Source organism: Canis lupus, chromosome 1, assembly GCF_011100685.1.
Source record: "Canis lupus familiaris isolate Mischka breed German Shepherd chromosome 1, alternate assembly UU_Cfam_GSD_1.0, whole genome shotgun sequence".
Classification (NCBI taxonomy): Eukaryota; Metazoa; Chordata; class Mammalia; order Carnivora; family Canidae; genus Canis; species Canis lupus.
The window spans coordinates 75,591,740-75,731,328 of record NC_049222.1 but is presented as its reverse complement, the minus strand read 5'-3'; the positions used below and the strand labels follow the sequence as shown (position 1 = coordinate 75,731,328).

At 41.4% G+C, this 139,589-nt stretch overlaps 1 protein-coding gene and 1 pseudogene across 4 annotated transcripts; both read right to left on the bottom strand.

Annotated features, from left to right (window-relative positions):
- Positions 1-31,090: 31,090 nt before the first annotated feature.
- SLC28A3 (solute carrier family 28 member 3) lies at positions 31,091-108,505 on the bottom strand. 4 transcript variants are annotated; one of them, XR_005354058.1, is made up of 23 exons: positions 108,178-108,504; positions 86,930-87,028; positions 81,524-81,606; positions 78,816-78,907; positions 77,059-77,248; positions 75,833-75,977; positions 74,487-74,600; positions 73,881-73,958; positions 71,518-71,598; positions 70,000-70,080; positions 68,617-68,742; positions 66,607-66,737; positions 65,282-65,450; positions 64,684-64,881; positions 57,231-57,312; positions 56,261-56,359; positions 55,904-56,024; positions 54,842-54,993; positions 39,473-39,586; positions 38,871-38,948; positions 36,533-36,613; positions 35,028-35,108; positions 31,091-31,523 (listed from the first exon to the last, which is right to left on the bottom strand). XR_005354058.1 is itself a non-coding variant. In XM_038526957.1 (19 exons), exons 1-18 carry the CDS (start codon positions 108,253-108,255, stop codon positions 54,867-54,869), a joined length of 2,094 nt encoding a protein of 697 aa, XP_038382885.1. In that variant the 5' UTR covers positions 108,256-108,504; the 3' UTR covers positions 51,279-54,164; positions 54,838-54,866. The 4 variants fall into 4 exon arrangements, 3 of the variants coding, with proteins under 3 accessions (XP_038382885.1, XP_038382884.1, XP_038382886.1); XM_038526957.1 differs by lacking the exons at positions 31,091-31,523; positions 35,028-35,108; positions 36,533-36,613; positions 38,871-38,948; positions 39,473-39,586 and adding an exon at positions 51,279-54,164 and having other exon boundaries at positions 54,838-54,993; XM_038526956.1 differs by lacking the exons at positions 31,091-31,523; positions 35,028-35,108; positions 36,533-36,613; positions 38,871-38,948; positions 39,473-39,586 and adding an exon at positions 51,279-54,164.
- On the bottom strand, positions 83,792-83,890 carry LOC119871040 (annotated as a pseudogene).
- Positions 108,506-139,589: the final 31,084 nt, after the last annotated feature.

Genomic DNA, 139,589 nt, shown 5'->3' with positions numbered 1-139,589 from the left:
TCATATTTGTGGTATTTTAACCAGGATTAATTCCTTACTGTGAAAGTTAGTTCAGGGGAAAAGTAAAACATTTATATTGTCTGGTAGGAATTACATTCAAGGTAACCAAATAGCCCAGTTGACGAGGTGGTATACTTTATATAACAATGCTAGCAGCAAATATAAGAAAAGTGATAAGAATCAAATGGTGTGATTTGGAGACCCCTTGAGTAAGGATGATTGGTTGGCATTAAATTATTTGGTGGATAGTTGGTGTGGTGCTGGACAGGGTATGGATCTGAAGTCTACACACAGGTGACATTCTGGCATAGGGAAGCACGAAAGGGTGGAAAAAGGAGATCAGGCCAATATTGAGAATGGGTCTACCTCTATTTAAAAATTAATTTTTATTAGAGAGAGAGAGTGTGTAAGTGGAGAGGGGCAGTGGGAGAGGAAGAGAGAGAATCTGAAGCAGGCTCCATGCTCAGCATGGAACCCGATTCGGGGCTCGATCCTATGACCCTGAGATCATGAGATCATGACCTGAACCAAAATCGAGAGTCTGAAGCTTGGTTGACTGCGCCATTCTAGTGTTCCAACATTTCTTTTAAGTGGGCCCACCAGCTATTATGAGCCTCTGATGTGGGATAGTATGATGTATGTGTTATCACTTCTCTTTTTGCGTGTGTTATGTTTTGGTTTCTTTTTTTCTTTTTCTCAAGAGCTCTGAAATGAGATTGCCTACTTCTACTCCTGATTCCCCCACTTCTGGGTTGGGATCTTGCGCAGTTTATGCAGCATCTCCTAGCCTCGGTTTCCTAGACCTCTTAGAGTTTTGTGAGGATCTAATAATATCTGTGAGATGTTGGACCAGAGCTAGACCATACAACACTCAATAAAGAGCTAAAGATCATATTGAGAATTTTGCCTGAGCTCCTGAATGGAGTCCCTGTTGCCTGAGGTGGGGTAGTCTGTGATGGGCAGTGTTGGGGACAGAGACTCTTTAAACATCTTGTAGAAGGACTCCTTGCTTCACCCCTGAATATTCTTGCACACAGTCCTCCTGGGCATTAAAACCTCTCCTCCACATGGAGCCCTATTAATCATTGTACTTCAGTTTCATCTCAGTCTTTCGTTGGATAATGGCATTTTAAGTGCAGTAATAAGTGCAGGATTTTTGGAGTGAGGGGGTGACAGTGTAGTGTTTGAAACAGGAGACATACAGCAGTCAGGAGACAGTAAAGGGGACCATGGAAATGCCCACAGCACCACTACAAATCAGATAAGAAGAATATAAGTTAGTTTGTGACAATCATTGCAAGCATGAGGAAGAAGGGTGGGTCAGTGGCCAAGGGTCCTAGACAAGAGTTGATTTGTGTGTACTGTTTTGATTCTTCAAAAGAAAAATGTCTTGGCATGAGTTGGAATAAATGTTAGTAGTCAGTTCTGATTGATGATAACATGGTTGTTTATTATTTTACCCTTGCATTTTCTGTGTGGTAAGCACACAAGGTGGTACTGGTTAAGAACAGATTACCTGGGCCCTGTCCTAGTTCTATTACTTATTACTTGTGTGAACTGGGGCAGTGGCTCATCCAGTCTCTCTTTTGTTACGTTATAAAGACTGTGTGAGTTTATATGGAAAGCACATAGAGTAATGCTCAGCACAGAGCTAAGGGGTATTGAAGCGTTGGCTGTTATTCTTAGAATTAAGAATATAGTTATAAGTAATTATAAATTAATCAACAAAGGATTCACAGGGTTTTACAAGTACAAAGAAACCTTGCAGTCTTGATCAAAGAAGTTCTGGGAAGGCCCTAAGACTCCCTCCGTGTGGGCCTCTGTGTGGACTGCCCCACGAGACCAGGAGCAAGGAGTAGAGGGAAGGCCAGCAGTGTAGATGCCCAGAACATTTACTTGATTCCCTCAGTGCTATCCCAAAAAATAAAGGGCCTTTCCTTATTAGTAATGTATATACAGGAAGCTTGAATTCCAAGAAGCAAGACACAAGGCTGTTTTCACACTCTTCTACACTACAAAGCTCCCCCACCCCAAAAAGTTTATCTTTCAATGATAACCTTTGCCATCTATGCATGCAGTGGATTGGCCTCACTGCAGATATGGATTATTTAAATGTATATCTTGAAGCCCAGTAGGTTTTCTTCTCCTTCGATTAGTTTGTAAACCACATGCATTTCTACCATCTTTGCTAAGAAGAAATTATACCTTCCTTATATATTGCCTCTTAAGTGCCATGACCCTCTCAGCATGTTTATTAATTTCTGATTTTGCATGTAGAAGAGGAAAGCAAATAACTCAAGTTTAGTCTTTAAAGGAGAAATACTCATGAATGCACACATATTAAGTCAATAATTCTCTCTGTAACTCACATCTCTCTGTATCTTTTGTTTTTCTCCTCGATTCACTGCTTTGTTTCCTTAATGTTTCTTCAAAGTATTTTCCACCTTAAACTTGACTTTAATTTTCCCCCACCTTTTTTTTTAAAGATTTTATTTATTTATTTGTTAGAGCAAGAGAGAGCTTGAGCAGGTGAAGTGGCAGACAGAGGGAGAAGCAGGCTCCCCTCTGAGCGGGGAACTTGATTCCAATGTGATACTGGATCACATCACCCAGAGATCACGACCTGAGTGGAAGGCAAAATTGAGTGAGCCACCGAGATGCCCCCTCAATTTCATTTCCTAAGAGACTCTACAGCTGAGGTAAATATTGATTACTGGTTATTTTTTGCTGAGAGAAGCAGCTATGGTGTGTAGGGTGCTCAATGCCAGTCTGTAAATAATTACCTCACATCTCAACAGACCTTATTTATCCACTTCATCTGCAGGTTACTTCTTAGTTCCTTGTGCCTCATCACACTGTAGAATTTGCTCCAGTGTCCCCAGTAATCCCTCCTTGCAAGCTCATAAATGCTTGGCAGTCCTTGCTCTAGTGATGCTGGATCTTGGCCCACTCTGGCCACATTGTCCTGCGCTTTGGCCACCCTGTCTATCGAGACTCCTCTCTCAGTCATTCTCTCTTGGTTGCCTTTGGGGCTCCCCTTCGTCTACCCTTGGAGTGTCCCTAGGGCTTCCTTTTGTTCTGCCTGGGATGAGTGACTCAGTTTTCACAGATAAGATCCATCATAGTATGTCCTGAGATCATTCAAATGTTTTGCATGCATGCTGTGATACTGTGACTTAAATAAGAACTATGGAGTTGGGCTTTGTTCTCCTTCTTGGCCCAGAACTCTCAAAGACCTGTATAAATCCCCAAGTGACAAGAGCACTAGGAGCATCTTTTCTTCTTTTGAGGTGACTCTGGGTGGGCTCCTGGATAGCTCCTGGATGGGAGCTGGCCCCCAGAGAGACCTGACCATGATTAGAAGCTTGGAATTTTCAACTCCAACTCCCATTCTCCAGACAGGGTCCTGGAAATTGAGTTATTGATTAATCATGCGTACGATCATGCCTCCATAAAATCCCAATGGTACGGGGTTCAGAAGGCTTCCAGGTTGATGAACACAGAGACACACAGAGAGAGTAGTGTGCATGGGGTGGGCATGGTAGCTCTGCACTCCTTCCCACATACCTTGTATGCTTCTCTTCTATCTGCATGTTCATCTGTATCTCTTATCATCTCTTTTCCTAGTAAACTGGTAAATAGTAAGTACTACTTCCTTGAGTTCTGTGAGCTTTCTAGCAACTTAATGGAACCTGTGGAGGGGGTTGTGGAAACCTCTGATTTGGAGCCTATAGATTGGTTGGAAGCACAGATGACAGCCTGGACTTGTGACTGGCATCTGAAGTCTGTGTGTGTTTGGGGGAGGGATGGCAGGAGGTGGAGTCTTGTGGGACTAAGCCCTTAACCTGTGGGAACTGATGCTATATCCAGATGGTGTCAGAATTGAGTTAAATTATAGGACACCCAGATGGTGTCACAGAATTGCTTGGTGTGTGGGTAAAAGCCCCCACATCTGGTGTCAGAAGTGTCATAGGTTGGTGGTCGAGTAAAAGGGAAGTGAAGAGAGAGAACAGGTGTCTCTTCTACATGTATCCATACATGTCTTCCTGGGGATATGGTCTGGAGCTCTCATCATTCTTAAGAATCCGTGGCCCCATGAGAACCAGTGGGGAGCAGGTGGGAGGAGATGAGGGAAGGACACAGATGAAATCCAAGTTTGCAGGTGGCAGATGATCCACACCCATATTAGGAAAGTGCCCATTGGACATCTCCACCTGACGAACCCATAGGCGTTTCCAGCTCACTGTGACTAAAACTTAAATCACCCCTCACCCCCTCCAAACAGGTTCCCATTCCTGTTTTCTTTCACCTGTGCATGGCATTGCCCTTCACCCTGCTTCCCAAGTCAGGACGTTGAAGGAGAGTTTAACTTGTTACTTTGCTGGCACATCTCCCACTGGACCAATCTGTTTTCCCTCTCTGTCCTTGCTTCCTTTCCACCCTTCAGCATCTGCCCTGTCCACATACATACTCACCAAAATCAAAGCCACAGTTTCCTTGCCAACTTCTTACCTCTCATTCTTATTTGTCTAGGTAATATTTACATGACTGCCCAAGAAGTATTTCATACATGGACATTTCATCAGGTCATCCTGATGAAATATTCTTCAGTGGCTTCCCATTGCTCAAGGAAAAAAAACACCCAAACCAGGTTAAGGAAGGCCTTGGTCTTTGCCTACACTTTTCATTATCTTTCATTCACCTGCATGATTTGGTCAGCAATGCCAAATTCCTTGTGATTTGTAGAACTTACCAAGCTTTCTCACTGCATTGTACATGCAACTTCACCTCTGTAGGGAACTTCACCCTCCTTACCTCCCTCTTCATTCTCCAAGTCCACCAGGAAAAGCTCCCCATACCTTTTAAGCCTCCCATTCAAGGGATACCTCCTCTGTGACGCCTCCTGGCTTTCCCAGGTGACATAAGCAGAGAACACACTGGCAGTTGCCAGAGGGGAGTAGGTGGGGAATGGGCATGAAGGGGAGTGGGAGATACCGTCCTCTATTTGTTTTAAAAAAAAAAAAGTCCTGGGATGCTTGGGTGGCTCAGTGGTTGAGTGTTTGCCTTTGGCTCAGGATGTGATTTGGGTCTGGGGATTGGGTCCCACATTGGGCTCCCTGTGAGGAGCCTGCTTCTCCCTCTACCTATGTCTCTGCCTCTCTCTGTGTGTTAAATAAATAAATAAATAAATAAATAAATAAATAAATAAATAAAATCTTTTAAAAAATGTCCTGATTTCTTAATAATAAAAAAGTACTACCTTTGTTAAGCATTTTTTCTTTCCTCACAGATGGAGAACTTATGGAGCTCTCCACCTAGTTAGTTCTGGGGTTTGAAGAAAAAAAATTGCATTTGCATTTGAGGCTGTCATAGGCCAGGAGAGGAGTTAGGGAAAGTAGATAATTACCCCAAAGTGTGCTTAGCCCTGGGCACAGTACCACCTTGCATTTTGTTTAATCCCCACAGTTGCAAATAAATCTCAGCATGTCATAGAAGGTTGGATGATACCAATGAAATTAAATAAGTGACCACCACATGTAAACTGTAACATTCTCCATATATCCCTTTCATTCCCTTTTAGCTTGGGAAGGTTTGGATGCCCAGACCTCCTGCGTGTAGGTTTTCTTTTTGTTGCTTCCATTAATCTTGCTCTGATTCTCTCAATATAGAGCAATAGTGTGGGCTTGTGTAAATCACTTAAGGTTGGAGAGCCTCACTCCAGTAGAAAATGCAAATGCAGTATTAGGGGGGTGTGAAACCTGGAGGTATGTAGGTAGGTGGGCTTCCCAGGTAGGTACCTGGGAAGTGGGCAGATCCCAAGAGTCTGGCTTATGTCACCTGGGGACTGGACGAAATCATATGGTGTTTTGTCTTTCTCTCTCTGATGTATTTCTTTTTGCATAAACAGAATTTGATACATTTTCTGAAGGAATGTGTAAAAGAGGGACCAAAAAAAGACATTTTCTAATGATTCTTATAAAGATAATTTATTGTGCCTTTGGGTAAGCAGTGTGCTCATCAGGCACTGGCTTTTTTCCTAACAGCTGGAGAGAGAATGCTGAATGGCAGCAAATGCTTCCATGGTGCAGTGTGCCAGGCTGGCTCTAAGTGCAACTGCTTACTGGATCCTCACACAGTCTGTGGTGCTGCTCATGATCCCACTTCATCAATGAGGCAGCTCAATGAGGTGGACCAGAGAGCGTGCTAGCTCCCCGTTAGAGCCAGATTCAAACCCAGACAGACAAAACCCAGAGTCTGTGCTCCGAGCCTCTGGACCACACTGCCTTTTCATCCAGTCCCTGCTCCTGCTACTCCCCTTCAGCTTTCATCCATCTATGAAGAGCATTTTCCTAAGCTCAGCACCTATATTACCTCCTCACGCCTTCACAATCACCCTGAGGCAGGTTCTACTATTTTCCTCTCTTTTCAGACTAGGAAACAGGCTCAGAGACAGCAAGTAACTGGGTCCTCATTACTTGATCAATAAGTGGGGAAGCCAAATGTTCACTCTCAAGTCCCAACTCTAACCCACCCCGATGTATTGCCTTTCTCTTAACTCAAACAATGGTAGCCTAATCAGAGACCAATACCCTGAAGTGACACCATGAGGGAACCAGTTAGGCTTCCAGGTGAGCCTGGCTCACCTGCCTGCTGGAATGGACCTGTCAGCGGGGTGGGCTGTGGGTGTGGCCCGGAGTGGGTGTGTCTGGTGGGCGTGGTCTGCATGGGTGGCCAGGGTGGGCGGGACCTGAGCCCTGCCTGGAAATAGTCTTTTGAAGTGTTGGATACAGGCTTCTGCCCTTATAGGGGTGGGGAAGACGAGCTAACTCAACACGTTGGGAGCTGGGATCTTCTGAGCTAGTTCTAGGGACACAGACCATCCCTGTGTGGAGGGAGCACTGTGGTTCACATGAGGCTTTAACCCCTCACTAGCTGTGTGATGGGGGTCCTTGACCTCTCCTCTGTCTCAGAGGTGGCTTAGAGGGCTTAGGGGTAAACAGCCAATACATGTTAGTGGGTTCTGCATTCATGAACTCAGATACATCCTTGATAAGAATCCAGACCATCACTGTATTGTACACCTGAAACTAATATTACATGGTATTTTAACTTACAAGAATTGAAATAAAAACTTTTTAGAAAAGGATAAATTGAAACAGAGAGAAAAGAAAGAATTCAGAGACCACTCTATGGAAAACGTCGTTTTCCAAATGCAAGCATCTTCCCTCGGGTCCAGTCTGAACTTCTCTGGCCTGTGGTTCTACAGATGGTGCTGCTTTTTGCTGGACACTCTCCTGGGTTCTCTTCCTTCTCTCCAGGTCTTCTCTTCTCCTCCCAATCTTGGAGGGTGCTGCTTCTCTAGAGGTAGTCTCTCAGGGATTTCCTGGCTCTGAAAATGTAAGAAAAGTGGTGCTTCATGCATTACCCTCTGTGTGAGTATTGCAGGTTGTGTGTTCTGTTCACCTTACTCTAATCTCCCTTACTGAGGACTCATGAACATGGCAGGCAAGTGGTTAAGTTTTTTAAACTTTCTGTATCATTTAAGTGTTGTAACAACCCAGTGAGTTAGGTACTCTTATCATTTCCATTCTCAAGCTAAGGAAATTGAGACTTAGTGAGATTGAGTTGCCAAAGTTTACGTCTTGTAAATGGTGTGTTTTGGATCAAATTCAGACATCAGGCTCCAGAGTCCACTCTTAACCACAAAGCTCTGTGGCCTACCAAGGGAAGATGAAAATTTTATTTTCTTTCTTTCTTCTTTTCTTCCTTCCTTTCTTCTTCCCTCCCTCCTTCCCTCTCTCTCTCTTTCTTTGTTCTTTCTTTCATCTTTTCTTTTTTTTTTAATTTATTATTATTTTTTTTTAGCGGGGCAGGGGCAGAGAGAGAGGAAGAGAATTCCTCACTGACTGTGGAACCTAACACAGGGCTCCTATAACGACCCAGAGATCATTATCTGAGTCAAAATCAAAAGTCAGAGCCTAAACTACTGAGCCACCCAGGCTCTCCTGGCAGAGGAACTCTCTAACAGATAAAACTGGCTGCTGTTGGGGCAGAAAAATGTACTCTTTTTTCTTTTAAATTCTTTGAGTGGTCCAATAATTCAATTGACATAAAACAGATAAACAAGAGAAACATAATTTTGTACAGTGGGAACCACATCAAAACATGAGACTCAAAGAAGTGACAAATCAGGAAGCTTTTATGACAATATATATTTTTTTGTATTTACTGTGATCAATCGACAAGACAAAGAGGTTTGGGCTTGGGGTAGTAAATTGGTGAAGAAGTAACAAGATTTGTTTATACAGCCTTCTTAACTCTGCATTTGCTATGTCTGGTGATAAGGATGTCTTCTACTCTCCTGGGACAGGTACCTTTCATCCGGCAAATTTAGCTCTTGCTTTCAGTGAGACAAAGGATGGTCAGGGCATCCGTCTTGTACTGGCTGTATGTCAAGCACCTTTCATTCAAAATAATCACTGTGTCAAAGTGGCATATTTTGGGGTGACCTATTCAGTCCTCTTCACTGCAAAGAAGAGGACTGGACTCTCGTAAGTAGGAAGTCTGGATGGAATTGAAAGGGTTCTTTTACTGGGTATAAAATATGTATAAATTTGAGGGACTCCCTCAACTCAGCTTCTGTAATCTGTGCCATGGGAGCTAAACACAGAAATACAATTGATCCCATTATCTACAGATGTGCAAATTCACCTACGTTCTAAAATTTATTTGTAACCCCCATGTCACTGCATATGGCGCCTTAGCAGTCATTTGCGGACATGTGCACGTTGGAACAAAATTTGAGTCACATGTTCCCAGCTGCACTCAGACAAGGCGACACACTACCTTCTTGTTTCAGTCCTTGTACTGTAAATAAGTGTCCTCTTCCCTAGCTTGTGCCACATTTTTTGCATTTTCGTGGTTTTTGGTGGTGATTTCACTATTTAAAATAATCAGTCCTCAAGTATGATGCTGAAATGCTGTCTAGTGTTCCCTACGGCAGGATGGCTGGCTTGTATCTTATGGGAGATACATGCGTTAGATAAGCTGTGTTCTGGCCTGAGTTCCAGTGTCCTTGGCTGTGAGTGCAGTGCTAATGGATCAGCCATATACATCCAATAGGGGTCTTTAAACAGAAACACAGACAAAATGAAGCTGTGCATTGATCTGTTGAAAAAAATGTGACCAGAGGTTGACAGGAACTGAACCATGCATTTTCCTTAGAAACAATGATTTGGTGCTTGCTAATTCAGTGTTTACAATGAATTTGTAACAGAACTGCAGGAATAGCAAGAATTGACTGTATTCAGCCTAAAGCTGAAAAACATACATTTTTTCAGTGACAGTAGGAGGAGGCTTACAAAAGGTATTGCACCATAGGGGAAGTGTGCTGATAAATGAGGTACATCTTTGTGAGTATAATAAATATCCAGGATTAACTTCACTTTGTTAACACTAAATGACTTAGAAGATACTTCTTTCTAGGACCTCAGGAAGATTTTATGTCATTTGACCCCCAAGAGTAAAATTTCCCTCATTATGAATTTTCTTTTGCTCACGCTTAGGAGGGAAATTGTACTGATGATGGAAATGCAATCTCAATTTCCTCTTTGTCCTGGAAGTGCATATAGATTCCTGGTGGGCTTCTTTCCCAGTATTAAAAAAATGATCTTATTTTAAGCTCAGTCATATAGAGGACATAAATGGGTTGCAAAAGCCTTTGGGAGTTACTTGGATATGAGGGACCAAAGTGGGAAGAAAACCAGGTAGGCTGGTATGAGGAGCCTAGGGTTGATTTTTTTTGTCATTTATTCCTTGAGTTAGCCTGAAACTGCAAGAAAAAACTCTTCTCCCCACATTTCCCTCTTCCAGTGTCGTTTACACCACTCCGCCTGCTGTATTAGTCATGTTCTCCTTCCTTTCTGGTTGCATAAGTATTGATTCATGGCCTGTTTGAAAAATCTTCCTTGCTTTATTTAAATGATTAATTAATTGATTGATTGATTATTATTTTTTTACTGAATTTCTGAGGTTCAGACTCTAGTCTGACAAGGGGACAAGGGGAAAGAAGGCAGTTCTCTTCTGCATCTCCTCCTTCCTTTGCCAATGCCACTCTGGGCTCATTGCTGATTCCCAGCAAAAGGCCTTCCCTGGGATGGTGTCACTTTTAGATCTTGGCCCTGACTGGGTCTCCACACAGAGCAGCAGATCCATATTTCTCAGGGCTTCTTGTTTTTCCCCAGCCAGGGGAAGTCAGGGTTCTCAGAATCTGGAGTGGGAGAGCCTGTTAAATTTCAAGGACAAAATCATGTGACTGGGGAATGACTGTGAAGATTGCCTCTCAGGCTGTGACTTTATCACCACGACTATTACATTAGTAGAAGTATTGAGTAGAGGTATTGCTTTCATTGGTCTTCCAGTCTTTGCAGCATGTTCTCTTGAAACAGAAATGCTCTTTCCCTTCAAAATGATCACTTGAAGCTGGTGTTAAAGGGATGCACACAAGATCTGCACAACTGGAGAGGCTGGCTATCTGTGCTTCACATTTGTAACTGGCATGGCATTAAATTAAATAATGAATAATACATAGTTAGCAATATTTTTTAAATTTTTTTTAAATTTATGATAGTCACACAGAGAGAGAGAGAGAGAGGCAGAGACATAGGCAGAGGGAGAAGCAGGCTCCATGCACCGGGAGCCCGACGTGGGATTCGATCCTGGGTCTCCAGGATCACGCCCTGGGCCAAAGGCAGGCGCTAAACTGCTGCGCCACCCAGGGATCCCTTTTTTTTTCTTAATTTAGCAATATTTTTAATAGAGAAAAAGAGGTGAAGCTTCAAGGCCTCATGACTTCAAACCAAGCAACCAATTTACCAAATGATCAAAAAACTCCAAACCCAAAACACTCAAGTGAGATGGTTGTGTGTATATATAGGAGAGTGGACTGGTGATTGGGAGGGAGGCTAGAGTCTAATTACTCTGCCCAGACACATACATATGGGAAGAGTGATGCTCCTCTCTCTTCCCACCTCTGTGTCCCACAACTGTCTTATGAGAAGGGAAGTTACAGCTTCAAGATCAAATGGATGGTAGGGTAGAGCTTAAAATCCATCCCCCCCGGAAGCCCCACTGAGAACACATGAGTCCTCCCGGGGAATGAAGAGACATGAGCTGTCACAATGGTTTGGGGCTCTCCAAAGGGTCACAGTACACAGACAGATACAATATATGGATTGTACAAAAGCTTCACAGGAAGGGGATGGTCAGGGGAAAAAAATGTCAAAAAATGTTGACGGGGCACAATAAGACATAAAAAAAAAAAAGATTGAGAAGGACTATGGCAATCATATTTCTCGCCAGCACTTTTTCATCCATGGAAACATTATTTCAAACGTCTTGTGTGAAATCATGAACCCCCTGGTGCAGATTTGGCTCCCTCTGGAGTGTTATAAACATAGTTTTCCTACAAATAGATAGAAACCAGGCATCAAGATTTGATTTAGTTCTTTAATGAGGGAACTAGCAGGGAGGCCAAAGTGCTGGCTCAGAGCATTTGAGGGGGAGGGATTTGTGGTCCTTGGGGAAATGGGTGCTCAATAAGGTGGCCAGGTTAGATACAGGACTTTAACTTTCTGTGGCCTGGGGGAATAGCAACAGCTTTGGGGCTCACTTTTCTACTAGGTCATAAAGTCAGAACAACTTATCAATTTCTGCAGGTTAACTTTTAACCTGACAGAGCTAACAACTGCCTGCAGTCTTACTGCCGATTGTTAGCCAAGTATGTGGTGACAGTCCCTGGGGGTGTCAGGTGAGGGTCAGGCAGGCTCACTGGGAAATGCTCCAGCATGACATAAAATATGAAGCAAATATCCCTCTACCTTTCACAAGCTTGGTGCATGGATTTATGATTGCTACTCCTCTGATTATCACTAACTGAACACCTCTGCTTTGTGGAGTCCTGATTTGGGGTCTTCAAATGATGACCAGCCTTCCTAGATGAAGAATAATCTTGATTTACACATATCTATACCCCTCAGACTAATGCTTAGCATGTGCTAAGCATCGTTCTAAGAGATTTGCAAGTATAATTTACTTGTACAATGTTACTTAACTTGTGCTATGAGGTATGCATATTAGAGATTCCAGAGGAATAGAACCAAAAGAATATGTATATATAGAAAAAAGAGGTTTATTATAAGGAATTGGTTTGTGATTATGGAAGCTGACACGTTCAGATCTGCGGTGTGGGCTAGAGGACTTGAGACCCAGGAGAGCAGATGGTGCAGATGAAGTCCAAAGTCATTCTCCTGGAGAATTTTTTTTCTTACCTGAGTAGGGGAGGGGAGTTGGTCTTTTTGTTCTAGTCAGGCCTTCAACTGATTGGACAAGGCCCACCCGGATCACTACAGAGTATGACCTGCTTTACTTTTCTATTAAAATGTTAATCCCAGGGGCACCTGGGTGGCTTAGTCAGCAGTCAAGCATCTGACTCTTAGTTTTGGCTCAGGTCATGATCTCAGGGCTCTGAGATTGAGCCCCATGTCAGGCTCCACACTGAGCATGGAGCCTGAAAAAATTATCTCTCTCCCTCTCTCTCTGCCCCTCTGTTCTTCACTTTCTCTCTTAAAAAAGAAAAAAATGTTGACGTCATCCAAAAACACCTTAGCAGAAACATCCAGAATAATATTTGACCACATGTTTGGGCACTCTGTGGCCCAGTTAAGCTGATACATAAAATAACACAGTATGGATTATTGTCATTTCCATTTTCCTGAGGAGAAAACGGAGGCTCGGAGTATGGCAGCAATAAGCCAGAGGTCCCATAACCCTGAGGCTGGTGCTCTTTTTTAATTTTTTTTAAGATTTATTTATTTATTTATTCATGATAGACACAGAGATTGAGAGAGAGATAGAGACACAGGAGGAGGGAGAAGCAGGCTCCATGCCGGGAGCCCGATGTGGGACTCGATCCCGGGACTCCAGGATCGCGCCCTGGGCCAAAGGCAGGCGCTAAACCGCTGAGCCACCCAGGGATCCCGAGGCTGGTGCTCTTAACCACTCTTGTGTCAGCCCTCTCCTGTGACATCACGATTATCCGTGGGCCCAAATCCTCCCAGTTTTCTTCGAGGCCTTGAGCCCCGTGGCCTTCTCAGACCGAATCAACCTCCACACCCAACCTTTCTTTCAGAGGTTTTTCCTCGCCCCACCCCCTGTTCTTTCCACCTGCCATCACCACCTGCATGCCTCCTGCTGCCTGGCGCTGCTTCCCTTCCCTGGGACTGTGGGCCTTGCGCATTCTGGCCACCTTCTCTCTCCATCCATCTCCCCCAGCTCCTCTTCTCACCCCTGTGCCTACTGAGCCAAAGCCATTCCCTTGGCTCCCCCTCCCCTCCTACTTCTGACTCCTCTTTTTCCATTGGGGTCTATACAAAAATCCCACCCAACCTTCAAGGTCTTCCTACGTGAAGGCTTCCTGCTTTCCCCCCTTTGGGAGGAACATAACCCTCTGGATAGCATGTTGGGATGCTCTGGGTGTAGTTTGGAAGCAGGATTCTGCCCCCCAGGGTGAATCTTGTCAAGGACAGACGGAGGGAAGAGGGGTGGTGATACCAGGCGGGAAAGAAGGGACAGGGAGGAGCCAGCGGGTAACACACTCCCAAGGGAGGGGGTAAAGGCACGAAGGGCTGAGAGGGCTAGCAGGAGGGCTTCTGCACCCTATTCTCACGCTGGGTTAATTGGAAGTAAGAAGCCTTCCCCTCAAAGCCCAGGGCACAGTTAATTCCTCACTCCCTGTGCCCGCCCACCCCTCCTCGCCCTGGCCCCCCTGCCCGGCCCCCTGTCCATCACCACTTCTTTGAACTTAGCACTAGTCCCACTAAACTGCCATGCCAGCCTTCCTGTTGGGGCCAGGTCATGTTGGGGGGTGCCGCCCAAACCCAGCAGTGCTTAGACGTTAGGTGCTCAGTGGTGCTGCGGAACGACCTGATGAGGGATCTGCTGGAAGCACGTGTGGGTTTATGATCGCCGCCTTTCAGTGGCTCTCAGAAACGGGCCTGAGATGAGGATTTGTGTGCAAGTGACATATTAGCAAAGTGCTCCCGGGAGACCAGTAAGGATCCCAGGAAGCAAGACAGGGGAGGGAGGAAGACAAGTGAGGTAGTGAGGTCACATCAAGGCCTGCTGGCCTGGCGTCAGCCTGGTCCCGGGCCAGCTGTGCAGGGGAAGTGACATCCACGTGCAATACTAGACCTGAAATGAGGGGACTGGGCTTTTAAACCCCTTGCCACAGTCACTGGCCTGTGGTCTGCCATGCGGAGGGTGAGAAGCACAGAAATGTCAACAGGGTCAGAAGGGTCTGGGTAGAGCCCCAGTGCTGCCCAGGACCGACACTGAGCACTGCGCTCCAACCAGAATTGTGGAGGAGCCAGTGAAGGGCATGCTTGGGACCATCCCCGCGGAGCCGTCGGGCGCGGTCTGTTCTGTTCACTGCTGGATCCAGCCTCAGTTCTTGGACGTGTGCCCTGGCACAGTGTAGCGACTCTGTGTGTATGTTGATGAATGAAGCAGAGAGACAGGCAGACAGAGGGCAGCATGATTTGCCCATTCTATTCTCTCTGGGAGTTTTTAAGCATTCGAGAAGTAGAGGTAACTGATATTTAGAGTAGAGGACTGATATTTCCTGGAGTCCTGGAAACTTCAGACCTTGGGTGCTTCTTACCCGATAGAATTGCTCTCCAGGACTGCAGGCTTGTGGGCAGCAGGATTGTCCCAGGGCCCCTCCACTTTCTGGCCCCCACATCTTTCTTCTCCTGTTGAAGACCATGACCTTTGTGTGGTCATTTAAGGGATTATGTTCTATGTTGGCTTGTCACGATAGCCACCGGTACTTAAAGGTAGATAACATTGCATGGACCAGATCAGAGGCTGCCCCGTGTCGGTGTGTATTAAACACACATTTATTGGCAAGTGGGCACAGATCAGTTCATTCTCTGTCTGTGAGCTCAACAAAGCCCCAGCTCTCCGAGCCTGTTCAGAGGCACTGATGCCATAATAGCATAGATATCAGATCGAACTAATCTTATATGCATCATGCGGCTAGAATTGTCTACCCAACGACGAGGATCTAGGACCATGTATGGAACAGGGTCAGGTACCATTCCTACAGGGAAGGGCCACCGGACCCGCAGCAATCACTTCTCCAGGTCAAGGCTGTCATGTCAGAGTCCCTTGCCTCTAGGCCCCAGGTCTGAAGGAAAGGCAGGAGCTGCCTATAAGGGAAGACAGGTGCTCAGGAGTGAACGCACTCCCGCAGGTCCTGCAGGGAGCACCCAGAGAAGTGCGTCCAGGGTTTTGGGGAAGGAGGGCTCCAGAGACCTAAGGCCCCTGCTAGCCTCTGCGTGTGACTTTGGGAGAGGGTGTCCTTTCTGGGTGGATGAGTTTAAAAAGAGCAACTGCAGTCCTGAGATATGCAACTCTGGAGCCAAAGTCACCTTTGTGCAGAGGGAAGTTGCTGTCCCCTGCCCTCTCCTCCCCACTAGCTCCTGAAGGGTGCACCCTCCTAGCTAGGGCTAGGGGCTTGGAGCAGAGTGGGGCACCCTGCACACCCATGCTGGATGGTGCACTTCTCTTTCTGTCCTCTGCCTCCCAGCTGGCCCTCGCACCTTTGACAACAACCTGTGGGTGCCCGGGACCTGTTCCCTTGTCTTGAGCGGGATCACAGGTGTCATTCTGGGCCTGTTCACACCTCAGGGAGGACTCAGTATCTCTGAGTACCTGTCCCCTGAGGAAACCAAAGGCTCTGGATTACACTGGAGACATAAAGTGGGCTCCTCCCAAAGCATCCTGGGTTTTGCCTCTGCCACTTGCTTCCCTAAACCCATGTCATGTAGGCTCTGATTAGAAGGAGCCTGCGTTGGGGGCTCTCAGCTACTCATGAGCAGGGCAACCATAAAAATCCCAGGAGACGGGGCTGGTGGTCAAATCTGGGAGGGAGGCATGGTGAGGAGTAGGATCTGGGAGCTAGTGAGGGGGCTGGTGGTGGAAGCGGGAGTGGGTTGTCACTACAGATGCTCCAGCGGTAGAGGAAACAGGCTCTGAGTTTCTCTGGGGTATTTGCTTCCTTGCAGCAGGCCAGCAAGGTGGTGACTCACCCTCCTGTTCCCCACCCTGGGAGCTTCCCAGCTTCCCAGATCACAGCCAGCCTGGCCTAGGCAGGTGTTCACCTTCCCCAAATCTCTCAGGACGCCACCAACTGAGAGGGAGCGAACACCTGCCCAGTGACTGGCCTGCACCTTTGAGCTCATGTGTCTGAGCCTGGGGAAGGCAGTATGGCCTCTGCCTGGCCTCCCTGCCCGTCTGAGGGCAGCAGGTGTAACTCACAGGATGGCAGAGGCTTCTGAATCATTTTCCAAATATCTCCAGAAGCAAATTACTGGGTAAGGTTGAGGCAACCTGCCACAGAGAACCTTGCCCCTGCCACCAGCCCAGACCGGCTGGGGAGGGGCGGGAGGGTGGTGTGGGGACAGGCACAGCTGTGCAGGAAGTGGCCTTCCAGCTGCAGCCCGACCTGGGAACCAATGCTGCGAGGCTCTGGCTGCGTTCTGATTTACAGATGATGCAAATGTGCTTGTGCTGATTCCTGTGTATTTAATGCTTCGTTTCATGAGGATGGAGAGTTTGCGGGGACATTGCATCAGAGACGCCCTGTCATCCAGCCGCCTCGTTATATGGATGGGGACCTGAGGCTTAGAGAGAGTAGACGGTGACTTGGGATTTCAGAGCCAGGTAGCTGCTGAGTGAAATGAGAACCCAGAGGCCTCCCATCTCGGGTAGGGGTGCTCCCAGCCACTACCCCAAGGGAGGGTGTGTGGTGGAGTGGTGACAGGTGAGGGGCGGTGGGCAAGCCATTGCACTCTCTGCATTGCAGTTTCCTCATGTTAAAAAAGTGTTGTGCTAGGGTTCCGTCCCTCAGATACCAGATTCCACCATTCCAGAGTCCTTTCTATAGGTTTTCTGGCCTTTTCACTTTCCGTTTTTGTAAAGAACACTTTACAAAGTGTTGATCAATTCCTTAAAACAACTGCCAGCTAACCTTACGTGTAATTGTTCATCATTAAAAAAATGATAAAATTGTTGGGCGATTTCAAAATGATTATTATTATTTAATAAGCCAAAAAGTTAAACTTGCCATGTTAAATATGAAGCTATCAATCAAGGAAAAAACAAGTAATATTTGGGTTCCTTTCTCATGAAATGTAAATGCAAAGATATTGTCTGATAATCTTCATGTTAGTGTGTTAAGAGCTGCTTGAAGCGTGGCTCATAGAGTCTGTGCATGTCGGAGACTTTCAAACCGTTTCAAATTCCAGGCAGTCCTCGGGGTCTCTTATTTTGCTTTACCTCGTGTTTTACGGCATTACAGATTCATGATTATACGCTGCATTCTTTTGTAACTGTCTAACTGTAGGATCTCTAGAAGAGATTCTGTTAGTTCCCGTGGCCATCCATTTCAGGATTATAACCTGGCCCGTAGAAGGTCCTTTTTGGGGTCTGTTAAGCCTAAATTTCTCACAGTGCAGGACCGTGTGGGCTGTCAGAGCAGCTGAAGCTAAATAATTCAGTCTGGTACCCCGTGGGCTGGTGTTCAGGGCTGCTCGGGACCACAGAGGGTCCTCTGAATTGCAGCATTTAGCAGCAGGCCCTGGGTGCTGTGGAATCAGCCCAGATTTCTGAGAAGTGCTGGGAGGAACAGAGCTGGGCCCGTGAACACAGGTCCCTTAGGCAGGGCCAGGGAGCAGTCAGGATGAGAGAGCAGGCTCAGGCTCATGACAAGGTACAGATCCCCAACTAAGCCTCCAGGTGGATGTACCCGAGCCTGGGAAGCCAGCGCTGTGTGATCTCATGAAGGCCCATTCCTCCTCTGTTTTCTCACCTGTAAAATGAGGTTGGACTAGGGAGTTTCTAAGGCTTCCACGAAAGGTGGCCTGAGTTGATTTTTTTTTTGTGTGTGTGTGTGTGTGGGAAGGAATGGCCAGTTGGTTGAAATCATGTCTCTGATTTATTATCTACTGTTTTTCTTGCTGTATTTGTGAGAGGTGGGATTTTATCAATCGCAAGAGACGGGACTGTGCATGAGCTACAGCAGGTGAGAAAATCCAAGCTGCAGATGGGGAGTATGTTTATCCGCGGTGTCTGCCCGCACCCCAGGGAGGCAGCAGGAACAGGACGGGAACGCGCCCCCCTAGGTGTAGACCACGGGAGCACCTGTGTGCTTAGAGCGCCGCCCGCTGGCTACACAGGGAACGCTCGCTACATTCACGCCTTCGGGGCCAAGGGTGGGGAGACCGACGTTCCCTTGGGGAGCCTGGGGGCCCTCCGAGTTCTGTCCGTCGAGTGCATTTCCAGTGGTATAAATAGAATAGTTTTAAGGAGAGGAGAAGGGCAAGGCGCCCCACCCGGCCGCCTGGGTCCCCGTGGGTGCGCAAGGTGCGGGGCCGGGCCGAGCGCCTGTGATGACCCGGAGCGGCCACGTGGTGGCAGTGTTTCGCTGCGGTCGGCCCGGCCACCCGCCCCCTCCTTAAGGAGCTCCCCACTGCGGATTTCTGGGCTCCTCCCTCTAGGCTTTTCTGGGCCTCAAGTGAAGATGCAAAATAGTGTCCTGAGTGGAAAATGATGGCTGTGACAGATATCCCGTGGCTCCTCCCTGTCTTCTATCAGAACATCTCCCAGCTAAAAGCCCTGTAGCCGCTGGCAGAGTCAGGGTTGCAGAGAGGAGTTCAAGGGGAAGTTGGGCTGATTTGATTGACTCCTTAATTTCTCTTTCTTCAGTCTCATTGTTAGTGCTAGAAATGCCACTGATTTCTGGGCATTGATTTTGTATCGTGCCATGTTCCTGAATTGGTGTATGAGTTCTAGCAATCTTGGGGTGGAGTCTTTTGGGTTTTCTATGTACAGTATCATGTCATCTGTGAAGAGGGAGAGTTTGACTTCTTCTTTTTAATAATAAATTTATTTTTTATTGGTGTTCAATTTACCAACATACAGAATAACACCCAGTGCTCATCCCATCAAGTGCCCCCCTCAGTGCCCGTCACCCACTCACCCCCACCCCCCGCCCTCCTCCCCTTCCACCACCCCTAGTTCGTTTCTCAGGGTTAGGAGTCTTTATGTTCTGTCTCCCTTTCTGATATTTCCCACACATTTCTTCTCCCTTCCCTTATATTCCCTTTCACTATTATTTATATTCCCCAAATGAATGAGAACATATAATGTTTGTCCTTCTCCGATTGACTTACTTCACTCAGCATAATACCCTCCAGTTCCATCCACGTTGAAGCAAATGGTGGGTATTTGTTGTCTCTAATGGCTGAGTAATATTCCATTGTATACATAAACCACATCTTCTCTATCCATTCATCTTTCGATGGACACCGAGGCTCCTTCCACAGTTTGGCTATCGTGGCCATTGCTGCTAGAAACATCGGGGTGCAGGTGTCCCGGCGTTTCATTGCATCTGAATCTTTGGGGTAAATCCCCAACAATGCAATTGCTGGGTCGTAGGGCAGGTCTATTTTTAACTCTTTGAGGAACCTCCACACAGTTTTCCAGAGTGGCTGCACCAGTTCACATTCCCACCAACAGTGCAAGAGGGTTCCCCTTCCTCCGCATCCTCTCCAACATTTGTGGTTTCCTGCCTTGTTAATTTTCCCCATTCTCACTGGTGTGAGGTGGTATCTCATTGTGGTTTTGATTTGTATTTCCCTGATGGCAAGTGATGCAGAGCATTTTCTCATGTGCGTGTTGGCCATGTCTATGTCTTCCTCTGTGAGATTTCTGTTCATGTCTTTTGCCCATTTCATGATTGGATTGTTTGTTTCTTTGCTGTTGAGTTTAATAAGTTCTTTATAGATCTTGGAAACTAGCCCTTTATCTGATACGTCATTTGCAAATACCTTCTCCCATTCTGCAGGTTGTCTTTGAGTTTTGTTGACTGTATCCTTTGCTGTGCAAAAGCTTCTTATCTTGATGAAGTCCCAATAGTTCATTTTTGCTTTTGTTTCTTTTGCCTTCGTGGATGTATCTTGCAAGAAGTTACTGTGGCCGAGTTCAAAAAGGGTGTTGCCTGTGTTCTCCTCTAGGATTTTGATGGAATCTTGTCTCACATTTAGATCTTTCATCCATTTTGAGTATATCTTTGTGTATGGTGAAAGAGAGTGATCTAGTTTCATTCTTCTGCATGTGGATGTCCAATTTTCCCAGCACCATTTATTGAAGAGACTGTCTTTCTTCCAATGGATGGTCTTTCCTCCTTTATCGAATATTAGTTGACCATAAAGTTCAGGGTCCACTTCTGGGTTCTCTATTCTGTTCCATTGATCTATGTGCCGGTTTTTGTGCCAGTACCACACTGTCTTGATGACCACAGCTTTGTAGTACAACCTGAAATCTGGCATTGTGATGCCCCCAGATATGGTTTTCTTTTTTAAAATTCCCCTGGCTATTCGGGGTCTTTTCTGATTCCACACAAATCTTAAAATAATTTGTTCTAACTCTCTGAAGAAAGTCCATGGTATTTTGATAGGGATTGCATTAAACGTGTAAATTGCCCTGAGTAACATTGACATTTTCACAATATTAATTCTGCCAATCCATGAGCATGGAATATTTTTCCATCTCTTTGTGTCTTCCTCAATTTCTTTCAGAAGTGTTCTATAGTTTTTAGGGTATAGATCCTTTACCTCTTTGGTTAGGTTTATTCCTAGGTATCTTATGCTTTAGGGTGCAATTGTAAATGGGATTGACTCCTTAATTTCTCTTTATTCAGTCTCATTGTTAGTGTATAGAAATGCCATTGATTTCTGGGCATTAGTTTTGTATCCTGCCATGCTACCAAATTGCTGTATGAGTTTTAGCAATCTTGGGGTGGAGGCTTTTGGGTTTTCTATGTAGAGTATCATGTCATCGGCGAAGAGGGAGAGTTTGACTTCTTCTTTGCCAATTTGAATGCCTTTAATGTCTTTTTGTTGTCTGATTGCTGAGGCTAGGACTTCCAGTACTATGTTGAACAGCAGTGGTGAGAGTGGACATCCCTGTCTTGTTCCTGATCTTAGGGGAAAGGCTCCCAGTGCTTCCCCATTGAGAATATTTGCTGTGGGCTTTTCACAGATGGCTTTTAAGATGCTGAGGAATGTTCCCTCTATCCCTACACTCTGAAGAGTTTTGATCAGGAATGGATGCTGTATTTTGTCAAATGCTTTCTCTGCATCTATTGAGAGGATCATGTGGTTCTTGTTTTTTCTCTTGTTGATATGATCTATCACATTGATTGCTTTACGAGTGTTGAACCAGCCTTGCATCCCGGGGATAAATCCCACTTGGTAATGGTGAATAGTCTTCTTAATGTACTGTTGGATTCTATTGGCTAGTATCTTGTTGAGAATTTTTACATCTGTGTTCATCAGTAATATTGGTCTAAATTCTCCTTTTTGGTGGGGTCTTTGTCTGATTTTGGAATTAAGGTGATGCTGGCCTCATAGAATGAGTTTGGAAGTATTCTATCGCTTTCTGTCTTTTGGAACAGCTTTAGTAGAATAGGTATGGTTTCTTCTTTTAACATTTGATAGAATTCCCCTGGGAAGCCATCTGGCCCTGGACTTTTGTGTCTTGGGAGGTTTTTGATGACTGCTTTGATTTCCTCCCTGGTTATCGGCCTGTTCAGGGTTTCTATTTCTTCCTGTTCTAGTTTTGGTAGTTTGTGGTTTTCCAGAAATACATCCATTTCTTCTAGATTGCCTAATTTATTGGCATATAGCTGCTCATAATATGCTTTTAAAATAGCTTGTATTTCCTTTGTATTGGTGGTGATCTCTCCTTTTTCATTCATGATTTTATTAATTTAAGTCTTTTTTTTTTTTTTTAAATAAGGCTGGCTAATGGTTTATCTATCCTATTAATTCTTTCAAAGAACCAACTCCTGGTCTTGTTGATCTGTTCTACACTTCTTCTGGTCTCTATTTCATTGAGTTCTGTTCGAATCTTTATTAACTCTTCTGCTGCTGGGTGTAGGTTTTATTTGCTGTTCTTTTTCCAGTTCCTTTAGGTGCAAGGTTAGCTTGTGTATTTGAGTTTTTTTCCAATTTTTTTGTGGGATGCTTGTATTGCAATGTATTTCCCTCTCAGGACTGCTTTTGCTGTATCCCAATGATTTTGAACGGTTGTATCTTCATTTTCATTAGTTTCCATGAATCTTTTTAATTCTTCTCTAATTTCCTGTTTGACCCTTTTATCTTTTAGCAGGATGCTCTTTAACCTCCGTGTGTTTGAGTTTCTCCCAAATTTCTTCTTGCGATTGAATTCTAGTTTCAAAGAATTATGATCTGTAAATATGCGAGGGGCCAATCCCAATCTTTTGGTATTGGTTAAGACCTGATTTGTGACCCAGGATGTGGTCTATTCTGGAGAAAGTTCCATGTGTACTTGAGAAGAATGTGTATTCAGTTGCATTTGGATGTAAAGTTCTGTATATATCTGTGAAACCCATCTGATCTATTGTATCATTTAAAGCTCTTATTTCTTTGGAGATGTTGTGCTTAGAAGATCTGTCATTTGCAGAAAGTGCCGTGTTGTGAAGTCTCCTACAATTAGTATATTATTATCTAAGTATGTCTCTACTTTGGTTATTAATTGATTGATATACTTGGCAGCTCCCACATTAGAGGCATAAATATTCATGATTGTTAGGTCCTCTTGTTGGATAGATCCTTTAAGTATGACATAGTGTCCCTCTTTATCTCTTACTACAGTCTTTGGGATAAACTTCAATTTATCTGATATGAGGATTGCTACCTCTGCTCTCTTTTGAGGACCATTTGAATGGTAAATGGTTCTCCAACCTTTTATTTTCATCCTGTAGGTGTCCTTAGGTCTACAACGAGTCTCTTGTAGATAGCAAGTAGATGGGTCTTGCTTTTTTATCCAGTCTGAAACCCTGCGTCTTTTGATGGGATCATTAAGCCCACTCACATTCAGAGTTACTATTGAAAAATATGATTATAGTGTCATCATGATACCTATTCAGTCCCTGTTTTTGTGTATTATTTCTTTGGGCATCTTCTATCTTTTACAGGGTCCCCCATAATATTTCTTGCAGACTGGTTTGCTGGTCACATATTCTTTCAGTTTCTGCTTATCCTGGAAGCTCTTTATCTCTCCTTCCATTTTGAATGAGAGCCTTGCTGGATAAAGTATTCTTGGCTGCATGTTTTTCTCAATTAGTACTGTGAATATATCCTGGCAGCCCTTTCTGGCCTGCCAGGTCTCTGTGGAGAGGTGTGATGTTAATCTAATATTTCTCCGCATATAATTTAGGGATCTCTTGTCCTTTGCTGCTTTAAGGATTTTCTCTTTATCTTTGGAGTTTGCAAGTTTCACTATTAAATGTCAAGGTGTTCACGGTTTTGATTGATCTTTTTTGGGGGGCGGGGGAACCTCTCTATCTCCTGGATCTGAATTCCTGTTTCCCTCCCCATGTTAGGGAAGTTCTCAGCTATGATTTGTTCAAATATGCTTTCTGGTCCTCTATCCCTTTCAGTGCCCTCTGGAACCCTAATTAAACATAGATTTTTCCTTCTGAGGCTGTCATTTATTTCCCTTAACCTTTCCTCATGGTCTTTTAATTGTTTTTCTCTTTTTTCCTCAGCTTCCTCCTTGCCGTCAACTTGTCTTCTATGTCACTCACTCGTTCTACCATTAACCCTCATCGTTAGGACCTCCAGTTCGGATTGCATCTCATTTAATTGATTTTTAATTTTGGCCTGATTAGATCTAAATTCTGTAGTCATGAAGTCTCTTGAGTCCTTTATGCGTTTTTCCAGAGCCACCAGTAGCTTTATAATTGTGCTTCTGAATCGGTTTTCTGACATCAAATTGTAATCCAAATTCTGTAACTCTGTGGGAGAGAGTACTGTTTCTGATTCTTTCTTTTGTGGTGAGTTCTTCTTTCTAGTCATTTTGCTCAGGGCAGAGTGGCTAAAAACGAGTTGTACTGGAAAAAGGAAGAAAAAGAAAAAAAGAAAAAACAAACAAATAATTAAAAACAAAACAAAACAAAAAACAAGGAGGGCTGCCCTCTGGTTCTATATACTGTAAATCCCTCGACTTCCCCTGGAGCTTTCCAGCGCTGCTTGGTCAAGCACTTGCTCTTCCCCGGTCCTTCCAGCTGGACTTCTGGGGGAGGGACCGGCTGTGCGGATTCTCAGGTGTGTGCACCGCCCCCTGCCAGGTGCAAGGCTGAGTGGGAGCTGTTTATCTGCGAGACCTCTGTTCCCTGGAGGCCCCGCCCGTCCCAGGCACAGGGTGACATCAGGAGGTACAATCCCACTGTCAGCGGGCAGCTCCCCAGCCCTGGAGTCAGCCCCCACAGTAACTACCGGACCTCTGGGTCTGTACTGGCCTGGCTGCTCCGGGGGCGGGGGTCGCTGACCTGCACAGCTGGGGGAGGGGGCCCGGTGGCAGGGCTTCCTTGCTGTCCTGTGCCTTCTGGGCCTCCGCCCTCCCAAGGGGGGCGCCAGATCCTGGGCTGTGTCCCCCGGCGCCCTGGGCTCCGGGGCCTGCGCCGCTGGAATCGCTCCCGGGCAGCGCAGCCCCCTCCACGCCCCGCCCGGCGCTCCAGCCCTGTAGGGTGCTCGCCCAGGTGTGGGGCTCTCCCCCGGGGGGCACCTCCTCTATAGTGACCCCAGGAGCCGGGGGCTCCACTGCCCCTCCTGGGAACCTGCCCGAGTTCCCTGCGAGCGCTCTTCCCTCCAGGAAGATTCCGGTGTGGATTTTTAAAAGTTCCTGCTTCTCTGAGGCTGGGCTGTACTGTCCCAGAGGCTTTCGCCGCAGTCCTTAGCTCAGCTCCTGGGGGGGGGGGGGACCCTCGGGGGGACCCTCCCCGACTTGATTCTATTAATTAATTAATTAATTAATTAATTAATTAATTTTTTATTTATTTATTTTTCTGTCTTCCTACCTTGTTAGAAGCGCAAACTCTTCTCTCTGTAGCGTTCCAGCTGTTCTCTCTTTATTTATTTATATTTTTTTACAAGATTTTACTTATTCATGAGAGACAGAGAGAGAGAGACAGAGAGAGAGAGGGAGAGAGGCAGAGACACAGGCAGAGGGAGAAGCAGGCTCCATGCAGGGAGCCTGACGCGGGACTCGATCCCGGGTCTTCAGGATCACACCCTGGGCTGAAGGTGGCGCCAAACCGCAGGGCCATCGGGGCTGCCCTGTTCTCTCTTTAAATCTAAGTCAGAATTCCTAGGTTTTCAGGATGATTTGAAAGTTATCTAGATAAGTTGGTGGGGACAGATGACTTGGGGACCCTACTCTTCCTCTATCTTGCCCTGCCCCACGACCAGGGCCCATTCTTTCTGAGGGTCCAGAGGGCAGCATCTTCCACAGAGAGACTTGCAGAATGCAAGGCAGAAAAATGTGAGGGAAGTCCTCGGAGATGAGGACCTTGTCCCCCAAGTTCCTCTTTGGTGTATGGGGGTGCTGATTTGCTTTGGAGATTCTGGGTCCCCCAGTTCAGGGCTACCTGCCCCAGGATCACTGGGGAAATCAATACACACCCAGATTCTGGGGCCCTGCTCCTTCTCAGTCTGTTCTGTGGGTCTGGGTTGGAGCCCAGGGGTGTGGGGGTTGAATAAGCTCCCAGGAGAAAGCAGGGGAGCCTGCAGTGCAGCGTCTAGGGATGCCTTTCATTTCCTTCCGGTGTGTGTGGGGCGGGCGATGTGTGGTTGTGAAGTGATAGCTCCAGTGGAGGACATGGCCCTGGATTCCACTTCTTACAGCTGCTGAGGTTTGTGTGCATTCATATCCTCAAGATGCTGGAGGACCTTCCTGGGGCGGGAAGCAGGTTCTGTGCCTGGTTTTCCCACTGACAGAGGGTGATGGTCCTCAGGAGGGCCTTTTGGCTCTTACCTCATAATGGGGGGTGGGAGGGGGGTGGGGGGTATCTCAGCTTTAGACTTGAGATTCTTTTTATCATGAAAAAAACGTAAACATATACAAAAGTAAAGCAAATAGTATGAGTCCTTATTTATCCATTACCTAGATTCAACAATTTTTAAGATTTTGCTATGCTGTTTTGCCTAATTATACTTTTTTTGGTCTTTGTCTTTGATAAAATATCTTCAGGCAAAATCCAAGCATCTAGTCCTTTCTTCCCTGTGTGGGGCATTTTCTTCATAATTCCTATACCATTATCACAAGTTAGTAATAGTTTCTAGATGTTACATAATTCCCAGTCTATATGCAAATTTCTCCAACGTTGTCTCAAAAATATCTTTTTACATTTAGTTTGAGGCTAGACTTTTGCCGTTATGTCCTGACATCCCCTTAAGTTGCAGAGGTACACCAATGGGGGTGTTTGAAATGTAGCACAATGTTTTCTCCCTAACACAAAGCCCTGGTGCAGTAGAGATCCTCACAGATTCAGAGCTGGAGGAGTTTTGGAAAGCATTCAGCTCCCCCTCTCCCCAGTATTGGAGTCCTTCGACAGGTCAAGGACTGCTGTGCATTCGGTGTTTCCACAAACTCTTCTGGGGTCCCCCCCACCCCGTGCCAGAGTGTAGACTCAGAATAAGACGCCCTTAGCTGTCTGACCCGGGGTGAGCTACTGACCTTCTCTGAAGCCAGAACACTCCCGCACTGAAAGGCAGAGCAGAAGCTTGCCGAGCAGATCTCCACTTAAGCATCTCTCAGCTCGGCTCCCCTCAGTCCACTCTGTGGGCTGACAGATGCCCACGGCACGCTCAGCTGGAGATGCTCCTGGAGCTCCCCGAGGGCACATCTACCTTCCCATAGGCAGACCTGTTGTTCCCCAAACCTGTCCAGGCCAGCTCTCTTTGATATTATCCTCACATAATTTAATCAAATGTCATGAAAATTGATGAAATAGGGATGTTAAAAAGAAACAGAGGTGTTTTCATCTCCTTTGAAATGGTTGATTGAATGCAATGTCAAGACTTAGAGCAGGCAAGCTGATAAAAAACTGGCTTCCCCGACCCCTAACTTCGTTGAGCTATAATTGCCATATCACACTGTATAAGAATAAGATGCACAATGTGAAGATCCGATATGTGCATGTGAAATGATTACCACAATAAGTTTAATTACACATCACCTCACATCGTTATGATCTTTTGTGTGTATTGAGAACTTTTAAGATCTATTCTCTTAGCAACTTTCAAATATGCTATAGGATGTTAACTATAGTTACCATGCTGTACATTAGATCTCCAGAATTTATTCCTCTTATAACTGGAAGTTTGTATCCTTTGATCAACATCTCACCATTTCTCCCACCCACCCTCCTGGCTTCCTGGCTTCTGTGAGTTTGACTTTTTTAGACTCGGCATATGTGTGATATCATAGGGTGTTTGTCCTTTTTTGTCTGATTTATTTCACTCAACATAACGCTTTTACAGTCCATCCATGTTGTCACAAGTGGGAAAATTTCCCCTTTTTGTGGCTAATTAATATTCCATTCTATCTATCTATCTATCTATCTATCTATCTATCTATCTATTCATCTCGTTCTCTTTATCCATTCATCCATCGATGGACACAGATTGTTTCCGTGTCTTGGCCATTGTGAGTAATGCTGCAATAAACATGGGGATACACTTAGACACCGATTTCATTTACTTTGGCTAGATAGCCAGAAATGGAATTACTGGATCATATGGCAAAATGTGGCTTCTGAATCAGGTGTAGAGGAGGTGGTTGTAAGACCTAGGGAAAGTTATGAAAATGTGGAAAACCTGTCCACCTCAGATTGCTTCTTAAGAGAGTTTAAGTTCTTGCTCTGCTTTAAAGAAATGGAAACTGGAAATCACTATCGACACATAGAGGTAGATTTTATGAAAGACAGACCACGTAGATCTAATCAGGAGATTCCTTCAAAGAAAGGCCTTGGGTCAACACCCATTGGGGAATGAAAGCAACCTATATATTAAGTTGAAATTAAATATTTAAGGTATGTATGTGCCATCTTTTGTGATTATTTGCTTTAACTTATTTTTTTCAATTAACCACCTATCTACAGGGGATAATATTGGATATAAGGATTCTGTATTAATAATAAATGCTTATCTCAGAGGACGAATGTAAGGAAGAAATGAGATCACACAAATTTTCTACTCCAGTGTCTGGTACACAGCAGGCCCTCTAAATACAAATTCTCATTTTCTTCTCTCTCCTTCAGTGGTAAGGAACCACAACTTCCCAAGACAGCAGATTCTATTTTCAAACAGCTCTGGATCGTGAGAAGCTCTTCTAAAGCCTCCTTATAATTTGTATCTAGTAGCCCTACTTTTATCTTTTGGGTATACACAGAACTAAGGCCATCTACCTGTATTTGAAGACAATCATCTTGTCCCTCCAGCAGTGTTTTCTTCTCTACAGCTAACCCAATAACCCAAGTTGGTTTTTTTTTTTTAAGATTTTATTTACTTTTTATTATTTATTTATTTATTTATTTATTTATTTATTTATTTATTTAAATTTTTTTATTTTTTTATGAGAGAGTAAGCCAAATGTGGGGCCAGATCCCAGGGCACTAAGATCATGACCTGGGATGAAGTGAGATACCTATTCACTGAGCCACCCAAGCATCCCAAGTTTTTTTTGTTTTGTTTTTAACTGTCCCTCGGATGATATGTTTTCAAGATTCCCCACTCATTCTTTTGCCCATTCCTTTCTGGGCTCACAACACATGACTCACATTATACTCCACATGTATGTGATATTCTATACATGGAGCCCTAGAACTACTCCACCACTTTGTACTTATTCTGGACACTCTCCTAAAATGGCCATCTGCTTCTGCATGAGTGTTTTGAAAGGTGTCTAATGTTGCAAATATAGGCCTTCCTTTCTGTCAACTAATATTTGCAAGTCCTTTCCTTAGAGACTCCATGAGAGCAGGTCTTCTTTATCTTGAAATTGTACATTTGATTTTTTCAGCTTATATGCAGTAATTTCTATGAATTATAGTTCCTTCTACTGGTTTCATTTCTTTTTTTGCATTTTGATGCAGGTCATCCATGAATCAACTATTTTCCCTACCTTGATGTTGTTGGCTAATTTGAGAAGGGGATCTTCTAAGTCTTTCCTCAAGCTGCTGGTAACTATGTTAGATAGTAAGGGGATGCAGAGACAGCCATGTGACACATTATTAAAGGTTCTTCTCTCCATCCAGTTCATTTAACTAATTCAATTCAACAAATAATTGTTAAGCTGTATATGTATCATTCTAAATGCTGGGGATACAGCAGTGGACAACACACCAAAGTTTCATCTTTATAAAGCTTGTATTTTAGTAGGTGTCATTTTGGCTAGTAAGTCCTGCCAGCATAATATATATGCTTTTGTCTTCATTTAGTTCAGCTCACACTTATTCATGATACTTTGTTGAGTTCATATGTGTCGAGACTTGTTTTTTGGTCTTTGGGCACATTATAGGTGGCAGCTTGTATAGAACAAATAAGCTTAAGTGTCCATCCTCTAGATTGGCAAAAAGCTTATCATCATACTCTTCGGGGTCCCCTGTCCTTTCTGGATCATTCATGAAGCCTTTGAAAGTTTTGCAGTCTAAAAGGCAATTTCTCCAAACTTCCATTTTCCAGTGGGGAAAAATCAAGTTGGTCAGCCCTTCGTAGTGGCTGTTTCTTGTGACTTGGGGCACTGCTGAACTGATTGTCCTTGTGTCTCATCCCATTACCCTCCCTGCCCTAACCCCTTTCAATTGACCATGTGGTACCTGCTCCACCCAGTACTAGCTGGTGCCTTTCAAAGGATGGTGATGTTACTTCCTCTGGGCCTCCCTCAGTTCAGAGTGCTCTTCAGTGGATTCTCTGGAGAAGTCCTCAGTTCTTGGTCATTGTCCTCTGGGGATGGTGTTCCATGGGTAGTTCAGGGGACCTCCTCCCAGGATCTGAAACCTTGCCTTTCTTTAGTTTTGAGAATATTTTGAGTACAAAGGTAGAGAGACTGAGACCAAGATTGAAATATTTTTCTTTTGCAATCCTCAAAATCTAAAAAATGTATTCCATTCTCTTCTTGAGATAATCTTAGTTGATTCAAGCCTTCTCAATTCTTTTTCATTTAAGGTGAAAAAATTTGGATTATTTCCTCAGGAAGGGGAGAGGTTGATGAGGTGCCACTTTAGAGGGTGCTGCTGACCCCTGATTGCTCTCCATGCATACAGCATCAGGATAGTGGTGTTTGCAGCAGTAGCACGAGGGGGATGGGCAAGATACAGTGGTGGGGAAGAAATTTCAAAACTTAATGTATGAATTGCCATTTCTTAGAGGCCACTGTGCATTTTAAAATATCAGGGGTAAAAAGTCTTCTGTGTGTTACCCCAAAACACATGCATTATCTAAGTTGATCCCTAGAACAGCCCTACAAGGGGTTATCATTTTTGCCATTTCACAGATGGTGAGGTAGGTCAGAGAAGCAAAGTAAGGAGTTTGGACATTGGGTCAGTTGGGGCCTGTATTCTGACGTGGTCCACCACGCTGTGTTCCTCTGTGTGGCTCACGGCTCCTGCCCTCTGTACTGACCTGGAGCTTGCTGCACCATCATTCAAGCACAGAGGAACTGCTGGGGGCTTGGATCCCCAATGAATCTCCTATGGATGGAGAGTTTCAGACATGGCTTTTCCCTTTACAAAGAACCGCTGATTTGTTTCCTGAAGTAATACTTCTCATTAACCCAATTACATAATGGGAGTAGAAGGACCTTCACGTGCTAGAGCTAAAGGAGACATCAGTGATCAGGTAACTTGGCTTGTTTCACAGAGTTGAAATATGAGAGTTAGGGAGCTTAAATGACAGCGAGGCAGAGAAGGAACTGGGGGAGTAACTGGATTTTCTCATTACAAGCCCAGGGCTTATTTTATTTTATTTTTTGAAAGATTTATTTATTTATTTATTTATTTATTTATTTATTTATTTATTATGAGAGAGAGAGAGGAGAGAGAGGAGAGAGAGAGAGAGAGAGAGGGAGAGAGAGAGAGAGAGAGAGAGGCAGAGACACAGGCTGAGGGAGAAGCAGGTTCCATGCAGGGAGCCCGATGTAGGACTTGATCCTGGGTCTCCAGGATCACACCCTGGGCTGAAGGTGGCACTAAACCACTGAGCCACCCAGGCCATCCCCCAGGGCTTATTTTAAACTGGTGTTGATAGCTTTAGCTTAGAGGTCGTTGTTATTCTTAGAATAATGAAAATTATTGATGTGTTAAGATTCATAGGACTTCCAATTCTTGCCAAGACAGAGTAACAGGTTCACTTTTCTACCATTAACAGATATAAAATTGGGCAAAATAGATGAAGAACTAATTCCAGGCATCCCAGGGCTGCAGTTCTTGAGGAAAGAGAAACACACAAGGTGAGGTTCACTTCCATGCTGATGTTTTGCCTGAGACATTTTCCAAACTGTAGGGAAGTGGAGCCTAAGCAGAAATCACCAGTCTGGTTGGGGAAAGGACACAAAAATAGAAGGTCAGAGTTGTAAGGCTGCTGGAACTTGCAGATTTGGGTACCAGAGAGGATGAACCTGAAGAGAACTAGCCCCAGAAATCTGTGTAAGGGCTTCCTTCAGATTCTTTGCCAGATCTTCAGCTGTATATACATGGAATGAGACTCTGCAAAGTCAGCTGGGAACAGCTTCTTGGGGACTGAGAGGTGAACCGTGATTTGAGTAGTAGCCACTCAAGAGAGCTATTGGAATTCTGACACAACTAAAGTGGAGGTGGACGCTTACTTGAGACACTGGAAAGGCCCACCTCAGGAGGAAGGACTATGTCCTAGGTGTAAGGGACATGCCATAGCATTGAGAACAAAGATGAAACATTCTGCCTTAACAAAGTCAAAACCCAAGACTCAATAGGATCAAGATGACATGTTAGTAATTCATCTGTTTGTTAAAACAAAATATCACACTTCTTAGAGGAATAGAACAAAATCCAGAGTCTCTATGATATGTCATTCAAAATGTTCAGCATGTAATAAAGATGTCTAGATATGCAAAGAATAATCTTCAATATGTGAATCTTCCTGAATTTGCAACTCCAAACACTCTCTCAGTTGGCTTTTTTTATTTTGGGAGTGTTTTAGTCTGACTTAAATGATTAATGGAACATAGAATGTCTGGGCTTTGGCAATAAAATTATTTTTTTTTAAAATTGAGGTATAATTGGCATAACACTATATTAATTTAATGCACGCAACATAGTGGTTTGATATATGTGAATATTTTGAAATGATCACCACAATAAGTAATGATTTTTTTCTTTTTTTATGATTTTTTTCTTGTGATGAGAACTCTTAAGATCTACTCTCTCAACTTTCACATATGCAATACCATATTATATTTTTTATTTTTAAAATTTGATTTAAGGTCAATTAATTAACTTGTAACATATTATTGGTTTCACAGGTAGAGGTCAGTGATTCATCAATATTATATAATTATAGTGCTCATTACATCACGTGTCCTCCTAAATGTTCATACCCAGTTACTCTGTCCACCCACCCCTCTCCCCTCCAGGGACCTTCAGTTTGTTTTCTATAATTAAATAGTCTCTTATGGTTTGTTTCCCTCTCTGATATTGTCTTGTTTTGTTTTTTCTTCCTTTCCCTTATGATGCTCTGTTTTATTTCTTAAATTACTCCTATGAGTGAAATCATATGATAATTGTCTTTCTCTGAATGGCTGAGTTTGCTTAGCATAATATCTTCTAATTCCATCAATGTTGTTGCAAATGGCAAGATTTTTTTTTTTTTATGGCTGAGTAGTATTCTATTGTATAGATACCACAATTCTTTATCCATTCATGTGTCGGTGGGCATTGGGATTTTTCCATAGTTGGCCTGAGACCAAGACCTGAGCTGAGACCAAGAGTTGGACACTCAACTGACTGAACCACTCAGGTGCCCCAGATTCCATTGTCTAAAGCAGTATTTCTTTTTTTTTTTGAAAGTTTATTTATTCTGAAAGAGAGAGAGAGAGAGCAAGTGTGAGGAAAAGAGTTAGAGGGAGAGAGAATTTCAAACAGACTCCACAACAAGCTTGGAGCCTGACACGGGGCTCAATCCCAGCACCCATAGAAGATCATGACCTGAGCCAAAACCAAGAGTCAGATGTAAAGCAGTATTTCTAAGTGTGAACCACAGCTCCATCAACATCACCTGGGAACTTGCTAGATGTGCAAGTTCTCAGACTTACTGATTCAAAAACTATGGGGATAGGGCCAGCTATCATGTTTGAACAAGCCTTCAATTGTGGTTCTGATGCATATTCATTTGAGAACTCACACCATTGATGTCTGATTCATTGAACTCTACGTCAGTGTGCATATTGAGTCATGTGTAAAGTTTGCAGAGTTTACAAGGCCAATTCATATAAAGTCTCCACTAGCCTAGTCTACTGGCCAGGTACACTTTTCTAAAGTTGGAACACTATTGCCCAAGTAACCGAGCCCTAGCCCTGTGAACTGGTGACTTCCCATCTTCCAGCTTCATCGTGACCGACCATAAACCTCTTTGCTTACACCAAAGGGAAATAGAGACGCCTAAGAACATACCATCAATAACAAGGACAGGTTACAGGTGCCCACAGGGGCTTTCCTAATTGGGAATCATATACCCCACTCTTTCCCTAGGGTAGGAAAGGAGTTAGAGAAAGTGTAGTTGTAAGGGCTTGAATCCCATTAAGGAGGACAGGTGGCCTGCGACATGGGACTCTCCATAAATAATAACTGTACTTTTAGCATAGTAAGTATTCAGTTGAGCACCACAGAAGCATGTGTGCAATTTTACAAGTTTCCCCTCATTATTTGTAATTGTTCTATAAGATGGAATGTGTTGAGCTTCACTTCATGGACTAAATAGAAACTCAGTACATGAGCCCTTTTACCCTGCAGGTAGGAGTAATCGAGTCAAGATGGTGTTCTAATTAGTCCTGAGATATTTTATGACTAAAATTATACTAATTTCAACTCCTAGGGAATGAAGTATTGGCTCATTCCTAAAGACTATCCTCCAGGCTAGCAAACTGGGCTTACCAATAAGGCTCAGCCTGCCTGGAGCAGTTGTAAGCCTTGGATTTGGAGCTATGTGTTTCTCTGGGTGACTTGAATTTTGTGTCAGATTCAATTTCCTTGGGACGCTGTGCTGGCAAGCATTCACACGTTGTTTCCTGGGTGTGTAATTCCATTTGCCTGAAGCTACATATTCTGAGTGATGAGGATGATTACCATTTCTTACTTATCCCCCCCTTAGGAATGCTGCTCTTTTGAAGGACACCCCTTGGCATCATAGTTCCTTGCTTAAATGGGCTTCAGTCAAAGCATTTAACCATGTGATTGATCAGAAATATGAAAAGACTTTTGCTTATTGGCATTTTCCTTCAGGCCCATCTAAGACAGTCTGTTAGCCAGTACAGACACATTGAGAATAAGTGCAACTATTTATACAGCTGCAGGGTTGTTGGTGAAAAGTCTTTCTTGGTATTTTTCCTTACCACAAGCATTATACCACAGAAAGTGAGGCTGCCTGTTACATCTGTGCAGCCTCAAGATAAGTGGTGAACTCCCTTTGAGAGGGTGACCTGGTAGCTTCTGAAGGGTAGGTCTGAGACCTAACAATTCAATCAACTCAGAAAAGATGGGATGAGAATATGTACAGAATCTATATAACACTTAGATAAAATGATTGCATCTTGCCTCCTCTCCATAAACTTTGAAGAACCCAAAATGATGCTAGGGCACTGGGACACTCGGAACGGTTCTCTCTCATACACCATTTCTCTCTCTCTCTTTCTATGGAATCTGGACATTGTCAGTGCTGGGGGTTCCTTATTTTGACACCTTTCCCAGACACTAAAAGACAAAGATGCTGTTATAGTTTTAATTCTCCTTTCCAGGGAGATTATCCACTTCAATAGGAGTTTTGTTTTTAGATTTTACAACTTACCTGTCCAACGAATATATTGCCAGCAGCCACTACAGATTCAATAGGAGATGATCCCATAGTAACTAACATTACCCATCCAACCTAAAAGGGGAAAAGGAACAAAGTCAGTGAAGAGCTGTATATGTGACTCTTCAAAGTAGGGATGAAAATCTTTCAAGGAAAATGCTTTCAATAATTGTTGGCAGGCCAGCACTGGTGCATAATGTGAGCGTATGTTATTTAGCCTACAAAGTGGACCCATCAAATCCTCCTATGTGAATGGTAGGGCTGAGTCACTGTATATCCTCTGAATTCATACTTTCATCATACAAACAATTGTCTATCAAAATGTTGTATAAGAGTAATAAATTATAATAATTGCTAACAGTCATGACAAGCTTTGCTGCATTCCAAGCACTGTTTTAAGCTCTTGATTCAGGCAATGAATTTAATGATCACAACAACCCTTTGTGAGAGGTCCTGTAATCATAGCCATTTTATAGCAAAGGAATCCAAGGCACAGAACACCTGGGTGTCTAAGATCACCCAGCTAGTAAGTAGTGGGATGTAGTTGAGGTTTGGCCTTTTGTGCTAAACTCTCAAATGAACATGGTTTATGGTCCCACTTCTACACTGGCCCTTCCGCTAGAGACTGTGGTGCCCGCTTCAGAATGGGGACATCCTGTTGCATTCTGTCCTTCCTTTCTGCTTAGACATGAGCCCAGTACTGCTGAATGTTCAAGTCAACAATCAGAAAATTACACTGTTGCTGAAATTCTGAATTCAGCTGCTATTCTTTCTCTCTGCCTCCCTGACTCCCTCTCTCTCCTTCTCCTTTGTCTCTCCTTCCCTCTCATTTATGTGTTTACAAGGATCAAGGGAGGGCTATGGCTGTGCCCAATCTCTGTATGCACCGCCTGGTTTGAGTGTGCATTTGCACTAACTTACACATTTCCTCAGGTTCTGATTTAACACAAGTCTAGTAGAACTGACAGATGCTGAGGTGGCAGGAATGAGATTAACTTTTCAGACGATTTTTATTTAAAAAAAAAAACAAAACTTGTGTGTGCTTATCAAGTCCCTCAGAAACACAAAGCAGCTTCCCCTTCTTGCTTTGATCTTCTAACAACTAGAGCAGGCGTCTCCACTTTTGCAACATCCTGAGGGAAAGCCAGGACTCCGTGTAAGGCACAGGGAAACACAGCCAGGATGAAGGAAGGGTGCTGTTCTCCCCACAGATGTCTGCTCTGCTGGAGTCAATACTTTGGTCAAAGAAGTAATTACTAAGGTTTCCTGAAGATAGCCAGCAGGTCAAAGCCCCGTTAAATGTCTCCGAGACTTGCTCTATGGCTACATGTAGAATTTTTTGGCGAGGGTCTAATAACTTGGGGTGGAAGAGGAGGTGATGGAGGATCTTGGTATGAACATAAAGGCATGTTGGGAAAACCTAGATAAAAGGCATTTAAGACTTTGTCCCCAAATAAGCAGCTGTACACCTGTCACCCAATCGTTTCAAGTCCCAGTACCTTTCTAATGATCCCCTGCATCAATCCAAGGTAGTAAAGCATGGACATTACGGTGCTGAAGACAACCACGATTGGCAGGACCTGGGGGTGAGTTGGGAGGATGAAAGCAATCATGAGTTGATGTCGGCCTTGGTATATTCGTATGATTCAGATCAGGTCTCTCTCCTGCCTCCTTTGCCCTGCTGAAACATCATCAACATACTGGAAACTCCTCTTGAATCAAGTGACACTTTAATCAGGCAGTTTCCCCATCTATAATCTCTTATTTGAATTTGCTCTGGATAAGCTTGAGTATATTTCATAAGAAACTTGACTTTTTTTTTTTGTTTGTTTCTCTGCGATGATGTTTTCTTACTGTAGTTACTCAGAGAAGGAATGCAGTTTTGGGGGGGATTTGTAACCAGTAGATCAACAAACTAAAGGCCACTGGCAGATATTCTTGAAGTTCTGATATTAAACAGCCTCATTAGCAGAATATCCTGGTCAAAATTGAGTGCGAGTCACCTCTCAGATTTCTTATTTAGAAAGGCTACAGGGATCAGATATGGCATGATATGTGCTTACGTGCACTGCCTTCCAGAGAGTAAGCACTTATTCGTTTAGCTTTTATTTGTTTTTTATTTTTGTATATTTTTAATTGGAGTTCAATTTGAGAACATATAGTATAACACCCAGTGCTCATCCCGTCAAGTGCCCCCCTCAGTTCATGTCACCCAATCTCCCCATCCATCTGCCCACCTCCTCTTCTACTACTCCTTGTTCGTTTCCCAGAGTTAGGAGTGTCTCATGTTTTGTCACCCTCTCTGATTTTTCCCACTCATTTTCTCTCCTTTTAAAATAACAATTATTTTATTTATAGATTTTTTTAATTGCTAAAAAAATGAACTTTGGAAGCTAGTTTACTTCAGTGATACCACAATTGTCTTTTTTTGGATCCTGTTTCCCTGACGTTTTTGGGTGCCTTCAATGCAGCCTGTTTCCACAGTGAGCGGTTTCTACCCTGCAGAGAACACACAGAGCTGTGGGCTGGGTCCCTCCGCACTCCTGCCCCTATGTACCCCTTCCCCTCTGTTCTCCAGCTAAATGGCCAGGGACAAGCTGCCACCAGACACATAGAATGACCAAGGACAATTTGTACAGAATTAATTCAAAAAATCTATTAATAATATATATTAAAAGACATTCTGTGCCATTACTCAGAGCTCACTTATATGCTTTTATTGGCTTTAATGGGCAAGCAGAGCCTTCCTGAAAGCTTCAGGGAATTATTGGGGCTTATCTCGTGAATGTTCCCACAGGGATTCTGCTTTGGCAGAAAGGATGGAGGCCACTGCTCTGGGGAAGAGGAGGTGGTGGGTGGGTGGGTGGGCAGGAAAAGTCTAAAGAGTAGCAAATTAGGCTTTCCCAGTGACTTTTCTTTTTCCCAGGTCTAGGTTCAATTCTTGATAGCAGCATATTTCCAAACCTTTGGCCTTTTGGAGATGGCTTAGTTATCTCAGCACCAAAGCATCAAATCAGCAGTTTAAAAAATCAACAAGTCAAGAATCAGTATAAAAGATGGTCTTTTATACTGGGTAGTTTGGAGGTAAGCTTAGAGTCCCTAAGTGAGAAAACAATTTAGAAGTATAGAAACAATGGCACTGCAAGAAAGAATGCTGTAGAAAAAGCCAAATTTATCCTTGGGACTCATCAACAAGTATTTGCAGGGTCTTGACAGGGGAAACTGTGCTTCCTGGGTGTGTGGGAGTGCAGGGAGGCCAGAATGCTTTTCCCCTGGAGAATAATGTCCCTCCTTTGGTTGGGAGAAGGGTCAGCCTCCAGGTCTGCTGTGCTGAAGGAAGGACACGAAAGGTTTTGTGCGGAAATGGCTCTGGAAGAACAGAGGTGAATGTGGGTGGGCAGCAGTCTCCTGTTGGGAGGCTGATGGGGTTCCTGAGCACAGAGCTGTCACTGATCCTGGGCCTAGAAGCCTTCAGTGGCCATGTGCCCGATCATGGCCAGGTACCAAGTGTTCCTTTCCCTGATGTCACAGATACTATTACCCCATAGGTCTTTTCAGTAGTATCTCAGGCAATGCTAGGAGCCCCCTCAAAACTATTTGTATATTTCTGACTTCCTCTAGATGTTTCTCTCAGTGCTGTAGTCACAAAGAAAATGTTTACAATCTGTGGACTTCAGATAAAATCAGATAAGTGGAAAAAGGCAATGCTGTGCTATCTATGTAGGACATGACCAGCAGGTGTATATCTGGTTTCTGGTCAGGTTCTATCAGAATGTCTATAAAGACCCAGACGGTCCTGAAAGGAGGTAACTACTTCAAAAAGGGATTTGGTTTTACCTTAAATGCAAATAAGTGGTCTGCGTACGTGTCACCGAAGACAAATTCTGCACCAGCATTAGTATTTTCCAAGAAGGTCTGAGTTAAAGAAAGGAAGAGCCGACAATCATTACAACCTGGAATTGGTGGTTACAGTCGACCAAGGAGGAGCCCAGCAAACTTGCTGGTGAGTTGTGGAAGGACTATCCTCATAGCTTTCCCCGCTCCAGTAGATGGCGTGGAAGTATATTTTTGAGCTATAACTGCATACAGATTTCCTGTCGTTTGTGACATTCAGTATGACTCTGGGATGCTTAAGAAGGAGCCCGCTGTGTCAATTTGGATATAAACCTCAAGACATGGCAGAAATAGGTTTATTCATCTGCATTAGTTGACCTACATTTTTGTTTGTAGAATATGTTAATCTGTTTAATTATTACTTAATAATTGTTGTCTCTCCCCCATATCATCCATGACATCACTATCCTATCTTGATTGTCCCTTTCATCCCGCCCCAGAGGTGCCAGCTGTGTCAAGCTGAACCTATTTCTGACATGTCTTGAGGATTATATCCAAATACTAAAAGCACTTATTGGCAAGATGTTCATTTGAACTTAACTTACCTGAACTTGTTGGCCCAACCAATCAAAAGCCATAAATCCAGGATCAGTCCTCAGGATTAAGAGCCCAAGAAGAAATTGTAGCCCAATTCCCCAAAAGACAGGCCTCCAGTAAACCTATGCAGAAAGATGAAGAGATAGATCTTACTAGAAAATGAATGCAAAGGTCAGCATAAACACCCAGAGGATGACTATTTCCTTGGAAGCTTCTCACACGTGGCCTATGATCCACCTTCTTTGGGAGCCAAGGCAGTTGTGAGCAGAGAATCCCTTGATAGAATCATGCCCCCAGATCTCAGGGTTGCATTTCCCAGTTCAAATCCCGAGTCTAAGTTCTCCAGCCTCTGGAGAGATGTAACTATTATAGCCTGATAGAATAACTTAGACACAAAGCATAGTCTTAGCGGGGACCCTAAAAGAGGAGGGATCTGGTCCTCTTCATCGTGCTGTAAATACTAGAGACCTATAATTACTTCCTCTGTCTGGAAAATGGAAAGGCAGAACATGGCTTCCCTGTGTGCCCAAGGTTTGTTAATCTGACAATTTGTAAGTGAATTAAGTGAAACTCCCCCCTGTTGAGGGGCTCTCATTTCATTGTAAAAGGAACCAATTAACTCTAATGCAGACCCAGGGAGTGCAGCAGCAATGGACAATCATCTGCTTTCATTTGTGGTGTGGTGATGAGTGGGCTGCAAAGAACTGTGGGATTGGAGGCATGGAAACTGGCAGAGATGTTGACTGGAGGTGGCCAAGGGCTTTGGATCCTATTAGGTGACTGGTTTTTTTTGGGTCAAGCTTTCAGAAAGTCAGTAAGTTCTACTGGAGTTTGCTTTCTGAGTCATGTGTGAAGGCTTCAATGTCTCCGGATTCTTGCCCATTTCACGGGTTACAGGCTGGCAGAATGAGGATGAGAACTGAATTCAAGGAAACAAAACTGTTTAAGGACAGAGTTTGGCAGGAAAATAGCCTAACTTGCAAATAGAAGTTTGATAAACTGCAGAATCTAGCAGTAGAATATTCGATTATTACCGGCCTGGAGAAATTGGGATCAAAATAGATAAGGAAGTTATCCTTCTAGAAATTATACAGACTCTTTCATTGTGACTATAAAGATAAATAGACAAAAAAATAATGTGCTTAAGTCATGAGGGTGGAGCCATTGATGGTTTTCATGTCCTTCCATCCAGTTTTCATTATACACAATGGGTCACTTCTCCCTTAAAACACTCTTGTCCCTGGCTTCTGTGATACACATGTTGGTAATCTCCTCCTACCACCCAGACTTCTCCATTTCTTGTTTCCTATCAGCCTTTCTTCTCAACCCTTAATGTGACATATAGTTTCCTGGGTCTTAGGGGTTCTCATTCAGTCGTCTAACAAATATTTTTTTGTGTACCTGCTATGGTTTATGCAATGCTGGCCGCTGAGACTGCATATATCATCCCTGTTCTCATGGAATTTAGAAGAGAAGCTGTCAACTATAAGTTACACCCTTAATTATTTTACTATACTCATGATAAAGACCTAAGAAGTTCAAATCCTACACTTTGTAAAGCTTTTACAAATTTATTAGAAGTAACTTAGCTGTGCCAGATTTTCCACAATCCCTTAGTCATATGGGAAACAGAAATGTTCTTTTTAAAACGAAATATTTTATTTAAATTCAATTTGCCAACATATTGTATAACACCAAGTGCTTATTCTATCAGGTGCTCCTTGTGCTGTCACCCAGTGACCCCATCCTTAGTGCTGTCACCCAGTGCTGGGTGCTCCTTGTGCTGTCACCCAGTGACCCCATCCCCCCACCCACATCCCCTCCTGCAACCCTTTGTTTGTTTCCCAGAATTAGGAGTCTCTCATGGTTTGCCTCCCTCTCTAATTTTTCCCACACAGTTTCCCTCCTTTCTCTTATCGTCCCTTTCGTTATTTCTTATATTCCACATGTGACTGAAACCATATGATGATTGTCCTCCGATTGACTTATTTCACTCAGCATAATATCCTCCAGTTCCATCCACATCGAAGCGAATGGTGGGTATTTGTCCTTTCTTATGAATGAGTAATATTCCTTTGTATATACACAACACATCTTCTTTACCCATTCATCTGTCAAAGGACATTGAAGGTCCTTCCACAATTTGGCTATTGTGAACTTGCTGCTGTGAACATTGGAGTGCAGGTGTCCCGGAATTTTACTTTATCTGTATATCTGTGGTAAATACCCAGTAGTGCAATTGCTGAGTCATAGGACAACTCTATTTTTAACTCTTTGAGGAACTTTCATACTGTTTTCCAGGGTGGCTGTACCAGTTTGCATTCCCACTAACAGTAGAAGAGTTCCCCTTCTCCACATCCTCTCCAACCTTTATTGTTTCCTGTCTTGTTAGTTTTAGCCATTCTCACTGGTAAGAAGTTGTATCTCATTGTAGTTTTGATTTGTATTTCCCTGATGACAAGTGATGTGGAGCATTTTCTCATGTGCTTTTGGCCATGTGTAGGTTCTTTTTGCAGAAGTGTCTGTTCATGTCTTCTGCTCATTTCATGACTGGAATTTTTGTTTCTTGGGTGTTGAGTTTGATAAGTTCTTTATAGATTTTGGGTACTAACCCTTTATATGATATGTCATTTGCAAACATCTTCTCCCATTCAGTAACTTTTCTTTTAGTTTTGTTGATTGTTTCCCTCGCTATGCAGAAGCTTTTTATCTTGATGAAGTCCCAACAGTTCATTTTTGCTTTTGTTTCCCTTGCCTTCACAGGTGTGTCTTGCAAGATGTTACTGTGGCCAAGTCCAAACAAGTTGTTGCCTGTGTTCTCCTCTAGGATTTTAATGGGTTCTTATTGCATATTTAGATTTTTCAAACATTTTGATTTTTTTTTCTTTGTGTGTGGTGTGAGAGAAGATCCATTTCCATTCTTCTTCACATGGCTCTCCAATTTTTCTAATACCATTTGTTGAAGAGACTCTCTTTTCTCCAGTGGATATTCTTTCCTTTGTGGAAGAAGGGTAAATCATAGAGGTGAGGGTCCATCTCTGGGGTCACTATTCTGTTCCATTGATCTATGCATCTGTTTTTGTGCCAGTACCATTCTGTCTTGATGATCACAACTTTGTAATGCAGCTTGAAGCCAGGCATTAGATGCTCTCCAGCATTGGTTTTCTTTTTCAGTAATCCTCTGGGTATTTGGGGGTCTTTCCTGAGTACATACAAATCTTAAGATTATTTGTTCCAATTCTGTGAAGAAAGAGCAAGGTGTTGATAAGGATTGCATGTAATGTGTAAATTGCTCTGGGAAGTATAGACTTTTTCACAATATTTATTCTCCCAATCCACAAACATGGACTTTGTTTCTTTGTGTCTTCCTCAGTTTCTTTAATAAGTATTTTGTAGTTTTTAGAGTATACATCCTTTACCTCTTTGGTTAGATATATTCCTAGGTTTCTTATGCTTTGGGTGCAATTATAAAAGGGATTGATTCCTTAATTTCTATTTCTTCAGTCTCATTGTTAGTGTACAGAAATGCCACTGATTTCTCTGCATTGATTTTGTATCCTGCCACACTGCCAACTTGCTGTATGAGTTCCAGAAATCTTGGGGTGGAGTCTTTGGGTTTTCTTTTTTTTTTTTTCTTTTTAAAAAAACTTTACTCCTTTTAAAAAATTTTATTTATTTATTCATGAGAGAGAGAGAGAGAGAGAGAGAGATAGAGAGATAGAGAGAGAGAGGCAGAGACACAGGCAGAGGGAGAAGCAGACTCCATGCAGGGAGCCTGACATGAGACTCGATCTCCAGTCTCCAGGATCAGGCCCTGAGCTGAAGGTGGCTCTAAACCACTGAGCCACCGGGGCTGCCCTGGGTTTTCTATATATAGTGTCATGTCATCTGTGAAGTGGGAGAAGTTGACTTCTTCTTTGCCAATTTGAATGCCTTTTATTTCTTTTTGTTGTCTGATTCCTAGGCTAGGACTTCTAGTACTATGTTGAATAACAGTGGTGGGAATGGACAGCCCTGTCATGTTCCTGATCTTAGGGGGAAGGCTCTCAGTTTTTCCTCATTGAGAGTGATATTTGCTGTGGGCTTTTCATAGATGGCTTTTATTGTATGAGGAATGTTCCGTCTATCCCTACACTTTTTAAAAAAGATTTTATTTATTTGTTCATGAGAGACACACACAGAGTGAGAGAGAGAGAGAGAGAGACTGGCAGAGACACAGGCAGAGGGAGAAGCAGGCTCCATGCAGGGAGCCCGACATGGGACTCGATCCCGGGTCTCCAGGATCACACCCTGGGCTGAAGGCGGCACCAAACCATTGAGCCACCAGGGCTGCCCCTGAGCCACCCCGGGCTGCCCTATCCCTACACTTTGAAGAGTTTTAATCAGGAATGAATGCTGAATTTTGTCAAATGCTTTCTTTGCATATACTTAGAGGATCATATGGTTCTTGTCTTTTCTCTTATTGATGTGATGTAACAGGTTGATCGTTTTACAAATGTTGAACCAGCCTTGCATCCCAGGGAAAATTCCATGTGGTCATATTGAATAATCCTCTTAATATACTGTTGGATCCTATTGGCTAGTATCTTGGTGAAAATTTTTGCATCCATGTTCATCAGGGATATTGGTCTGCAATTCTCCTTTTTGTTGGGGTCTTTGTCTGGTTTGGGATCAAGGTAATGTTGGCCTCATAAAATGAGTTTGGAAGTATTCTCTCCCTTTCTATCCTTTGAAACAGCTTTAGTAGAATAGGTATTATTTCTGCTTTAAATGTTTTTTAGAGTTCCCCTGGGAAGCCATCTGGCCCTGGACCTTTGTGTTTTGGGAGGATTGTAATGACTTCTTCAATTTCCTCCCTGGTTATTGGCCTGTGCACGTTTTCTATTTCTTGCTGTTTCAGTTTTGGTAATTTGTGAGTTTCCAGAAATGCATCCATTTCTTTCATATTGCCTAAGTTGTTGGCATATAGCTGCTCATATTTTCAAAATTTGTATTTTCTTGATATTGGCTGTGATCTCTCCTCTTTCATCCGTGATTTAATAATATCAGTCTTCTCTTTTCTTTTTAATAAGGCTGGCTAAGGGTTTATCTATCTTATTAATTCTTTCAAAGAACCAGCTCCTTGTTTTGTTGATCTCTCCTACAGATCGTCTGATCTCTATCTCATTGAGTTCTGCTCTAATCTTTATTATCGCTCTTCTTCTACTTGGTTTAGGCTTTATTTGCTGTTGTTTCTCCAAATCCTTTAGGTGCAAGGTTAGCTTGTGTATTTGAGTTTTTCCCAGTTTTTTGAGGGAGGCTTGTATTGGAATGCATTTCCCTCTTAGGACTGCTTTTGCTGTATCTCAAAGATTTTGAATGTTTGTGTTTTCATTTTCACTAGTTTCCATGAATCTTTTAAGTTCTATTCTAATTCCCTGGCTGATCCATTCATCTTTTAGTAGGACGCTCTTTAACCTCCATGTTTTTGGGTTTCTTCCAAATTTCTTCTTGTGATTGAGTTCTAGTTTTAAAGCACTGTGGTCTGAAAATATGCAGAGGACAATCCCAATCTTTTGGTATTGGTTGAGACCTGATTTCTGACCCAATATGTTGTCTATTCTAGAGAAAGTTCCACGTGCGCTTGGGAAGAATGTGTATTCAGTTGCATTTGGATGCAATGTTCTGTATATATCTGTAAAAACTCTTTGATAAAGTATCATTCAAGACCCTTGTTTCTTTGGTGATGTTCTGCTTAGAAGATCTGTTACTTGCTGAGAGTGCCCTGTTGAAGTCTCCTACTGTTAGTATATGATTATCTAAGTATCTCTTTACTTTGGTTATAATGGATTGATATACTTGGTGGCTCCCACATTAAGGGCATAACTATTCATGATTCTTAGGTCTTCTTGTTGGATAGACCCTTTAAGTATGATATAGTGTCCTTCTTCATCTCTTACTACCGTCTTTGGGATAAACTCTAGTTTATCTGATATGAGGATTGCTAACTCAGCTTTCTTTTGAGGGCCATTTGAATGGTAAATGGTTCTCCACCCCTTCATTTTCAGGCTGGAGGTGTCCTTAGGTCTAAAATGAGTCTCTTGTAGACAGCATATGGATGGGTCTTGCTTTTTTATCCAGTCTGATGCCCTGTGTCTTTGGATAGGATCATTTAGCCCATTTACGTTCAGACTAACTATTGAAAGATATGAATCTAGTGTCATTGTATTATGTATTCAGTCCCTGTATTTGTGGATTGTTTCTTTGGGCTCCCTCTTTCTTTTTACTGGGTCCCCCTTAATATTTCTTGCAGAGCTGGTTTTGGGGTCACATATTCTTTCAGTTTCTGCCTAGCTCTTTCAGAGCTGCCTCTTGGAAGCTCTTTATCTCTCCTTCGATTCTGAATGACAGCCTTGTTGAATAAAGTATTCGTGGTTGCATGTTCTTCTCATTTAGTACCCTGTCAATATCATGCCAGACCTTTCTGGCCTGCCAGGCTCTGTGGAGAGGTCTGCTGTTAATTTGATATTTCTCCCAATATAAGTGAAAAATCTCTTGTCCCTCACTGCTTTAAGGATTTTCTCTTTCTCTTTGAAACTTGCAAGTTTCAGTATTTAACGCCAAGGTGTTGAATGATCTTTATTGATTTGGGGGAGGGTCTTCTCTACCTCTTGGATCTGAATGCCTGCTTCTTTCCCCAGATTAGGGAAGTTCTCAGCTATTATTTATTCAAATATCCTTTATGGTCCTCTCTTTCTCTCTCAGCCATTTCTGGAATCCCAATTAGATGTATATTTTTCCTTCTCAAGCTATCATTTATTTCCCTAAGCTTTTCCTCATGAGTTCTTAATTGTTTTTCTCTTTTTTCCTCAGCTTCCTTCTTTTCTGTCAACTTGCCTCTTATATCACTCACTCTCTCTTCCACTCCATTAACCCTAGCAGTTAGAGCATCCAGTTTTGATTGCATCTCATTTAATCTATTTTAAATTTTGGCCTGAGGAGATCTCAATTCTGTAATAATGAAGTCTCTAGAACCCTTTATGCTTTTTCCAGAACCACGGGTAGCTTTATAATTATACTTCTGAATTGAATTTCTGACATTGTATTTAAATCCTAATTCTGTAATTCTAGGACAGAGAGTATTGTTCTGCTTATTTCTTTTGTGATGAATTCTTCTTTCTAGTCATTTTGTCCATTGCATAGTGGCTGTATGAGCAAGCTGATTCAAAAATATCAACCACAACCTAAATTAAATACATTGTAGATGATTCCAAAGCAGTCAAAAAAATTAAACAAAAAGAACACAACAAAATAAAATGAGATCTCTAAAGTGAAAAACAAATAGTAAAACAAAGTAGTTAAAATAAAATACCAAAAACAAAGAAGAAGAAAAGAAAAAGGAAAAGAGAGAGAGAAAAAAAAGGGCTGGAAATGGTAGTTGGGAGGAAGCTGTAGTGGAGAGTGAATGTAGTCTCCCTGAGGGGTCCTAGAGGATGATCATCTTGGTTCTGAGTGTTTTTTCTTCTGTACATTAGAAGGTGCTTAATTCCAAAGACACAACATTGACCATAAAATCCTAAACAAGATAAAGGAGAGGGCAGAATGGGAAGGAACAGAGAATATAATCTCACAGAATGAAACACCAGAGTGTCCTACTTGGTTCTGGGTGTATTTTGGTTGTGTGTTGGAAGGTACTAACTTCCACCATTGTAAAACAAAACGAGGCAGAAAAAACAAAAATAAATACCCATATCTTGTATATCTACCAAAATCAAATTGAATAGATTGAAGGGAATCCAGAAGTGAAAAAGATACCTAAGACATGCAATTGTAGTAATATGAACGTCGAAAGGGGAAAAAAACTTAAAAAAATGTAGAGTTGGTAAAATATTGTAGTTAAGTTGGGAAAAGAGAAAAATACTGCAAATTTTTAGTCTGATATAAAAACAAGTCGTAATGAAAAAAAATCCTCTAGTTCTTTATGCTATTGTCCCTCAGTCCTGAAGCTTTCCAGTGCTGCTTGGTCAGTAAACTTGCTTTTCTCTTGCTCCTCCTTTGTTCTTCTGGGGGAGGGTCTGCTGCACTGATTCTTAGATGTCTGTGCTTGGGTGGAGATATCCCATCCCTTGCCAGATGCTGGGCTCAGTGTGAGCTGTTTATCCTGTGAGACTTTTGTTCCCTAGACACCCTGCCTCTCCCAGGCACAAGGTAAAACAAAGAGGGGGAAAATGGCAGCCAGCAGACTTCCATCTCTGGAGTCAAGCTCCCTGCGAGTGCCGAACCACAGTCTCCCAGTCCACACTGGCCTAGTTGCTCCTGGTGGCAGGTGTGGGTGCACTGATCTGCACATTTGCCAAGCGCCCAGTGGCAGGAGAGTTCTTGCTTTCCTGTGCCCTCCTGGCTTCCCCCTGTCCCAAGACAGCCGGCTTTGTCTGCTTTGGTGCCCTTGGATGGAGGGCCCTGCACCACTGGATCCATGGTCCTGGGGACTGCCTCTCCCAAAGGGAACAGAAGACAGCCACCTCTGTCTGTTGCTGGGCTTTAGTGTAAAGGTAGCTCCAGAGCCGGCCTGCATAACTAGTGGGTTTCTCCCAAATGCCCCAGAAGACTGCGGTGCTCCTTTACTGATATCAGACCTTGATTTTTGGTGAGCTTTCCTCTGGATACTCCTCCTCTTACAGTGACTCCAGGAATCTTGTGGCTTCACTGCCCCTCCTGTGATTCTGCCCAACTGCCCTGCTAAGCACTTTTCCATCAGGGAAAACTCAGGCACAGATTTTTAAAGTTCCTGCTTCTCCAGGGCTGAGCTTTCATGTACCGGAGGCTTTCACCACTCAGCTTTAGCCCTGCTAGTCACAGTTTCCCTCCCCCACCTTATTTCTTTTTAATATTTTCACCTTCCTACCTTGTTTGAAGTGAAAGCTTTTATCTCTTTAGCATTCCAGCTGTTCTCTCCTTACATCTCAGGTCGAATTTTTAGGTGTTCAGGATGTTTTGAAAGTTATCTAGGTAGGTTTGTGGGACTAACTTAGATGAGGAACCCTACTCTTCAGCCATCTTGCCCAATCCCAGAAATAGGTTTATTTGCATTTTATAGATAGGGAAAATGAGGCATAGAAAGGTTTTATAAATTTCTAAGGTAATGGAACTAGTGCCTGGGACTAGAGTTTGAACCCTGGCAGCTCAGCTCCAGAGCTGGACTCCTAGCTACTGAAATAAACTTCCACCCCCAACAGAAGTAGCAACCAGTTTGTTGTTTTCCATTTTCTGTAAGAGCTTTTCCAAATCCAATAGCACAACAATTGTTCATTTAAGCAGAAGGAATCTGGTTACCTAAAATACACCTATTTATGTTGGGCATTAGGATGCTTTTAATGATTCCATTTAGTTTTAACATGGAAAACACTACTAAATTGAAGATTGGCCTTGAAGAGTATCAGGAAGGCCACTAGTCATGGTACAACACAGTTTTGCACAACAGGCAAATCCATGTGCCCTACGTTGCCAAGAAAGGGAACGTGAAGGTGATTCAGACATCGGGCTTGAAAGAAGACCCACTTCAGTTTGTTATAACTTACTATAGTTTATCATGTAAAGGGAAAAATTAGCAGCAACACCAATGTGTTACCTTTAGCCGACTATGGGGAACAGATAGAGGTGGGAGGAAGAGTTCCAATTTCTCAGTTACATACTTGTCTATCACTTGCAATTTTTGTTAGGAGTATGCATTTTTGATGGGATTTTAAAATGTTTTTAACAGTGATCTAATTAACCATTCCTACTTATGTGAAGATGAACCATTTTGTAATTCATTTATTCATTGAATGAGCAAATATTTACTGAGTGTCAATGAGATGCCAGGTGCGAGGTACTAGAGATACATAAGAATTAGTAGTCTAGTGGTCAGACAGACATAAGTGCCAACAATTATGGAATGAGGTAGATACTCTTCAGTTGAAGGGATTTAGATTAGACCAGGGAATACTATCCCCAACTCTGCTTTTAGCCATAGTAATCTATGGGTTTGGTGTCTCTATGTGACTGGGGTAGGGTGGCTAGAGGAGATGGAAGCATTTATGAATGACCTAGGGTTCTACAATTCTCTTATCTTATGGAAATTACTGGAAGCATGCCCAGCACATGGAAGATGTAGGCCTGGTTCTGCATATTAATATAGCTCACAAAATATCAGTTTTTCTCTGCTCCTGGTTTCTCATGGCAAACTGGTTGCTTCTCAGTTGCCAGAGGACTACATTTCAATGCCAGTTGTCATTTAAATACTTTTCTCAGTTGCATGATTATAGGCTGCATCCCTACTATCAGAAACTTGTCCTCCAATTTTGCAAAAGGCATAACAGGTGAGAGGGGCTGGCTTGATGCAGATTCATTGTTTACTTTCTAGAGTCCCCTGAAATGAAAATGCCAAGTAGTCCACTAAGGACCGGGGTTGAAATTACTCACTCTACCTCCAGAGGTCAATCACATCGCCTTTGTAATATAAAAGAAAACGTAATGATCCTAGGTTTATGCTGTCTTTAGATCCTGAAAGAGAATAGCTAAGGGTATGCTTTCCTTCAGCTTAAAACAATTTTTAAAATTAAGCAACAGGTTGTAAAAAGTTGCTTTTCTCAGGACCATATGGTTCATTAGTACCATACAGTGCACATGTACCAGACGTTTCTTTCTTAAGTCCTGTATTCCTGCCTGTTTAATATGTGAATGATTGCCTCCCCATCCCTGCCTCCAGTACATCTAGGGTAGTTTAATGCTTGCTGGCACGCTGTGTCTTTCAATACCTTCTTTACAAGCATGCCTGATTTTGGAATTGTTCTGTAATTGGAAGTCAGCCTCATGGGCAAGAGCACACCTTAAGCTCTTCACATGGCCTCCCAGCCTAATTAAGCCTCAGAAATATTAAAGAAATTATTTGGGAACATTTGCAAAATGAATGCATGTTGGTAATCTATATAGTTACAGAGACCTTCTTACTCAGATCTAACTGCTTGGGGGTGCTGATTTTATTAACGAAATGAAGAAAAATCAGAGAACATTCTTCACACCCCATGACTACAATCTGCTCTTTGCTGAGACAATAAGGCCTCTGCAGGTCCAGAGAACTTGTGTATAGCCATGGCTTCTGCTTTGGTGACAGAAATGCCATTTCTGCCCCCTCTCCTTTTCAAGCCCATAGAAAACAATGAACAGAATAAGAAGCAATAAACCAAGCTTCCACCTTCATTAAAATTAGGAAATATTCATATCTGGACTCATGATACAGTGTTTATAAAAGGTGTTTCAGACTAGTGAAAACTGTACTGATGTGAAGACAGGCACAGAGAGAAGTATGGCAGCTTCAAATTTCCTGGGCTGCCTAGACAGAGTGCAGAATTCCTCAAAATAGTTGTCACAGCCTTGTCTTGAAACAGGCTTAGGGTGCATAGATTCACAGCAATGTTCTGTCAGCACCGAGGGACCTCAGATGTATAGGAAGCACATGGATACCCTATCTTGGCCATCTTAGAAGACTACAGGTAGGTGGGTGTAGGGTGAACTGAGGGGAACAAGCAGCTTCCCAGCTTTTATGTTTGCTAAAGACGAGTGGAGACATCACCATGTACCCAAAACTCCAATAAGGGGAGGAGGGGAACTTTCTGCCAGTCCAGAGCCCATTCAACATTTACAGGGGATTGGTAAGATTTCTGGATACAATAAGCCCAAAGTTATCATCAGCTCATTTGTCTGGTCTGTGCCCTTACTCTTCTTTCTCATGTGGCTCAAGAATAATATGCCCTCCTCAGCTCAAGGATGGAAAATATTAAAAAAGAAATCAGCATGGGATTTATGTGAACAGGGTTGCATTTGAAAAGAAATATCACATATACACACAAAGGTAGATGAATAAAACACATTAGAAAGATTAGATCACAATGCAGGTAAAAATTAAGACAACATATTTCTCCAAGAAGCAATCTGACAACGTATATTAATACCAAATATACATACTCCCGTCAGTCCACCTAGGAAACCACCATATAGACTTGTCCTGCCCAATATGGTAGCTGCTAATTGAACTATGGAACTATTTTATATGTGGAACAGAGGAAACTAAAATTTTACTTTAAAAAACTGATGCTCATTTCAGGTATTGGAAAGCCTTTAAGTGTGTTTGGAACAATTTGGGCATGTGTATTTACTTTCAACTAAATTTTATGAAATCTAAATACAGATCAAGTATTGCCAATGAAAATGTGTCTTAAGATGTGTTCTAAGTATAAAAAATATACTGGATTTTAAATGATTAGTTCAATAAAAAGAATATTTAATAATTCATTGAAATGATAATATCATGGGTATATTGGGTGAAATATAGTATTAAATTTAATCTTACCAGTTTCCTTTTACATTTTTAACATGGTGACTAAAAAATTTTAAATCACATGTGACTTGCATTATATTTTTATCAGCTAGCACTGCTATAGAATAAAGCTAATAATATGTGAAGTAAATGGGCAGGTATTGTTCCAAGTAGTCAAAACCAAAATCAAATCCCCAAAAGTGGATGCTTGTCCTTAGAGGAATGGTTAATACATATACATAATATGTCATGGAATATTATGAACCCTTTGACAAAAATAGTTAAAGTTTTGCCAGTGGACCTGAATATCCACAAAGTATTATTATTATTAATTATTATTATTATTATTATATTCATTTATTCATGAGAGACACACAGAGAGAGGCAGAGGGAGAAGAAGGCTCATCATGGGGAGCCTGCTGTGAGACTCAATATTGGAACTCTGGGATCACGATCTGAGCTGAAGGCAGATGATCAGCCACTGAGCCACCCAGGCATCCCACAGAAAGTAATATTATTGAAGAAAAGTAAGCTGCAGAGAAATGTGAGTGGTCCCAGAATATCCCACTATGGTAAAACAACAATACCAATCCTCAATAAGATATGTTTGTAAAACAGGACCTGAACAGGAACGAAAAGTACAGAAAGCTATATGTCAAGTTATTTTACCTGGGTTACGTGTATGTGGTGGGTCAGGGATAAGGAAGAGGAAGGAAGCAAGTAGCAAGAATGTAAGATGTTTAATTCCTTCCTTCTCCCAGCATATATATTACCTCATTTGTGTGGAATTGTACACACAGACACACACACACACACACACGCACACACACACAGAATAAGAAGGGAAGCATAGAGTTAGAACTATATAAAATGACTTGGTAGGAATGTCCAAGATATATTGCCAGATGAAAAGAAGTTGAACAAGATATTTAAGTGGACTCTTTCTAGTTTCATAGAATCAACAAATCCTCTACATGTTTATATATGTTTGAAGGAAGGTGTGTGTGTTTGTCACTTTTTATTACAAATGGATATTACTTTCTGCAACTGAAAAAAAAGAAAACTTTAAAAACAGGACAGTAATTATTGTTTTCTTTGAAGTAAGAGACCTCAGAGAAGAGCTATAAGCATCCAAAGAACAGTAATGGCAACAGACAGAATTTGAAAATTAGTTGGCCATAGAAGCACACAGAAAGAGGAAAGAAATTCTCTTTGAGAGTCTCAGGAATCAGCAAAATAGAAAACTGCAAAGAAATGACACGATAAAAAGGAGTTAGAAAGATAATAGCCACAGTAAACCAAAAAGAACCAACATATGAATAACTGGAACACCTGACATAATGAAGACTTTTTTTTTAAATATTGCCACAAGGAATATAGAGAAGAGAGGGAAAAAACATGTAAATGTAGTTTCCTAAAGTAAAATCTAAATACTAAAAAAAAAATAAAAAAAATAAAAAAAAATAAAATCTAAATACTGAAAGGGCATATAAATTTTAAGAAAAATTTGATTCAAATGATCAATAGTTAAGAATATCCTAGTATATTATACTTTAGAGATAAAGAGTCCTTTGGGCATTTAATATCATTCTTCACCTCTATTGCCACACACACACACACACACACACCAGCTACTTATATATACATTTCAAAAAATTGTGCACGAGCAAGAAAGAAACCATAGCTAAAATAAATTCAAGTATTCCAAAAACCCTTTTCACGTATCTCATTCTGGGGAATCACCTTTTGACTCAGTCATTGGTGTCCTTGTTTCCTCACACAATGTGGTCTTTGTGTTATTAAGAGAATTGGCGATGAGCATTTCATTTAAGAGACCCTGTCATTGTCTCAGGAATTTTCTTCTGACACACATTAAATCTCAGAACCCATTGAGGAAGGTTCTTATTTAATACCCAGGAAGCAGCTTTGGTGCTGCTGCTTTCCTGGTGAATGGTGTCTGTGGAAGGCTTCGAATGTCAACCAGGACTTAGTTTTCTCCCTCCAGTGGTTCTTAAGGGACATTTCAACAGAAAAGTTGTGCTATTTTCCAGTAATGTCAACAGGAACAAACCAATTTTACACACGAGTAGGCTTTCTGTTATGGGACAGGTGACTCCTTGAAGGGAGACATGGATATCGTGCATCCATGTAGTATATCATATTTTTTTCCCCCAAAATGCTCACTATCCTTCCCTAGGACAGGATAATTCATCCATAACCATTGACATTGTGCTCATCATGATTAGCTTTGGGTGATGGAATGTAGTAGAAGTGAAGGGTCCTTCGTAGCAGAAGTTTTAAGAGCCACCTTTTTTTCCACCTCTCACAACATACCCCACATAGTGGCTGCTCCTTTAGCCTGGGTCCTAGAAGTGAAGACAATATGAATTACCACCAGAATTGACCCTCACTAGGCATATGGTGTAAGAGAAAAGTAAACTTGCAAGTCACCAAGTTTTTTGACTTATATCCTATTGCAGCAAAATTTCGGGTAAGCTGATTGGTATAAATCTCTAAGCATATAGTATTTGAAACCTGATTCTAGAATGGTCAAAAAGTTCTCTTAGGGAATGCTTGATTTCTGTAGGACTTCCTCAGGCAGGCAATGAGCAGGTGATAAGTGATTGATTCTTTTCCATGTGAGATTCAACTTCTGGCTGTTTTAGGTCAGCCAGGATGACTGCAGTGACCTCCCTAAGTCATTTTAGAAGGGAGCCACTCTGGGTGTGGCTGAGCCACAGCCCCATTGTTGTTACCCTTCATTTATGCCTGTATTCTGGTAAAATGTCATAAAATTCTAGGGTCAGAAAACATCTTTGGGACTGGAGACAAGAGCTCATCTTAAGATACCATAGTAGTTGTTAGTGGGGAAGGGTTTGCAGAAGGGAAGGAAAGAAGGAAAGGAGCGTGATTCTGGAGATCCGAAAGGTTCACTCCTGTTTTCCTTTTTTCCGATTAAAGCTGATTCCACAATGAAAGTATCAGTCTGTGAAGAATAGTTTTTTTTCCTCCCCAAAGCAGAAAATTCAGCATCTATACCTACAGTTCCATTGGAGAAGCAGCTGCACTCAAAATGCATCAGGGATCCAACTGCAGTTCAGTGTTGGTGGAGTTAACAACTTGCAGCAGCCCCTTAAAGAAGACAAGCTGTGGTTTCCTCCTGGGATGATGACACCAGGACCGTTGACAATAGTGCTGGTGAAAAGTGTAATAAAACAGTTAGTTGGGCTGTAGAACAGAAAAAGTAGATAAGCAGGAGAAGTCAGATTAAACATAGCATCAAAGGGCAAATGGGGTAGGGATATTGATTTTGCAGATAGAAACTGTACAGAGTGGGAGTGGCCAGATGGGTCACTGGTGGCACCTCATGCCCATCACTATCGCTATCACCATGTTTTCAGGACAGCCTGCACTGCTTGATGCCCTTGAAAGAGAGGCAGTAACAAAGAATTAGTGCTTGGGTACTAGTTAAGGGCATGGACTCTATAGACAGAAAGACCTAAAGTTTGCATCTTTATTGGTCTTGGGAAAGTGGTATAGCCTCCTCAAGGCCTATTTTTATTGAACACTAAAAAGAGCAATAGTTCTTACCTTATACTGTGGTTTCCAGGGTTAAATGAGCTAATTCATACAAAGTGCCTATCACAAAGCTGAGGGCATAAGAAATGCTTGCATAGCACTAGCTAGTATTATAGGTCCTAGTCTCAGATGAGAAAAGTCAAAATGAAGGGTGATCTAAATCCAAATAAATTTTTGCACAAGTTATTTATTTTTAAAAAAGTTTATTTATTTGAGAGAGAGAGAGATTGTGTGTGTGTGTGTGTGTGTGTGTGAGTGTGAGTGGGGGGTGGAACAGAGGGAGAGGGACAAACAGACTCCCCACTAGGCTCTGAGCCTGAGGCAGGGTTCCATTTCAGGACCCTGGGATCATGAGCTGAGCTGAAACCAAGAATCGGACACTCAACTGACTGAGCCACCCAGGTGTCCCACAGGTTCTTATTTTTAAACAGATTTATAAAGTTATAAAAATGAGTGGATGGGCTCTATAGGCCTAATTTGTTTATTAATAATAGATATGAAGAAGTTAGACTCAAGAATACAATACCTGTTTAATAGAGATTGACAACAAGATACCACATCTGTTGTGTTCGTAGGTGAACTGGAGTTGAAGGCATTCTCTAAAATGTAATGGCAGTTGATGTCTACAGGGGTGCTGGAGAGTAGTCCTGGAAGTGAAATAGTGTCATCTATTTTATTAATTTACGACATTACTGTGCCCTCCTGTTCCTAGCTTTTCAACCATGTTCCACACATTTCACTTTACAATATGCTCAGCAGCAGCTCTGCCTCTCAGCTTCCGACAGTAGCATATGCTGCATCTGCAGGTTGGAGGCACGGCCCCCCTGAAAGCTGCCATTCTGTGGGCTCTGGAAGACAGGACACAAAGGATGGCATGTGGTACCTGCAATACAGGCTGTCATGAAGCAGGCGACAGTCCCTGCAATCAGAGCTCTCACTGACCCCGATGTGATATCACGCTTTCTGGAAGGAGCCATAGATGCTGGGAAACATGGAAGAAGGAGATTAATGTTGAGGTAATTGATTGGGAATTCCAAATCCCCAGCCTCTGAGAATTGTTCTAGGGCTGGGAGTCTCATGACTTACTTTCTTTCTTTCTTTCTTTCTTTCTTTCTTTCTTTCTTTCTTTCTTTCTTTCTTTCTTTCTTTCTCTCTCTCTCTCTCTTTCTTTCTTTCCCTTCCTTCCTTCCTTCCTTCCTTCCTTCCTTCCTTCCTTCCTTCCTTCCTTCCTTCCTTCCTTCCTTCCTTCCTTTCTTCCTTCCTTTTTTTCCAAATTAGCTGGGAAAAATAAAGATTCTAGAGCTTAATGATGAGCTTTACATCCAGAGAAGTTCTCTGGTGGGAGAGGAAAGGAATACATTTGTCCACAGGCCCAGAAGCTTCCATTTTTTACAGAAGAAGTGAGTCCTAAGTTTTATCACAGTGTATGGAGAGCATGGCAAGGCAAACAGATTTCAAGGAAAGATCCAAACATTTGCAACTCATCGTCACCATTTATTTCTATGCCTATGGAAGACATCACTAATTAATAACAGCATTTTCCACTTTCACTAGGCCTCAGAATCCTTCTCCAGTGGCCCTTAAAAATTGACTGGAATTGTCATACAAAGTGAGACCTAGTGTCATCCTTGGGTAGACAAGCACCTGCACATTTGAACAAATTCTTTCTGAGTTTAGCTTGGGTATACAAAGGAAAACTATATGGCAGAGCAGGGATAAAAATAGGCTGCAAAGGGTTTACTACTGTCCCAGGGCCTTTTCTTCCCCTGACACAAATAATGTTACAGAGCCAGATGGAGATTGAATGTATGTTTATGTCACATACATTATTAAAGAAAATTCTTTTCACTTACTAAGTCCGCCGATCACTATTCCTAGAGAACCGATATTCGCAAAGCCACAGAGAGCGTAAGTGGCAATTGTCTCAGAACGAATCTGTAAACAAGCATAAACACTTAGAAGTATACATGGCGTGACTAGCTTAGTAAATCTGACATCCTAACCAGGCTTCCTTTTCTGACTATGGAATTAATATTGACAAATAAATATTCAGTGCATGATGTCAAACAACTGTTGTTTCATAGACTTTTTTTTTTGTCTCCCCTTGAATCTTGAGAGAGGGAAAAGGGCTGTGTGGATTCAGAGATTTTCTACAAAGGAGTTGGAATTGATAATCTTGGCCTCTACAAATGCCACTTTCAGCCCAATGAAAAAATTTTTTTTTTAAAGATTTTATTTATTTACTTATGAGAGACACACAGAGAGAGGCAGAGGCATAGGCGGAAGGAGAAGCAGGCTCACCATGGGGAGCCCGATGCAAGACTGGATGCAAGGACCCCAGGATCATGACGTGAACCAAAGGCAGACACTCAACCGTTGGGCCACCCAGGCATCCCTTCTTCCTTGTTTTTATTAAATATTTTTATTTATGTGAGAGAGAGCACTAGCTGGGGGATGGGCAGAGGGCGAAGCAAGCTTAGGTCAGGACTTCAGGATCATGACCTGAGCCAAAGGCAGCTGCTTAACCAACTGAGCTTCCTAGGCACCCCCAATGATAACTTCTAATATTCAGTATGACCTGGCCACCTGCTATAATGTACCAGGCCCAGTGCTAGCTACTGAAGATATAAGATTGGTTCCAGAAAATATTCACATTACATTTGTTTGACAAAGGATTTATTTAGAATCTATAAAGAGCTGTTATAATTTAATAATAAGAGGACAAGCACCTAATAAAAAATGACTAAAATGTTTTTACAAGATATATATATATATATATATATATATATATATATATATCACATCAGAATTTCTTCTTGTGATTGAGTTCTAGTTTTTACAAGATATATATATATATCTCACATCAGAAGATGTTTGACATCATTAGTCACCAGAGAAATGCAAAACAAACAGTAACATAATACTATACATCCATAAAATGGCTAAAAAATCAGACAATACCAAGTGTTGACAAGGATGTAGAATAATTGGATTTCTTGTACATTGTTGGTGGGAATATAAACTGACACAACCTGTTTATAAAGTACAAACATGCTTGACAGTTTCTTATCAAGTTGGTAGACATAGCCTGCATTATCCAGCAATAATGTTCTTTGGAATTTTCCCTGGGGAAGTAAAAATCTATATCCACAAGAAGATTGTACATGAATATTTATGGCAGTTATAATAGCTTCAAGCTAGAAACAATCCAAATACCCTTCAACAGACAAATCGATAAGCAAATTATGGATATCTATGAAATAGAATACTACTCTTAGTAAGTATAGTAATAGTAAGAAGGAAAATATATACATGCAACTACATGAAAGCTAAGTGAGTCCATTTGTATGATTTTACAAGCAAATGTAATCTATAGTGAATGAAAGATCAGGCTGTCTGGGAATGAGGGGGTGGGTCGGGGTACTATTGACTGCAGGTGGCCCTGAGACAAATTTTCCAGGTGTGATAGAAATGTTCTATATATTCATTGCAGTTGTGGTTACACAGGTGATACATTTCTCAAAACTCATATATACACAAAAAAAGGAACTTTATTGTACATAAATTATACTTAAAAGAAAAGGGATTAATTTAGTAAAGAGGAAACTCACAGATATAATAGGAGTTCCTTTCATTCTGGCTGTGGTGTGTCCTTGCCTCTCTTTGGTCCTCAGCTCTAACCATCCCCTGGGAATGTCAGGTGCCCACGTTTACAGGGCAGTAGAAAGATGGAGGGTGAATTTGTGGAAGTGTGAGCATAGCCCTCTGGTTCTGATCTGACAACCAAGAGGTGTTGCTCAGGCCAAATAATTGTGATGCCCCCAGCTTTGGTTTTCTTACTCAGCATTTTACTGGTTATACAGAGTCTTTTCTGATTCCATACAAATATTAAGATTATTTGTTCCAACTCTATGAAGAAAGAGCAAGGTGTTGATAAGGATTGCATGTAATGTGTAAATTGCTCTGAGAAGTATAGACTTTTTCACAATATTTATTCTCCCAGTCTACAAACATGGACTTTGTTTCTTTGTGTCTTCCTCAGTTTCTTTAATAAGTATTTTGTAGTTTTTAGAATATAGATCCTTTTACCTCTTTAGTTAGGTATATTCCTAGGTTTCTTATGCTTTGGGTGCAATTATAAAAGGGATTGATTCCTTAATTTCTATTTCTTCAGTCTCATTGTTAGTGTACAGAAATGCCACTGATTTCTCTGCATTGATTTTGTATCCTGCCACATTGCCACTTGCTGTATGAGTTCTAGAAATCTGGGGGTGGAGTCTTTTGGGTTTTCTATATACAGTGTCATGTCATCTGTGAAGTGGGAGAAGTTGACTTCTTCTTTGCCAATTTGAATGCCTTGTATTTTGAATGCCTTTATATCTTTTTGTTGTCTGATTGCTGAGGCTAGGACTTCTAGTACTATTTTGAATAACAGTGGTGAGAATGGACATCCCTGTTGTGTTCCTGATCTTAGGGCAAAAGCTCTCAGTTTTTCCTCATTGAGAGTGATATTTGCTGTGGGCTTTTAATGGATGGCTTTTATTGTATGAGGAATGTTCCATCTATCCCTACACTGTGAAGAGTTTTAATCAGGAATGGATGCTGAATTTTATCAAATGCTTTCTTTGCATCTACTGAGAGGATCATATGGTTCTTGTCTTTTCTCTTATTGATGTGATGTAACAGGTTGATCGTTTTACAAATGTTGAACCAGCCTTGCATCCCAGGGATAATTTCCACGTGGTCATATTGAATAATCCTCTTAGTGTACTATTGGATCCTATTGGCTAGTATTTTGGTGAGAATTTTTGCATCCATGTTCATCAGGGATATTGGTCTGTAATTCTCCTTTTTGTTGGGGTCTTTGGTTTTGGGATCGAGGTAATGTTGGCCTCATAAAACAAGTTTGGAAGTATTCTCTCCCTTTCTATCCTTTGAAACAGCTTTAGTAGAATAGGTATTATTTCTGCTTTAAATGTTTTTTAGAGTTCCCCTGGGAAGCCATCTGGTCCTGGACCTTTGTGTTTTGGGAGGATTGTAATGACTTCTTCAATTTCCTCCCTGGTTATTGGCCTGTGCACGTTTTCTATTTCTTGCTGTTTCAGTTTTGGTAATTTGTGAGTTTCCAGAAATGCATCCATTTCTTTCATATTGCCTAAGTTGTTGGCATATAGCTGCTCATATTTTCAAAATTTGTATTTTCTTGATATTGGCTGTGATCTCTCCTCTTTCATCCGTGATTTAATAATATCAGTCTTCTCTTTTCTTTTTAATAAGGCTGGCTAAGGGTTTATCTATCTTATTAATTCTTTCAAAGAACCAGCTCCTTGTTTTGTTGATCTCTCCTACAGATCGTCTGATCTCTATCTCATTGAGTTCTGCTCTAATCTTTATTATCGCTCTTCTTCTACTTGGTTTAGGCTTTATTTGCTGTTGTTTCTCCAAATCCTTTAGGTGCAAGGTTAGCTTGTGTATTTGAGTTTTTCCCAGTTTTTTGAGGGAGGCTTGTATTGGAATGCATTTCCCTCTTAGGACTGCTTTTGCTGTATCTCAAAGATTTTGAATGTTTGTGTTTTCATTTTCACTAGTTTCCATGAATCTTTTAAGTTCTATTCTAATTCCCTGGCTGATCCATTCATCTTTTAGTAGGACGCTCTTTAACCTCCATGTTTTTGGGTTTCTTCCAAATTTCTTCTTGTGATTGAGTTCTAGTTTTAAAGCACTGTGGTCTGAAAATATGCAGAGGACAATCCCAATCTTTTGGTATTGGTTGAGACCTGATTTCTGACCCAATATGTTGTCTATTCTAGAGAAAGTTCCACGTGCGCTTGGGAAGAATGTGTATTCAGTTGCATTTGGATGCAATGTTCTGTATATATCTGTAAAAACTCTTTGATAAAGTATCATTCAAGACCCTTGTTTCTTTGGTGATGTTCTGCTTAGAAGATCTGTTACTTGCTGAGAGTGCCCTGTTGAAGTCTCCTACTGTTAGTATATGATTATCTAAGTATCTCTTTACTTTGGTTATAATGGATTGATATACTTGGTGGCTCCCACATTAAGGGCATAACTATTCATGATTCTTAGGTCTTCTTGTTGGATAGACCCTTTAAGTATGATATAGTGTCCTTCTTCATCTCTTACTACCGTCTTTGGGATAAACTCTAGTTTATCTGATATGAGGATTGCTAACTCAGCTTTCTTTTGAGGGCCATTTGAATGGTAAATGGTTCTCCACCCCTTCATTTTCAGGCTGGAGGTGTCCTTAGGTCTAAAATGAGTCTCTTGTAGACAGCATATGGATGGGTCTTGCTTTTTTATCCAGTCTGATGCCCTGTGTCTTTGGATAGGATCATTTAGCCCATTTACGTTCAGACTAACTATTGAAAGATATGAATCTAGTGTCATTGTATTATGTATTCAGTCCCTGTATTTGTGGATTGTTTCTTTGGGCTCCCTCTTTCTTTTTACTGGGTCCCCCTTAATATTTCTTGCAGAGCTGGTTTTGGGGTCACATATTCTTTCAGTTTCTGCCTAGCTCTTTCAGAGCTGCCTCTTGGAAGCTCTTTATCTCTCCTTCGATTCTGAATGACAGCCTTGTTGAATAAAGTATTCGTGGTTGCATGTTCTTCTCATTTAGTACCCTGTCAATATCATGCCAGACCTTTCTGGCCTGCCAGGCTCTGTGGAGAGGTCTGCTGTTAATTTGATATTTCTCCCAATATAAGTGAAAAATCTCTTGTCCCTCACTGCTTTAAGGATTTTCTCTTTCTCTTTGAAACTTGCAAGTTTCAGTATTTAACGCCAAGGTGTTGAATGATCTTTATTGATTTGGGGGAGGGTCTTCTCTACCTCTTGGATCTGAATGCCTGCTTCTTTCCCCAGATTAGGGAAGTTCTCAGCTATTATTTATTCAAATATCCTTTATGGTCCTCTCTTTCTCTCTCAGCCATTTCTGGAATCCCAATTAGATGTATATTTTTCCTTCTCAAGCTATCATTTATTTCCCTAAGCTTTTCCTCATGAGTTCTTAATTGTTTTTCTCTTTTTTCCTCAGCTTCCTTCTTTTCTGTCAACTTGCCTCTTATATCACTCACTCTCTCTTCCACTCCATTAACCCTAGCAGTTAGAGCATCCAGTTTTGATTGCATCTCATTTAATCTATTTTAAATTTTGGCCTGAGGAGATCTCAATTCTGTAATAATGAAGTCCTAGAATCCTTTATGCTTTTTTCCAGAACCACGGGTAGCTTTATAATTATACTTCTGAATTGAATTTCTGACATTGTATTTAAATCCTAATTCTGTAATTCTAGGACAGAGAGTATTGTTCTGCTTATTTCTTTTGTGATGAATTCTTCTTTCTAGTTATTTTGTCCAGTGCAGAGTGGCCTTCTTCTTGTGGTGATATGAAATGATAAAGTGCCTATGTGATGTGATAAAGGGTAATAAATGATGTAGGTGTTCTGATGTAATGTTAGATGATACGTCAGAAGGAGGAGCATCTACTTCTGAACCCCAGTTAATCTTGGTCAACTGAAACTATGTTGAGCACACTCCCTCAGATCTGAGAAACCACTCTGCTCCAGAGTGGGTTCCATCTAGAGTTTTGTAATAAGAGGGACAGGAGGCTAAAATGTTACTGTTCTTCCTTTTCCCATATTTGAGTGATGGAAAGAGCTGCATTGCACTAGGAAATCAATAATACATCGTTTGGTTCTCCCAGAGCCTGAGCAACGATGCTGGATATACAGGGACAGTCATTGTAACACTGCTTCCAATAGCAGAAAATTGGTAGCAGTGTCCATCAACAAAAGATGGCTTAAAATTAATAATTGTGTTCAGTCTATAGAATACTCTTTCACAGACACTGATAGGGAATGGCATCCAAGATATCTTATTAAGTGCAAAGAGCAAGAGTAAGAGCATAATACGGTACAAAGAGAATAGCTGAGCAGCAGAAAAATAGGGAGGATGACTCACTTATCCCTCTTGCTTTTTTGTACCTTTTTAATACTATACCAGGGTGTGTATAAATTAAGTGTAAACAAACAAACATGCACAGTATTTCTTTTATGTTAAGAAAGAAGAGATGATGGCGTAATGAAGAGCTCATCCTGTGGACAACATGCTACATACATATTCTGACCTGGATAACATTGGGCTTTGCCTCATGGACCTAGATCTTATGCATTGGTCATGTGGTGCCTTTTCCAGGGGATGATGTGACACCCCCACCACTTGTTGGTTGGTAAACAAAAATTGCAGGTACTCATCCCCATTTTGTTGCCTGTAAATAGGAAAATGGGAAAAAATGCTTTTGCCATTTTGACTAAACAGTAGCAGAAGCTATTGGGCTCCTGTCTTCAAATATCTTCTGTGGATCTGCCTCTGGTTGGGATCACCCCCAACCCAAATCAGTCCTACTGTTCTGTCTCTATTCTTGTAATAATGTGCACAAATCTGCTCGGCACTGCTAGGATTATGAGCTTCTTTTTCTCAGTATAAAAACTACTTTCTTTTGGTCAGAAGGTTCCCATTTTCCTTAGAGTTCTGTGTGTGGGACAATTCTGTTTTTCAGGAAAGAAAGGCTGGAGACTCGGCTGTAGAATATGACCTAAGTAATGGCTTCACCCACATTCCCTTGTCCCATCTGAGGTCAAGCAGACATGAATAAAGCCTTGGAGTGTATTTATCTGAAGTCCTGACATAGTTATAGGGTGCTTGTCTCAAAAATTCAGACCACAACCCAAGCTCTTCTCTTCCCTCATTCACTTGAAGAGTAGCAACTGTGTCTCACTATTTCCTTAGGATTTCTAGGCACAATTTTGCATTTGGGCAGTTTCTCAGAGTTCATAGACTTTTAAGGCTGGAAGGAAGAGACCCTTGACATTATTAGACTATGATCTCATGAGGGCAGAAACCTCATCACTTGTTCCATGTTGTGGCCTCAGTGTATATAGGTGCTTTGCACACAGAAGATATGTGGCAAATATTTTTTCATTGATTCTTGTCCCAGCTCATCTAGGTTTGGATCTACAGGTCTCAAAAGTAAATGATCATAGTAGTAAGGACTAGCTGTGTATACCTCACACAAAGATACACACACACGGATTAATTCAACATTATTGAAAATTATGAGGTGCTATGTTCAGTATGAGCTCCATGAGATCAGGGATTTTTGGTTTGTCTTTTTCTCTTATGTATACCCAAATGCCTGGCCTACTATGCACAAGCACCAGTGACTATTTGACCAATGTAGATATGTGAGAAAGAAGTGTATTGAGAAATCAATGTAATTACTCACCGACATATATTGTTGCACACCATTCACAAATTGGGGTCCGGCCTCCTTTCTTAAACTGATCAATTTTGAGAGGTGTTCATAAGCGACAAATTCATTGAAAAATGTCTTATAGCCTATGAGTTTGGCCACCATGAAGCTGTCTTGCCATTCCACTCCCATCATGAAGGAAAGGGGCATGAAGACATAGGAGCATATTATCTACAAAACTCAAAAATAGATTCCTTATTAGAATGGTGATTTGCTTCTTGTTTCTCTGCCTCAGCCTTTTTACAAGATTTTTCTCAACCTCTCTATATCTCCTTTAGGTGTAGAAATTTCTTCACATTGCTTTGCTCATCTCTTTCCATTAGGAGTCAAGGTTAGCATTGGGTTATATGAAGTCCCCTGAATTTCTGGCATGAGGTCAATCATTCTCTCCAGGAGGGTGATAGGAGTTGAGGGGCAGGAGGAGGTGGGAAGATGGGAGATACATGATGAGTGTGTGCATTGTGTAAGAGTATACTACAGGTGGTTACGGAAGGCAATTCACAAACCTATTTTTTTTTTTTAAACAAAGATAGGTAGAAACAAAATGGAGAGAGACATGATAGAATTATACCTCAAAACTTAGTTGTGGGTAGTCAAACATGTTTCCAAGCCAGGACAAGGCTGCATTCACAAAAGACAACAGGGCCAGGAAGGCAATCAGATTCACAGCTATATTTGCCACAAGGGAGATGGATGAGGATGCTCCCTGTGTTGCGGCTTCTAGGAGGTTCCTTGAATCACTTTATCAAAAAATAGCAATTTCAGAATTACCAAGGTGTTATCAGTGGATGGACATCACAGGTGTAAGAATGGAATAATCAGAGCTCATTTGGTTGGAGACACAACCTCACAAGCTCATGCCTTGGTCAAAATAACTAAATTCTATGACATCACTTATAATTGCTTATAATTCCTGAGTGTAGGTGATGGTCATATGGGTGTCTCATGGTTATACTACTCTGTTAATTGGGGAAGAGGTTATAATTAAATTTGGGAAAAGATAAAAATATTATAGGTTTAAAAATTATATTAAGGTAGCTACTAGAAAATATTTATAAAATATTAGTAAAATATTAGTTCATGGCATAAGAACTAATAATTCAAAGAAGGCCTGAATATCCATCACCTCATTTAAGAAATGGAATGCCACCATCACTTTTGAGTACCCCTTCTTCCTTAATCTTATCCTCTTCTCTTTAATCTCAAAGGTACCTGGCTCCTTAGAGGTTGCTTATCATTCCCTTTCTTTTCCCTTTTCCTATGTGAGTGTGTACCTAAATAATATGTTGCATAGATATACACATTTGCTTAACTTTACAAGTGAAATCACACCTATTCCATACATGTATTCTTTGACAAGTTGCTTTTTACTGACTATACCTATATACAAACAGGGGATGAATCCCAGCAACATGTTTGTTGATGGATTCTGTTATTGAATTTGATTATTTTGACTATCTTGAACCCCTTTATCCTTTTCACCCTTTCTTCCTTTCTTTTGCACAAGGCAAAAAAATGAACTGAAGAGGGGCTAAAGATATCTATATCATACCTTCATACTTCCTATTATATAAGAAACTTCCAGAAATGGTTGTCCCATTGCTTTCCAAAGGTCTTAAATCAGTGCTCAAAAAACACTACACCACATTTAAAATGAAATATCTACATTCTACGGTTAAGGAAATGTATTGACATACAAGTATTTAGGAAGCTTTTCAAGTATTGAAGAAGGATTTTTTTTTTTTTTTTGGAAGTCTAATGAAGCCTGATAGTCACTGGGAAATTACATTCATTTTAAGGTCATGGGCTCTCCAATGATCAACTTTTGTCTGTGCTTTGAATTTGGACACCCCCATCCCACCTCCCCAGCTTGTAGGAACGAGGTATCCCACTTACCCAGTTTCCATTTTCATGGCATTCTTGAGGGTTATTTTAGGTGTTTCTGTCTCAGGCCAGAAGAGTTTAGCCACAGCCAATGATGCAGGTGCGGACATCACTGACGCAGTTAAAAGGTGGGAGGGTGAAACCTGTGATTTTGGGAGAAGGGCCAGCTGAAGTGTAGCTTTTCTGTTGTGCTCAGAATGAACAGCCCAAAAGCTTTACAAGGGGAGAGAAGGGCAGAACGGAGCCTGCCTCACAATAGTGTATTTTTGGAGGCTTGGGAGCACTCAGTGAGCCATGTCAGCATCACCTTGAGAGTCAGAGGACGAAGGGAGGAATTTGTGCTAATTGACCACATCCTTTGGTGAGAAGCCCAAAACCAAAATCTAATCATTTCAGAAGAGAATGAATCCTGGTAAAAACTTCAGAAGAAGATTCCTCTCCCTCCCTGTGGACCTGATGAATGTTTAAATAGTCCCGAAAACACGTATTTCATTAGATCATCAGTTTAGACAAGGGAAGTGTCTGGGGTGCAGGCACAGGTACACCCCTCTCTGTCTTCCTTTCAGTCTTCTGAATTCTGTGGTGCTTTTATATAATATTCATTATCCAGAGTCCCTTTAATCTGTAAGTGATTTCTGTTTCCCTCACTGTGAACCTACTTAAACTCTTTTGCCTTTCGTCCCCACATGCTTATTTTGTTTCTGAATTCTCTTCCCTATATTTTCAGAATGCCGGAATCTGCACTTCCCTCCCCACCCCCAGTCCAGCCAGCACATTTTCACAGGCAGCACTCTTAGAGCGGTGGCTGAGTGGACCATCTGCAGATCCAAACTGCTATTCCTAAGAACTCTTTCAGCTCCTCCCCCCTTTTAGATTATTTATTTATTTATTTATTTATTTATTTATTTATTTAGCAGAGAGAAGGACAGAGAGCACAAGCAGGCGGAGGGAGAGGGAGAAGCAGGCTCCTCGTAGAGCAGGGAGTTGGATGCGGGCTCCATCCCAGGACTCTGAGATCATGACCTGAGGTGAAGGCAGATGTTTAACTGGCTGAGCCTCCCAGGTGCCCCCTCTTCCACTTTTGCTCTTCCCTCTTCCTATTGGTTGGCTCTCCGAGGACTGGTTGAAGTGAAGGGATGAAACCTCTCTAGTAAGAGCTCCTACTCACCTGGGGCCACACCTCTTCATTTTTCCGTGTCTGCACTGGAGGCTGCCTCTCTTTGGGGCTTACAAGCTCTGTGCTTGGGGCACAAGCACCGGTTATAATGCTCTGCGGCCCTGTGCCACACACCAGCAGCTCTCTAACTGGGTTCCACATAAGAATGTACGGGAGGAATTTTTTTAAAAAAATTACTGATGCCTGGGTCTCACCCCAAGAGCTTCTGGTTTAATTACTCTGTGGCATGGGCCTGGACGTCCGGGTTCTTAAACATTCCTGGTTGATTCTAAATGTGCAGTAAGTTTTGAGAACCACTGCTCTAAGCCACTGGTCATAAAACTTTTTCTGTGAAGGGCCAGAGAGTAAATATTTTTGGCTTTTTCAGGCCACAACTACTCAACTCTGTAGCATGAAAGCTCCCATAGAAGAATGAATAGAGTAGCTGGTTTCTAGTGAAACTTTAGTTACCATAAAGGGGAGCAATCTAGCTTGGCCCACAAGTCACACTTTGCCGACCCTCAGTCTAGACTGCCTTTACTAGTGACAGTAATAACGATTTTGTTATTGTTTTATGTTGTTAGATATTTGGCCAAGGGAACCTCATAATATGATTTCATTCTACCACACTTGAATACAATTCAGTTTTAGGTGGCAGGATTTGAAAGTGAAGCCACAGAGATCCTCAGGGTCACTCCATTCCAAGGCCAGAGGAAGAATAACCAACTATACAGCAAAAGGACACTCTTTGGCCTCCTATTCCAACAGCAGTGGTCAACAAAAGACAGAGATATAGAGGATAGTTATAGATCAGCAAAGAAAGAAGAGGTTGAATTTTCCATAAATTTATCTTCAAATGTTCTTACCCCAAAAGAAATGTATGCACCCAAGACACTTCCAGCAATGGTGGAGAACCCAGCTGTCATGATTGCATGGAGTTCAGACTTGGTGATGTGTGGTAAGTACGGTCGGACCAGCAGTGGAGACTCTGTCTAGAAACAAAGCAAGACAAGATTAAATGCTCTCTTTTAAATCATAGGAATGTGTGCCAATCTACTAAAGATTCTCTCTCCCTTTTATTTTTTAACGGAGCCCAGTGCAGGGCTTAAAAACACGACCCCGAGATCAAGAACTGAGCTAAGACCAAGAGTTGGACACCCAACTGACTGAGCCACCCAGGTCTCCCAGATTCCATTTTCTAAAGAAGTATTGCTTTGTTATTTTATGAAAGATTTATTTATTTAAGAGAGAGAGAGAGAGAGAGAGAGAGAAAGGGAAAGAGAGCACAAGTGGAAAGGGCAAAGGGAGAGGGAAGGAAATCTCAAACAGATTCCACAACAAGCTCGAAACATGACTCGGGACTAAATCCCAGCACTCATAGAAGATCATGACCTGAGCCAAAACCAAGAGTTAGATGTAAAGCAGTATTTCTAAATGTGAACCACAGACAGCTCCATCAGCATCACCCGGGAACTTACTAGATATGCAAATTCTTAGACTTACTGATTCAAAAACTATGGGAATAGGACCAGCTATCATACTGTTTGAACAAGCCTTCAGTTGTGGTTCTGATGCATATTCATTTGAGAACTAACACCATTGATGTCTGGATCACTGAACTAGAGTTCAATATGTCAGTGTGCATATTGAGTCATGTGTAAATTTTGCAAGAGTTTACAGGGACAATTCATATAAGGTCTCCACTAGCCTAGTCTACTGGCCAGGTACACTTTTCTAAGTTGGAACACTATTGCCCAAGTAACTGAGGCCTAGCCTTGTGAACTGGTGACTTCACATCTTCCAGCTTCATCGTGACCGACCATAAACCTCTTTGCTTACACCAAAGGGAAATAGAGATGCCTAAGAACATACCATCAATAACAAGGACAGGTTACAGGTGCCCAAAGGGGCTATCCTAATTGGGAATATATACCCCACTCTTCTCCTTGGGTGGAAAGGAGTTAGAGAAAGTGTTGTAAGGGCTAAATCCCATTAAGGAGGACAGGTGGCCTGTTACATGGGACTCTCTATCAATAATAGCTGTACTTTTAGCATAGTAAGTATTCAGTTGAGCACCGCAGAAGCATGTGTGCAATTTTACAAGTTTCCCCTCATTATTTGTAATTGTTCTATAAGATGGAATGTGTTGAGCTTCACTTCATGGACTAAATAGAAACTTAGTACATGAGCCCTCTTACCCCGCAGGTAGGAGTAATCGAGTCAAGATGGTGTTAGATTCTACAACTTACCTGTCCAACGAATATATTGCCAGCAGCCACTACAGATTCAATAGGAGATGATCCCATAGTAACTAACATTACCCATCCAACCTAAAAGGGGAAAAGGAACAAAATCAGTGAAGAGCTGTTTGTATATGTGACACTTCAAAGTAGGGATGAAAATCTTTCAAGGAAAATGCTTTCAATAATTGTTGGCAGGCCAGCACTGGTGCATAATGTGAGCGTATGTTATTTAGCCTACAAAGTGGACCCATCAAATCCTCCTATGTGAATGGTAGGGCTGAGTCACTGTATATCCTCTGAATTCATACTTTCATCATACAAACAATTGTCTATCAAAATGTTGTATAAGAGTAATAAATTATAATAATTGCTAACAGTCATGACAAGCTTTGCTGCATTCCAAGCACTGGTTTAAGCTCTTGATTCAGGCAATGAATTTAATGATCACAACAACCCTTTGTGAGAGGTCCTGTAATCATAGCCATTTTATAGTAAAGGAATCCAAGGCACAGAACACGTTAGTTGTTTTGTCTAAGATCACCCAGCTAGTAAGTAGTGGGATGTAGTTGAGGTTTGGCCTTTTGTGCTAAACTCTCAAATGAACATGGTTTATGGTCCCACTTCTACACTAGCCCTTCCGCTAGAGACTGTGGTGCCCGCTTCAGAATGGGGACATCCTGTTGCATTCTGTCCTTCCTTTCTGCTTAGACATGAGCCCAGTACTGTTGAATGTTCAAGTCAACAATCAGAAAATTACACTGTTGCTGAAATTCTGAATTCAGCTGCTATTCTTTCTCTCTGCCTCTCTGACTCCCTCTCTCTCCTTCTCCTTTGTCTCTCCTTCCCTCTCATTTATGTATTTACAAGGATCAAGGGAGGGCTATGGCTGTGCCCAATCTCTGTATGCACCGCCTGGTTTGGGTGTGCATTTGCACTAACTTACACATTTCCTCAGGTTCTGATTTAACACAAGTCTAGTAGAACTGACAGATGCTGAGGTGGCAGGAATGAGATTAACTTTTCAGACGATTTTTATTTAAAAAAAAAACAAAACTTGTGTGTGCTTATCAAGTCCCTCGGAAACACAAAGCAGCTTCCCCTTCTTGCTTTGATCTTCTAACAACTAGAGCAGGTGTCTCCACTTTTGCAACATCCTGAGGGAAAGCCGGGACTCCGTGTAAGGCACAGGGAAACACAGCCAGGATGAAGGAAGGGTGCTGTTCTCCCCACAGATGTCTGCTCTGCTGGAGTCAATACTTTGGTCAAAGAAGTAATTACTAAGGTTTCCTGAAGATAGCCAGCAGGTCAAAGCCCCGTTAAATGTCTCCGAGATAAAATTTGCTCTATGGCTACATGTAGGATTTTTTGCGAGGGTCTAATAACTTGGGGTGGAAGAGGAGGTGATGGAGGATCTTGGTATGAACATAAAGGCATGTTGGGAAAACCTAGATAAAAGGCATTTAAGACTTTGTCCCCAAATAAGCAGCTGTACACCTGTCACCCAATCGTTTCAAGTCCCAGTACCTTTCTAATGATCCACTGCATCAATCCAAGGTAGTAAAGCATGGACATTACGGTGCTGAAGAAAACCACGATTGGCAGGACCTGGGGGGTGAGTTGGGGGGATGAAAGCAATCATGAGTTGATGTTGGCCTCGGTATATTCGTATGATTCAGATCAGGTCCCTCTCCTGCCTCCTTTGCCCTGCTGAAACATCATCATCATACTGGAAACTCCTCTTGAATCAGAGACACTTTAATCAGGCATCTATAATCTCTTATTTGAATTTGCTCTGGATAAGCTTGAGTATGTTTCATAGGAAACTTGACTTTTTTTTTTTTTTTTTTTTGTTTCTCTGCGATGATGAGTTTTCTTACTGTAGTTACTCAGAGAAGGAATGCAGTTTTGGGGGGATTTGTAACCAGTAGATCAACAAACTAAAGGCCACTGGCAGATATTCTTGAAGTTCTGATATTAAACAGCCTCATTAGCAGAATATCCTGGTCAAAATTGAGTGCAAGTCACCTCTCAGATTTCTTATTTAGAAAGGCTACAGGGATCAGATATGGCATGATATGTGCTTACGTGCACTGCCTTCCAGAGAGTAAGCACTTATTCGTTTAGCTTTTATTTGTTTTTTATTTTTGTATATTTTTAATTGGAGTTCAATTTGAGAACATATAGTATAACACCCAGTGCTCATCCCGTCAAGTGCCCCCCTCAGTTCATGTCACCCAATCTCCCCATCCACCTGCCCACCTCCTCTTCTACTACCCCTTGTTCGTTTCCCAGAGTTAGGAGTGTCTCATGTTTTGTCACCCTCTCTGATTTTTCCCACTCATTTTCTCTCCTTTTAAAATAACAATTATTTTATTTATAGATTTTTTTAATTGCTAAAAAAATGAACTTTGGAAGCTAGTTTACTTCAGTGATACCACAAATGAACTTTGGAAGCTAGTTTACTTCAGTGTCTTTTTTTGGATCCTGTTTCCCTGACGTTTTTGGGTGCCTTCAATGCAGCCTGTTTCCACAGTGAGCAGTTTCTACACTGCAGAGAACACACAGAGCTGTGGGCTGGATCCCTCCGCACTCCTGCCCCTATGTACCCCTTCCCCTCTGTTCTCCAGCTAAATGGCCAGGGACAAGCTGCCACCAGACACATAGAATGACCAAGGACAATTCGTACAGAATTAATTCAAAAAATCTATTAATAATATATATTAAAAGACATTCTGTGCCATTACTCAGAGCTCACTTATATGCTTTTATTGGCTTTAATGGGCAAGCAGAGCCTTCCTGAAAGCTTCAGGGAATTATTGGGGCTTATCTCGTGAATGTTCCCACAGGGATTCTGCTTTGGCAGAAAGGATGGAGGCCACTGCTCTGGGGAAGAGGAGGTGGTGTGTGGGTGGGTGGGCAGGAAAAGTCTAAGGAGTAGCAAATTAGGCTTTCCCAGTGACTTTTCTTTTTCCCAGGTCTAGGTTCAATTCTTGATAGCAGCATATTTTCAAACCTTTGGCCTTTTGGAGATGACTTAGTTATCTCAGCACCAAAGCATCAAATCAGCAGTTTAAAAAAATCAACAAGTCAAGAATCAGTATAAAAGATGGTCTTTTATACTGGGTAGTTTGGAGGTAAGCTTAGAGTCCCTAAGTGAGAAAACAATTTAGAAGTATAGAAACAATAGCACTGCAAGAAAGAATGCTGTAGAAAAAGCCAAATTTATCCTTGGGACTCATCAACAAGTATTTGCAGGGTCTTGACAGGGGAAACTGTGCTCCTGGGTGTGTGGGAGTGCAGGGAGGCCAGAATGCTTTTCCCCTGGAGAATAATGTCCCTCCTTTGGTTGGGAGAAGGGTCAGCCTCCAGGTCTGCTGTGCTAGAAGGAAGGACACGAAAGGTTTTGCACGGAAATGGCTCTGGAAGAACAGAGGTGAATGTGGGTGGGCAGCAGTCTCCTGTTGGGAGGCTGATGGGGTTCCTGAGCACAGAGCTGTCACTGATCCTGGGCCTAGAAGCCTTCAGTGGCCATGTGCCCGATCATGGCCAGGTACCAAGTGTTCCTTTCCCTGATGTCACAGATACTATTACCCCATAGGTCTTTTCAATAGTGTCTCAGGCAATGCTAGGAGCCCCCTCAAAACTATTTGTATATTTCTGACTTCCTCTAGATGTTTCTCTCAGTGCTATAGTCACAAAGAAAATGTTTACAATCTGTGGACTTCAGATAAAATCAGATAAGTGGAAAAAGGCAATGCTGTGCTATCTATGTAGGACATGACCAGCAGGTGTATATCTGGTTTCTGGTCAGGTTCTATCAGAATGTCTATAAAGACCCAGACGGTCCTGAAAGGAGGTAACTACTTCAAAAAGGGATTTGGTTTTACCTTAAATGCAAATAAGTGGTCTGCGTACGTGTCACCGAAGACAAATTCTGCACCAGCATTAGTATATTCCAAGAAGGTCTGAGTTAAAGAAAGGAAGAGCCGACAATCATTACAACCTGGAATTGGTGGTTACAGTCGACCAAGGAGGAGCCCAGCAAACTTGCTGGTGAGTTGTGGAAGGACTATCCTCATAGCTTTCCCCGCTCCAGTAGATGGCGTGGAAGTATATTTTTGAGCTATAACTGCATACAGATTTCCTGTCGTTTGTGACATTCAGTATGACTCTGGGATGCTTAAGAAGGAGCCCGCTGTGTCAATCCACTAGGGTAATCCTGTCTGATGTGCAGAAATAGGTTTATTCATCTGCATTAGTTGACCTACATTTTTGTTTGTGTAGAATATGTTAATCTGTTTAATTATTACTTAATAATTGTTGTCTCTCCCCCATATCATCCATGACATCACTATCCTATCCTGATTGTCCCTTTCATCCCGCCCCAGAGGTGCCAGCTGTGTCAAGCTGAACCTATTTCTGACATGTCTTGAGGATTATATGCAAATACTAAAAGCACTTATTGGCAAGATGTTCATTTGAACTCAACTTACCTGAACTTGTTGGCCCAACCAATCAAAAGCCATAAATCCAGGATCAGTCCTCAGGATTAAGAGCCCAAGAAGAAATTGTAACCCAATTCCCCAAAAGACAGGCCTCCAGTAAACCTGTGCAGAAAGATGAAGAGATAGATCTTACTAGAAAATGAATGCGAAGGTCCGCATAAACACCCAGAGGATGACTATTTCCTTGGAAGCTTCTCACACGTGGCCTATGATCCACCTTCTTTGGGAGCCAAGGCAGTTGTGAGCAGAGAATCCCTTGATAGAATCATGCCCCCAGATCTCAGGGTTGCATTTCCCGGTTCAAAATCCGAGTCTGAGTTCTCCAGCCTCTGGAGAGATGTAACTATTATAGCCTGATAGAATAACTTAGACACAAAGCATAGTCTTAGCGGGGACCCTAAAAGAGGAGGGATCTGGTCCTCTTCATCGTGCTGTAAATACTAGAGACCTATAATTATTTCCTGTCTGGAAAATGGAAAGGCAGAACATGGCTTCCCTGTGTGCCCAAGGTTTGTTAATCTGACAATTTGTAAGTGAATTAAGTGAAACTCCCCCCTGTTGAGGGGCTCTCATTTCATTGTAAAAGGAACCAATTAACTCTAATGCAGACCCAGGGAGTGCAGCAGCAATGGACAATCATCTGCTTTCATTTGTGGTGTGGAGATGAGTGGGCTGCAAAGAACTGTGGGATTGGAGGCATGGAAACAGGCAGAGATGTTGATTGGAGGTGGCCAAGGGCTTTGGATCCTATTAGGTGACTTGTTTTTCTTGGGTCAACCTTTCAGAAAGCCAGAAAAATGTGCTGGAGTTTGCTTTCTGAGTCACATGTGAAGGCTTCAGTGTCTCTGGATTCCCATATCATGTGTTACAGGCTGGCAAAATGAGGATGAGAACTGAATTCAATGGAAACAAAACTGTTTAAGGACAGAGTTTGGCAGGAAAATAGCCTAACTTGCAAATAGAAGTTTGATAAATGCACAATCTAGCAGTGAAATATTAGATTATTACCGGTCTGGGGAAATTGGTATCAAAATAGATAAATTTTCTTTTTGTGCTTGATTGAGGGAGGTGGTGTATGTGAGTAGAAATTGGACTAGGCAAGAGAGAACATCTCACTGGTGGTGTAATTGGAAGATAACTGGGAACAAAAAATGAGAGTACCAGTTCTAAGAAAGCTTGGGAAGAAAGGTCCCTGGCTACTTAAAACAGCATAGCAAGGTAAGACAAAATCTGAATAACAGTGAAATTCTCTCAAACTCATTATTTTGAACAATTTAGACATTGAGGGGAAAATTAGAAGGAAAAGTTTAAGTCTAAATCTATTTCATACTTACTTTGGTTGGGTGCTTAGAAAATAGAAACACCAGGATAATGTACATTACGAGCCCACCAAAGGATATCAGCTGCTGTTGGCCCAATTTGGCAGTATCAAAGATCAGCCAGAGAATAACTCCCAGGATCAGTAAGCTCCAAACCACCCTAAGATAATCAGAAAGGAGGCATTGACAGCAGTTTTTGTGCTACCCTGAAAATCTTAAGCAGGCTTTAACAAACAGAAAATTTATTAAGTGTAACACACCCTGGCACCAGGAAGTTATGTTTCTAGAAATTACACAGACTCTTTCATTATGGCTATAAAGGCAAATAGACAAAAAATTACGTGCTGTGTTAAACACCTTCCGCAAATTTGGGGCTCTTTGCTGGTTCAAGGACATACAAAGGGGTCAGAGATGAGAAAGGATGTTTAGAGATGGGAGTCTGGTGATTTCTTTAAGAGATTTGCTGTGTGTCCTCGCTTCCATTTTGGGAGATAGGAGAGATTTTACTTTTCTTCGTTTTAGGGGAGAACTTGAAATGTGTTTCTGAAGCTGGGGGACTTCAGATGGGCCTCAGAGAGCTAAGGGCTCTGACTCCTTGGTGGATCTAGTGGGCATAACATGTTTGATTCACAGTTTGGATCACAGAGGTGGAAAACATGCTGTGTTGGGATTGCATGAAACTGTGTAAATAAGCCAAGGATATGTGAACTTTCCTGGTACATTCCTTATGAGCCATTCTGGGGAGAATCCTGTCTGGTGTGCAATCCACTAGGGTAATCCTGTCTGGTGTGCAATCCACTAGGGCCACCTGGAGGAAAGGGAGGCTCACAGAAAGAGGCAGAAGGAAAAGCCCTGAGTGGTCATTCATAGGATATGAGATTCTATAGGGAAGAGTTGGCTTTAATAATACACAGGGTCTTTCTCTCCAAGAGGCCAGCTTCAGGCCCAGAGCAGAAAGCTGCCTCCTCAAGTCAGAACTATCCCATCATTTTATCATTTGGTGGCTCTTGAATTACAGGCACTTGTAGGGGCATTTGAACATATCTTGAATGAATCAATGCCCTATCTAGACCTTGATTTCCTGTTTGTAAAATGACGGCATTATAACAAGCATCATAACTAGGTTATTCTAGTTTCAATAGCCCATAAATGAAGGAGCGATTTCAGAACATGTGTTTGGAACAGTGTTGGGAAAGACTAACATCCCTCTCAAATGCAACAAGAGGACTGGGTGCATTTACCACTTCATCCAGAACCAATGGCTGTTTAGGAGCCCTTTGGCAGGAGACAGACACTCATCGATTTGATGCTCATATTTGGCCATAAAGTAATCCCAGATAACAAAGAAGATGGCAGCAACAGTGATCACAAAAAGGGCAAGAGCTCTCTGGAAGTTCAACACACAAGCTGCAATCACCATCGCCAGATAACCTGTTGGGAAAGTGAGTACAGAACAGAGAACATCACCAACACCAGCTGCTAACCAGCACTGACAGTGCTCAGTCACAAGCAGGTTCAGTCAAGAGGTCACCAAATGCAGGAGAGCTTTTGATACAGCAATTGGCTCCAGTAATTATTAGTACTATGTTTTGAGGTGTTTTTTTTTTTTTAAGATTTTATTTGTTTGAAGGAGAGCATGAGGGGCAGAGGGAGAATGAAAAGTAGGCTCCCCTCTGGCAGGGAGCCCAAAGTGGGACTTGATCCCAGGACCATGAGATCATGACCTGAGCCAAAGGCAGATACTCAACCAACTGAGCCATTCAGGTGTCCTGTTTTTTTCTTTTTTCAAAGAAATCCCCTAAGAGTCTCACCCATGCAGGGAGGACAGAGTGCTAGATCTGTTTTCTCATGGAAACCTGAGTTCTTGAATCTTGATGCTAGATTGTTGGGTCTCTCAGTACTAATAGCTTTTTTTGTGTGTTCAGAGTCAGCAGGTGAGCTTCTAGCAGAGAAACATCAGGTGTGAAGCAACCACTGGCAAAAAAGTATTGATTTTCCTTATTGGCAGCTCAGATTTGGCCTAAGCTTTAGTAGGAAAATAGACTTACCAGAAATCTCAGAGTTCCAAAGAATCTCTAAAGAAAGGGCTGAGGGATAATTACCAATGTGGCTGCTTTGAGGAGGAGATTCTAGAGCAAGTTTTCCTAGAAGGGTCAGCAAACATGGTCTGCAGGTCATATCTGGCCTACCACTTGTTTTTGTAGGTGGTAGGTACAATTGTATTTGTATACTCGTATCTGTGTTCTACAAATAAAATTGTTTGGAAACACAGCCATGCCTGTCTGTTTACTTTTGTAAACTGTAGAGTTGTGTGGCTTTTGATGCCTTGCCTGAAAAGTCTAAAATACTATGTGGCCCAGTACAGTGGAAGCTTTCAACCCTGTTGTTCCTTGTTTCTGAGATCTGAACACCAAAAAAGCCACTGACCCTAGAAGGGCATTGGTCTTGGATTAATGTCAGTGGACTTGGGTGTGAGGGTTCATATTTTATAGACAGGAGTGTTCGTCAAAATGGGCTGCAGAATCCTTTGCTTTGGAAGGAGTAAAAATAGGGAAGCTTCTCATCTGTGAAGACAGGAAAGAAGAATAGCCTACATGACCCTAGACTCCTGCTCATGCTGTATTTGCATGAAGTGTTAATTGCTTAGATTCCCTCCTGCAATTAGGTTCCCACCTTGTGAGAATGACCATATTTTCTAGTTACCTGGATTTGCATTAACCAACCCTTAAATCCATATCACAACAACAAAGGCCATTAGAGCAGGGGACCTAAATAATTAGCTGCTGGCTGCATAAGTCAAACAAGGAAACTATCTGTATATTCAACCCCAATTGAGACCCACTACTCAGGGTTTCTCAATTAACCTCTCTGCTTCTGTGGATTCGCTGAAGTCTGGGGGAACAAAGATTAGAAAGATTTATTTTCCTTCTACAGAAAGATAATATATGGGGGATTCTTGAATAAAGACACTGGCATCTATCCTCCTTTCATTATTTACCTAGTATTAAGATGCCCCAGATGATGTACTGAAAGATGGTCTTGTGTTTCTTATAAAAATCACAAACTGTATCATATTTCCTTTCCAGATACCTGTAGCAACACAAAAGCAAAAATGCTGAAAGAAAACAAGAAACAAACGGACATACTGAGCTAGGTGAGGCTTTGTAAATTAAACAAGCAAACAAACAAATTGATGAGGTGTATGTCCTACTAGACAGAAGGGGGATACTGATCTCATTTTAGACTACAATCAACCATGGCTTGGGTCGACCTTTGCTGCATGATATGACAAGCCCTGAGGGCTTACAGAAATGTAGAAAACATGCTTCTGGAGATAGAGCAGGGGGGATGGATACTAACCAGACGCTGATAAAAAATCACGAGACAAGAATGTTTCTCACTGGGCTAGGAGGGCCTCTGATAGCTTTTAGGACACAGTTATGAAATCTGATTTTAGAAACTCTCATGCCATCTGGTCTCACAAAGTTTGAGTAAGTTGGTCATTCCTCGTCCTGGCTCACCGTATGTTTTAGTGGGAGACTGACACACTTCACTGGGTGCTTGAAATGTAAAGAAGGATTTTGTGGATTTCAGAGCTATTAACCAGCAGGTTGTAATATAGCTTTTCAGAAAGTTCTGGCATTGTTGGCATGCCTTTGTTTCTGTTCAGAGCTTTGTTAGGGGGTTGTGGGTAGTGAGTGAGCAATATGTGCATCTGATCACTTCTGCTGCGGAATATGGTGTCCATCAGTGAGTTTGGAGGGGCCCCAGGGCCATACACATGATGACTGTCCTCTACTTCTCCTGGGGTCCTCCTGGTTCCCTCCACACCTGCCCTGAAATCTGGCTTCCCTGCACTCACCTCTTTCCTCTATGCCCCCTGTAATGGAGACCTCTTCTTCTCCCACTGGAGGAAGGAATTTATTCACACATTTAATCATTGCTAATTTGAGACCACTTCTAGGTCACTTCTGGTCCCTAAAGGAGATTCCTTATCTCCAGGATCACAAAGGACTCATCCCTGAGTTGGGACCTCCCCTCTACTTGTTAACACCCTCACTTCTCCACCTTGCAGCAGCTATGCCAAGTATCAGCACCCACTGCCTGCTTCAGGGCACGGCCCAAGCCCCTCACTCCTACAACACCTTCTTGCATCTCCTCAGACAGGGACAGAGGCATTCCTCTGTGCTTCACTCCTACTGTCTTCCTTGATCATATTTTGTGATGAAACCTCAACTGGCTAACTTTCTGGAGATTAGATGTGAGCCCAATACCACTAGGATCTTGGACATTCGGCTGCTTGACCAGCATATGTTGAATTACTAGTTAAATGAAGTGGGACTGTGTGTTGCTTCTCTGGAACAGTATTCTACCCCTGGGCGGGGGGACCCATCTGTGGGTTATGAAGAACACTGCAGGACACCCATCTTTAATAAGAAAGAAGAGGATGTATCAGAGCATATCACACATAGTAACGATGAGTCTTATTTCATGAAAACTTTAATGTATGAATACATGTACTGAGCAGTGGAAACACTGATCTAGAAGATATTAAGGGAATACCAGTTCAGTAGACACTAAGTTTTCATGGTTGAATTTAGGAAAGGTGGATGATGCTTCCTCCTTAGTTTCTGATAGAGTTTCACAGTGGCCATGGAGGAAGGCAACATTTAATTGGGTGCATTCATGTACTTTAGTTTGGATTCATCAGATTCTTTAATTGCAAGGAATATATGTGGTCCCAAATAGCAATCTCACAGCGCATAAAATAAAGTAGCTCAAAATAGAGGCTTCAGCCATTTGGTTATCTTGGCTAGATGACTCCCAACCTCCTGATGATTGCTTCCATCCCATTAACATTAGCAACGTCTGATGCCTCTGACCATTCAGGAGAATTTCTGAGGCCCTGGGGTCAGAGATCCATAAAGTAAAATGAAAGATGGAAGTAAGCTCAGGTTTCTGAGGTGGTAAATATTTTCGATGGTGCATATGTGACAAGAGCTTTTGATCCCAATTCTCACCAACTCCAGAGATATCTTCTGATGCATAAAAACAAAGTTCCTCAGAGACTTAGACATTGAAACAAAACTTAAATGGACATTCAGAAACTTGACAAATACTTGAGTGTTAAGACAGAGTCCCAGGCAATCTTAGACTAGAAATCAGAAGCTGAAATTGTGAAGGTAGTTTTGTTCCTCTCTAGCTAACTAACTTTGAGTAAGCCACTTCTAGCTTCATCTTCCTGGTTCAAGAAATAAAGAAAATAATTTGCCTCTCTTACCTCATGAGGCAATAAGGACTAGGAATACCTTCAGGATATGACAACGTAAGAGCAAATTCGCTGGGACTTAATATGGATTGGGTTTTGAGAAATCAATTGCTTATTGATTGACATTGGGAAGATGAATTAACTACTTTTGCATGGGCTGGAGCAATTAGTTGGTAATGTATGCCTTTATTAGATGACTGGCCAGGATATTGGGTTCTCAGGACATCAGTAGTTTGAATTTACTACAATTATTATCATAGAAATCCATTAAATTTTCTGAAAATGGTGTTGGGTGGGTAGTAGGGAAGAGGGATTGGTGGTGGTGGTGATAATAGCTAATAAATAGTAATAAATGTTTAAAATTAGAGGAGGATGAAACAAAGTGACAAAACCAATTAGGAGATCAGTATGGTTATTTCTCTGATTTAAACCTGTACCCTTTTTGATGTGTCTCTGGATCATCCTCCATATCTTCTTTGTTTCTTAAAGAATCCTGCTCAATGGTGATCTGCTCTTCATCCTGAAATCAAGCATTGTAGGAGAGATGGAATAATGAGAATCTGGGGCATAACAGCCCCTAATCTTTGCCAGAATTTTGGCAAAGGATTGACAACAGGTCTTTTAAAATTATTATGCAAGAATATAGCTCCTATTACCTAGTTGTGCAGACATTTTCCCCTTTATCATGAAAAGTACAGGATCACACTTCTCTCTCTCTTTTCTCCAAAAGAGCTGCAGTGTTTCCTCCTTTTCTTTAGGAAATAGGCTCATATCTCTGCCTCTTGCTCCTGTCTCTACTCTAATCCTTCAACCCCTGCTCTGTTTTTGGGCATGAGCTCAATGAAGTTAATATCAGAGGCTGCATAAGTCTCCTTTTATACTCTGCCAGACGTGGTTTCCAGAGGGTGGAGACCAACGCCAGTTTATTTTCCTGGAAGCCCAAGGCTTGGTCTGCAGATGTGAGCACTAGTCCAGTATCTTCAAGGGCTGATAAACATTCCCTTGGGAACTAGGGTCCTCCTATCAATGGGCTAAAGTTTGGAAGTAGTGCCCTTTCTCAACTAACCCTTGCTCTAAGGAATGGAGTGAAGTATATACCTGGGTATCTTTGAAGGTACCATTTGAGCTTTTCAAGATCCATGACCCATTCTGCTTTCAGGATAGCATAGAGGATTGCCTGCCTCCCTCCATTTTGCAATAATGTCTCAAATAGGTCCAGCTATTGTAAGCATGGCAAAGACAGGTAGCAAGGCAGTTTGCAGATGCGGAGCAGTTTTGAACAGGTTCTAAAAAGGATAATGTCAAATCTCAGCTTCTGTTTTCTGTCATATCCCAGGTAGCCATTGGTTCTCTGTACTGTGCGAACTCAGAAATAAGTCATAAGTGGGGCACCTCGGCTCAGATGGTTAAGTGTCTGACTCTTGATTTTGGCTCAGGTCATGACCTCAGGGTTATGAAACTGAGCCCCGTATTGGACTCCATGCTGGGTGTGGAGCATGCTTAGGATTCTCTCTCCCTCTAGCCATACCCCATCTCTTCTTTCACTGAAATTTCATCTTTCTTTCATCATCTTTCTTTCATTGAGATTCATCTTCATCTTCATCATCTTTCTTTCATTGAAATGTCTTTCATTGAAATTTCTTTCATTGAAATTCAAATTCAAAGAAATTCTTTCTTTCATTGAAATTTCTTTCATTGAAATTTCAAGTTACCTACTGTCTATGGAATGTCTGGCATTAACTGTCTGGCCCCCCCAACCTGTTCCCATCTTTATTTATTTATTTGTTTGTTTGTTTATTCTTACCTATTAGATTGGCACAGATTTTTTCTTTTTTTAAATTTTAATTTTAAGATAATTAACATGCAACTTCATATCAATTTCAATTGTACAAAATAGTCTTCAACAGTTCTCTACATTACTCAGTGCTTATCAGGGTAAGTGTACTCTTAATTCCCTTCACCTATTTCACACCCCCCCCACCTCCTCTCTGGTACCCATCTCTTTTATAGTTGTCTGTTTTTTGGCTTATCTCTTTTTTTCTTTGTTCATTTATTTTGTTTCTTAAATTCCACATATGAGTGAGATCATACGGTATTTGTCTTTCCCTGACTGACTTCCTTCAGTTGGCATTATAGTCTCTAGAGCCATCCATGTTGTTGCAAATGACAAGATTTCATTCTTTTTTATGGCTGAATAATATTTATGCATATAAATATATATACATATATATATATAAAATACACTTATCACCTCTTCTTTATCCATTCTTCTACATCAGTGGACACTTGGGTTGCTTCCATAGTTTGATATTGTAGATGATGCTACAATAAACAGAGGTGTGTATGTATCCCTTTGTATTCTTTGGATAAATACTCAGTAATGCAGTTACTGGATTACCGGGTAGTTCTATTTTTAGTTTTGAGGAACCTCCATACTCTTTTCTGCAGTGGCTGCACCACTTTGTGTTCCTACCAACAGGGCACAAGGGTTCCTTTTTCTCCTCATCCTTGCCAACGCTTGTCATTTCCTGTGTTTTTGATTTTAGCTATTCTGAGAGGTGTGCAGTAATATCTCCTTGTGGTTTTGATTTACATTTCCCTTATGATGATTGATGTTGAGCATCTTTTCATGGGTCTGCTGGCCAACAGACATGTCTGTTCATGTCTTCTGCCCATTTTTTAATCGGTTTATGTTTTTTGGTGTTAAAAATATGGAATGCTTCAAAAACTTGCATGTCATCCTTGTGCAGGGGCCATGCTAATCTTTTATTGTTCCAATTAATATATGTGCTGCCAAAGTGAGCTCCCATCAGTATCTTTATTTTTTTATTTTTTCAGTTTTTAAAATTTAATTCAATTTGCCAACATATAGTATAACACTCAGTGCTCATCCATCAAGTGGCCTCCTTAGTGCCGTCACCTAGTAACCCCATCCCTCCACTCACCTCATGTTCTGCAGCCCTTTGTTTGTTTCCCAGAGTTAGGAGTGTCTCATGGTTTGTCTTCCTCTCTAATTTTTCCCCACTCAGTTTCCCTCCTTTCTCTTATAGTCCCTTTCACTATTTCTTATATTCTGTGTTTAAGTGAAACCATATGATGATTGTCCTTCTCCGATTGACTTACTTTACTCAGCATAATACCCTCCAGTTCCATTCAGGTGAAAGCAAATGGTGGGAATTCATCCTTTCTGATAGCTGAGTAATATTCCACAGTATATATAGACCACATCTTCTTTATCTATTCATCTGTCGAAGGACATTGTGACACCTTCCGCATTTGGCTATTATGGACATTGTTGCTATGAACATTGGGGTGCAGGTGTCTGCACGTTTCACTACATCAGTATCTCTGGGAGTAAATCCCCAGTAGTGCGATTACTGGGTCATAGAGTAGCTCTATTTTTAACTCTTTGAGGAACCTCCACACAGTTTTCCAGAGTGGCTGTACCAGTTCACATTCCCACCAACAGTGCAAGAGGGTTCCCTTTTCTCCACCTCCTCTCCAACATTATTTGTTTCCTGTCTTGTTAGTTTTAGCCATTCTCACTGATGTGAGGTGTATCTTATTGTGGTTTTGATTTGTATTTCTCTGATGGCAAGTTATATGGAGCATTTTTTTTTATCTGTTTGTTGGCCATGTGTAGGTCTTCTTTGGAGAAATTTCTGTTCATGTCTTCTGCCCATTTCATGATGGGATTGTTTGTTTCTTGAGTGTTGAGCTTGATAAGTTCTTCATAGATCTTGGATACTAGCCCTTTATATGATATTTAATTTGCAAAAATCTGCTCCCATTCTGTAGGTTGTCTTTTAGTTTTGTTGACTGTTTTTGTTTCCCTTGCCTTCATAGATCTTTTTAGCAAGAAGTTGCTGTGGCCAAGTTCAAAAAAGTTGTTGCCTGTTTTCTCCTCTAGTATTTTGATGGATTCTTGTCTCACATTTAGATCTTTCCACCATTTTGAGTTTATCTTTGTGCATGGTATAGGAGACTGGTCCAGTTTCATTCTTCTGCATGTGGCTGTCCCCATCCCCATCTTTAAAACAAACCAAAAACGACAAAACTACACAAAATCTTCCTGACCTCATAGTCATGGGATATCTACTCTCCCTCTTTCTCTTCACAGCCAAACCACTTGAAATTATTGCCTTTACTTTTAGTGACCCTCACATCATATTCACTTAGCCGACTGTGATCAGACTTCTATTGAGATGGCTGCTGCCAAGGTCACTCAAGGTCCACTGTTGCCAAATCTGGTGGCTCCTCCTCCCTCTTTATATTCTTGTTTATAATAGTAAAGTATCTATTTTGTTTTGTTTTTGGCTGTTTTGTGAAACAATAAAAAAAAAGACTTCATTTTTTAAAGAGCAGTTTCAGGTTCTCAGCAAAATTGAAGGAAAAGTAGAAATTTCCCATGTACCTACTGCCCCCATGTATGCATAGCCTCCCCCCATTAGTACCATCTCCTGCTAGAGTGGTACATTTGTTGCAATTGATGAACCTACAGTGACACATTAGCACCCAAAGTCTATAGTTACATTAGGGTTCACTCTTAGTGTTGTACATTTTATGGATCTGGACAAATGCATAATGACATGTATTCACCATAGTAGTATCACATAGAGTAGTTTCACTGCTCCCAAATCCTCTGTGCTTTGCCCACATGTCCTTCCCTCTCGGAAACCACTTGTCTTTTTACTGTCTCCACCATTTTGCCTTTTCCTTGGAATCATATAGTATATAACCATTTCAGACTGCTTCTTTTAATTACTAATACATACTTAATGTGCAACCATGTCTATTCATGGTTCAAATGTTCATGTCTTTTTGGTGCTGAAGAATATTCCATTGTCTGGATGAGCCACAGTTCATTTCTCTATTCACTTGCTGAACAACATCTTGGCCTCTTCCAAGTTTTGGAAGTTAGGAATAAAGGTACTATAAACTTCTATGTGTGGGTGTTGTAGGGCAGAAGTATTGTTTTCCCTTCTTTTGTTGAACAATGAGTGTAAAGGACACTTTTTTTTTTACAATATATTAAGTACAGTAGACAGTAATATATGGATAGCATGATCCCAATATAGGTGACATGTGCATGTGGGTGTATATTTGCCTTGAAAGGACAAATTTTAAGATGCTAGGCATTGATTTTTTTCCCCTGGAATTATACAGGTAACAATTTTTTGTCTTCCAAATTTTACTGCGATAATTTCCCACACTTTCCACTTCAAGCAAGTTATTCTTTTTATCATGAGAATAATTCCCTCCAATAAATGGGTTGATAGTAGGCACCCAGAATTACCCGCCCCCCCAAAAAGAAGGATGATCTACATGGATAATAGGCTTGATTTTTAGCAGCAGAAGGCTTTCTTCAAATGAGATCCTAGCCAGAATTCAATATATTAAAAAAAAATGAGAGTGGCCTTGTGCAGAGTGCACCTGTCTGCTGTAAATTTAGGTGTCTCTGGATAACATGAGGGCTCAATGGACAGTTTAAAAAACAGATCTTAGAACTTTCCTCATCTGCCTCACTTACTTTAACATTGAGATGCTTTGGTTTAAACCAGTGTTTTTTGCTTTAGGATGGAGTTTGGAATCTGTACTAGTGAAGTGTTAGAGAAAGCCTCTGTACCCTCCCCAGCAGAAAACTCTGAGGACAGGTTTATAAACACAACATCTCTTTATTTGAGCATGTGTGGTTTCTTCATGACCTTGCTTTACACATTCTAATTACCATTTAATTAATTCCTCTGAGTGTCAGCTGAGTGCACGCTTTCTGTCCCCATAGCTCAGTCTCTTTTGCACAGCAGTTACGTGGTAATAGATTCACTCAACCATCACTGGAGTACCTGCTTGGCGTTTTCGTGTTCTCTGCCTTTTGAAACTCTACACCTTAGCGAATTGTTGTTTCCTGATGTGTTCTGGTTTTCATCAAGGTCTTCGTCATTCTACGAAAAATGTACAGATTGCAAAAAATACAATTTTAGAACAAAAAACCCAAATGATCTGTCAATAAATATTACCTAGAAGACTTTTGAGGAATGGGGCGACAAAGATAAGGTATTCAGATGGATCAGCTGAATAAAGACAGGCAGTGAATCTTGGACTCATAATGAAACATGATTTCTGTTTTGTTCTGTTCTGAGAGAAGGAATGGTGTGGTCTAACTTGAGAAAGAGAGAAAGGAGGACCAGGTGCCCCCATCTAAGTCATGTGACTTTATAATAAGCTTAGCTGAGACTAGGGTATATCATGTTAACACAGGCTTTCAATTTATAAATGAAGCATAATGTAGGCCAGAGAGTTTCCTTCTTAGATGTTAGATTTTTGAGATGCTAAAATGTGTTTTGTTTGGTTTAAAGCAAACTCTGGTAGTAATGAGAATAAGAAAAATGCCTTCTTTTGTCAGGCTGTCTTGATTTGACTTTAAGGACGTGAGTAAGCTGTGTTCTTGGAGGAGTGTCCTCACCCCGGAGCAGTTATTTTCGAGATGTGACAGACACCTGGCTCATTTCTCTTTTACCTTTTTGAGGCAGTCCAGTCTTTCTCCCATCTCATCCCAACTTTCCTTCCTCAGGTACTTCATTTTGAGTAAGGCAACAAGATAGATAAACTGTGTTAGGTAAGTCCCTGTAACTTTCCAGGAAATGTCCTCTGTGAGGCCTGTTGGCTGTGACCTTGTCTTTGAAAGAAAAACAAGTCTATGGCTTTGATTTTAACTTTAGATCCCAGGCTGGCCTCAAGGATCTATAAAAATAATACAGTTCCAACTTGGGTTAATTCTCTATCTAGTTCACTTGGTTAAGCGTCTGCCTTCAGCTCAGGTCATGATCCGGGGTCCTGGGATCCGCAGGGAGCCTGCTTCTCCCTCTGCCTCTGCTACTCCCCCTGCTTGTGCTCTCTCTTGCACACTCCCTCTCTCAAATAAGTAAATTCTTAAAAAAAAAAAAAAAACCTAATTTCCAGCACACAACGTGATTTATGCATGAAAGCCTTGTTGCCATACTGCCCTTTTGGTTACAGCTGTGTATCTTACTTTTGCACAATTCCCCACACGTAGCAGACACTAACAGTTATTTGTTGAATGAATGAACCACAGTGATTTTAAAGTTGCATTAACTGGTATTGCAATGTAGTACATGCAAGTATTTGGTAAAAAATATAGTCGGGGGCACTGTATGTGGTATGGAAAGATGACAGAGTGTTGCTAATTGCAGAAGCCGGCTGGTAGGCACTTCGGGACTCATTTTATTATTCTCACTTTCATGGATGCTGAAAATTTCCTTAACCAAAAATTAAAAATAAAACTCAGCGTGAGGTGGTGGAAATATAGGACACAGATGGGTGAGGGTGCTGGTCTTCGGGGTCCCCAATTTCATGTGTGATGCTGGGTAGGTCATATCTTCTCAGCCTCAGTCTAAGAGTTTCGATTTGCTGCTCTGATCCCTTCCAGAAACCTGACATTTTCTGGTTTCCAGAGGAGCCAGGGCAACCTCCTTGGTAATTCCTGCTAATTCTTGATTATTCCTGCCACCTGGTGGCAAAATCTGAAAGTTGGGGAACACAAGGACAGGGCTTGCGATTTTAAAGTTCATGAAAGAGAAGGTGTGTGTGTGTGTGTGTGTGTGTGTGTGTGTGTGTGTGTTTGGGGATGGGGTAGAGAAGGTGTAAGTGGCGACAGAGGCACCTCCGGATGGATTTTGTGACATGTGGTGAGATTGTTTTACCCCCAGTAGAGTGTTTGTCTTGACTTATTAACATTTTCAGGAAGGGACACTTGGGTGGCTCAGTGGCTGAGCATCTGCTTTTGGCTCAGGTTATGATCCTGGGGTCCGGGGATTGAGTCCTACATCAGGGTCCCTGAGAGGAGCCTGCTTCTCCCTCTGCCTGTGTCTGTGACTCTCTCTCTCTGTCTCTCATGAATAAATAAACAAAATTAAAGAAAAATTTTCAAGAAGAGCAATGTCTCCCATTTGAGGATTTCCAACAGGAATAATGGGGCTGTTGTGGGTGTTGGTCGGTATTGGAAAAATAACCCTTAAGATGTCTCTTGGCTTTGTTTTATCGCTTCTTTTCAAATTGGAGTCATAAGTCTGAATGGGTGTCCATAAGTACTTCTTAGCTCCTTGTTTCTTTACATATATATACTCAGCACTTCAGATTAAGTAGATCCGTTAGTACAGATTACTACATACCTTAGGGCACTGAACTACAACCAATATTGTGTTCTAAATGCAAGCTGGTCACTCCACTGAGTGGGTGGCCACGTTGTGGGGTTGTGTATGAGTAATTCTAGGCAGCTGACGGCACATCACTTAATTTCCATAGTTACTGTTATTTGCTGGGTGTACTTGTCCTGGCTTGAGATTCTCAAGAGCAGATCCTTGAGCCTGGAGTCCCTTGTGCCTGGACTTTGATCCTGCACATTCAGCGCTGTTTGAGCACCTGCAGATCCACAGTGGGTGTCGTGGGGAGTACAGTTGGACAGAAGGTTTTTAAAAATGATTAATTTATTCCGTTCATTCAGTTTCAACTTCTAAAACATTCTGGAGATCATCCCCTCAACGCCATCTATTTGTGCTCTTTCCCTTTAATAGAATTATAGTCGAACATGAAGCCACCCAGAAGACAGGCTACATTTCCACTTATAACTAGATTCTGGCCAGTTGAAATATAAATACATGTGGTGCCCTGAGTGGGGCAGCTCAGAATGTTCCTTCAGAGATGACGGCAGATGCCCGTTGTCCGTTTCATTTTGCCCTACATCCTGCTACCTTGTGGTGGATGGTTCCAGTTGGGCCATGAACACAAGAGCCCCACCCTGAGGATGTCAGCGTGGTGAGTTGTGGGGTACTTGGGTCCTTGATAACCTTGAGTAGTGCTTCCACTCCAGTCCTGTACTACCTCCTTCCTGACTTTTAGGTGAAGGAAATAAGCTTCTCTCTTACTATTTTTTGTTTTTGTTTTTATTTGTACCTGGGTTGATATAATATGTAGTCAGCACAAGACACAGGGTTAATCTCTTTAAAGTCCTGTGATCTCCATTTTTATAGATGAAGAGACTAAGGCCAAGATAAGCCATTTACGTGACTCAGGTTATATAACCACAGTAGCCGAGATGGGACGTGAACTCAGACTGTCCAACCCAAACTGTATTGTGCCTATAGAGTTTGAACATTGGGCCAGGACACTTTGGCCTCAGGAGTGTCTAAAAGGTAGTGGTACACCTACAGATTAAATTCTGCTTCCATCAAGAATATCTGATTTGACCTCAGGATATTAAAAGACCAGTCAGAGTGGCTAGAATAAAAAAGACAAGGAATAACAAGTGTTGACAAGGAAGTGGAGAAAAAGGAATCCTTATGCATCGTTGACGGTTATGTAAGTTGGTGTAGCCACTCTGGAAGACAGTATAGAAGTTCCTCAAAAAATTAAAAAGCAAACTACTACCATAAGATCCATTAATTTGACTTCTGGATATTTATCTGAAGAAAACAAAAACACTAACTCAAAAAGATATATGCACCCCTATGTTTATTGCAGCATTATGTATAATAGCTAGACATGGAAGCAGCCTAAGTGTTCATCGATAGATGGATAGATAAGGAAGATGGGGTCTATCTGTACAGCAAATGGAATATTACACAGCCATAAAAAGGATGAGATCGTGCCATTTCGAATGTGGAATGACCTAGAGGGTGTTATGTGGAGTGAAATAAATCAGATAGAGAAAGACAAATACAGTATGATTTCACTTATGTGTGGAATCAAAAAACCCCACAAATAAGTAAACAAATTAGAAGCAAATCAGACCCATAAATAGAGTGAACAAACTGCCAGTTGCCAGAGGGGAGCAGGGTGGCGAGATGGGCAAAATTGTGAAGAGGAGTGGGAGATACAGGCTCTAGTCATGGAGTGAAGAAGTCACAGGCATAAAAGATACAGCATAAGTTGATGGTATGATAATAGCATTTTATGGGGGCAGGTGGTAGCTACATCCGTGAGCATAGCACAATATAGAACCTTGCAGAATCACTATATGTACACCAGAAACTACTGTATCATTGTGTATCATTGTGAAGAACTCTTGAAATTTCTTGTGGCCATTTTCTAACTATACCTAGGCTTTGGTGTTTTTTTCTCAAACAGAATAGTGGGCCTCCCCCTCACAGACTGGTTTTAAGTAGATGTTCTCTTTTATTTGCATAAGTGGGCACTCCTGCTTTTCTGAACATGTCTTGTGTCCATTAGTCTGTCGCTTTCTCTTGCAACTGTGTCTGCTCCACTTATTGGTCTCTCCCTCCCATGATGGCCCTGGATGCACTGTGTGGCATCCATTTCTCAGTTTTTGTGGTTGTGGTTTCTCTGCTGCAAGCTGAACATCATTGTGCCAGAGGAGACTTTCTTCGAGCTTCTTTATGGAAGCTGCTCTGGCCTGGTGTGCTCTGACTGCATAACTGACCTTGACAAGGAGGCATTGATGGCCATGAGCCTGGAGCAAGAATGGACACCTCCACCCCTGGAGAGACTTGCATCTTGGCCTTGATGGGACATAGATGATGTTTAATGACAGATGGGAATGGCCTACCAGGCAAATATGATGTCAAAAAGGACTCTGAGGAGCCGCTATTGAGATATTTACCTGATTCTAGAGCTTGACACTTCACAGCAAGTTTGTTTTAGTGTTTGCTAATATACCTTGGCTGGAAGGCTTTATAGCACCAGAAGAGATTTAGATTGGTGATCAGAGTTGTTTATCGTATTATGTGTGTATGTGTGTCTGTCTGCCTGTCTATGTATGTATGTATGTATGTATGTATGTATGTATTTATCTATCTTTCTACCTACCTATCTCCACATTCTGAACATCTTTCAAGCAATCTACCTAGGGGTGCCTGGGTTGCTCAGTCGGTTAAGCATCTACCTTTGGCTCAGGTCATGGTCTCAGGGTCTTGGGATAGAGGCCCGCATCATGCTCCCTGCTCCTTGGGGAGCCTAGTTGCCTATCCCCCTGCTCATACGTGCGCTCTATCTCTAAAATAAAAAAAAATATATATATATAAAATAAAGCAATATTTCTAGAAGCAGTCAGTGAGGTACATTCTGAGAAGTGATGCCTTAAAAGTTGCTATGGATGCCCAAGTCTCAAGGCTTATGGAAAAAATGGGAATATGATGTCACTTCAAAAACTTGGAACTGTGTAAATCTGTATAAATCTAGATTATACCCCTAGACTCTAAGCTGAGAAGCCAGATTCTCTGTCCCCTCTTCTCTTCTGAATACCACATGCATAACACAATGGCAGGCACAGGAGTGCTTGGTAACTGTTTTGCAATGGAAAGATAGTCCAGGTGACAGTTGAGCTTATTATAGTGCAGCTGAAATAGTGTCTCTACCTCTGAGTAGAGACAAAATGGTACAGGACTGCTTTCTCTACTCCTCCAAGAAGATTACTATATGTTCCAATATTTTAAGCATTAGGTGCCTAAATGAAGATGTCAGAAATACACTTCTATCTTTTTAAGCTTCAAGTGATCCATTTAATATTTCTGTATCCATTTCCATGGACATGGATTGGGACTAGATTGGAGCAACTGCTTCAAACAGTGACTTAAAATTCCTAAATCCAACTTGAGTAGATAAAAGGAAGCGGCTCACCATAAATCTTAGGATGGCTGGTTTCAGGAATATTGACAAATTATCTATATTAATTGGTGCTGCATTATGATAAAAGGCTGTGTTTCATCATCATTTCTGAGTTCACATTGAGACTTAATCTCTTGAGGCTGTATTCACCACTATATAGGAGCACAGCATTCATTACCTACCTAGTGCCACATATAGTAATTGACTTTTGTCAGTTGACTTTTAGATTAATTTTATGGTTGAGTTTGCTACTTACTCACTTGCTCTTATGCATTTATAGTCACTTTGTTTTCTGTGGTTGAAATCTGGCATGGAAATGCCAATATCTGTTTGGTGAGTCTGATCTCTTTGCATTGTTTGGAAATGTAGCTCACCCTTATTTATTTATTTACCTTATTTATTTATTTCGTACATTTAAAAACTACAAATGTCAAATATTTTAAGACCATTTTCTCTATCACATTTCCTCATAATTGTATGGGCTTTGCCTTGGAAGGTTTGGGTTTTCAAAGGTGGTATCCCAGAAGCCTTTGCTCTTTGCATATCGCGCATGACTCTCTTGTCTCAGGTGGCCTTCTGCCTCAGGTCTCAGGTTTATGGAATCCTTAATGTAGTTCATGGACAGTAGCTGGACTGTTCCTCCCTGAGCAGTTCCTGTTTTTGTTGCTGGCCTGTGTGGGGTAATGGATTGAATGAAGGAACAGCAGTACGGTGCGAGGCAATCACCTGGTCAGCCTGTGGTTCATGGTCCCACTTCTCTGGCACAATTCTTTGTCACCTCTGAATGCTCTGAAGGCAGCTCTGAGTTGGGTGCAAAGGAGGCAGGACCACAAAACACTGATAACATTCTCCCTTTGTGATCTTTGTGATCCAGGGGCAAATGGAACCCCCCAAGTATAGGAGTGTAAGGAAAGGCAGGGTTCTATATCCAATGAGAAAAATTAGAGGAAGGTGAGTATGCCAACTTTATCTTTGATTTCTAGGAGCTAAAAGAGATTATAAGCAACAATGTTTAAGATAGAAAGGTAAATGCTAAAATATATATCCAGCTAAGATCAAATGGTAGAAGAGAAGGAATGAAAATAATAGTAGTTAGAAAATATGTTAATTTTGTGATGACTTATAATCTTAAACTTGTTGTAAAAGGAACCACTAAAAAAAAACATACGCCTTCAGAAGAAACCAAACACAAATAAAAAATATGCAAAACATACAGTGAAAAGATATTTAGAGAGCAGGATATAAAATATGGGTGGAGCTCAGAACAAATAAACCCATCTGGCAAATCAGTGGATTTGACTGAGGTGGATGGAATAACAAACACAACCATACACTCATGTCTTTCAATTTTATGATGTTGTGATAGTCATATGCATTGAGTTACAAACTGTACTTTGAATTTTGAATTTTGTCCTCTTCATGGGCTAGTGATGTGGAGTATGATCCTCACATGTGATGCTGGACATTGCCTTGAGGTCACTAGGGTCAACAACTGATATGCTTACAATGAAGTTTGTACCTGCTCAACCATTGTTTTTCACTTCACAATATTTGGTACACGTTACATAGATATTTGACACTGTGTTATACAATTGGCTTTCTGTTAGATGATATTGCCCAACTGTAGGCTAATATAAGTGTTCTGAGCACATCTAAGGTATGATGTTTGGTAGATGAGGTACATTTCATATACCTCATCTGGATATACAATACTTTGAAGTCCTGATTGGTTTATTGGGGCATCACCCTATTGTAAGTTGAGGAGGATCTGTACTGGAAATGACTCAGTAGCAACTCAGAAAGATAAAACAGGCAGTGGTCATGATCTTAATTTACCAAGTCTGAATACAGGATTAAAAAAAGCAATTAAACTGTTCCAAAACAACAACAGTCAGAGTACAAACTCTCGCTCTGAGAAGGAGGACTCTGCATACAAATGGCATAGATTAATATAAAGGAAACTGAGGGACAAGTACCTAGAAACACATTTAGCAAAAGGTTGATAAAACTCTTTCAGTCTATGACAGATCAAGTGGGCAAAAGTAAGGATAAGAAAGATCAAGATAATAATAAATAATACAATCTGATTAACATAAGTTGAATTCTATAACCCCAGTAGGAAATATATTGTGGCCAAGACTCCTAGTTGTCACTAATATCTATTCTTTTCTATTTCCTTTTTTCCCCTTCTATTTAAAGGACAGGAGCAGAGGAAGAGAGAGAGAGAGAGAGAGAGAGAGAGAGAGAGAGAGAGAGAATTCCAAGCAGATTCCACACCTAGCACCAAGCCCAATGCAGTGCTCGATCCCATGACCCTGAGATCATGACCTGAACCAAAGTCAAGAGTTGGATGCCCAGCTGACTGAGCCACCCAGGTGCCCCTTCTCTAATTCCTTTAAATATAGGGCTCTGAATTTGAACAGGGCCCCAAATTTCCCAGCCTCAAGGTATATTTCTAAACTCTCTGTGGCTATGATTAAATTCTGCCCCTGTGATTGAAGCTATGTGTAACTTCTGGGAAGTGTCCCAAAGCAGAACAGTTGGTACAGCCTATGGTTTCCTTTCAGAATGTTTTAAAATACATAAAATTAAATATATGATACTAAAAGGGAACCAGTTATAGTTAAATCTATTTATTAAAATTAATTTGAGATAGTGCATATGCATCTTTATTAACACCTTAAAAATCAAGAAAATAAACCCCAGCAAGGTCCAGGGGAAAATTCTATTAACTACCTTAATTTCAGTGCCATCATGTAAATTTTATTTGGAGGTATTTGCAACAGATACCAAATATTTTCTCTACTTATATACATTAACTCAGTGTAGGGAGGGTTATTTTGCATCTTTCACCTCCATTTCAAACAAGCAGTTCTACTTCCTCTTGGTCTGTGGGATGGGACTTTCTCTCTCCCTCTCAGGTCCATCTTCCACCTGGTGCATCTCATAGGAGTGACCATAATACATCTGGGAGATTACATACTTTTCCTTCTTATTTGCACTTGGATATTTGGGTTTTACTTCCAGGTCTGTCCATCTCATCATCCAGCAAATCTACTAGTGGAGGATAACAAATAATGCCCAGGAATAAAGGCTTTGGTATCGTGTTCATAGAGATTTTTGAAATAAGCATTTAATGAGTGATGTTTAAGCTTCCTGCTTAATCGAGGTGAATGTCATATGATTTTCTAAAACTAGGTCATTTTTTTTTTTTTTTGCATCAGAACTCATTAGAGTTCTCTTTGGAAGATAAAATGCAGATTAGCTTTTGCTGTTATTGTGGCACCAGACCAAACATGCTCAATGCAGGCCAGACACTAATGGTTGCTGCTTGAAGTGTCCACTTGGTGGCGCCTGTCCACTAACACTAAATAGAGGTGTCTTGAAGGCCAAGGTGTGGCCCCACTTCTGATTCTGGCTGTGGTTAAAAGCATTAATATGCTAAAACATGGCCTCAATTTTATATACCATAAATGTTTACTTCATATATTGTTTAGGATAGTTGCATCTATTAAGTAAATTCAGTCCTTATCAAAAAGCATTCTGAGATCACTGGCCAAGTTTGGGACAAGTTGAGCACTAAAAAGCCAAAAACATGAATAATGCCTGCAACTTATTTGTATCAAACAATGAGCTGGCCTGATGGGTGTATAGAGGGGAGTGTAGATGAACAAATATGTGAGAAACTTGAGTATGGCAAAACGTTAATTATGAAGCACAGATGGTGGATATAGAGATGTTTGCTATGCAAGTCTTTTAACTTCCCTTTATGTTTAAAAGTCCTTATCATAAAATGTTGCAAGAAATAAAAAAATGTTGGGAATTGATTATAAAATATGTAACAAAAGAAAGAATGTTAGTCCAGAGAGAAGAAGATGATCAAAGTGTATTCTTAAAAAAAAAAAAGGGAGGTGTATTCTTTTCAGAAGAATGTCAGGGTAGGAACAATGAAGCAATGAAAACCCTCATTTTGCAGCTCCCTAGGTGATAACTGATTCAAGGAAGGGAAGCTAACACCATTGGGTGAAATGTGTTGGGCAACTGGATATTCACATAGCCTTGAATATCACCTCTACAGATAGCTTACTAATTACAAACAGGGAAACATGCCTTGGTAGTGGTGGGGTGTTCTCCTCCATCCTAACCAAGTCATCACCAAAAGAGTGGAGTTAAATGTCTGCAAATGCACTTGTGTATATTTTTATTTTTATTTTTTTATGCCCAGAGTTTCCTGAGCCTGGAGCTAACTAAAAGTCATATAAATGTAGAATTGTGTGCTCCAAGATATCACTGGCCTTCTCCTCCTGGCTTGCCTTTCACTCTTATTTTAGCTTTTGATATTTATATTGATAATTTATATTTGATAATGTCTGATTTCAGCCTGGACAAGCTGCTATCCTTAGAGCAATATATGACAATACCTGGACTCCTTACTTCCTGGGCCAGACACAGCACTCTGCAGTCCTCCCTCCCCACAACTGTACTTAATATTTCCTTCCCTTGCTTCTCAAATATTTGAATCTTTATCATTTTTTACTGCCATGAAACCAAGCATTCACGCATAGGCATCCTTTCCTTCTGTTAAAAACCAGTCTTCTGTCTGACGTCATGGGTTGCTATGGTCAATGGGCTAGCAATGCTGGTCGCTGAGACTGCATATATCATCCCTGTTCTCAGGGAATTTAGAAGAGAAGCTGTCAAACATAAGTTACACAATTAATTATTTTACTATACTCATGATTAAGACTTAAGAAGTTCAACTCCTACACTTCGTAATGCTTTTACAGATTAATTAGAATTAACTTAGCTGCATCTGAAATTCCAAAGATGCAATCCCTTTAGTCATGGGGAAACAGAAATGTACTTTTTAAAAATATATATTTTATTTAAATTCAATTTGCCAACATATACTATAATCCCCAGGGCTCATCTCATCAAGTGCCATTCTCAGTGCCCATTCAGTGCCTGTCATCTAGTTACCTCATCTCCCCACCCTCCTCCCATTCTGCAACCCTCTGTTTGTTTCCCAGAATTAGGAGTCTCTCATGGTTTGTCTCCCTCTCTAATTTTTCCTGCTCAGTTTCCCTCTTTCCCTTATAATCTGTTTCATTATTTTAATTTTCACGTATGAGTGAAACCATATAATGATTGTCCTCCTCCGATTGACTTATTTCACTCAGCATAATACACTTCAGTTCCATCCACGTCGAAGCAAATGGTAGATATTCTGATGGCTGAGTAATATCCCATTGTTCATACAGACAATATCGTCTTTACCCATTCATCTGTTGAAGGACATTGAGGTTCCTTCCACAATTTGGCTATCGTGGACATTGCTGCTATGATATTGGGGTGAAAGTGTCCCATCTTTCACCACATCAGTATTTTTAGGGTAAATACCCAGTGGTGCAATTGCTGGGTGGTGAGGAGCTTTATTTTTAACTTCTAGAAAACCTCCACACTGTTTTTCCAGTGTGCTGTACCAGTTTGCATTCTCACCAACACAAGAGGGTTCCCCTTTCTCCACATCCTCTCCAACATTTGTTGATTCCTGTCTTATTAGTTTTAGCCACTCTCACTGGTGTGAGATGGTATCTCATTATGGTTTTGATTTGTATTTCCCTGGTGGCAAGTGACATAGAGCATTTTCTCATGTGCTTGTTGGCCATGTGTAGGTCTTCTTTGGAGAAAGTCTGTTCATGTCTTCTGCCCATTTCATGACTGGATTGTTTGTTTCTTGGGTGTGGGGTATGATAAGTTCTTATAGATCTTTGATTCTAGCCTTTTATCTGATATGTCGTTTGCAAATATCTTCTCCCATTCAGTAAGTTGTCTTTTAGTTTGATGATTGTTTCCTTCACTGTGCAGAAACTTTTTATCTTGATGAAGTCTCAGTAATTCATTTTTGCTTTTGTTTCTTTTGCCTTCACAGATGTGTCTTGCAAGAAGTTACCATGACCAAGTTCAAAAAGGTTGTTGCCTGTGTTCTCCTCTAGTATTTTAATGGATTCTTATTTCACATTTAGATCTCTCAAAATTTTGAATTTATCTTTGTGTATGGTGCAAGAGAATGGCCTAGTTTCATTCTTCTTCACATGATTGTCCAATTTTCTCGACACCATTTATTGAAGAGACTGTCTTATTTCCAGTGGATATTCTTTCCTGCTTTGTCAAAGATGTTTTGATCATAGAGTTGAGGATCCATCTCTGGGTTCTCTATTCTGTTCCATTGATCCATGTGTCTGTTCTTGTGCCAGTACCACACTTTCTTGATGATTATAGCTTTGTAATGCAGCTTGAAGTCAGGAATTGTGATGCCCCCAGCTTTGGTCTTCTTTTTCAGTATTCTTCTGGCTATTTGGGGTCTTTTCTGGTTCCATACAAATCTTAAGATTATTTGTTCCAACTCTATGAAGAAAGACCAAGGTGTTTTGAGAAGGATTGCATTGAATGTGTAAATTGCTCTGGATAGCATAGGCATTTTCACAATATTTATTCTCCCAATCCATGAGCATGGACTGTGTTTCCTTATGTCTTCCTCGATTTCTGTCATAAGTGTTTTGTAGTTTTTAGGAAATAGATCCTTTACTTCTTTGGTTAGGTTTATTCCTAGGTATCTCATGATTTTGGGTGCAATTGTAGATGAGATCGATTCCTTAATTTCTCTTCCTTCAGACTCATTGTTAGTGTACATAAATGCCACTGATTTCTCTGCATTGATTTTGTATCCTGCCACATTGGCAACTTGCTGTAGGAGTTCTAGCAATCTTGAAGTGGAGCCATTGGGTTTTCTATATAAACTATCATGTCATCTGCAAAGAGGGAGAGTTGGACTTCTTCTTTGCCAATTTGAATGCCTTTTAATTTTTTTTGTTGTCTCATTGCTGAGGCTAGGACTTCCAGTACTATGTCGATTAACAGTGGTGAGAATGGACATCCCTGTCGTGTTCCTGATCTGAGGGCAAAGGCTCTCAGTTTTCCCCATTGAGAATGATATTTGCTGTGGGCTTCTCATAAATGGCTTTTATCGTATGAAGAATGTTCTGCTTATCCCTACACTGTGAAGAGTTTTAATCAGGAATGGATGCTGAATTTTGTCAAATGCTTTCTCTGCATCTGAGAGGATCATATGGTTCTTTGTCTTTTCTCTTATTGATGTGATGTAACAGGTTGATCGTTTTACAAATGTTGAACCAGCCTTGCATCCCAGGGATAAATTCCACATGGTCACATTGAATAATCCTCTTAATGTACTGTTGGATCCTATTGGCTAGTATCTTGGTGAGAATTTTTGCATCCATGTTCATCAGGGATATTGGTCTGTAATTCTCCTTTTTGTTGGGGTCTTTGTCTGGTTTTGGGATCAAGATAATGCTGGCCTCATAAGACGAGTTGGAAGTATTCCCTCCCTTTCTATCCTTTGAAACAGCTTTAGTAGAATAGGTATTATTTCTGCTTTAAATGTTTTTTAGAGTTCCCCTGGGAAGCCATCTGGCCCTGGACCTTTGTGTCTTGGAGGATTGTGATGACTTCTTCAATTTCCTTGCTGGTTATTGGCCTGTTCACATTTTCTATTTCTTGCTGTTTCAGTTTTGGTAATTTGTAGATTTCCAGGAGTGTATCCATTTCTTCCAGATTGCCTGATTTGTTGGCATTTAGTTGCTTATAATATGTTTTTAAAATTGAAATAGAAATGTTCTTAACAGCAAACATCTTCCGACAGTTGAGGAAAAAATGAACAAGGGTATAATCCCTTTTAAGCCATCAATTGAAAAAAAAAAATTCTTCTTATTCCCTCTCTGATTGGTTTTTAGTAGGTAAATCTCCAGTCTGTCTAAAGGGATCAAGGATGATAATAGATCTCTTTTTTTATGAAAATGCATTTGATGCCAAAGCCTGAATCACCTCCAGGATGAAATCTTGGTTTCATGGGCCTGCCTTACTCTTGTTCAATTTTGGGAAATCATGGTCACTTCCTAAGTATTAGTCTTATCCTGAATCAGGCTATCTCAAGTCAGAACATTCGATAGTGAGGCATTAATGAGAATACATCAGTGTGCCATAAGCATTTGAATTTGCTTACATTAGGAAGAACGTTGCTTTTTGGCTAATCCTAAAATCACTTTGGTTATCAAGCACATCATTCCAAAGAGCACTGACTAAATGAATGTAAATTAATTAGAAACACAGTGAATAAATTTAGAGCCTAAAAATATTTTTTAGAGATGCATTTGACTTATAAGAAATGGATCAGAATAAACCAAAAGTTATTTAAAAATAACTTTGTAGGGATGCCTGGGTGGCTCAGCAGTTGAGCATCTGGCTTTGGCTCAGGGCATGATCCTGGGATCCGGGATCGAGTCTCACATCGGCTCCCTGTGTAGAGCCTGCTTCTCCCTCTGCCTGTGTCTCTCCCTCTCTCTCTGTCTCTCATGATTAAATAAATAAAATCTTTAAAAAAATAAAAATAACTTTATAAAGTCCTTTTAAAGAGACACAGATGCTGAGAGCCAAGGTCTCTCAGTCTGTCAGGGACCCAAGGGACTTGAGGTTTACATTTGGCCGACATTAAAATAATTCCAAGTTGCCTCTTAGCATCTTCCATAGTTTCTTATTGTAGATACACAGAATTCACACCTGGATTTCAAACTTTGGTTTGGCCTTTGCACCCAAAATAGCATCCCCAACTAAATGGTTTAGCTAATAGTTGCTGATACTTGAGCATTTGTTAGGTGCTAGAGCTTTCCACTATCCCCCCTAGTCTTATGATGTAGGGTATTAGGACCTGGTTTTTGGATGGGGAAACAGATTTGGGGGTTAGGTAACTTGCCTTAATGGTAGGCTGGCATTCTGGCTTTGAAGTCTCAACTCTTCACCCAAAGAACCTATGTTTTACCCTCCTCACAATGATTCAGTATGTGACTTTTAACCTTAGCATCTGTGGTTAACCCACCACCACACCCCAGTGTGGCTTTTTCTCAAAAGCTCATCCCTTTCTTCCCTCTCCATTTCCTCCTTAAGAAGAGGCTCCTTGTTATCTCTAACCAAAGTCAAAGTCACATGCCATATAGTCAGTTCTTGGAACATTACAGACCACCTCTTTTTCCAGCTGTGCTTTTAAAATTCTTCCCCATCTACTTCTTTCTTCCCTCTACTCTGACCTCGAGATCTCATGCTCTGCAGGGGAATGAGGAAGTAGCCATGTGGGTCAACAGGAAGCCTAATTTTGGTGCCTCCTGGAAATGTCACTTGTCGGTTTCTTTGCTCTCACCTGCTCTATCTGCATGGGTCAGTAGGCGCCACTATCTTCATTTTAAATTAAGAGATGTGAAAAAAAAAAACCCACAAGTAAAGTGAGAGACTGGAGTAAAGGGCAAAACTAGATCACTAAATCCTTCCCTACTGAGGCATCATGGAAATGCCTTGGGTTCTAGCCATCTAGGTTGTTAGAAATAAATTAAGTATGATCTGATTTGAGGAAAGGAGAGAGAAGTTTTTAAAACGTCCTTCACAAAGGCAATTATTGTCATGTGTTTTCTGTGTTTTAATTCACCTGTGGGCTGAAAAGTACCTCAATAGTTCTGGCCAAGCTTGTTCTGAGTTAGTGGAAACCTACTCAACCACCTGGTGTGATTCATGTGGACCTCCCTCAGAGGATTAGAGAGAAATAAAGCTCTTCCTCCTTACTTTGCATGATTACTCCCAACCACAGATAATTTGAACTTCTCTATTCAAATTATCTGTGTCAAACATTCTTGCACTTAGATGACCTCCCAAAATTTCCCCATAATTTAACAAACTCTTCAAATTCAACTAACTCGCCAGACTATTCAAGGAGTAGGTCAATCTGTGTATGTGTGTGTGTGTGTGTGTGTGTGTGTGTGTGTGTGTGTGCAGAGTCACATTTCCCACCCAGTTCCGTGTTGAGACTCTTGTAAGTGGGTACCACGCAGCTGACATCTGAGTGAGCATGGGCTGTGTGGCTCTGAGGGCCATAGGTCCTAAAATCAATGACTCATAGGCAGGATGAAACCTCACCTGTATTTCTACAGAACACCCTTTAGTAAGAGTATTCTTTCAAAAATTGCCTCAATTTTCACCCTTAGAAATCCTGACCTCTCTTGCTGTCAATTTTCCATTCTCTGTCTCCTCTGGATCCTTCCCCCTGCTTTCAGTTTGGGAAAATCTTTTAGTTGCCCTATTCTAAAAAGACATACCCTAAATATGGACACTTGATAAATGTGATACTAGTCACGTGGGGAAAATATTGTTTTTTAAGTGATGCTGAAATAATTGGATGCCTGTGTAGAAAAACAAAAACTTGATTCCCACCTTGTTTATTCATAAGATCTAATTTCAGGAGGACCAGAGTCCTCAATGTGGAAGTCAGCAACAAGTTTTTGGAAAATATGGGGGGGTATTTTATGATCTTGTGAGACAGAAAAAGATGTCTTAAACAGGATATATAAAACAGAAACACTTAATAAATAATTGGGACCACAATGTAATTAACTTTTGTGCATCCAAATATTAAAGGGTGAAAGACAACTTAAGAAGTATAGAAGTCATTTGGAAACCATATAACTGAAAAAGGGCTTGTCTTTGGAACATAAAAAGAACTCCTTCACATCAGTAGGAAAAGAGACAAAATCCAGTAGAGAAAACAGGTGAGAGACTTGAGCAAGCATTCCATAAAGTTGGTATCTAGTGGCCAATAACAAGGGAAAAGTAAAATGAAACCAAAGTGTTGCACTACTTACTATACATCTACCAGAAACATTGCAGTTAAAAAGCCAGATAAATATTGGTGAGGCTCTGCAATAAAAAGAACTCACACTCCCTGGATGGAAGTGTGTATTAGTAAAACCACTTGAGAAACCAGGTTGCCAGAGTCGCTAAAGTTGAAAATATAGATGCATTCCCAATGACCTAGCGATTCTACTCCTAAATATAATGCCAAACAAGTCTGTTACATACGCATCAGGGGACATGTCTGAGAGTGTTTAGAGCTGTGTTTGCTTGTAGAAGCTCCTAAAAGCTCCAAGCTTAATGACATAAATGTCCACCAACAGTAAAAGAGATAAATTGTGTAATGTTTATGGAGAATACTGTATATCAATGAAATGGGATGAACTCCAGTTACACACAATACCATGGCTGAGTCTCAGGAATCCAAAACTGAGCAAAAGAAGTCAGACACAAAATGATTCATCTTGCCCAATTCCATATAAATGTTTTAAAATAAGCAAATATTTTCTTGTAATTTTCTGTTTATATAAAATTTAAAAATAGGCAAAAGCAGTGCTAGGGGATTCATAATTATAAGATAAGACATAAAGCAAAGCAGGGAAGTAATTCCTATAAAGTTAGGATCATTGTCATCCCCAGTGGAGGTGGCAGTTGTGACAGATGTACAGAATTGGGGTGTCCTAGCTGAGGGATGCAATGTCCTGTTTCTTGACGTGGATGGCACTTTATAATAAGTGTGGTTTTTTTTGCATGTTATATTTCACAATGAAATTTTTTTTGGGGGATGCTCAGTGGTTGAGCATCTGCCTTTGTTTGGCTCAGATCGTGATCCCGGAGTCCTGGGATCAAGTCCTGTATTGGGCTCCTGGCAGGGAGCCTGTTTCTCCCTCTACCAATGCCTCTGCCTCCCTTTGTGTCTCTTGTGAAGAAATAAATAAAATCCTTAAAAAAATTTTTTTTTGAGTTAAAAAGCCTCCTGTCTACAGTCTCAATCCTGCCTCCCCTGAGTCTGTCTCTCTTCCCCGCTCTGCTCTGCCAGGGGAAAGAACGTCCTCTCTTCCCTCATTTGCTCCCCTTCACAGCTCCCGCTCATAACACCACCTGTCCTCCTCCCCCACTCCTGGTCACTGGTGACTTCTTGGTTGGCAAATCCAGTGAATTTGTCTTTGCTGCTGCTCATGTAGTTCTCTTTTCCCTTGGCTTCCCCAGACTCTCCCCTCTCCTGGTGCTGCTCCTCATTCTCTCCCTGAGGATGAAGATCCTTTGATTGCTCCAACCTCCCAGCTCCATAAACACTGGGGCTTCCTAGGTTTCTCTTATAAGCCGGTCTCATTCATGCCACTGGATCATCAGTGTGCTAACAGCCCCCAAATGCATGATGGCCCCTTCTAGCCTCCAGGTGCATGTATGCCTGCAGTTTCCTGCCTCCTCCCCATCTTCATCTAGGGGTGAGGAATCACCCTAATTTCATCCAGCAGGCCTCAAAATGAATTCATGGTTGTCCTTGTTCTAATCATCCCTCTGGATTTCCTGTTTCTATAAAGGGAATCACTTCTAAGTTCTGCTCTCAAGCCAGATATGTTGGCTAGTCACTCTCTTTAACCTGCCCCAGCACCAAGAGATACTATTATTATGTTCACTCTGAGTGCTAGCTAGGTACCTGCTAAGGTCTGAAGGTGTCCCTGCTATCCTCACAAAATTCCTGCTGGAAAATCTAATACTAACGTGACAGATTTAGGTGGTGAGGACTTTGAGGTGATTAGGCTATGAGGGTAGAGCCCTCAGCAATGGGATCAGTGCCCTTATAAAAGAGACTCCAGAGATCCCCTTGCACCTTCTGCCCTTGAGGACACAATAAGTAGATGGCTGTCCATGAGGAAGTGTGTCTTCACCAGATCCCGAGTCTGTTGGTGCTACAGTCTTGCACTTTCAGTCGCCAGAACCATGGGAAATAAATTTTTATTTATAAGCCACCCACTTTATGGTGTTTATACCAGCCTGAACGAACTAAGACAGCACAGTTTTTAAAAACAAATACTTTCTCCCCCTAACATATATTAATTCACTTAATTCTCTCAACCCCAAGATATACTATCATTATCCTACCTTTCAGAGGAGAGAACGGGAATATTCACAGCCAGAGCAACTCTTACCTCACCCTGACTCAACGCTAGTTCCACGCTGAGAGGGCCTCCAACCAGTATTGGTACTTCTGCCCCGTGCTGGTTTGCACCATGATTATCATGCTACCCTTCTAAGTGGCATCACAACCACACACAAATCTCTTTCCATTTTGTCCACCCTCGACAGGGCTAGTAGAGTACTTTAACAATTGGATAGTCAAATTCTGGTTGATTCGTCCCCAATGTGCTAGCATGCGTTGAGTCCACATGATCTGGGGCCAGCTTGCCTACTCTCCAGCTCCAGTACCTCATCTTCTCTATCCCAAGCACATACCCTCTTTCGGGAAGTTCTCTTTGCTTGCAGTGCTCTGCTGACAGCTCTCCCTGTTCAACTGGGAAATCCCTGCCCCTTCTTTCACCCTGAGAGGCTTCCTGGTCAGCCCGGCTCACCTGCATCTGTATGGGCAATATACTCTCTGCCAACTTCTGACATCGTTTTTTGTTTATTTTTACATCATGTTACAATTGCATATTGGTTTCTGCTTGCTTTGCTCCTGGAGGGCAAGAATAGTGTCTTATCCCTTCTTGCCTTGGTATCCCTTTCCAGCAGTGGTCTTAAATAAGGGGGGAAGTTAATGATTTTGCTGAGTAAACATGTGTCTTGTCAAACCGCAAGCGTTGGAAGAAATAACCTGGTCACAGTTTGTGGGTGTTGATGTGTGGAATTCTCCTGAGTTTGATACCTGGAACTGCTATGTTTGATAGAAGAGAATGAAGCATAGAAACCAGGGCTATCTTTGATGGATTTGTGTCCTCCTCACTGACTGGGATGCCAACTACTGGTGATATGGGCCCCCTTCCACTGCAGAAAAAGGGGGGGGTCCTGCTTCATCCTGACTTTAATTCTATGCCATTCTGTTTCTTCCATTCTCTTGAACCGTAAAGAACCTCTGCTTTATGCTTTTTCTCATTTAACTCCTATGAAGGGAGTTAGGATATACCACCGCCAAAAGATGCCATTTTGGCTAAGAGTAATTTTGAGCTGTAAGCAATTAAGGAAAAGCAGACACAGAAAACTCTCTTCAGTCTTCCTCCCTTTTTCTGAGAGCAGGGCATGAATTTCCCTTGTGCAGCTGTCCTCTCTTCCATCAGTGAGAGGAGAATACTCCTAATCACTGGTAATAGAGTTAAGATTGCATAAACCTCATATTAAACCTTATCTTCCATTAGCTACCCCAATATTTCCTAGTCACTTCCCACAATCTCTTGGCCCTTAACCTCTTTCTCTCTCTTTCTCTTTTGTCTAATCACTTTTCCACAATTCTTTTTCCTTTGTTAAAATGGTATATAAGCCCCTGAGTTGTTGAGGTTCTTTGAATTTTTTATTTCTTTTCTATGAAGCTACATGAACCTAACATTAAAATATATATTTTTAATTTTTATTTATTTATGATAGTCACAGAGAGAGAGAGAGAGAGGCAGAGACATAGGCAGAGGGAGAAGCAGGTTCCATGCACCGGGAGCCCGACGTGGGATTCGATCCCGGGTCTCCACGATTGGGCCCTGGGCCAAAGGCAGGCACCAAACCGCTGCGCCACCCAGGGATCCCCCTAACATTAAAATATTAATAAACTTTATTACCTTTCTCTGTTTAATCTGCCATTTCTCAGTTTAATTCACAGACCTCAGGTGCTGAATCTAAGAGGGAAGAGGACAAAACTTTTCTTCCCTTACACTACTAACCTTGAGAGAAGATCACTGTGACTACTTTACAGGCAGCTGAACTGAAACTCAGGGAAGGGACAGTAACTTGTGGGTAGAAGACTTAGGACGTGTGCTAAAGCCCTTTTACCTTCCTTGTTCCTTTCTTTGCCAGTGCCTAAAAGTTTGTATTGCTTTCTTTGGTAACCATGAATCCCAGGAGGTTGCTGACCCCCATTAGTGTGACTCCCATGCTAGCTTAGGGAAGGGACCACAGCCCGGGATATCTCTGAAAACCCCCATCTCAGTGCCAGTCAGAACACCTGGCATTTCCCTGTAACAGGGCTCCTTCCGGGTCTCTGCAGCACCCAGCCCAGAGGTAAGTGGCATTAATCACTCAGTGAGTTTTGATTGATGACATGAGACTAGTTTGCATAACCTGGCTGCACTGGAGAGGGGGGCACCTAGGCCACTGTCAGACAGGGGCTTTGGGACCTGGTATAAAGAAAGAAAGCCTCAAGTGTGCTCCTTACATTCAGGAGCTGGACTCACCCCATTCTCTCCATTTTACTAGCTCTTTGGAAAATGCTGGCAGGGCCTGTGAACTCAAAACAAAAGCCAGAGAAGAAAGTCTTGTTCCTAAGTGACAGGGCAAGTCAGCGATGCAAACAAGTTCAATTAAAAGAGACTTTTCAGGTTTGTCAACAGGAACAACTCAAGAAGCAAAATACAATATTTTAGAAAAAGTTTTATGAGAAAATCTTATTGCATTCCAGTAATCCCACTGCTTTGTTCAGAAACCTGCCAAGGTGGTAAGAAAAGAGCCTTATTCCCATTGACGTGGTCTTAAACACAAGGCAACACGCCTGTCTGCTCACCTGGAAGCCAGTGTTGCTGCAGCCCTTGGCTCTGGGGGTTGTCATACCCGTCAGCTCCACAAAGTCTCTGCTGCTCATGGAATTGGCTGGGCTCCGAATTCTTTTCAGATCTGGTCTAGAGGTTCCTCAGTAGCTTGAAAGGGATCACAGCCTCTGCTGATGTCAGGCTGCTACCTGCTGTTTATGGCACCTGGGCAAGGCTTGCACTGGAAACTGAAGAATCTGTTGGGCGGAGTAGGTGGAAGGAGTGGTTTTAAGGGAAGGAAACCCTTCCAGTTCAGGTCCACCCACCTCATTAAGCTTGGGCTGTTTTTACTCTGGAAAACATTTTCAGTGAACAGGACAGAAAAGGATGCTTTCACAAGAGTGATGAGTGAAATAATCTATTTCCTGTGGGTGGTGCTGGGGACTAGGAATCTTGGGGGATGGGGAAAGACCTTAAGGACTGGTTTTTATCTATTGCCAATATTCTGTGCCAGGTCTACACTTTTACAGTGGTCTTGGGTTCAGTACAAGCAAAACCAGGTGTGGTAAAGTTATGATTTGCTCAGGGTTGTTGGCTAATTAAGGGATGGTGAGAGGCCAACCTCATGTCTAGATGATTCCAAAGCCTTTTGACTACATCCCTGTCCACAGATTGGATTGCTTTTCAAAATCTACTTCCTAGAAATGCAAATATGCAGCAGATAAATGGAATGTGACCAACTGCTCATTTAATAAAAAGATTCTCTATTTTAGGAAATTATTAGCTATACAATTCTTTCAAAAATGGCAGTTTCCCTTAGTACCTTTAAAATGAGTGGCAATTGTGGGCCTTTTTGGAAATGTGAAAAATGCTTGCAAGAAGTGAAAAGCTAGAATTAATGAACGATATACTGCATACAGAATGAAAGAAAAGAATGGTAGAAAATATCAAATATTATTAATGGTTATTTCTGGGTTGAGGTATTATGGGTGGTTCTTATTTTCTGTTTCATACTTTGCTGCAATTTCTATCATGATTTACTATAATGATTAGTGAGTTCTTAATCCACATTGCCTGGATGAGATTAAATTCTGGGTTTAAATTCTGTCTCTACCACTTCCTGCAGCAAACTATAGCTGAAGAGCTAAACTCAGCCAGTTGCTTTTTTTTTTTTTTTAAAGATTCATTTATTTATTTCAGAGAGATTTAAAGAGAGATAGAGAGATAGCAGGCACATGTGGGAAGGGGGAAGGTGTAGAGGGGTAATCTCAAACAGACCCCCTGCTGAGTACAGACACCCACTCTCCCCACCCCCATGCAGGCAGGATCTCATGAAATAGACCTGAGCCAAAACCAAGAGTTGTTTGCTTGAGCAACGGATCCACCCAGGTGCTCCAAGGTGCTTATTTTTATACATACAATCTAAAAGCTTGGAATAGTTTTAGATTTTTATGTATTTTAATTAATTTATTTTGTTTTACTTTCTGTAATTTTTATTTTTTTTATTTTTTAAAAAAATTATTTAAATTCAATTTGCCAACAAATAGTATAACACTCAGTGCTCATCTCATTGTGTGAGATTTTAGGTTTTTAAATGGTTGGAAAAAAAATCAAAGGTACAAGTATTTTATGACACAAGCAAAGAATATGAAGTTGAAATTTCAGTGTCCATAAATAAAATTTTGTTGGGACACCAACTTACCCATGCACTATGTGTCATTTACGGCTGCTGATGGCTCCACAGTAGCTTGAAAGGGATCACAGACTGATGGCTAAAAGTCTAAAATATTCACTACCTGGCTCTTTATGGAAAATGTGTGCTGATCATTGACTGACTAACCTTGTGAATTTGGACAAGGTACCAAATTCTGTGCTCAATAGTTCATCTATAAAATTGGGATAATAGTTGTCATTTTACAGTATATAATTGAGATGACAAGATGTACAACTAAAAATAGACTGGTGCTGGGCACATATTAAATTTGTTGTGATATGATAATACTTATCTTAAGATGTTAGAAAAAAAGAAAAAAAAAACACGATGATCTCTAAACAGTAGTTTGCATGCATTTTAGGGACAATTTTCTCCCTGAGGCCAGGTACACCTCTGGCTGAGCAGGTAACATGTGCTTACACGGGAAGGCTTAGCACTCCCACTAGATTGTCAATCCAGTCTCTCCCCAAAGCCCCACTGTATTGGCGGTGTGGGAAGGGTGATCTCTGACTTCTCACTGTGTGCTCCTGTACACACCCCTGTTCCAAGTCCTCACCATGTTTCAACACCATCAGAGCTTGCTTTATGGGCATGCTCTTTATTGATTCTCACTGAGTAATGGAGACTTGGGAATTTTGATCAGTTCTTCCCCATAATTGTGATATGCCATCATAAGTAGGCACCATGTTACCAGATGCTAAAAGTCCAATTTTAGCAATTCTGGAAGTGATTGAGAAAGGTGAGATAAACAGAAAGCAGATCATATGGGGAACTTTCATTGTAAATTTGTTGGAAGAAACCAGCTGCTACAACCAGATATCAAAACCACCATGAGCTCATGATTCAATCTAGTTAGAGCTTAGGTAGCATCTTACTCTCTGGAGGGAACAACAAAACAAAACTCAAATTTTATTCTGATATATGTGGTTATGAGCACAGGTAGCTTGACTGACGTGCTTGACACTCCTGCAGATACTCTTATAAGAAATTTTTATAATATACAACCCAGTGTTTTCTTTGCCCCCAGGCTGTTTTCAAACTTCAGTTTGAAAAGAGTACAAACATTTTTGAGAATATATCACTGTGCAAACAAGAACACTATAGTGTTAATGGAAAACACATACTTGCCTCTTCTATGCTCCACCTACACCAGTGAAAAGGAAAAATGGAGAGATAATTAGAAAAAATTATATGGGGCAGCCCTGGTGGCGCAGCGGTTTAGCGCTGCCTGCAGCCCGGGGTGTGATCCTGGAGACCTGGGATCGAGTCCCACATCGGGCTTCCTGCATGGAGCCTGCTTCTTCCTCTGCCTGTGTCTCTGCCTCTCTCTTGCTCTCTCTGACTGAATAAATAAATAAATCTTTAAAAAAAAAAAAAGAAAAAATTATATGTACAACAATGTGCTAAAATGCAAAAGTGATTGTCAATCATAGAGAAGTTTTAACTTAAAACGTATCTCTTTCAAACCTGTTGCTAAAAGCTTTAAAAACTAATGAAATTCAGATTTTCTTTGCAACATTGGTTAAAATGATTGATAGCTTTGTAGATCTATGGTTCATTTTGACCAATTTGGAAATAGAAATTGTGATCAGAAAATGAGGTGAAGGACCCTTTGAACTTTACAAGACTGTATTTTAAATCCTTCCTCGGCCATGTAGAATCTTATCTGTAAGGAATAGCTGGTGCCCGGGCCAGAGGAACGGTCCCTTAACTCTGAGTCTGAGCTATTTTCATTGCCGTGTTCCTCAAACTCAATTTTAAACTTGAAACCATTGTGTGGGGATTCTCAGTGGCTCACTGGTTGAGAGTCTGCCTTCAGCTCAGGGCATGATTCCTGTTCCCCAGATCGAGTCCTGCATCAGCTTCCTGCGAGGATCCTGCTTCTCCATCTGCCTATGTCTCTGTTTCTCTCTCTCTGTGGCTCTCATGAATAAATAAATAATTAATTAAAAAAAATAAACCGTTGTGTGGCCAGTCACTGGTGTTTTTAATCAAATAATTTCTACATTCCATACCCCAAGAATTGGCTTTATGAAGACTGCATGTACAAGCTCATCAAAGAAAAACAAATGGAAAAAATGCAAGTACTTCAAAGTTTATTAAAAATATGAAAGCAAAGAAAATGAAATATATGACAATACATCTTGCCTTGTGAGTGATTCTAGAGTAAGGTTACTCTTTCTTTTTTGGTGAGAGTGTTTCCAGAAGGAGTCAAATGAATTTTCAAAATATGTGTAACACTTGTCCCACATTAAGAACAATGTGTTATAACATGAGTTTTATCTGCTCCCTGCTGTTTTCCCCTAAGGGACTCATCACGTATTACAGAGTGACATTTGCTTATACATCTTGTAGTTTAATAAACCAAAAATGTAATCCTGGGATGCTAACAAAGCTTAATCTCATTAACCAACTCTATTCAGATATTCAAGAGTGGAAGAAAAAAAAACCCCACAATAACATGTAGTTGAAATAAATACTTTGGGATGTTTTCAAACAAGAAAACTTTTTGCTTTTCAACATTCCTGCTGTGCTAAGGATAGTTAGCCACAATACTTCCTATAGTCAAAGATAGGTCAGTGGATTTTTGGCCTGAGGAATACTTAACTGTGATTTAAGATTGTTTGGCAGACTGTATCACTTTATTTATTTATTTATTTATTTATTTATTTATTTATTTATTTATTTATTTATGAGAGAGAGTGCACAAATGGGGGGGGGGGACAAGCAGAAGGAGAGGGAGAAGTAGGTTCCCCACTGAGCAGGGAGCCTGACTTGGGGTTTGATACTAGGACCCCCTGAGTCAGTCACTGAGCCAGCCAGGTGCCTCTGTCTGTCTGCACCACTTTAGTTAGAATCCTGGGAAGGATGATTGTGGCTCAAGGGATGACCAATAAAGAAAGAGAGAGAACTAGCATCTGTGAGCACTGCCATGTGCCTTTTAAGTATTTATGTTGTTTCCATTTTATCTTCGTAACTTTGCAAATGAAGTATTACACTCTCTGTTTCACAGAGGAAATACTGGAGGCTCAGAGAGACACACTGATTTTTCCCAGAACATAATGAATAAGTGGCAAAGTCTAAATTGGGCCCATGCCTCTTGATGGTCATATCAAGAGCTCTATGTTCTGGGGAGAAATACAGTCCAGAGGAAGCACAACTGAGTTAATACCCAGAAGCACTCATTCTATCAGTTGAGAAAGCAAACCATCCCCAAGCTAAATGCAAAAAAGTGAATAAAATGGAAAAATGATGGGCTCGACAGCAGAGTCTCATCCACCTGTGTATTTTGAAATCCTCAAAAAATGTGCCAATGCTTAGTTGAGGTGATTTGTAAGAAGGCCCAAGTAATGGCTTGACTTATTGTTTCCACCAGAAATGAACATTTGGGCTGTAAGCTATCCCCATCTAAGCTGTACCCATCTTAGTCTCTGCTTTCTCTTCTGTGCTCTAGAACAGAGTAGGCTCGAGGCTGAATAGCTTGTCCATTGATCAAAGGAAGAAAATGGAAGTCCCTACATTCCAGTAAAATGAGGTGTATAGTGGCACCTCTCTTACTTAGAATAGGCCTGCTGTGGGGGTTAAATGAAATACTGTGTGAACAGTGGCTGGCATTAGGTAGTGAGAATGTGCATACTCAAGATTCTGAGGGAAACATGCCAGCCCAGAGTGGACTCCTAGTGCTCAGTGTCTGGTAGGCTAGGTAGGTACCATCACACGTCCCTTAAATAAGGTTAACTAAGGGAGTGGGGAGTGATAAAAAAAATTGATTTTGGCCTGGGTTATGGTAATACCAACGTAATCCTTGTGGAGGAACAAAGGCTTTTGAGGAAACCTGTTCCTGAGTCTGAGAATATGAGATTCCCAGAGGTAAAAACCTTCCCCTTCATTTTGTTAGTTTAGAGAAAAAAGTGGTCTGCAGAAAAGCATCATGCTGGGCTGGGTCTGCATATAAACTCTCCTCAGTTCTTACCCATAAAAGTGGTTAACAATAGTGTCAGCTGCGTTCTTCTGACATGATCAGGTGAGTGGATCTTATGCGATTTCAGGGTCCATGGACCTGGCCCAAGGTCTGAACACTTAGGCATTATTTCCTAAGTTACCACGGTGCTGGTCATTCTACTGTGGAAAACACTCATTGTCCTTTATCATGGATGAGAAACCAGGACATAGTTCATGAGGGAACAGTGGGTGGTTTTAGATGGTCAGCTAAAATAGGGCTGTTACTGGGGAAAAAAAATTGCAATTTCTGGAAAAGGGAATACCCAAATATATTTTCTACATCACTTCATAACTGTCATGGCAAGAATCTTGAACAGGTGCTAAACGTAGATGAAAATTTTGATGAGAAGAGCTCATTTATAAAGTTGAAACTTTATAATTGTGAGACCTGAAAGATGCATTCTTAACCAAATAATCACCAAGCATGGGACAAAGCAACATCATGTGCCTCCTGATATGATGCACAGAGGAGGACAGATCACTTCCGAGGGATTCCTGCCCCAAATGCGTGACTCAAATCTAACAATAAGGACATTAGAACCAATCAAAGGATATTTTACAAACTAAAATGGCCTGTGTTCTTCCAAATTGTTACGGTCGTGGGAGGCAGTGCAGGCAGAGAGACCATTATAGATGATATGATACCCAAGATAAAGGGTGATCCTGGAGTGGATCCTGGACTAAGGGGCAATGTTTGTTATAAAGGACAATATAGGGACACATTGACCAAATTTTGGACATAGCAATATATCAATGTTAAATTTCTTCATCTTCATAACTATGCCATGTTATATAAGAGAAAGTCCTTAGGTAGACATTGGATACTTAGAATTAGAGGAGTATGATGTCTGTAATTTATTCCTGAATGGCTTAGGGAAAAAAGCAAATGATAAATATACATAAGTATGAGAGAAAATTAAAAAAAGGAAATGAGGCAATGTGTTAGTGGTGAATCTGATTAAGTTCTAGGGGTTTATGTTATTCTTGCAACATTTCTATAAGTTTCAGATGATCTCAGAATAGAAAGTTATAAAAAGAGATGTTTTATGAATGATTCACATATGTGAACTTATAAATTTAGCTTCTGCCAGTTATGTTTGTAATAACGAAATGGTTAATTTATATATATAATTCCCCTTGAACTATTTTATTTTGCACTGTAGAAAACAAGAACCAATAATAATGCTTTTCTTCACATTCATACAGATTTTAGGAAATTACTGCCTTTTCCTCTGGAGAAATAACCTACAGACAAAAATACAGTACCCCATTGTGAAATCTGCAAATGACAGAAGTCAATCGCTCAAAGACAACCCCCAGGGCAGGAAAGCACACAAGTGAGTCACAAGATGGGGCAAGCACATAAGCACCACAAGCTGGGGAAACCAGTCATTTCTGTTTTCAACACCACTGATCCAGAATATACAGTAGGTTCCACAAAGGGATGATTTTTGATATATGGTCTGAAGAACGTTTCCCAAATGACACAAGAGTGTCTTTAAGGAGCTGTGCAAGGAGAAATGTTCAAGAGTAAGAATCATGCCAAAGATCAGGGTCAGGGAAGAACCTATAGGGAAAAGGAAACTCAGAATGTCAATGTCTGGATACTTCCTTCAACCAACTGTCTCTGTTGGACTCAAGAGGGAACCTCAAAAATTTTGAGGGCTCAAATCAGCATATATATGGTGTCCCTACAAATCCTCTAGGGTTAACTATCTTGGATAGTGATCAACATATATCCTAAAGCAACAGAGACAGACACTGAGGCTGTCAACATTAAAAACTAAGATGGAAATTGTGCTTCCGACAAGATGAATTGGGTTTCTGACTGGCTTTTATCCTGATCTAGCAGCTTCCTTCTCCCCTGTTATTCCTTATATTTTTTACCTTATACTCAAAATTAAATGTGAAATCTGAGGTGCAGGTACTAGGTAGTCCAGAAGGCAGGGCTTCTGGAAGTGCTGGAGTCAGTACTCACTGTCTTCTCATAACAGCCTGACCTTCCTTCAGACTCGAGAACCTACTACCCTGGAGGTAGGTCTGAAGTTCATCCATAAGCCTGGTGACTGCTCACTATCCCCCCTCCCCTGCCCTCCAAAGTAGGGGAACAGAGTGAATCTTTACTATGGCACAGGTATGAAATGCACATGAGTTAAAAAGAAAATCACAGTCGCTCTGGAAGGCAGGATCCAGATTCATCCTGCAGGACCTGGTGCATGAGGCCAAAGTTGGATGAGATCATACTCTTCTGCTTGAGGTAATGTAAGGCCTCCTTCAGGCAGACTACTTGGTCTTCATGAGCTAAGCCATGCAGATGATGGATGAACAGGAGATCCCAAAACCTTGCCTCCCTTTTCCCTGACACGGTCAGCGAAGTCTATGCTTCTTAAGAGTGGGAGCTGCTGTCAGCCACATGGCTGTCCTCCTGTTGGATCCATGTGTAGTGGAGGGGGCCATGCTGGCCTCAGAGCTCTGTTGTGAGACATTCAGTGGCCTGTGATGTGCAGGATGGTGTGGACATTGCTCTGATGCCTGCTAAGCAGTTTGGTGAGTACCTTGCACTTGTATGTATGGTAGGTTCTTTCAAGGTTGAGGAATGGAAGGCTTGCAACCGGGCTGCCCTCACCTGATGTTGAGCAATGGTTTCCCACACTGGCTGGCGAGGGCTCTCTTGTTGCACTGTTCTCTTGTGAAACAGTTTTGACAGTCATGTAACACTGAGTATCTTCTGAGTCAAAGGACTCATATCCCACTTGGAGGAAGTAGAGGCGCAGAGCTGTAGCCAGCTGATGGAGCTAAGAGCTGCCTGTCGTGGTCAGCTACTGACCTGTTTTTCACCACTCCCAGAATTCCTCCTATATATATATTTAAAATCTTTGAATCTTTGTATTATTCCACATATTTTCTCCTATGTGGTTAAATGCAGATTCCATACAAATTTTATCATTTGAGTTCAGAGTTGGGATGGATTTATTAATAACAACATCAAAAATTCTGTTATGGATTGGGGGTTAAGATATTTGGTATAGGGGTTTCTTCTCATATAACACATCCATAAAATGGTAAGATCTGTCATTAGTCGGTCAAGTAGTCTGGCTCATATTTACAGAATGCCAACAGTGACATCAAATTTCAATCAGGGGCATTAAATTCAAAGAACTTAAGCATGTACCCCAAATGTTGTCAATTGTTCTAACATTTGCTCTAAATGCAAAAGTAAATGTTTAAATGAGATCTTGAGCTCACTTATATTTTCAGCCGTACCCATCACTATGCTATAATTTCACATATTATCAAAGCTTGAGATGGTGTTGGGGCTCTTAAACTGGGTGGGAGCACATCTAGAAGTTATAGCATTATTTGGGAACACTAGGCAATATTTGTATTTTATTCTATTCACTCTACTGTGCAGCAGGAAAGGATTATATTCTGCATATGCCTGGTAACCTTCACAATTCTAAATTCTCAAAACTATGTAAAATAAGGCAAGAAAACCTCAGTTTCTGAGTTTTTCTGCTACCTTTAGTGTGTTAGTCATCACTTGCTTTGTTACCATTCATTAGGAGGATGCAAAACTTATAAAAATTCCAGGTAACTTCTTCATTCATTCTGTGCAAATTTTTTAAAAGATTTTTTAAAAGATTTTATTTATTTATGAGACACAGAGAGAGAGGCAGAGACACAGGCAGAGGGAGAAGCAGACTCCATGCAGCGAGCCTGATGTGGGACTTGATCCCGGGGCTCCAAGATCAGGCCCAGAGCTGAAGGCAGTGCTAAACCGCTGAGCCACCCAGGCTGCCCTAAAGATTTTTTTTTTAAACATCTCTTTATTTGACAGAGAGAAAGGTCACAAGCAGGGGGAATGGGTGAGGGAGAAGCAGCTCCCCATGGATCGGGGTGCCTGATGCAGGACTCGATCCCAGGACACTGGAATCATGACCCAAGCTGAAGACAGATGCTTAATTGACTGAGCCACCTAGGCACCCCGACTCCATTCAAACTTTTTTGAGTAAAAGAAAAAAAGAAATCCTAATCCCAGCTTCCTCTTCTGAGAACTGCACATACTGAAATGTTGTTAACCATTGTTCTCTGTTGGTAGAAGAACAGGGCAGAAACGCCTGGGCCTCGACTATCTTGTTCTGTTCACATCCTTGCTCACAAATGTTCCAGACCCTTCAGACTCTGTTCTGGATTGGAGAAATTTCACTTGACCTTGGACTGGTTCTTTCACCTTGCTTGGTCCTCAGCTCCCCAGTGGGTTGTCTCAAACCTCTGAATCCTCTAGCTGGCCCGCCTCTAGTCCAAGGGCCTGACTGTCCCTGCACTGTTGAATCTCCCTGCAGGCACAGGACTCTTCCTGGGGGCAGCAGAGAGGAGCTATACAGAAGCTTGGAGGGCTCAGATCTTGGCTTCTAAATGCTGTCCCCCTGGAAAGAACCGGACAGGTATCCCTAAAATGTGTGCTGGAAACAAGGAAGTTTTTAAGCCTGACTGAGTTTGTATCTAAAGTTTGTATCTGAAAAGGGCATCAAAAGGCCTCCAACTCAAGGTGATTTAACACCAAAAAGAAAAATGTTTATAGTGGAATGGAAACACACCAAGTATATCAAATTTCATGAGTCCATAATGAGTTTTAAAAAAGAAAACTCTAGGAAGAAACCTCTCATTTGTCATCACTTAAGCAGGATTAATTCCTTACTGTGAAAGTTTGTACAGGGGAAAAGTAAACATTTACATTGTCTTGTAGGAATTGCATTCAAGGTAACCAAATAGCCCAGCTGATGAGGAGGTATACTTTATATTAGCAGCAAATATAAGAGAAATTATAAGAATCAAATGGTGTGATTTGGAGACCCCTTGAGTAAGGATGATTGGTTGGTGTTAAATTATTTGGTGGGTAGTTGGTGTAGTGCTGGACAGGGTATGGAGCTGAAGTCTACACATAGGTGACATTCTGGCACATGAAGCATGAAAGGGTGGGAAAAGGAGATCAGGTCAATTTTGATGAAAATGGGTCTACTTTTTTTTTCTTCAGTTTATTTTTATTAGAGAGAGGGAGTGTGTAAGTGGGGAGGGGCAGTGGGAGAGGAAGAGAGAGAATCTGAAGCAGGCTCCATGCTTAGCATGGAAAGCATGGGGCTCGATCCTATGATCCTGAGACCATGAGATCATGACCTGAGCCAAAATCAGGAGTCTGAAGCTTGGCCCCCTGAGCCATCCTGGTATCCCAAAATTTCTTTTAAGTGGGGCCACTAGCTATTATGAGCCTCTGATGTGGGATAATATGATGTATGAGTTATCACTTCTCTTTTTGCATGTGTATGTTTTGGTTTCTTTCTTTCTTTTTTTCCTCAAGAGCACTGAAATGAGATTGTCTACTTCTACTCTTAATTCCCCCACTTCTGGGTTGGGATCTTGAGCAGTTTATGCAGCATCTCCTAGCCTCGGTTTCCTAGACCTCTTAAGGTTTTGTGAGGATGTAATAAGAATATCTGTGAGATGTTGGACTGGAGCTAGACCATACAGCTCTCAATAAAGAGCTACAGATCATGCCAAGATTTTGCCTGAGCTCCTGAATGGAGTCCCTGTTGCCTGAGATGGGGGCATCTGTGATGGGCAGCGTTGGGACAGAGACTCTTTAAACATCTTGTAGAAGGACTCCTTGCTTCACCCCTGAATATTCTTGCACACAGTCCTCCTGGGCATTAAAACCTCTCCTCCACATGGAGCCCTATTAATCATTGTACTTCAGTTTCATCTCAGTCTTTGGTTGGATAATGGCATTTCAAGTGCAGTAACAAGTGCAGGATTTTTGGAGTGAGGGGGTGACAGTGTAGTGTTTGAAACAGGAGACATACAGCAGTCAGGAGACAGTAAAGGGGATTACCTGGAAATGCCCACAGCACCACTACAAATCAGATAAGAAGACTATGAATTAGTTTGTGACAATCATTGCAAGCATGAGGAGGAAGGGTGGGCCAGTGGCCAAGGATCCTTGACAAGGTTGATTGTGTGTACTGTTTTGATTCTTCAAAAGAGAAATGTCTTGGTATGAATTGGATTAAATGTTAGTAGCCACTTCTGACTGGTGATAACATGATTGTTTATTATTTTACCCTTGCATTTTCTGTGTGGTAAGCATATAGATAAGAACGAGGTGGTAGTGTTTAAGAACAGATTACCTGCATCCTGCTCCAGTTCTGTTACTTATTAGCTGTATGACCTTGGGCGGTGACTCAGCCAGGCTCTCTTTTTTTTGTGTGTTATAAAGACTGTGTGAGTTTCATAGACTAATGCTTAGCACAGAGCTAAGGTGTATTGAAGGTTTGGCTGTTATTGTTCTTAGAATGAAGAACATAGAAGTAAATATAAATTAATCAACAAGGGATTCACAGGATTATACAAGTACAAAGAAATCTTGCAGTCTTGATCAGAGAAGTTCTGGGAAGGCCCTAAGACTCCCTCCATGTGGGCCTCTGTGTAGAGTGCCCCACGAGACATGAGCAAGGAGTCAAGGAGTGGAGGTAAGGCCAGCAGTGTCGATGCCCAGACCATTTACTTGATTCCTTCAGTGCTATCCCATAAAAAAGGGCCTTTCCTTATATTAGTAATGTATACACAGGAAGTTTGAATTCCAAGAAGTAAGACACAAGGCTGTTTTCACACTCTTCTACACAACAAGGCTCTTCCCCCACCCCCAAATTGTCAATCTTTCAGTGATGACCCTTGCCATCTATGTGTGCAGTGGATCGGCCTCACTGTGGATGTGGATTATTTAAATGTAAGTCTATCTTAAAGCCAAGAAATTTTTTTCTCCTTCAATTAGTTTGTAAACCAAATGCATTTCTACTACCTTTGCTAAGAAGAAATTATATCTTCCTTGTACATTGCCTCTTAAGTGCCATGACCCTCTCAGCATGTTTATTAATTTCTGATTTTGCATATAGAAGAAGAAAGCAAATAACTCAGGTTAGTCCTTTTTTCTTTTTAGTGATTTTATTTATTCATGAGAGACACAGAAAGAGCGAGAGGCAGAGACATAGGAGGAGGGAGAAGCAGGCTCCATGCAAGGAGCCTGATGTGGGACTCAATCCCGAGACTCCAGGATCATGCCCTGAGCTGAAGGCAGGTGCTCAACTGCTGAGCCACCCAGGCATCCCAGGGTTTAGTCTTTAAAGGAAAAATGCTCATGAATGCACATATATTAAGTCAATAATTCCCTCTGTAATCGCATCTCTCTGTATTTTTTTTCTCCTGACTCTCTGCTCTGTTTCCTTAATCTGTTTTCAAAGTATTTTCTACTTTAAACCTGATTTTAATCCCCCTCTTTTTAAAAGATATTATTTATTTATTTATTTATTTATTTATTTATTTATTTATTTATTTATTTGTTAGGGAGAGGGAGAGAGAGAGAGAGAGAGAGAGAGAGAGAGAGAAATTGAGCAGAGGAAGCAGCAGGCAGAGGGAGAAGCAGGCTCCCCCCTGAGCAGGGAACCTGTTTCCGATGCCAGACTGGATCTCAGGACCCTGAGATCATAATCTGAGCCAAAGGCAGAATTGACTGAGCCACTCAGGTGCCCCCTGACTTTCATTTCCTAAGAGAATCTAATTGCTGAGATAAATATTGATTACTGGTTATTTTTTGGCTGATGGAAGCAGCTATGGTGTGCAGGGTGCTCAATGACAATCTGTTAATAATTACCTCAGATCTCATCAGACCTCATTCAATCCACTTCCTCTGAAGGTTACTTCTTAGTTCCTTGTGCCTCATCACACTATAGAATTGGCTCCAGTGTCCCCAGCGACTCCTCCTTGCAAGCTCATAAACTCTTGGCAGTCCTTGCTCTGGTGATCTTGAACCTTGACCCACCCTGGCCACATTGTCCTGCACTTTGCCCACCCAGTCTGTCGGGGCTCCTTTCTCAGCCACTCCCTCTTGGTTGCCTTTGGGGTTCCCTTTCCTCTACCCTTGGAGTGTCCCTAGGGCTTCCTTTTGCTCTGCCTCGAATGTGTGACTCAGTTTTCACAGATAAGATCCATCACAGTATGTCCTGAGATCGTGCAAACGTTTTGCATGCATCCTGTGATACTGCGACTTCTTTAAGAACTATGGAGTTGGGCTTTGTTCTCCTTCTTGGACCAGAACTCTCAAAGACCTGTGTAAATCCCCAAGTGATAAGGGCACTAAGAACTTCTTTTCTTCTATTGAGGCGACTCTGGGTGGGCTCCTGGATAGCTCCTGGATGCGACCTGGCCCCCAGAGAGACCTGACCGTGATTAGAAGCCTGGAATTTTCAACTCCACCTCCCATTCTCCAGACAGGGTCCTGGAAATGGAGTTATTGATCTATCATGCATACAATCATGCCTCCATAAAAATCCCAATAATACGGGGTTCAGAAGGCTTCCAGGCTGGTGAACAAATGGACACACAGGGAGAGTAGTGTCTGTGGGTAGGACATGGTAGCTCTGCACTCCTTCAGGCATACAAGGTATCTGCATGTTCATCTGTATCCTTTATCATCTCGTCTCCCAGTAAACTGGTAAATAGTAAGTACTGATTCCCTGAGTTCTGTGAGGCTTATAGCAACTTAATGGAACCTGTGGAGGTGGTTGTGGAAACCTCTGATTTAGAGCCTGTAGGTTGGTGGCAAGCACAGATGACAGCCTGGACTTGTGACTGGCATCTGTAGTCTGTGTGTGTTTGGGGGAGGGATGGGGAGTAGGGGAGTCTGGTGGGACTGTCCCCTTAACCCGAGGAATCTGATGCTACTACCAGGTAGATGGTGTCAGAATTGACTTAAATTTTAAGACACCCAGATGGTGTCACAGAATTGCTTGGTGTGTGGGTAAAAGCCCCCACCTCTGGTGTCAGAAGTGTCATGGATTGGTGGTCGAGTAAAGGGGAAGTGTAGGGAGAGAACAGGTGTCTCTTCTGCATGTGTCCATATATTTTTTCCTGGGGATATGGTCTGGAGCTCTCATCATTCTTCAGAATCCGTGGCCCCATGAGAACCAGTGGGGACAAGGTGGGAGGAAATGGGGAAGGACACAGATGAAATCCAAGTTTGCAGGTGGCAGATGCTCCACACCCATATTAGGAAAGTGTCCATTGGACATCTCCACCTGACGAACCCATAGGCGTTTCCAGCTCACTGTGACTAAAACTTAAATCACCCCCCCCCAAACAGGTTCCCATTCCTGTTTTCTTTCACCTGTGCATGGCATTGCCCTTCACCCTGCTTCCTAAGTCAGGACCTTGAAGGAGAGTTTAGCTTGTTAACTTTACTCTCACACCTCATGCATGGCCAATCAGTTTTCCCTCTGTTCCTTGCTTCCTTTCCACCCTTCAGCATCTGCCCTGTTCACATACTCACCTAATTCAAAGCCACAGTTTCTTTGTCAACTTCTTGCCTCTCATTCTTATTTCTCTTATTCTTCAGTGGCTTCCCATTGCTCACAGAAAAGGCAGCTGAACCAAGTTAACGAAGGCCTTGGTCTTTGCCTACACTTCTCGTTATCTTTCTATCTCCAGCATGATTTGGTCAGCAATGCTGAACCTCTTGTGGCCTGTAGAACATGCCAAGCTTTCTCACTCTGCTTTGTACATGCAGCTTCTCTGTAGGGAACTTCACCCTCCACCTCAATACCTCCCCCTTCATTCTCCATGTCCACCAGGCAAAGCACCCCCAGGCTTCAAGTCTGTCCTTCAAGGGATGCCTCCTCTGTGAGGCCTCCTGGCTTTCCCAGATGACATAAGCACACAGAGAACAAACTGGAAGTTGTCAGAGGGGGTAGGTGGAGAATGGACATGAAGGGGAGTGGGAGATACAGGCTTCTAGTTGTTAAAAAAAAAAAAAAAGGTCTTGATTTCTTAAAAATAAAAAAAGTACTACCTTTGTTTGTCTGTTGTTAAGAATCCTTTCCTCACGGATGGGGATTTTATGGAGCTCTCTACCTAGGTAGTTCTGGGCTCTGAGGGAAAAAAATTGCATTTGCATTCGAGGCTGTCATAGGCCAACAGAGGAAGTAATGGAAATAGATAATCACCCCAAAGTGTGCTTAGATCTGGGCACAGTACCATATTGCTGTTTTGTTTAATCCCCACAGTTGCAAATAAATCTCAGCATGTCATAGAGGGATGGATGACAAAAATGAAATTAAACGAGTGACCAGCACATGTAAATTGTAACCTTCTCCATATAGCTTTTTCACTCCCTTTTAGCTTGGGAGGTTTGGATGCCCTGATCCCACTGGGTCTCGATTTTCTTTGTGTTGCTTCCATTAACCTTGCTCTGGTTCTGTCTATATAGAGCAAGAGTGCCGGCTTGTGTAAATCATTTAACGTTGGAGAGCCTCACTCCAGTAGAAAATGCAAATGCAGCTGGGGGTGTGTGAAACTTGGAGGTATGTAGCTAGGTGGGCTTAACTAGGAAGTGGGCAGATCCCAGGGGTCAGGCTTATGTCACCTGGGGACTGGACAAAATCATAGGGTATTTATCTTTCTCTGTCTGACATATTTCTTTTCTGTAATAAGAAACTGATATATTTTCTGAAGTAATGTGCAACACGGGGAACCAAAATAAGATATTTTCTAGTGATTCTTATAAAGGTAATTCATTGTGCCAGGCACTGGCTTCTCTTCTCACAGCTGGAGAGAGAATGCTGAATGGCAGCAAATGCTTGGATGGTGCGGTGTAACAGGCTGGTTCTAATGCCACTGCCTACTGGATCCTCACACAGTCTGTGGTGCTGCTCATGATCCCACTTCATCAATGAGGCAGCTCAATGAGGTGGACCAGAGAGCGTGCTAGCTCCCCGTTAGAGCCAGATTCAAACCCAGACAGATAAAACCCAGTGTCTGTGCTCCGAGCCTCTGGACCACACTGCCTTTTCATCCAGTCCCTGCTCCTGCTACTCCCCTTCAGCTTTCATCCATCTATGAAGAGCATTTTCCTAAGCTCAGCACCTATATTACCTCCTCACGCCTTCACAATCACCCTGAGGCAGGTCCTACTATTTTCCTCTCTTTTCAGACTGGGAAAGGGAGGTTCAGAGACCAAAACTGGATCCATATTTCTTGGTTAATAAGTGGTGAAGCCAAATGTTCAGGCCGGGTACACACTCTGAAGTCCAAACCCCAACCCACCCGGTGTATTGCCTTTCTCTTGACCTGCTCAAGCAACAGTAGCCTAATCAGAGACCAATACCCTGAAGTGACACAAGCGAGGGGACCAGTTAGGCTTCTAGGTGAGCCTGGCTCACCTGCCTGCTGGGATGGACCTGTCCGCTGGGTGGGCTGTGGGTGCGGCCCGGGGTGGGCGTGCCTGGTGGGCGTGGTCTGCGTGGGTGGCCAGGGTGGGCGGGACCTGAGCCCCACCTGGAAATGGTCTGGAGGTGTTGGATACAGGCTTCTGCCCTTATAGGGGTGGGGAAGACGAGCTAACGCAACGCGTTGGGAGCTGGGGTCTTCTGAGCTAGTTCTAGGGACACAGACCATCCCTGTGTGGAGGGAGCACTGTGGTTCACATGAGGTTTTCTTTTTCTTTCTTTCTTTCTTTCTTTCTTTCTTTCTTTCTTTCTTTCTTTCTTTCTTTCTTTCAACGATTTTATTTATTTATTCATGATAGACAGAGAGAGAGAGACAGAGACACAGGCAGAGGGAGAAGCAGGCTCCATGCCGGGAGCGCGAGGCAGGACCCGATACCGGGACCCCAGGACCGCACCCTGGGCCAAAGGCAGGCGCCAAATCGCTGAGCCACCCAGGGATCCCCTCACATGAGGCTTTAACCCCTCACTAGCTGTGTGATGGGGGTCCTTGACCTCTCCTCTGTCTCAGAGGTGGCTTAGAGGGCTTAGGGGTGAACGGCCAATACATGTTAGTGGGTTCTGCATTCATGAACTCAGATACGTCCTTGATAAGAATCCAGACCATCACTGTATTGTACACCTGAAACTAATATTACACGGCATTTTAACTTCTAAGATTTGAAATAAAAACTTTTTAGAATAGGATAAATTGAAACAGACAAAAAAAAAAAAAAAAAAAAGAATTCACTCTATGGAAAACGTCCTTGCCAAATGCAAGCATCTTCCCTCGGGTCCAGTCTCAACTTCTCTGGCCTGTGGTTCTACAGATGGTGCTGCTTTTTGCTGGACACTCTCCTGGGTGCTCTTCCTTCCCTCCAGGTCTTCTCTTCTCCTCCCAATCTTGGAGGGTGCTGCTCCTCTAGAGGTAGTCTCTCTCAGGGGATTCACCATCCCACCACCACCAGCGGGCTTTCCAAACTACCTTCCCTTGCCCCTCCTCCCATCCTAGCCGTGTTTTCATCTCCAGCTGCCCCCAGGTGTTTTTGTTCCGGGTGTTCCTCTCCTGTTACAAAGCACAACAGACCACATACTGTCTAATACTCGAGTTTAGGGCAGCTAGACCAAAGAGAAAACAGTTAAAATGCACATTTCATATACACTCCAGCATTCCACTTGTAGGAAACTGACTTACAGAAATATTCAAGTCCTCGGGGACACATGTACTAAAGACGTTCATTGTAGCATTAATAAAAGCAAAACAGTAGAACAGCTTATAGGGGAAACTGTGAGTTATGGTACATTCGTACCAGGGGAGAGTGAGCACCAGAAAGAATAAAGCACATCTATAAGAACTGATATAAAAGGATTCTGCAAAATACATGAAAAAAAAGTAACTTGGAGAACAATATGTGTACTATCATCCCTTTTGTGGGTGTGTTTGAAAGCATGTACATGAGATATAAATCAAGGTCTAAAACAGGGTGTCCAAATTAAAATGTCTTTGGACCTAACCTGAAAGCTACAGCTGGTATCAGCGCCTAAGAACAAACAAAGGGACCTCATTGTAAAGTATCGAAGTGCAAAAAATTTAAAGACTACTCTCATGTTTTATCTCTGTGGGTGTGTAGGAGGTAAAGATTCTGACAAGGGCTCTGGAACCTACAAGGCCTTTGTGGCTAGAGTGGCAGAAAATAAAGCCAAACTCTTAAGGTAGAATGTGCATTCTGTTCTAAGAAACTATGAGAAGCCCCTGGGAGGTTCTCAGTGAGGGAGGATGGATCTGTGCGAAGGGGCGGGCCTGGAAGCTTGGGAGACCAGTTGAGAGTCAGGCAGGCATTTGCTGACAGGAGCAAGGGGTAGTGGCAAGGTGGAAAAAATGTGAAGCCTTTAAAAGTAACCTGGCTATCATTTACTTAGATAAGCAATCTCAGAGATTAGCAGTTTGGTGTGATGGCCAGGTCAGGGCATGGAGAGTCCTGGCAACGTTTGGGATTCTTACAGGGGATCTGAGCAGAAAAGAGAAAGAAGTTAGAGTTTGTTTGGATGTGCCCTTAGAACCCAAGCGGGGGGGGGGGGGGGGGGGGGGGAGGGCTAGAAATATGAGTTGACAGCGTGTAGACATGTAGGGTGAACAGGAGACAGTAGTCCAGGATTAATCCCAAGAGATTGACATTTCACTGGGGATTAAATGATACCACTCGTGAAAAACCCCCAGCATAGTGCCTGGAATGCAGCACACACTAAGTAAATGTTAGTTTCCCTCCCCACATGAAATACTTGTTAACTGAGCTCATAGTCAATGATTAATCTGAAACCAGACTGATATTTAAGGATAAACGTAAAATAAGGTGATGGGGCTTATTCAGGATATGAGCCATCACGTACTTGCTGAGTTATACAAAGAAAAGCATTTCAGGAAAGGAAGTTCTGTTCTCTGTACTCCCACTGGGGCCACAGATGATCTCTACACTTTAGGGTGTGTCCTCCCTGGTGGATCTGACTGGAGGGCCAGAAGCCAGGTTGACTCTCCATCTTGCTCACCTGTGATGATGTCTTCTACCCTTTGGGAATGCCTTATGAGTCCTACCTACCAGCTGGGTGTTGATAAACTCATTTTAAAGGATCTGTTTGTTTTCTTCTTTCACTCTGCCCTACCCATCCTGATTTGTACCACCCTAGGGTAGGCCTCAAAAGGATGGACAATATGAATTTTCAATCCAGGGGGTGGGAGGGTGTGTGTGCAGGGGAATTCATCCCTAGTAACTACTAAGGAAGGTTTCTGGTTTGGGGTTTTTCTGAAGAGGCTCATTGTAGCTATTCCAATCCTTTTCTGACTTCAAAATAAGAATCAACTAACCTTTTCTTCGGGGGGCACACCTGGCTTCTGTTTTTTCTCCTGAAGCTTGTAGACTAGAGAATTTCAGGTGCTGTTCTGGAGGTGGTCGTCTTTGTGCTTTGGCGATTTGAGGGGGAGGAACTAGTGTGGAGCCCTTGAGTTGTTTTCTCTGTTTCTGATGTTGAGGGGCCTCCTGGACACCTCTTGTGGAGGGACCAAGGAGGCAACTTAATATATGAGGTTGCAGCCAGAGTGAACTCAGATCTGAAGTTAGATCTTTAGGACTAATCACTTAACTCAGGAGTGATTAACTTTTTTTATGCCATGGACCCCTTGGGAACCTAGTGAAGCCTAGAATTTTTCTTGGAAGGATGTCTTAAATATAAAATAACATGCATAAGATCATACAGGAAACCATATCAAATATAAAGAAGTTTTAAAAATTGTGATTAGTAACATAATGTGTTCTTTTATCAACACATTAAATAACAGATCTAATAGAAATATGTGTTAAATTAACAACCGGAGGTCTGAGAAATTAAGGACTATGGTTTCAAAGTAATAAAAAAATAAATAATGTCTTCAGATAATTGGAACAACTGTAATGTCATGTGAAAATGTGATTTCTATTGGTGACAAATTCAGTTGACTGAAGGTAGTACTTAAGTCTTTTATTCATGAATTTTAAAAATATCAAATTTCAGTTACAGATTAGTGGAAATAAGATATTTCCCCATCCAAGGTCCTAGATATCCTGACTGGTATTTAAAACCACAAAACACAATGAAAGCAACTAGTAGTATATAGATGAAGAAGAACAAGGTTCCTAAAACTAATCTCTGGGATATTCTGGCATTGGAAGATTGAACAAAAGAGGAGGAGGAGCTCAAAAGAGACTGAGAAGGTACCAGCAGTGAGGTAGGAGAGTAGTGGAGGAGAGGGCGGAGTTGAGAAGCCAAGTGAAGAGAATGTCTCTGGGAGAGGATCCAAGGATCTGCATTGTTTATAATCCTGTGTTTGCATATTGGGATTTGCTACGTAGAACAACTTTTAGATTCTTCTCTACTGGACCATTTCCATCGTTCATTCATTCATTCACTCATTCATTCATCCACCTATCCATCCACCCATTCATTCATCCACCCATCCATCCACCGATCCTTCTGTTTATTAATTTTTGTCAATTCCAACAAAATACAAAGCAAAGTGTTCTGGGAATACAGAAGCAATGGCCAATTACTCTGTGACACGCCCTCAATGTTCATGATTAATTCTTACAACAACTCATTTATTATTACTCCCACTCAGTAGATGAAATCAGGGCAGGAGAGATTAAATAAATTATCCAAAGAAAGGGATATAGCCTGGATTTAGACCTGACTTCTTAGCCCTACATCTTTTTTTTTTTTTAAGGATTTGAATATTCATGATTCTCTTTAAAGTTGTTTTACCTCTGCTTCATTAAGATATAACTGACATTTAACTTTGTGTAAGTTTCATAATGATTTGATATATGTGAAACGATTATCACAATAAAGTTAGTTAACACATCCATCACCTCACATAGTTAGAATTTTTTGAGTGTATGTTAAGAATATTTAAGATCTAATCTGTTTGCAAATTTCAAGTATACAATATGATATTGTTAATTAAAGTCATCATATGGTACATGAAACCTCCAAACTTATTCCTCTTATAATTGGAAGTGTATATACTCTGACCAACGTCTCACCTTTCCACCACCCAGCCTCAGCAATCACCAAGCCTACTCTTTGCTTCTATAAGTTCAACTTTTTTAGATTCCACTGCAAGTGATATCATACTGTATTTATCTTTTTCTGATTTATTTTACTTAGCATAATACCATCAGGATGCATCCATGTTGTCACAAATGGTGAGATTTTCTTCCTTTTATTTTTTTTTATGGCTGAATATCCCATTGTATACATACATGCACCACATTTTATTTGACCATTCATCTGTTCAAGAATGGGTAGGGTAGTTTCGATGTCTCAGCTATTGTGAACAATGCGGCAGTGAACATGGGGCTGCAGGCGTATCTCTTCAAGGTATTGCTTTCATTGTCCTTGGACATATGCCCAGAGGTAGGATGGCTGGGTTATATAGTCCTGTTTTTAAATTTTTTTTAAAAAAATTATTTATTTATTTGAGAGAGCGAGAGAGAGCGGGAGACAATTAGAGAGAGTATAAGTAGGAGGAGGGCAGAGGAAGAGGGAGAAGCAGACTCCCTGCTGAGTAGGGAGCTCAACTCAGGGCTAGATCCCAAGAACCTGGGCTCATGACCTGAGGTGAAGGTAGATACTTGACTGACTGAGCCACCCAGGTGCCCCTATCTTTAATTTTTTGAGGAGATGCCATATTGTTTTCCATAGTGGCTGAACAAATTTACATCCCACCAATGGAGCACAAGGGTTCCTTTTTCTCCACATCTATGCCAACACCTATTATCTGTTGTCTTTTTGTTAATAGTCATGGTAACAGGTGTGGGGGAATGTCTCAATGTGGTTCTGATTTGCATTTCCCTGATGATGAGTAATGTTGAGTACCTTTTCATGTATCTTTTTGCTATTTGTTTGTCTTTGAAAAAATGTCTATTCAGAGTTTTTAAAAAGTTGAATGAATTTCTTATATATTTTACATATTAACCCCTTATCAAAAATATGATTTACAAATATCTTCTCCCATTCCTTAGGTTGTCTCTTTATTTTGAGTTTTTCTTTTGTTTTGCAGAAGTTTTTTTTGTTTGATGTAGACTTGTTTATTTTTGCTTTTGTTGCCTGTGTTTTTGGTGTCAGTTGACGTTTTATCTCTTCTCTCTCTTAACCTGATTCCACTTTTTTGAAGCATCATCTTCCAGTTTCTTTGACCCATCACTCTCCTGGTTTCCCTTCTATCTCACTGCTCTTTCTCTCTTATGCTCTATATGAAGACTAATGATCAAACTTTGGGCTGCATCAGAATTGTGTAAATGTTTTGTTAACAAAGAAGAAAAAAGAAAGATGACTAGGCCCTACTCCAGACATTCAGAGTCAGAATGCATGGTCGGATGCTCATAAACCACTGCCTCTTAGGTAAATGGCACAGGTGATTTTGGCATAGACCAAAGTTTTAAACCTAGCACTAGCTAGGATTTTAAAAATTACTTTTCCATATAATAGTTATAATAGAATCAACAAAGTATTCCTTTCATACTTTGAGTGTTATGATAATTCCTTTTCTAAAATGAGATTGTTTCTGTGATTTCACCAGTTATTAAGGATGCAGGAAAGTACACATTCTGAAAACCAATTATAAAGATCAATTCTCTTGTTTCCATCTTATGTCTGAAAATAGAAGAAGCAGTAATACTAGATATGGGTCAGAAGACCCAAGTTCAGTCCCTTTTATAGATGTGATTTTCCAGTTCTGGACTGGATCTCAGTTTTATCTCATTCACGATATGAGAATTGTCATAATCCCTATTGAGACATGATTCATTGTGCTATTGGCTTTCCTCTTCCCCACCTTAGAATAATTAGATGTTTCAAAGTTCCAGAATGACTGTTACAAATATATCCAATCATCAGTTTCTATCTATCTATGGAGGGGTCAGTCCCCTTATCCAGATACTGTTTGATACCTAGAGTTGCCTGGTATAGTTATTTGTTTATATTGAAAGGTTATTTTGATAAAAGATGGAAGGCTGAATAATAATTTTATTGCTTTGGGGACAGACTTTTTACTAGAGTAGAAATAAAGAATAGATAAAATGTGAGCTGAAAAAATTATGAATGTGAGGGAAAAGCAAGATGAGGATTCATCTCTAACTAACAGATCTAACAAATCTCAAAAAAGCCTATGCTCATTTCCTTTTGTTCCCTTTGTGTGTAAGAAAAAAAATCTCTGCAAGATTCTGATTATGATGTAGGGTATGGCTGGATAGAAACAGGTCACAAAAATAGCAAACCTATTTCTAAAATCAGGAAGAAAACTGCCTTGGACAGATCTGGTTGGAGTGTTTTTGTTTTTGTTTTTTCCTCCTCTCAATCTATAAAACAAACATTTAGTAGTAAACTGCTGTAAACACAGTTCACACAACTTGTTTGGCACCTTAATAAAGTCTCAGTTCTCTTTCTTTGTAGATACTCTGGCCACCACCTTCCATGAAGGGTTTACTCAAGACAGATATGATTTATTCTAGACCTGTGTTGCCCAACATGGTAGTCTTCAGCCACATATAGCTATTCAGATTTCAACTTGAATGAATTGAAATGAAATAAAACTAAAAATTCAGTTCCTTGGACACAATAATCAATCACATTTCAAAGGTTAGTAAGGTATATGTGACAATGGCTTCTGTGTTGGAGCTGTGTAGACATTGAACATTTTCATCATCACAGAGAATTCTATTTAATAACAGTACTTGAGAGCAATTTAGCTCCCTCAAGAATGTTTGGTAATATCTGGAGATGTTTTAGGTTGTCAAAAGAGAGGGTTGTGTGCAAGGGTGCTGCTAAAAAATCCTACAGTGCTTAGGATAGTCTTAAACCAAAAAGGATTATCTGGGCCAAAATAGCAACAGTGCCAAGGTTGAGAAACTGCTCGAAAGGTAGGAATCTGTTAGATTGATGATTGGCATCAGGTAACAAGCACAATGAAATCATGGTGGGACCCCATAGGATTTAGCTCAGGGCATTTTCCTTAAGATCACAGGTAATAGATCTCCCTGGTTTCCCTTATTTGTTTGGGCTATTGTTTGTTTTTGAAGATTTTACTTATTTATTTGAGAGAGAGAGGGAAAGAGAGAAAAAGAAAATAAGTGGTGGGGAGGAGCAGAGGGAGATGGAAGCAGATTCCTCACTGAGGAGGGAGCCTCTCACTGAGGAGGGAGCCTGATGCAGGGCTTGATCCCAGGATCCTGGGATCATGACCTGACCCAAAGGCAGATGCTTAACCCATTGAGCCACCCAGGTGCCTCTGTTTGGGCTATTATTGATTGGGTAGAGTCTCTGGAATATTTGAACCAATCCATATATCATTAATTGATCCAATAACATTAATTTCCCTAAATAAAAGCTCACTTTTGGGGTGCCTGTGTGGCTCAGTAGATTGGGTGATGGACTCCTGATTTTGGCTCAGGTCATGATCTCAGGGTCATGAGATGGAGTCCAGTGTCAGGATCTGCACTCAGTGGAGTCTGCTTGAGATTCCCTCTACCCCTCCCTTGCCCGCACTTGCACGTGCTCTCTTAAATAAATAAATAAAACCTCTTCTTTTTCTTTTTTAAAAAAGCTCACTTTTAACAACTCTTATGCTTAGTACCAAGCTTACTAATTTCCCCAATGAAAAATCTATCTGAAACATTTATTATGTTTACCATGATGGCTCTCCTATAGCCTAGAAGCCTTTCTCATAAGTGGCTGACTATGTGCTCCTGATCGGTGCCAAAGATAAAACAAGCCAGAACATAGCAAAGATCTGCCACCTTAAATTTAATTATTTTTCAAAGTACTCAAACATCAGTATCACACACACACCAAAAATCTGAATGTAGGGGTATATGGGAGTCTTTGTGTTTCTGCTACTTCTTTTCGTTCTTGGCCAAAGCTCAGGTCCCTAGTTCCTCAAATACACAAGCGTATCCAGCCAGGGTGATTCATTACCCTGTACCCTGTATCCATGACATGTTGCTGCCTGCAGTGTGTCATGTCTTATTTGACTGGACCAAAGGCCACTTATGCATGCATTGCAGTTTGTCCACCTTGTGTGCAAATTCTCCCATATCTTGATACCTTTACACTGACTTCGGGCCTACCATAATGAGACCTATGATACCCTTAATTTCGGGGCTTTGTTTCCTTTGCCTATTAAATGAAGGGGGTTGATCTGCTACTCCTTTAGTTCCCTTTTAGTTATAGCTTCCTATAACGCTACACTATTGGCTTGGTAGCCACCTTCACCTACACTAAACTCAAAGAAGGTCAAGTGATTTTGCTGTCTCCTTAAAGCTCATTATAATGGATTTTAACACAGCTGAAATAGTTAGGGATGAAATTGATGTTCACAAGTTCTCACAGAATTAATTCTAAGAGAGAGAGAAAAGGAATTGTAGCAAAATGTCAGTGAATCCAGTTGGAAGACATATAGGTATGCATTACAGAATTCTTCCACCTTTAATAAGGATGACTTCTTTTTCAATGAAAAATTAAAATAAAAACAAAATGAGGTGAATTTCTAACTCAGTGCAGTTGTCCAAAGGGATTTGTTTGCTCCCTGCTAAAGTCAAACTCAGAAATTTCCTAACTATCCAAAGAAACATATTCTTTCTTTCTGGAAGCTGTTGACACACAGGAATGAAAAGACCAGGCAAAATGAGCACCCCCCTATTGATTTTGGAGAATGCCATAGCCCAACACTTCAGCTTGTTCTTTTAACAAATAATGAATACAACATTTATCTTGTCCCTCCAAAAATGGAAAATAGGGACATAAGACTTTAAAAACATGTTGAACTACAGTTTTGTACATGTTGAAAACACGTGAGGGTTTTACAGTTGACCCTTGAACAACATGAGTTTGAACTCCTTGGGCCCACATACATTTGAATTTTTTCCCATAAATACAGTATGGTACTGTAAATGTACTTTCTCTTTATGATTTTCTTTTAAAAATAGGTTTTTATATAAATTTCAGTTAGTTCACATACAGTGTAATATTAGTTTCAGGTATACAATTTAGTGATTCAACACTTCCATACAACATCCAACTCCTCACAAGTGCCCTCCTTAATCCCCATCACCTATTTCTCCCATTCTCCCAACCACTTCCCCTCTGGTAACCATCAGTTTGTTCTCTATAGTTAAGAGCTTGTTTCTTGGTTGGCCTAGCTCTCTCCCTCCACCCACCCCATGATTGTTAGTTTTGTTTCTCAAATTCCACATATGAGTGAAATCATATGGTATTTGTCTTTTTCTGACTTACTTTGCTTAGTATAATACTTTCTCGATTCCATGCAAATGGCAAGATATCATTCTTTTTTATGTTTGAGTCATATTCCATTGTGTGTGTGTGCATGTATATATATATATATATATACACACATCTTAATCCATTCATCAGTCAATGGACACTTGGGCTTTTTCCATAATTTGGTTATTGTTGATAATGCTGCTATAAACATCAGGGTGCATATATCCCTTTGAATTAGTATTTTTGTATTCTTTGGGTAAATATCTAGTAGTGCAGTTGCTTAATTGTAAGGTAGTTCTATTTATATATATTTATATATTGTTTTCCAGAGTGGCTGCACCAGTGTCGTTCCTATCAACAGTGTGGGGAGGGTTTCCCTTTCTCTACATCCTTGCCAACATCTATTGTTTCCTGTGTGGCTGATTTTAGCCATTCTGACAGTTATGAGGTGATATCTCATTGTAGTTTTGTGTTTGCCTGATAATGAATGATGTTGAACATCTTTTCATGTGTCTGTTGGCAATCTGCCTGTCTTCTTTGGAAAATGTCTATTCATGTCTTCTGCCCATTTTTAAAACTGGATTATTTTTTTACTGAGTTTTAGTTTTATAAGTTCTTATATATTTTGGATGCTAACCCTTTATCAAATATGTTATTTTCAAAATATCTTCTCCCATTCTGTAGGTTGCCTTTGAGTTTTGTTGATTGTTTCCTTTGCTGTGCAGTTTTTATTGTGATGAAGTCCCAAATAGTTTATTTTTGCCCTTGTTTCCCTTGCCACAGGAGACATATCTAGTAAGAAGCTGCTATAGCCAATGTCAAAGAGGTTACTGCCTGTGTTCTTCTCTAGGATTTTAATGGTTTCCTGTCCCACATTTAGGTCTTTAATCCATTTTGAATTTATTTTTGTGTATGGTGTAAGAAAGTGGTCCACTTTTATTCTTTTGCATATAACTGACCAGTTTTCCAGTATCATTTGTGGAAGAGACTTTTTTCCATTAGATATTCTTTCCTGCTTTGTATAAGATTAGTTGACCATATAGTTGTGGGTCCATTTCTGGGTTTTCTATTCAGTTCCACTGATCCAGAAGTCTATTTTTGTGCCTGTACCATATTGTGTTTTTGTTTTTTTTTTTTAATTTTTATTTATTTATGATAGTTACAGAGAGAGAGAGAGGCAGAGACACAGGCAGAGAGAGAAGCAGGCTCCATGCACCGGGAGCCCGACGTGGGATTCGATCCCGGGTCTCCAGGATCGCGCCCTGGGCCAAAGGCAGGCGCCAAACCGCTGCGCCACCCAGGGATCCCCCATATTGTGTTTTTTAAAGAACTTTAAAAAAAATACTTTTAATTTATTTGAAAGAGAGAGAGAATGAACAGGGAGAGGAGCAGAGGGGGAGGGACAAACAGATTCTACATTGACCACAGAGCCAAAGCAGAGCTTGTTCTCATGACCTGAGATCATGATCTGAGCAAAATCAAGAGTGGTTCCTAATGAACTGAGCAACCCAGGCACCCCTATCATATTGTCTTGATCACTACACTTTTGTAATATAACTTGAAGTCTGGAATCATGATGCTTCCACCTTTGGTTTTCTTTTTCAAGGTTGCTATGGTTATTTTGGATCTTTTGTGATTCCACACAAAATTTTAGGATTGTTGTTCTAGTTCTATGAAAAATGCTATTAGTATTTTGATCAAGATTGCACTGTGTAGATTGTTTTGGATAATATAGACACTTAACAATATTTGTTCTTCCAATCCGTGAGCATGCAATGCTTTTCCATTTCTTTGTATCATCTTCAATTACTTTCATTAGTGTTTTATGGTTTTCAGAGTACAAAACTTTTACCTTTTTGGTTAGGTTTATTCCTAGTATCATGTGCTTTTTGGTGCAATTATAAATGGGATTGGGTCTTTGATTTCTCTTTCTGCTGATTCATTATTGTGTGTAGAAAGGCAACAGGCTTCTGTACATTGATTTTATATTCTGTGACTTTACTGAATTCATGTATTAGTTCTAGAAATCTTTCTAGTTCTAGTTCTAGAAAATATTTCAGATTTTCTATATAGAGTGCCATGTTGTCTGCAAACAGTTAAAGTTTTGCTTCTTCCTTGCTGATTTGGATGCCTTTTATTTCTTTTTGTTGTCTGATTGCTATGGCTAGGACTTCCTGTAATGCTAGATAGTGATCAAAGATATGGAAAAAAAAAAGGAAAAACTGAGTAGAATAGGGACATTGGGGTACCAGAGAGTAGGAGGACTGGTTTCAGTCTTCGTAGGGTGGCCTCCCTGAGAATGGTGCAAGCAGGTGTCTGGCAGAAGGATGGTCAGGGCACTGACTGTGCAAAAGTATGATGTTCTGTCATGAGGTGTGTCCGGGTGGCTAGGGTGATGGAGTTGTGGACAACGGGACTGAGGGTGAGGTCAGAAGTGTGAAGATGATCGGAGGAGGGTACAGGAGGGTGTGACATGATCCTATTTACCTTTTAAAAGAAATCATTGTGGCTACTGTGGAAAGTAGACTTACTGAACCCATTCTCTGAGGTGATATGCTTCTAGGGCCACCTTCTGCTTTTGATTAGGTTCTGCAAATCCAGTGAGTTCTAAATACTGGCCCTGTCTGGCCTGGTTATAGGTGATGTCAGATGTCAACCTAGTAGCTGCCATTTATCTTTGGTTTTGCTCCCATAACCCTCATCTTTAAACTTGGCATTTCTGGTAGGTTCCAGTTAGGGATACTGAAAATAACCTTGTTATTTTCAAAAAACTTTTCTTTAATTAGTTACAGTAAATCTGTTTCTTAATAATTAAGAATTTCATGCATCTTAAATCCTTGAAAACATGGTTTTCCCCTATATTTGTTCTCTTCCACCCTTGTAGACCTGATAAATACCTTAGAAAAGCTTCAGTCTGACAGCATAATTAAGGTATACTTTTATAGTGCTTCCTTAACCTCTGTCATTCAAAGAGGAAGGAAAATGGAATATTTGAGGCTGGAAGAACAAGGTGGCAATGAGTTTTATTATGTCAAGATGGAAAGGAATATTAGTATTTAGTGAAATAAAGTGGGAGGACAGTAAATGATCCCCTAACGAGATTCTGGTTAGCATCATGCACATGGGAAGATGCAGTCGTGATTGGCAGAGCCCAGGAGATGCATCTTTCAAATACAAGGGATAAAGTGCCAGCGGGAAAAGATTACATAGGAAAAAGAGAAAGCTCACCCTTACTTAGCATAGGCTGGTTGCTGAGCTCTCTGGTTGGATCCAAGACCTAATGCCTCATCTATGGACTCAGAGCAGAATTTCTAACTACATTCTTCGTGGTCCTCTCTGGTCTTCTACTCCCTTCCCAGACTGATCTTGGTAGGGAGAGCACGCTTCAGGCACCCTGGAATTCCCCTAACCAGCTTCTGTACTCTCTCCAAACTGTTGCCTTTACCTGAACTCTAAGTCTTTAATTTTGTAAAAGCTATTCATCCTGGAATGCCCAAGAAGTAATGATGGGGTCCCTCAATGTATTCCCATAGCACTTTGTAATGATGGGAGGATGGTTCTGTAATGAGTGCCCACAAGTGCACCAGGCACTGTAGCATACTTTTCTACATGTAAGTTTCAGTTGTTTCTCTCATTGACACTAGAAGTATGGGTTTTACTGCATTTTTCAAGTAAGAAGAGAGACACCCAGAATGACTAAGTCACATAGTAACAGTTATACAGAAAGACTCCCCAGTTAAGCTTCTCACATCTGCATGAATGGTTCTGATCCTATTATAGTTTGTACTATTGTGACTTGTTTACCTTGTTTACCTGGTGGGTTACCAACGTCCTTGAGGAATAAGACAATGTCACATATGTCTTTATCTTTTCCATAGCTTTTGGTATGGCACCTTACACATAGTAGGGGTATACTATCTGTGTGATAGAGTCCATGATACTCAGAATGTCTAATATGCACACTTTGAATTCTCAAGGTTATTAACATCCTTTGATAGTGAAGAGGGGTGTTTTAAGAGTAATTATGAGAGAACTTGGCTGATAGCAAAATTTGCCAAGAAATCAGAAAAAAATTTCAGGTTGGTTCCGAGGCTAACCCACATGACAAGGGAAGAAGAAAATTCTCCCGTGGGTAGAGGTACCTCAGAAAAGCTTCTATTACAACTGATTCAAAGCAGAGTTCTGTGCTTAGTGAAGTCCTATTCCCACAGGGCTGAGATCAATATCCCTCTTTATAGATTAAAATGTTGCTAATCTTGAAAATCAGCAGCAAATTGGTTGCCTGGAGAAGGTATGTTTTGCTAATCCAGTATCAGTCTTTTGCAGGGAATGATTGAAACCCAATCTGGGAAGGGCTTTTTGATCATTACACACTGGATCTGGAGAAGGCTGGACCATATCTAGATGTCCTTTGTATTTAATCTTACAAACAGTTGTAATGAGAGGTCTTAGCAGCTCCATGTTAATGAGCTTTCTTTGGGCAAGCTTTCTTTTTCTTTGGACAAGCTCTATGTTCTAAGGACACGAGTTGCCCTTGATAGCAGATGAGGTCCAGCAGATGAGAAAGCATGGATTCATCAGACCTGGATACGTATAGAAATTTATTACATGAAAAAGG

Excerpts from the sequence above, each read along its gene's own strand:
- SLC28A3 (XM_038526957.1), bottom strand. The coding sequence starts at position 108,255 with ATGAGCAGCAGAGACTTTGTGGAGCTGACGGGTATGACAACCCCCAGA. Across the intron at positions 78,908-81,523 it reads CCAGAGACACATCAAAAAGG|GTATCTGGAAAGGAAATATG; the intron begins GTACAGGTTTAA and ends GTGTTGCTACAG. Across the intron at positions 54,994-55,903 it reads TGTCAATCTCTATTAAACAG|CACTATTGTCAACGGTCCTG; the intron begins GTATTGTATTCT and ends ACTTTTCACCAG.